Source organism: Centroberyx gerrardi, chromosome 10 (genome assembly GCF_048128805.1).
Source record: "Centroberyx gerrardi isolate f3 chromosome 10, fCenGer3.hap1.cur.20231027, whole genome shotgun sequence".
Taxonomy (NCBI): Eukaryota; Metazoa; Chordata; class Actinopteri; order Beryciformes; family Berycidae; genus Centroberyx; species Centroberyx gerrardi.
In genome coordinates this window covers 19,102,005-19,240,112 of record NC_136006.1, presented here as the reverse complement: position 1 = coordinate 19,240,112, position 138,108 = coordinate 19,102,005, and the positions used below count along the sequence as shown (strand labels likewise).

The 138,108-nt window shown below is 43.8% G+C and overlaps 13 protein-coding genes across 16 annotated transcripts; 9 read left to right on the top strand and 4 right to left on the bottom strand.

Moving 5' to 3' along the window:
* The first annotated feature begins 1,739 nt into the window (after window positions 1–1,739).
* On the top strand, window positions 1,740–16,364 carry aff3 (AF4/FMR2 family, member 3). The gene is made up of 19 exons (XM_071919223.2): window positions 1,740–1,811; window positions 4,138–4,182; window positions 7,280–7,354; window positions 7,479–7,512; window positions 7,685–7,742; window positions 8,326–8,377; window positions 8,879–8,913; window positions 9,171–9,351; window positions 10,919–12,952; window positions 13,106–13,233; window positions 13,360–13,522; window positions 13,613–13,731; window positions 13,888–13,951; window positions 14,078–14,214; window positions 14,358–14,429; window positions 14,547–14,640; window positions 14,824–14,873; window positions 14,997–15,202; window positions 15,351–16,364. The coding sequence occupies exons 1-19, from the start codon at window positions 1,740–1,742 to the stop codon at window positions 15,470–15,472; spliced, it is 3,741 nt and encodes a 1,246-aa protein (XP_071775324.2). The 3' UTR covers window positions 15,473–16,364.
* Window positions 16,365–19,688: 3,324 nt separating this feature from the next.
* Window positions 19,689–33,587, top strand: rev1 (REV1 DNA directed polymerase). The gene is made up of 22 exons (XM_071919715.2): window positions 19,689–19,920; window positions 20,891–20,966; window positions 21,649–21,781; window positions 23,346–23,514; window positions 23,643–24,212; window positions 25,868–26,727; window positions 27,147–27,245; window positions 27,358–27,474; window positions 27,606–27,732; window positions 27,842–27,970; window positions 28,078–28,232; window positions 28,333–28,452; window positions 28,573–28,793; window positions 28,926–29,098; window positions 29,213–29,442; window positions 29,543–29,733; window positions 29,823–30,125; window positions 30,458–30,557; window positions 30,679–30,884; window positions 31,029–31,179; window positions 31,294–31,396; window positions 31,569–33,587. Exons 2-22 carry the CDS (start codon window positions 20,901–20,903, stop codon window positions 31,678–31,680), a joined length of 4,335 nt encoding a protein of 1,444 aa, XP_071775816.1. The 5' UTR covers window positions 19,689–19,920; window positions 20,891–20,900; the 3' UTR covers window positions 31,681–33,587.
* Window positions 33,588–33,836: 249 nt separating this feature from the next.
* On the top strand, window positions 33,837–37,993 carry txndc9 (thioredoxin domain containing 9). The gene is made up of 5 exons (XM_071919765.2): window positions 33,837–33,907; window positions 34,813–35,028; window positions 36,016–36,134; window positions 36,456–36,710; window positions 36,832–37,993. The coding sequence occupies exons 2-5, from the start codon at window positions 34,855–34,857 to the stop codon at window positions 36,950–36,952; spliced, it is 669 nt and encodes a 222-aa protein (XP_071775866.1). The 5' UTR covers window positions 33,837–33,907; window positions 34,813–34,854; the 3' UTR covers window positions 36,953–37,993.
* mrpl30 (mitochondrial ribosomal protein L30) lies at window positions 37,933–40,414 on the bottom strand. Its single transcript, XM_071919758.2, has 5 exons — window positions 40,133–40,414; window positions 39,710–39,793; window positions 39,394–39,540; window positions 38,778–38,851; window positions 37,933–38,475 (listed from the first exon to the last, which is right to left on the bottom strand). Exons 1-5 carry the CDS (start codon window positions 40,172–40,174, stop codon window positions 38,343–38,345), a joined length of 480 nt encoding a protein of 159 aa, XP_071775859.1. The 5' UTR covers window positions 40,175–40,414; the 3' UTR covers window positions 37,933–38,342.
* A 289-nt stretch (window positions 40,415–40,703) lies between these two features.
* Window positions 40,704–43,919, top strand: mitd1 (MIT, microtubule interacting and transport, domain containing 1). Of its 2 annotated transcripts, none has more exons than XM_071919772.2 (7): window positions 40,704–40,985; window positions 41,186–41,287; window positions 41,828–41,964; window positions 42,373–42,459; window positions 42,582–42,694; window positions 43,092–43,152; window positions 43,299–43,919. In XM_071919772.2, the coding sequence occupies exons 1-7, from the start codon at window positions 40,841–40,843 to the stop codon at window positions 43,392–43,394; spliced, it is 741 nt and encodes a 246-aa protein (XP_071775873.1). In that variant the 5' UTR covers window positions 40,704–40,840; the 3' UTR covers window positions 43,395–43,919. The 2 variants fall into 2 exon arrangements, with proteins under 2 accessions (XP_071775873.1, XP_078142289.1); XM_078286163.1 differs by having other exon boundaries at window positions 42,579–42,694.
* Window positions 43,920–47,911: 3,992 nt separating this feature from the next.
* Window positions 47,912–53,163, top strand: cracdla (cracd like a). Its single transcript, XM_078286135.1, has 9 exons — window positions 47,912–47,960; window positions 48,301–48,445; window positions 48,579–48,714; window positions 48,803–48,964; window positions 49,444–49,698; window positions 49,805–51,065; window positions 51,456–52,519; window positions 52,666–52,786; window positions 52,885–53,163. Exons 1-9 carry the CDS (start codon window positions 47,912–47,914, stop codon window positions 53,076–53,078), a joined length of 3,387 nt encoding a protein of 1,128 aa, XP_078142261.1. The 3' UTR covers window positions 53,079–53,163.
* Window positions 53,164–56,244: 3,081 nt separating this feature from the next.
* Window positions 56,245–58,925, top strand: creg2 (cellular repressor of E1A-stimulated genes 2). The gene is made up of 4 exons (XM_071919760.2): window positions 56,245–56,743; window positions 57,362–57,531; window positions 57,666–57,779; window positions 57,892–58,925. Exons 1-4 carry the CDS (start codon window positions 56,318–56,320, stop codon window positions 58,031–58,033), a joined length of 852 nt encoding a protein of 283 aa, XP_071775861.1. The 5' UTR covers window positions 56,245–56,317; the 3' UTR covers window positions 58,034–58,925.
* A 1,033-nt stretch (window positions 58,926–59,958) lies between these two features.
* Window positions 59,959–90,603, top strand: mgat4a (alpha-1,3-mannosyl-glycoprotein 4-beta-N-acetylglucosaminyltransferase A). Of its 2 annotated transcripts, none has more exons than XM_078285912.1 (16): window positions 59,959–60,737; window positions 72,479–72,646; window positions 73,298–73,438; window positions 79,808–79,845; window positions 80,069–80,115; window positions 80,294–80,407; window positions 82,501–82,576; window positions 83,448–83,562; window positions 84,261–84,391; window positions 84,486–84,593; window positions 84,716–84,790; window positions 85,388–85,506; window positions 86,711–86,789; window positions 87,103–87,163; window positions 87,581–87,693; window positions 87,823–90,603. In XM_078285912.1, the coding sequence occupies exons 1-16, from the start codon at window positions 60,644–60,646 to the stop codon at window positions 87,847–87,849; spliced, it is 1,506 nt and encodes a 501-aa protein (XP_078142038.1). In that variant the 5' UTR covers window positions 59,959–60,643; the 3' UTR covers window positions 87,850–90,603. The 2 variants fall into 2 exon arrangements, with proteins under 2 accessions (XP_078142038.1, XP_071775820.1); XM_071919719.2 differs by having other exon boundaries at window positions 79,808–79,941.
* A 410-nt stretch (window positions 90,604–91,013) lies between these two features.
* On the top strand, window positions 91,014–93,479 carry coa5 (cytochrome C oxidase assembly factor 5). Its single transcript, XM_071919720.2, has 3 exons — window positions 91,014–91,239; window positions 91,975–92,058; window positions 93,035–93,479. Exons 1-3 carry the CDS (start codon window positions 91,138–91,140, stop codon window positions 93,074–93,076), a joined length of 228 nt encoding a protein of 75 aa, XP_071775821.1. The 5' UTR covers window positions 91,014–91,137; the 3' UTR covers window positions 93,077–93,479.
* A 43-nt stretch (window positions 93,480–93,522) lies between these two features.
* On the bottom strand, window positions 93,523–99,848 carry LOC139927572 (inosine-uridine preferring nucleoside hydrolase). 2 transcript variants are annotated; one of them, XM_078286110.1, is made up of 7 exons: window positions 99,704–99,848; window positions 98,214–98,311; window positions 97,765–97,952; window positions 95,612–95,791; window positions 95,402–95,513; window positions 95,105–95,241; window positions 93,523–94,944 (listed from the first exon to the last, which is right to left on the bottom strand). In XM_078286110.1, exons 1-7 carry the CDS (start codon window positions 99,769–99,771, stop codon window positions 94,597–94,599), a joined length of 1,131 nt encoding a protein of 376 aa, XP_078142236.1. In that variant the 5' UTR covers window positions 99,772–99,848; the 3' UTR covers window positions 93,523–94,596. The 2 variants fall into 2 exon arrangements, with proteins under 2 accessions (XP_078142236.1, XP_071775865.1); XM_071919764.2 differs by having other exon boundaries at window positions 98,214–98,273; window positions 99,704–99,744.
* A 924-nt stretch (window positions 99,849–100,772) lies between these two features.
* Window positions 100,773–117,306, bottom strand: inpp4aa (inositol polyphosphate-4-phosphatase type I Aa). Its single transcript, XM_078286254.1, has 24 exons — window positions 117,210–117,306; window positions 111,548–111,817; window positions 111,399–111,443; window positions 110,740–110,858; window positions 110,427–110,543; window positions 110,159–110,238; window positions 109,911–110,028; window positions 109,497–109,587; window positions 109,158–109,305; window positions 108,897–109,027; window positions 108,543–108,647; window positions 108,297–108,405; window positions 107,840–108,023; window positions 106,631–106,912; window positions 106,367–106,517; window positions 106,018–106,215; window positions 105,837–105,869; window positions 105,382–105,554; window positions 105,109–105,232; window positions 104,459–104,726; window positions 103,788–103,885; window positions 103,587–103,699; window positions 103,271–103,425; window positions 100,773–102,803 (listed from the first exon to the last, which is right to left on the bottom strand). The coding sequence occupies exons 2-24, from the start codon at window positions 111,645–111,647 to the stop codon at window positions 102,671–102,673; spliced, it is 3,075 nt and encodes a 1,024-aa protein (XP_078142380.1). The 5' UTR covers window positions 111,648–111,817; window positions 117,210–117,306; the 3' UTR covers window positions 100,773–102,670.
* A 960-nt stretch (window positions 117,307–118,266) lies between these two features.
* On the top strand, window positions 118,267–129,398 carry slc9a2 (solute carrier family 9 member 2). The gene is made up of 13 exons (XM_071919770.2): window positions 118,267–118,649; window positions 119,199–119,413; window positions 119,540–119,788; window positions 121,782–122,032; window positions 122,754–122,971; window positions 123,472–123,671; window positions 123,938–124,027; window positions 124,117–124,187; window positions 125,399–125,566; window positions 125,685–125,790; window positions 127,531–127,647; window positions 127,982–128,069; window positions 128,235–129,398. The coding sequence occupies exons 1-13, from the start codon at window positions 118,358–118,360 to the stop codon at window positions 128,660–128,662; spliced, it is 2,493 nt and encodes an 830-aa protein (XP_071775871.2). The 5' UTR covers window positions 118,267–118,357; the 3' UTR covers window positions 128,663–129,398.
* A 116-nt stretch (window positions 129,399–129,514) lies between these two features.
* slc67a2 (solute carrier family 67 member 2) lies at window positions 129,515–136,708 on the bottom strand. Its single transcript, XM_071919771.2, has 6 exons — window positions 136,452–136,708; window positions 135,059–135,146; window positions 134,407–134,450; window positions 133,056–133,185; window positions 131,860–132,069; window positions 129,515–131,769 (listed from the first exon to the last, which is right to left on the bottom strand). The coding sequence occupies exons 1-6, from the start codon at window positions 136,617–136,619 to the stop codon at window positions 130,907–130,909; spliced, it is 1,503 nt and encodes a 500-aa protein (XP_071775872.2). The 5' UTR covers window positions 136,620–136,708; the 3' UTR covers window positions 129,515–130,906.
* Between the last annotated feature and the right edge of the window lie 1,400 nt (window positions 136,709–138,108).

Here is a 138,108-nt window from a genome sequence, read left to right as displayed (position 1 = left end):
GTACACTGTGGTCCCAGGGGGAGTTCAGCCCAAACCAAACCCACATTAATTCAATGAAAATTCCCTCCTCCCCTCTCTCTCTCGCTCTTTCTAAAGGATATGCTCATCTTTTGGCGGAAAATAGTTAGGTGGTTCTAAGGGTTTTGTTGTCACCTATCTTGTTACACGGTCCTTCAAATCAATTGAGTCCCTGCTCCTGTGAATCCATCATCATTTAAGGCCATCCCTCCTCCTTGTGTCCGTCTCTCCCTCCTCTCTCAGCTTGCCGCCAGAGCCATCTGGGCCAGGGAGATGGGTCATATTTCATTATGACAAGGCAAACTCCATGCAACCCAGAGCCACTTCACAGGCCAAAACAGAGTGCATTAAGCAGAATAATGGATGGACCAGACAAGCACACAGTGGCAAGATGAAGAAGGGGGTGAGGATCCAACATTCATTTGGGCCACTGTCTTTTGCTGTATAGCTCTACAGAGTCGGGTGTAGCCTATAGCACGAGTTCCCAAACATGTTTATGCCAAAGACCCCCAATTAGATACGATTTCAACAACAGGATTATGTAACTGTCTATACTGTAGGTGGGAAGGTCACAGTGCGCACAACAAAACCTATGAACAAAATAGTCATCTTTACACATTCTCTCAAAGTGCCTTCTTCTAGTGAGGGAAATAAAAGTAAAATTAGAATGATCTCATTTTGCTGGGGACTCCCTGGAACCGCTTCAAGGACCACTATTGGTCCCTGGACCCCACTTTGGGAACCACTGGCCTGTAGGGAGCATAGCAGGACTTAGTGAAGGTTCTGTATCAGGATGGGCAACAGGTTAGATCCGGCCTGGGTGGATCCCAGTTCAATGACAAAACCCATTCATGTTTTCAGTTAAGGGCATACTAGTAAAACATCCGAATAATATTGGAAAAAATGGCTAGGTTTTTCCTGTGTGGATTAAAACAAAATTGTCCTCCCATGTGATTTTGAACTGGGGACTGGTGAACATATGGTTATGACAGCCATTTAGTGATACCAGGGTAGTGCTAAAAGCCTGTAATCTCAATTAGGGATGCGTGGTGCGATCAGTTAAGGAGTGTGGAGGTGTTGTTGAGACATAGATGTTTGTCATAGATGGAATAATGGTGGTGTGGGGAGGAGAGGAAAGTGTAGGGGGACACGGAGTCACCTCCTGTGCGAGGGGCCCATAATTCCCAGGTACGCAACTGTAATGTCGCTGGAACTGGAACCCATGGTTTACCCACCTTTTATTTACCCTACATCACCGAGTGAGTACTTGCAGGTGTGTTGAGCAGTGTTAGGCTGGTTGCTCAAAAAAGCAATGAATTAGCTACTCATTACTCATTCGAAAAGCAACGGCCCTATCATTGCCTTTTGTAAAACTGAAGTGTAACTGAAAATCCTTACACAGCTCGTTACTAAGTATCGTTACTAAGCAGCTACCACGCCACACCGGGTGTTGCGCACCATTCACCGGTCCACTGAGTCGTGTTCTCGCGCCGTGGGGTGGTGTGTCATGACTCCCCTCTGACGTTACCGGTCCGCCTACATCGTCCTCCGTCTTCCTCGGTGACTCTCCAGCTGCACGGCGGCGGATCCGCGAGTGAGGAGCTGCAGCCGATCACTCCTCTTCCCGCGTCACGGAGAGGCATCGCCGCCGCTGTATTTTTTACTAACGCGAGTCCTCACTGGTATGGACACCAGAGGAGAGCACTGACCAGCCAGGAAACATGCCTACAGTCCTCGGCGGCAAAGGGAAACTTTCCATCGTCTGTTTTCTGCTCCGATGCGCATCTTCTCAGGTAAGAGGGGCATGTAGGCATAAGGCTATATGGGCTGGATACTTACAAACAGATGAATGATCGTTTTCTTGTGAATATTATAGCATGGGTCAATGTAGGTCACTTGGCTTTTTAATTAGTCTCTTAGTAGCCAGCCATCAGTCTAGTTAGTGTCAGCGTCTTGTTTCAGTTTTTTGTGTCAGTTTCTTGTTTCAGTTTCAAGTTTTAAGTCACCAAACTACATAGGCTATACGGGTAAAGGAATGGTCTATTGAAAAATGAATACTCAAGTAACTAATAATAATATTTATCTCTGCAGAGCCATGCATTGTTTTTCTTCATCAGATTTGATGACATGAGTGTTTTCAAATTTGCTTTGAACTTACTACCCAGCATTACTAAATTGAAATACTATTGAAATAGGTATAGCCTGAAAACTAACATAACTCTAACTCCAACTCTAATTGTTGATTCTTGAGAATGTAACAGGTGCTAAGTAGTTGGCTTGCATGCTGCTTGTTGCAGGTGTTATGATGGGTTGTGGTTAGCCCCGGCCACAGGGGATGTTACATTCATCAAGGGTATTGCACCATGGCTGTAGCCTCTGCTGCCAGTGGCCATGGAAGTGTGAAACGCATTGCACATGATAATGTTCATACTAATGGGCCTATAAGTGTTAACTGGGGAAGCAGGCTAGAGTTTTGCTGTGTACCGCCACGGGGATGTGAAACACTGGCTGTCTGTGTTTATGTTTTTCATTGGGTGCCTATGGCCTCATAACTGCCTTGTGGTCATAATAATCAGACAGGCCAATTTTCACACACCCTCACACACACTGTTTTCCATCCGCAGGCTCAGAGTCCAGCCACTCAGACACTGACCGTAGTGACTCATGCATGCAAGCAGAAACACACACACACACACACACACACACACACACACACACACACACACACACATTTGCTACAGTACATACTCATGCTGTACAGATGGCTCAGAAAAGACTGTGAGTGAGGCATAGGAAGAAGATAAGAAGCCACAAAAAGAAAATGGAATATAATGTGTAGACTATAGAGACAGTTAAAGATGGATTACATGTCTTATGTTCTTACTAGTATAGGAAGACAGGATATGTGGTCAGCGTTTGACAGATGAGGTTGACATAGAAATGCAAAAGTTTAAAACAATGAAAAACTGAAACTAAAAACCTAACCAGACAAATGTATTTGCAGAGCTTGATGACTATTCAGGAATAATACCGAGGAACAGTGAGTGACACACACTCCTTGATTATGATCTTAAAATTGGCATCATATGTATTTTGATTACTCATTTTACCTACTTATTTTATCACTGTTTGAACTTGTTGTAGTGTTTCCCACACAAACACTAAACGCTTACACATATAGTAGTCATACTCATGTACGAAACACACACCCACAGGCACAGTAAGCACCTACACACAATGATACAAGGGGGAAAGGGGACGTGGTCCTTTATCCTGATGCTTTAGCAATATTGTCCTCTACATTCATGCCAGTAAAGAACACTGAATGAATTCTAAATGAGAAAATGAGAGATAGAGGATGAAGGTGTAGCAGAGAGACGGGTGGGGGAAGGGAGAGAGACGAGGGCAGCCTAATGTGGATGGAAACAGAAAGTTGCTCGCTACAGAATCAGCATCCTTCTGATCATCTGCAGCTGTGATTGTTAAGATATGAGTCACCAACCAGCATCAACCTCCTTTCAACCGTCACGATTACTCTGTGTGTGTGTGTGTGTGTGTGTGTGTGTGTGCGTGTGTGCGTGTGTGTGTGTGTGTGTGTGTGTGTGCGTGTGTGTGCGGGTGTGTGTGTGTGACTGTAAGAGGGATTACAGTAAAGTGCTACACTTAATTGTGTATGTTACAGCAAAGAGGCGGGAAGCAGAGATCAGTCAGTGTCTGTTTCGTTTGGTGTGTGTGTGTGTGTGTGTGTGTGTGTGTGTGTGTGTGTTTGAGTGCATGTTTGCATGTGGTAGAGATTGAGATGAGACATGCCACATCCATAATAGGGAGTGGTGGATGAAATGAACGTGTCTATGTATGTGTGGGTGCATGTCTGGCGGTATTGTGTGTGAGTGTATGTGTGTGTTAAAACCGCATATTTAAGTAATCTTAAATCGGACACACACAGGATGCATGATTTAAATGTTCTGGCTTGTGCACAGCTGCACACTTGTCTTTCTCCATATGCTTGCCTGGTTGGTAACTGGACTTAAGTCTGTTAAGTACTCTTAAGTATTGTCTGCCTGTGGTCTGCCTGTGTGACTTCCTGTGACGTTCTCTTCTGCCCCTCTGTTCCTGCAGGTAACAAGAAGCCAACACAACAGCTGTGCCAAAGATATTCTAGGGGTAAGAGATCGCTCATTTTTTATTACTCGACTTTTATGATGATGGTTTTATTATTATTAATGGTAGTAGTAGTAGCAGTAGTAGTAGTAGTAGTAGTAATTGACTTTGAACCTGTGCAATTAAATTTACCACTCAGTAAATGAATCAGCTATGTCTATTCAGATTGTGATTGCTGTTTTCTAGTTTGTGCAGTTTATGAGCCTTTTGCGCTTCATTGCATCTTTGTTTGGGTTTTGATTTGGTTGTTCTTTGAGAGGCTCTATTTGTGCTACATAGCTACATTACTAGATACATTAGGATGTGTTATTGCTTAGTGGAAGAAACGCCAGCCGCACCTCCTAGACATCTTAGTCTGTGATCAGTGGCCCAGTGGTCTGCTGTCTCTTCATGTGACGTTGGAGGCTTAAGATATAAAGGATGTGTGTGTAACCACAGCCCACCGCTGGTCCCTGTGGCCTATTACTAGTCCACAGACAAGCGTGGGACAGAGAGGGAGCCGAGCAGAAGAATAGAGACACGGGAGATGGGGATGGGGATTGGGGGGGGCGGAGATAGCAACACATAATGCTCCACCTGGGAGGCCTTGTTGTTGTTAGAGGAGAGGGGCGAGGGATGCTGGTGTGTCCTTGGTGACTGGGGGAGGAGAGGAGAGATAATGAAGTGAAAGGATGAGCGGAGAGAGGAAACACTTGCCCTCCGGGGAGCAGAGGGTTGGAAGAGAGAGAAGAGGAAGAGAGGAGGAAAAGAGATGCTTTAGAGTCATCTGCCAGATTCACTAGACTGAAAAGCGCTATGCGTTGTGTCACAAGTGCCTCTGGCTGAATGAATGAAATGGGGCATGTTCCTCATAGCAGACTCCCATTAAGGATTATTTTAGACCTCGGCAGCACGACTGGAGTTCCGTCTCTGTTATCACACATCCTGATCTGTTACTCTGCGCACCCCACCCACCCTCCACCCCCTCCATCTCCCCTCACACACACACACACACACACACACACACACTATGAGACATCAGAGCTGATAAAACATGACCTTTTCCAGAGCTTGCTCCCTGTTTCAACGGTCAAGCAACCTCACACCCCTCACCCAACCATGGTTACACTCACACACATACACATAGACACACACAGCACCCCCATGCTTCCAGGTTATGTAACAGCTTGGGAACCACTCTAGATCATGTTGAAATGGTACAAAATCAGCCCATTTTCTCAGCATCCGTGGGGCCTGGTTTGTCTGAGGAAGACTGCGGGCAATCTAATCAGCAGAGATTATAATCAAAGCAGGAGCAGAGACAATGTACTGTGGATGCAGAGCTCTCTCCATGTGGCTGGTTTCTTCCTGAGCGCTGTGCAGATATGACAAATAAAAGATACCACACTGGGCACAGTTTCATAATAGCCCAGGCGATTATCTATAATCATCACAGTCTTCTCTTCCCTCAGGGAGAGCAATGACACGCGCGCACATGCATACACACACACACACACACACACACATACACACATACACTCGCACAAACACAGCCACTGTCACGCACACTCAGCAGTGGCCAGTAATTCTACCACATGTATTTATATATGCAAAAATGATCTGTGTGTATTTTGCCATTAATAAGAAGATACTTCTGAGGACAGTGTTTATGTTTTGAAGAAATACTGAAATACTAAAGCCAGACACTTCTCCTCCATGAAAAGCTATGAGAACAGCGCAGTACAATTAAATATAAAGAGGTGAGACTATTCAAAAGCTAAAAAGCATCAAGTGGATTGTGGACACAGCTGAGGCTGACGCACATCGTTCCCTCTGTAGTCATTCAGCTCCTGCTTATACCTTGAGCACCACATACTGGTGTTATTCATCCAGGTTCCTGATTTTCATCATCAATGTTAAAGTGTGCAGAAATGTAACTTGTAAGGCAGATGACATGGAGTGCCCTACCTGTGCAAAGGGCGTGTACTTTCTAGCAATTCAGTCCCATGTTTTTCCCCGGGATAGAAGAAATCATAGATGGTGGCCACACCTTCTGACAATCAAAACCTGTAAAACAAGGTTTTGACCCATGAAACAGTACATCCCATTGAAAAAAGATATGTTGCATGGGCAGTCAGCCACTTGGAACTTGTTTCCTGGTGACATGCCCTGGTGACATGCCCTCATCAATTAGTTTTTAGCTTTGCATTACAAAATAGATAGGTTTTAGTTTGTTCATGAACATTTAACTTACAAGTATTTTCTTTATTTGAAAAGACCAACATAAATGTATTTTCATAACATACATTTCCTGCCACACGTATTCTGCTTTTTTTTTTTTTACCTTTACTTGTCCACAGAAAGTTGACTGAACGTGCATATGCCTTTTCAGCATAGGGTTGCTTCACATTCATATAGTTATACACATGAACACCTGGGTGCTGCACAGTTCAACCACAGTCTTCTGCTGGTGGCCACTGAGCAGCTCTGCTGGAGCAGTTGGGGGTTAAGCGCCTTGCTCAAGGACGCCTCAGCAGTGGTTACTGAGGGAGGGGTGAGAGTTTCTCGTTCACTTTCTCTGCCCAGACACTCAGCCTTCCAGTCACAGCACTGCTTCTCCAACCTCTAGTCTACCACCCCATCCATTAATGTGCATACACATCCATGTACAAATACATTTTCCAAAAGAGAGCCACAGAACACAAAAAGGTAGATCAAGAACCTAAGATGTATCAGATGCTCAAAGTGCATGCAAGAGACACAATAGGCCAAGAATGTGTTTGAAACAAAATGATTGCATAGAAAACTTGAAACCGCTGCCAAGAGTAACACTCCCACACCCACGTGCCAAGCGTGTAATACACGTCTCTCAGCCTACACTAGAGACTCAGAGGCTAACCCACATTTACACCCAGACAAACTCCCCCTAGTGGGGAGCAACAGTGCTGATAATAAGAGTCAGCTGTCAAATGAAGCTCTCTCTGTACTGTATGCGTGGCAATGTGTGAATCGATAAATCATACTTATCTATATGACTTAGAATGTCTGTGTTTTATGTGTGTGAAGCCCATCAATCTCAGTGACCTCTCACAATTGAACTTTGACCCCTTCTGTTATATAGGACATGACTCAGTCCTGGCCGTCCCAGCAAGCCTTAAGGGGTGACCAGGCCCAGCGAATCCTCTACAACCCCAAGGTGTGTGAGTGTGTGTGTGTGTGTGTGTGTGTGTGTGTGTGTGTGAGAGTGAGTGTGCGTTTATCTTTGATGATTAACCCGTTAAATTCATACTCACCATTTAATGTTCTCTGTCTTCCTCAAGGATGCAAAGCAGCACACTACGCAGCAAAGGCAATGTATGTATTCACTGACTGATAAGTATACATGTCTGACGTGTGCAATAATTTACAGGTTACTTGTTTCTCTGTTCATTTATGACTCAGTGTCTCTTTCTGTCTATGTTTCTCTCATTCTCTCCCACCTTTCTCTCTCTCTCTCTCTCTCTCTCTCTCTCTCTCTCTCTGTCAGCTCGGGGGGATGTTCAGCTGCGAATGACCCGTCACCCTCACGTGGCGCCTCACAAATCGTAAGTGGGACACGGGGAAACATGATCCACGGGGAGGGGGATCATCAAACCTGAGTTGGGGCAGTGACACACACACACAGATCATTATACATCAGGCACATACTTGATGCATTCACAGCAGCTTTTTTATAAAATGAGGTACACATCATGAACATCCTACGCTGTAAGGTCACGTCGAAAAGCATTACTGACAGAGGGGCTAGGCAGAGGGAGGTACAGAGAAAGACGGGGTGAGTCCACTCAGCTGACAGCTTGAGTGATTCAGCCGACATCACATACGGCCCGGGTCAGGTCAAAGGTGAGCCGAGCTGCTAGAAAGCTGTCAATGGGGGCCGCTTTGCCCCTGTTCGCTCACTCTTTACATCCTCTTTTTAATAAGATGCACATGTTCAGTGATGTACTGGTACCTGGCACATTTTTACACAGCCTTTGTTATGTGACATCACTTTATTAAATGTAATATTCACCAATACATTCGGAAGAGGAAATTGTATTGAGATTCCAGAAAGACAACCTAATGGTCTATCGGCCCTAGTCATAACAGGTACAGGTTTTTTTCTGACCGTGTGTTTTTATCTCACAGTATGCTTGCTGATGACCTGAAGCTGAGCAGTGATGAGGACGACACTCACAGGGTAGGTGGACTGACATGACACTCCACAGTCTTTCCCTGCAGTCAGGAAACTGACCACTACCTGTTAAAGTACTTTCAATATAATCTTCCCATGGTGTTAAACATTTCTTCTGTAGTAGTTCTGACCTCAGTTGACCATATCTGTCTTCCATCTTTCACTGTCTACCTCTCGTACCCTCATGTATTTGGCCACTGTGCAAGCTTGAGTGGGCAGATAGACAGACAGTGGGAGAGAGAGGGAAAGAGGGAAAGTCAGTGTTTGGCAACGCAGGATCACTGACACACTGACACAGGATCCCTTTTTTTCCTGGTATAGAGTTCAACAGTACGCGCACACACACATTAGCACAAGCGGGCACTCAGTTAACAATTGTTTCCCTATTAGCTAGTACAGAGGATGATAAGACATCAGGGAGCAGAGGAGACACAAAGAGGATAGGAAGCTGCTCTGTGGGCTATCGCTATGGATGATAAGTCTGTCTTTTGTTTTGTGTCACTGAAGGCCGCTCATGAGTCAGCTTCGTGGGACGGACACAGGTACTGAATGACAGTTTATGCATGCATGTTGTGGGTATGGATTTGTGTGTGTGTGTGTGTGCATGTTTATATGTCTGTACACACGTTCATCTGCATGTGTTAGAATAAATGGTATGTTTTTTCAATGTGTGTGTGCATGTGTCATTTGTATTCATATTTGTGTGTGTGTGTCTGTCTGAGTCTGTCTGTGTGCATGCTCCACATGGCTATGTACGTAAGCTGACCCCTCTCTGGTGTTTGTGTGTGTTGACTGACAGCCTGTCAGCACAGTGTGCACACACACATGGCGGGCGGGTGAGACATTCCAGCTCGGACTCTTCAGGCTCAGACTCCTCTGGTGAGTCAGAGAGCAGTAGCCAGCGTTCCCGCAGCCCGAGCCCAGAAACTCACTCCGATCCCGTGTCGCCTGCCAACACACAGCCCCCGTGCACCAAGGAGGTACCGATGTTGAGCCACTGCCTCTTCTTATCTTTCTATCTGCCCTGTCCGTGTCTCGCTGTGTCTATCCTGCTCTGGTTTTGTGCCTTCGGGTTAATTCTCCACAGGGAGCGGCACAGAGGCAGTTGAGGGCAGGTGGGGGGAGGGACAGAGGAATTAGGAATGCATGTGAGTTGGAGAGGAGCATGGGGAGGGGGAAGCTTTAGGAATTAGAGCCTGGGTGTCATGTCAACAAGCCGAGTCTTAAAGAGGAAAAGCCCTCAGGAGGCGGAAGTCATCGAGATTCTGTTTCATGCTAACATTTCATCAGCAATTAGCATAACCTTCTCTTTCAGCACAACAGTCGCACGCAACAGAATGTGGGCTGTGCTGTACTTGCTGTACTTGCTTGATGTCAGATAAATCTTGAATGAGCGAATAGGCACAAGAGTTTGGTGTACAGTTGGGTATAATGGCCTCTTACTTTCGGAGGTGTGGGGTATTGTGGGGAGGGTTTGAGGCGTTTGCTAGGAGGGGAAACCTGCTCCTCTTTTATGAATGGAAGGCCCTGTGTGGCATAGCTGGCTCTATTACTGAACATTCACTATATCGGGCCCCTATAGAGAAGGGGGAGGCACCATGTGTTTTTCATCTATGTGGAGTGTTTGAGTGTCTCCCAAGGAAGAGATGGGGGTTGGAGCTTTGGAAGTAGCAGCTCCAGAGTTCCAGGTAGGGAGGAGGAGGGAGAGAAAGAGGGAGGGATAGAAAGAAGGAGGGAGGGGAGCAGCGAGGGTACAAGAGATGCAGTGTCTTCTCTGGAAAGAGGGCGAGGGATGTGGGGAGGGGGTCACTGTTTGACTTGAGGAGTAGAGGTTTAATTTAGCTCTGGTCAGCCAAGAGAGAAAAAGAGAGAGAGAGAGAGAAAGAGGGAGTAGGAAAGAAGTTTGCTCTCCAGCCGTGAGTATCCTCTTGCTTTTTTATTTGAGTAAAAACCTCTTCTCTCTCTCATGTTCTTTTTATTCTCATGGTTACCCAGCCAGTTGTTAAGCAAACAGTACATGAGTCATTTGCAGTAATTGGAAGGGGGTTGAGCTACTGTAAGCACAGATGTGGATACTTGAGCAGCAGGAGTGAGACTATGTAGTAAGTATTGAGTTGAAATTATACTGTTAGCTGGAATCTTTACTGAAGTGACTGTTTCTAGACGAGTCAAAATCCAGATTTGTCATTTGAATAGAGTTTTCATAGTTAAAACGGTGCAAGCTACTGAGTTAGTGATGTGTTCTGTGTAGTGGATGTTTTTGCATTTGATGCCAGCAGTACATTTTAGTTGATTGTATCGCAATGTGCAAGTGTTGTGGTATGTGTACAATTGTTTGTGGTATGTGTCATTTCTAGAGGCTCTAATGTAACATTAAAGTGTCCTGCATTCTCTTTTTTTAGTATGTGAAGGAAATGTGTATGTGTGTCAGGCTTCCGCTATTACAAATCTATTGGTAAAGATTCATTTAAATCCTTGTATTGATGTAGTAGATCATTAATACCTGTATTCTCTCATTTGTGTTTCTCTTTCTCCGTGCTTTTTTAGACAGATCATCCCTCTACCACCCAGTGGCAGTTGGATAAGTGGCTGAAGAAGGCCCGGAAAAAATCTTCCAGCAGTGAACAGGATCCCACCCAGAGCATTCCAGGACGCTTGCCCTCTCCGCATACCCACAGAGCCCCATCTCCAGCTAGGACTTGGGACAACAATCAGGAATACAGCCCTAGCCAAAGCCCCATTCCCAGCCCACAGTTCAACTACAGCCATAAGAACAGCCCTCTGCCTAGTCCCGGTTACAGCTTCTGCCCCAGCCCCAGCCCATTCCCCAGCACCTGTCCAAGTCCCAGCCCTAGCCCAAGGCACAGTCCTATCCCCAGCCCAGTTCCAAGTGTTTGCCCCAGCCCATGTGGGAGCCCAAGAGCCAGCCGAAGCCCTAGCCCTATACCCAGACACCCCCCAAGAAGCCCCAGTCCCAGCCTTCCTCCTTCCAGCCCTCATCACTACCCTCAGGTGCAGAGTCCTCAACAGCTGAACCAAACACGGCCTAGCCTAACAACCAGTCCCCACAGGACAAAAATTAGGCCATGGATTGCTCCGGCGCCCAACACTGATATCAAGAGCAAGCCCAGAAATAGCCTGTGTCCCCAGCCACCTCCTCAACACAGGCCCAAGACTAAACCCACACAGGATCAAGACCAACGCCAAAGCAGATCCAAGGTCAAAGACAAGGCCTCTCCAGTTGTGAACTCCAACCAGAGTCACAACCACAAATCTAGGCCTAAGCCTAATTTTCATCCGAGCTCTAAACAACTTGCTGCAGCTCCCAAAGTCAAACACACATCAAAATCTGAGCAAATCCAGGGTAACAGACCCAACCACAGCTCCAATCAGAACCCCAGACCTATATTTCAGCCTAGCTCACAAAGTAGCCCCACAAGAGCGAAGCACTTAGCTCCCACAGTCCCTACTCGTGAAACCAGCGGCAAGGCTGGTCACAGTTCTCATTCTCAATCTACCTCTAAAGTTGCTACCAATTCTGGTACTGTGCCTAACTCTAGATCCAGCCCCAGCCTAAAACCTAAAGCTAAGTCGTGGGAGGCCCCAGCCCCAGCTCAGGTCTCTCACACTAAAACATCACAGAGGAAACCCCAATCCAAGGAACAGGAGGTTGACCACAGAGAATTGACCCTGACCCAGGCAGAGGAGAGAAAACGAGAGAGAAAAGAGGACAAATATAGGGAGAAACAGCGGGAGAAACAGGAGAGAAAGGAAGACAGGAGACTGGCGGAGGAGCAGCTACTGAGACGTCCCTGGATCCAGAGTTCAGAGGAAGAGGAGGAGGAGGAGGGAGTGACAGAGAGGCAGAGGAGGAGAGAGGAGACAGCGAGAGAGGAGAAGAGGAGGAGGAGGGAGCAGCAACAGAGAGGCGAATGGCAGGCAGTCCAGCCCAAACAAAGACCTCATACCAACACCGAGCGGCACCGCCTTCAGGGAGACCCACACCACCAGGGGCGGACGAGAAAGGGAGGCAGAAGTGAGGAGGAGAGAGAGTCACAGCCAGTCCCTTCACCTCCAGTTTCACATTCCCCCACTCCGCATATCCCATCCTCCTCCTCCTCTTCGTCTTCAGGTTCAGATTCAGAATCTGAACATCAGGTTAACATCACCAAAGTTCCAGCAGATTCCACATCCCACAAGAGACTCGCCCAGAGAGGGCAACAGGGTCCAGGCAGACCCAAAGACAGCAGGCCAAAGGTGGTGTGCCCCAGAGGACCCGCCTCAGGTAATCCAGGCGAGGGACAGCAGAGTGAGGGGAAGCAGAAACTCTACACCCTGGTCCCATTTGGACGAACCGAACAGAGCACAGCCTCTTCCCAGCGAGGGCTGAGAAATCTGGTGGTGCAGATAGACCTCAGTCTTCTCAAAAGGGTCCCGGACACCACTACCGGTGACACTCACAAACACACCTCTTCTTCCTCGTCCTCCTCATCAACCAACCCCAAGGCCAAGCAAAGAGAGGCCATGAAACACCTGTGTGTCCCAGAGACAGTGAATAGAGATAGCAAAAGGAAACGCAAGGTAGCGAGCGCACATACTTGCTTCTCTCTTCCTGTGAATATGATGTGATAAACTTATCTGTGAAAGCTTTGTATGAGTATGAGACAGAAAAGTATGAGACAGAAAGTGTCAATATAGGCTTGTTCTTCAATGCATACTTGTGTGTGTCACCAGTTGGAGAATGGTGTGTCACACAGAGAAAGCAAGAGGAGCATGTCTTTTGCAAACGACCTCTCAGGCCAAACAGAGTCTTCATCTCAAAAGCCACCGCACAACCTTGCAACTGAGACCGTACACAACGGGTGAGACCACAATGCACACCACTTGCCTCTCGTATACACATGTAAACTCATATGCACAATTACATGTATTCGCATTGTTACATCACTTATGACAAGATCTATTATTTTTTGTGTGTGTGTTTGCAGGTACTTGGAGGAGTACTTGGACAATAAGAGGCCATTGTCCCCCTTGTCACCACTGTCTGACAGCCCCGAGCCCACCAAGCCCCCCATCAAAACACAGCATTCAGAGCAGCATTACTCACACACCCACAAAGACAGAGACAAGAACAGAGATTCTGCTCTAAAGGTAATACAAAAAAGCACAACTTAGACCATTCCAACTCCTTCACCTGCAGCTTGTTGGTTTATTTAATCTCTTTTTGACCTCTCAACCCAGCCCAAGATGGAGGTGGAATTTGTAGGAGTGTCAGGACAGCCCCAGCCAGTGTCTGAGTCCTGGGGCCCCCCTATGAGACAGTCAGGGGGACACAAGGGGACCATACCAAGCCATGAAACGTGAGTGATCACATTCACCCAGTCCACACAATGCATCACACAATGCTGTGGGACAGATACACACTCTTGTCAGCATATGAGTATTACTGATGTCATAAATCACTGTGTCCGTGACTCTGTCGCTGTCTCTTTCTCGGCCTCTCTCTCTCCTCTTAGTCCACACCATGCTGAGTACTACATGCACGAGGCCAAGAGGATGAAACACCGTGCAGACGCCATGGTGAGTCCTCCGCCTTACACACACTGTCGACAATGAAGGAAGATGTGATGTGGTTGTATCATTGATTTTTACTACGCTTCCATCTTTCTCTCCCATCCTTACCTGTCCTGAATGTCTCTTTTCCAGGTGGATAAGCTTGGGAAGGCTGTGAATTACGTTGACGCTGCTCTCTCCTTTATGGAGTGTGGGAAAGCCATGGAGGAGGGGCCATTGGAGGCCAAGTCTCCTTATACCATGTACTCAGAGACAGTAGAGCTTATTAGGTGAATCACATAAAGTCCCCGGCATGTATAAACAGATATTAAGTATGAGTAAAACACAGACACACACGGAGACAGGCAGACACACTCATATGTATGCATATGCACAAACTGCAGCTCCATAGGTAATAGTCCTGTGTCTTCAGGTACGCTATGCGGCTGAAGAGCCACTCTGGCCCTGGGGCGAGACAGGAAGACAAACAGCTGGCGGTTCTGTGGTGCGTATGTCATCTCTTCTGTTTATACCCCATCTGTCATCAAGCTGAAGGACCTTCATTTTGGGGATGATTTGTGGTTCGCCTGAGTTTCTTTGAATTGTTCTTGTGTGTCCGCAGTTTCCGATGCCTTGCCCTCCTTTACTGGCAGATGTTTCGTTTGAAGAAGGACCATGCACTGAAATACTCCAAAGCTCTGCTGGACTATTTTAAGGTATCTTTAAAAAAAGACAAGCCTGATTTGCCTTTCACATAGAGATCAGGTTACCAAGCTTTTTGAGGCATTGTCATTTCAATATCTAGAGGGTTAGGGTTATGTTTGGTAGAATGAAAACATGGATAGGATAGATGGATGGGATTTGGATGACTTCAAGTCTTGTTTATTGTGTCATTCCAGAGTTCTCCCAAAGTGCCTACCACACCCCCCTTTTGGAACGACTCTGGGAAGTAGGTGGATAAAAACTTCATATGACTTCATATGATAAGCTATTTCTAAGTCTCTATTTTTACCATTTGCTTCCAGTTGGATTGATCACCATCTTCCTGTTGTGCATGTGTTTTCATCCCCAGGGGTACAGGGGGACCGCCTTCTTCGCTCTTACCCAACGCCAAGCCCCTCAGCCTGGGGTCACATGGGGGCAGCACCTCCCCCTCTCTCATCAGCATTCCCCAACGTATCCACCAGATGGCAGCAAATCACCTAAACATCACCAACAGCGTCCTGTACAGCTATGAGTACTGGGAGGTGGCAGACAACCTCGCCAAGGAGAATAAAGGTGAGGAAGCCAGTTGCTTCTCAGATCCACATGGACCAAACTGATGCATGTGACTGATTACATAAAAATAAAATACATGCAAAAAAATGACAATTGTCACATTCATGACAACAGGTTTTTAAAGCATTACCTTCCTTGTTCTACACAGAATTCTTCAACTACTTGAATACTCTGTCTGGACCATTGACGCTCCACAGTAGTATTGCTCACGCAGTCCAGTACACCAGGCAGGCTCTTCAGTGGATACGCATCAGTGCCAAACTCAACTAGCAAAGAGATTTAATCTGCCTGTCGGAGCCCCAGGCCTCACTAAGAAGAGACAAAGCCCTCTATGCAGCAGATATGGTTGCACTAATACCTACTGTGCTGTGAAATACAGATGGATGGACTCCCATGGAGCCCGTCATCAGTCTTACACCTGCTGGACTCTAATAGGATGTGGAGGTGATCACCGTCCAGGGCCTTACTGTGTGCAAAGTCTTCTGAACCATGGCCTCGTTATTCTCAGCCCTGCCAGGACACTATAGTGAAATGTGCCGTTATTTCACCAAAGTGAAACAGAGCGATCTCTGAACTCCTCCCGGAATAATCACAAACACCTTCTTCCTCATCAGTGGATTGATCTGAAGAGTTGTGTGCACTGTGGATTTGTTGTCTCTAACCTTTTTGCCAAATGTTCCATAGTGACACGAACACAGGACTCCCATTGCATGTTCAAGTGCATCTGTGAAGACTTTTTCATATTTTGGAGAGAATTGATCATTATCCAGTGGACAGGTTTCTCGGGGCCAAATGGTAACAAATGCTAAACAAAACCAACAGTGGATTTAGGGATTTTTGATATTGTGAAATCGTGAACCACTTTCTCCAAAGTAGCAGACTTGTCAGCATATTTTGCTTATGAGGGTTTTTTAATGGCTTGGACTTCCTAAATCTGTGACATTGTCACTTTTATGTGTCTTTTTACTGTGCAATATTTGATGGATTTTCTGTTTTTAGAAAAAACAAAAGAAAAAATATCAGAGCATAATGTGTTGGTGAGTCCAGTAGCCAACTTTCAAGGTTCCTTCTATGCAACATTCATTTTTGTTCCTGTTTTGAGTGTCGGATTATGTAATTATTTTGTATGTACTGTATGTATAATGGGGTTGAAGTCACTCAAAAGTCCTCTAGTAAATTTCTTCTCCTTTGTCTAATTCAAGAGTGTGCTTTTGAATGTGTAACTTGATTGGTGGTGCAGCTTTCTGTCATGCTGACCAATGCAGAACTTGTGGGTTTGACACTAGGAAGAGACTCGTCCCAAAATGAAGGGATAGTCCTTTACAGCACGAGTGACACAAGTAACATATCTATTCTTTGATACTGATATTTACATTATTTTGAATCCCTTTCTTTATTATTAAGATAAAGCACAGATAATTCCCTTCTTCCCCAACACCAGCCACCAACCTTGCTCTCTGCACCACATTTGAATTGCAATATCCTTCTTCCCGAAGTTGAAAACGACAAAATAGCCTAATATTACAGCAGTACATCTTCAACATCTCTTGTAGATGGTTAGGTTATCATGAAAGATTTACACCACCTTTGCATTGCAATACTCCTTATGGAAACAACAGTATAACATGGACAGCATCAGCACCTGTAAACAGGCCAGCCTATGCCTACAACATTGCAAGACTCCATGAAATCAACTTGAGAAGAAGTAACCTACCTGCTGAAGATTGTAGCTTAGTCAATGTGATGGACGAAATATTAAGGAAATGAAATTAACTACAAAGTTGCCAAAAACAGAATTAGGTGACAAATGGTTAAATGTCATTGTACAACTGAAACAAAGATAGAAACATGTGTAAGCCAGCATATAAGGAACACAATTTTCCAGTGTCACATCATCTTAGGCTCACTTGCTTGCCTTCTCCATCATAATACGGGTGGGCGATTTGAATTTAAAATTTTGTTTCTACTCAGATTCAGAGCATTCCAACACAGCTGCCTTCAACAGCTAATGAGCCAATGACAAAGAGAGTTGGGCCAGGTTTTTCAATGGCTGCCATATTGCTGCGCATGGGGAAGTGTTAGCTGCAAATATTAACAATACCCCTCCTAACAGCACCATAAGGGATGGCCAACATGCTGAAGAACAGCTGGCATAGATTCAGCTTTAGGTTTACAATGGATGAAGGCGCAATGTCCAATTAATCAATAACTCTGAGAGGCCCCTGGGCACCTAATTGAATATCGCACCACTCTACATCTTTGTTATTTTAATAGTTGACTACATCTTTGTTGGCGTGGTGGAATTTTATTTGTTATATTAATTGCTCACCGTCCTCTTGGAAAGGAAGAGGATCCTGTAAGTTATCTCTTTCTTTCTCTCTCTCTCTCTCTCTCTCTCTCTCTCTCTCTCTCTCTCTCTCTCTCTCTCTCTCTCTCTCCCTCTAGCTCTCTCTCTCACACACACACACAGGGCGAGAGAGAGAGTCAGACTCATTAGTCAGGCCAGTTCTACAGAGACCCATCTCTCTCACACATCACGCTTTCTGATTCTCCATCACAGTAGACTACTTCCTGCTGCACCAATAGAGAATCCACGCATGAAGCCTCAGCATCCGCTGTCTGCTACCATAGCAACAGTTAAAGAGAACAGCCAATAAGGAGGCTCTTCGGGACACGACAAGCCTCGGATCAATAATATCCCATTGTAAACTAGTCCAGCGCCAGACTAGACAATAAGTTTTTTTTTTCGTTTGCAGATAATTCTGTTCTGACCTAGATTGTTCTGACAGACAATTTGACTCTGCTGTCCTTATGGCTCGGGTATCGCAATTTTACGCATGGATACGTTTAAATTAGCCATGATCTATTTAAATGGGACAGTCCCGTGCATCAATCGATTTCTTCATGTCCTCGTAGAATATAAAGAATTTGCCCAATTTACCTGCCTTTATTGATCTCTCAGGAAAGGAGACATAAGTCGGGATGACATTGCCCACATTTCAAATCACTTCAAAACAGACACGGTCACAACAAGCCAGTGTCAGGAAAAAAGGTCTACTTGGTGTCAGTGGCTGTACTTTTTTTTGTGCCTTTCTGATGCTGATTTGTTATTCAGCTGACATTCCTTTTTGTGCTAAAGGATTATCCTATAGAAAAAAGGATGTAACGGATCAAAATTGAATCCAAAACAGCTCAGCTAACATGCATTTTGTCACCAAGGTGCAGCCTCAGTGATAAAAGATAAAACCCTGCACCTTTTTTTTTCTTGAGAGTATATATGTTATTATCAACAAAAAAATGAAAAAGGTTTGGTGTGCCACTCATTGTTACAGTGTGCCACCATGTTCACAGCCTCTCTGATTATTCTGCACATGCCCGCGCCTCTGCGTCACGGCCGGCTCTGATCCGTAAATGCATGTGCCAGGTTTTCTGAGGACAACTGTGCCAAGAGCCAGACGGCACACAAACGAGAATAGAAAAAAATCCTAGACTATTTGATTGGCTGTCTACAGCAGGAAAGCAAGCCGTGTGAGCGCATTATTGCAGAGGAAGCCACACACACACACACACACACACACACACACACACACACACACACACATACACACGCACAGTGCCATAAGCTCTCTTGTTTTAATTCAGTCACGGAGACATTTTTCAGTGATGAACGGGTGTCAGAATGTGATAACAAACAATTCAAACAAGACAATAGCAAACAGTTGCCACGAACAGTTCACTCATATCTGCAAAATGACAGGTAGGTTATGATTATGCCATTAAATGGATCAAAATTGAACCCAGCCTTCATGAGCCACACTAAAATAGTTCAGCTGACACGCACTTGGCTCTCCACACGGTGGCAGCATTACAACACAACTTCAAGCCCATAGCTTCAAACCGAGCTAAACAAGAGGAGGAGCCGGGGCTGAGCTGCGTCAAGCAAGACAGGGAAAGCCAGGACAATACCGGAAGTTTAGCAATTTTGTCTTCAAAATTAAAGCAGAAAATGTACATTGTTGGTGCATAGTATGGAGAGGTTATTTAAGGATAGAAGCCAGGTCATATCTGATGGCCTAACCACAAAAACACACGAATACATACTTCTGGCTGACTTGACACTTGATACTGGAGTGCCCGGACTGTAGCCTTTAGGTGTAAATGTGCCACGGTTACAGCTGAAAATGGGCTTTTTCTGTTTTTGTGGCAGCCATCTATATGTTATCTTGCACAGGCCCATATAGCTATGTGCTGTAAAAAACAAAACAAAAAAAAACACAGCAATTTTATTTACCTTTAGAACAAATTCATCACTGATTCTTTATTTTCACCTTGGTTCTTTGTGATAAGTACGTCGCAACGAATATTCGTCAACAATTATTTTATTTTGAAATTTCTGACCGGAATTCTTATTGTGGCTTTCTTGACACTGGCTCGGGGAAGGGAAAAGCAAAGGGATCAGGCGGTTAGAAATGGAGAGCAAAGGGACTGGGAGGGTGAGGAAAAATGTTGAAGAGACGCGGCATGGCAGTATGACAAAATAAGGGGGGGCCTCAGTCCATCAGAAGGTGTTCCTAGGCGAATAAAGTCAAGGTTGAGAAGTCGAGCTAACTGTTCGTTTCGCTTTGGTCTTGCCTCGTCTGATCAGCGTGCACGACGTTTCGGCTTGTAGGCTATCTGCAGAAGTCTGTGGCCACCAGCCCCGTTTGAGAGGATAAAAGGTAAAAGCAAGTGACTTCCGTTGGGGAACCGACACTTTGAATCGTTGTTTGTTTACAGACGTGACTAACGTTAGGCTACACCTCTGTTTATATGCACAACCATGCACCTAACCTAATTCATTGTTTGGGCAATTAACGTTATGCAAGCTATTTTCAGCGAGTGCAGGCAACGTGTAATTGCACTCGGAGAGAGTCGTATTTTTACTTGCTTGAACTGACATAGTGTTACTCGTGTCGTGGCGCTGCGACACGCATGATAAACTACCGTTTAGGTTAGCTACGCTAGACAGCTAACAGTTAGCTGCTTACATGTTAGCTTAAACAAAGTGGCACATGTGGCTTATAACCTACCTGTCAGTACCAGAAGACTTGCCCAGGCTTGCCCTTGGACGGGGTTTGTGAGACCAATTCACGAACGCATGTAAATAATGGTATAATCTTTATGTTGAGCTAACGTTGCACGACAAAAATAAATAATTGCATAAATAAAACAGACATAATAACATGTCAGTCACAAGTAACGTTAGAAGTGACACTGCTCGTCGGTGTCGTTTGGCTTGCACCTAGCGTGCAACACAACAGCACCCACGTTACTGAACTCAGTGGTTTTGTTGACTTCGGTAAAACCTAATGATGTAATCAGATTACTTTCAGTTACTTTTGGATTGCTTTTCTTCATTAATCAGTTGATTAATGAAATAAATGTATACATTGTAATATGAACAGTGCTATTATCACCGAGCTACAACCACCATTATTTTAAGATGTATGGGAAGCTATTTGTGTCCATTATAATTTCACATTCAAAATCCGTTTCCCCTTTAAATATGTTTGTAAGTAATCCATGAAGTAAGTTCAGTGGTCTGGTTTTACTAAACTACCTGCAGTCTGGTTTCAGGGTCTTGAGCCCAGCTTTGAGTTTGTGTGTTTGAGTCACTTAGTTTATGAATGGCTCCTCCTTTGCTTTCAGGTGGCTCAGTATGAGTCGAGATGGGTGGACAAAGAAGAGAGCCAATGCCAATGATGACAATGGTTGGTCAAGTAGGGTGAGTATCTGTCATCTCATAACCAGCTCTCAGAGCACCCTGTTTGTGACAGGAATTATCCCATTTAATGGAAATTGACCCCACTCCCACCCACAACAAGAAATACAGTATATAGGCTATATCACTTTCAGCTGGATAACTTTTAGGTACCTAGATGGGCAGATAAATGGTACGTTATAATACAGTGTTGAGAGTGAAAAAGAGAGATCTATTGGTGGCAAGGTTCCATTGAGTAAAAACAAATCTCTCCTGCATAGTGCCCCTCACAGATCCCTACTGGCCAACTGGAAGTGGACCATCCTATTCTCTTCCCCCTCCTGCTCTCTCCTCATCGTAGCCAGCCAAGAGCTGAAAGCAGTTCACTAGCTGTCTAATTAGTAAGGGTAGATGGCCAGACAAAACTTCAGCACAACTGTGACAAGTATTGCACACAGCCTACTGTGTATGTTGGATTATAAATTGTAATCAAAACAGTAATTTATTAGCTTCTAGCACTGGCTTGCAAAGCTGTGCTTGGATGTGACATTATTTATACAGCTCAAAGCTGAATGTGACTCACTGCTGACTCTGCAAAATCCCCAAATTATCTATCCACTTTGTCCTACTGCAGTGTCATGGTTGTTGCAAATTTTCTGCTAAGTGTCATTCACCATCTTCATTTCTGTCCTTTTTTTGTCCGTAGGGCGGCTACATGGCTGCCAAGGTCTCTAAGCTGGATGAGCAGTTTAAACTTGACGCCCCCAGAGAAAAACAGAAGGAAGGGGCGTGCTCCAACATTTTCAGTGGAGTGGCCATCTATGTGAATGGATACACAGGTAACACTATACTACATCCATCTATCTAATTTAGCCTATAAAGGCAAAACATTCAACAACTTAACTCAATCCTGTACTTTCCTATAACCTCCTGACTTTTCTTAACATTTAAGTGGTCCTTAAGTTTCTTTAATGACAACAGGAATTAAATGTCTGCGAGACTGAGTGGATTTGTGACTGTGAAGCATGAACTGAGATGACTGTTGTGTGAGAGCGAGAGGGAGGGAGGGAGCAGGAGAGCTGCATAATTGGGAGGGTTCATATAAGGTACAGCTGCAGACATGAGCCACAGTTAACGCTGTCATGACTTGAACTGCACATTGGTGCAAGTTCTGTACTTCTTTCTTCTGCTGATTTCAATTCTCACTCTTTCTCAGACTTGTAGCAGTCAATTTTCCAACACATTTGTCACTCTGACATTTTCTACATGTTTTTACACAACTCTAGCTTGGCGCTCTTCTTGTTCCCCTCCCTATTTCCTCAGCTCCTCCCTGTCATCTGTATGAACGATAGATTGGATATGTAAGAATATCCCAGAGGAGCATGAGGGGGAAAAAAATTCTGTATGCTTGTTGAGTTGTATTTGCTTTCTTATTTTAGCCCTCCTTGTCTCCCCTCATCTGACAACCTGAAATAATTATTCCACCTTTGATATATGAAATCAAAAATACTCGCTGTTGGGAACCTGAATATAATGCTTTACATAGCTATGTATGATCTTGTTAATGGTCACTGAAGGAAGTCAAGAGTCTTAAGAAGTCCTTAAAAAGACTCATTTCCAATTTGACTTATTTTTTCAGAGCTGTCAGTCACTTGTATTTTATCATTCATTTTGAATTGCCAGCAGATGTTCAGTGATAGAAAATCATTCAGTATTGTAATTCATGTCCCCCTCATTGACGCCGCCTCAGGCCCTCTTGCATAGTCAGTTTTCCAGTGTGATTGCCGCTGAATAACAATCATATAAGATGAAAATATTTGAGTATTTCTCAATAAATAGAAGCATAGCTGGCCAATTTTTCCATGTTTGTGCAGCACCATTGTGTTTAATGAGAGTGCATTGTTTGAGTATTGCACAGTGGAATGCTTTTATTGGCAAACTGCATCTGGAAAGCAGCTTGTGTCTCCCAGTCATTGTAGCATGTTTTCTAAACATGACTTTCAGGAGTTTGTGCAATGATACTTTCATGAGGCTGTTGATTTGCTGGCTGTATGACATGTTGATGTAGCACTCAACTTGAATGGCACAAGGCACCGCTCTGCATGCATTGTATTAACAACAAAAAAAAGCCATTGATGTCCAAATCAATGCATTATTTTTCAACTACAGAATTTTTGAAGGAATTTGAAAAAAAATATATCATGGTAATGATTTTGTTGAGACACTGTTTTGGGGAAAGATGACAGTACTACCCTATACCCTACCATATGAAAAGTCTTGATGCTCAGCTTCAGTATGAAGTTCCACCTCGTTGGTTAATCTATGAAGGACAGAGATGCGGGGACAACGTTTTCAGGTTCTGCCTGTTTGTGATCCCTTGGCCTGTTGTTTGTTTGTGAGCAGATCCTAATGCAGATGAGCTACGCAGACTGATGATGCTGCATGGAGGCCAATTCCATGTCTACTACTCTCGCTCCAAGACCACCCACATCATTGCCAATAATTTGCCCAACAGCAAAATTCAAGAGCTCAAAGGGGAGAAGGTCGTCCGGCCAGAGTGGATCACTGAAAGGTTAGTTCATTGGCAGTTGAGTTGTGTCTGAGTGTATGTGCGTGTGCACTTGTTGTATTCTTTATATCAGTTTTATTGTACAAAATTAGCTTCAAATGACTTACCTTGATGTCATTTGTTTAAAACAGCATCAAGGCTGGGCGTCTCCTGTCCTACCTGCACTACCAACTGTATGCTAAACAGAAAGGCCTAAGCTTCCCTAGTGTGAATCTGCGCCAGGCCCAGGAGACCGCAGGGCCGAGCCATGGGCTGCTGCAGCCAAGCCTCCATCAAAACCTTCAACCTCCACAAGGCAGTATTCATCGCACTGTCCTCAACCATGAGCCGTCCTTATCCAGCCGCCATAATAACTCCATCTCTAGCACCAGCCACAATCAACTACACCCAGGCAACTTCCACCCTCAGTCCATCCAACACAGCCCCCCAGCTCGCTTCATCAACCCCCAGCCAAGCCACTTAGCATCCATCCACCCAGGCCCTCAACACAGGCACCTCAATACAGAGCCCAGGCACTACAGCCCACACACACATCCTCTCTCCAACCCAAGCACTGACGCGCATCAGCAAAACTCCTCACAGTCTAGTCCCATGCCACCTCATCCCAGTCTCCAGCACCGGACACTTAACCACCCACAACCTCAGACCAGCTTGTCCTGCAGCCCCCTCCAGAGTAGCTACAGGGAACTGGAAGTAAAATTGTAAGTATGTAAAGTTTTGGGGGGATGTTCTGTTGTTTGATTTTTTTGTGTTTTTTTTTTTTTTACCTTTAACTTAATAGTTTTTGCACACATTATTGTAACTTTACACCAGGAACATTTGTTACATTAATACAGGGCTTAAAGACCTCCAGCCAGGTGCCGGATTTCCGGCATATGGACGTTTTAGATTCACAAACTATTTTTGACAAAAAAAAAACAACTCACTCCACATGGGTTTTTGTTTATGATGCGTTTTATCCAATCATATTCAGCGAAGCAAAGCAATATTTTACATTTACCAATGGAATGCGAGCAAGTTTTTTTTTTTTTTATCCAATGAACAGCAAGCTACTTTCTATTACAATGTAGCACCGATTCCGTAGCACAGCTGAAATATGGAAACGAAGTTTATGAAAGTTGGTGAAGATACATGCGTCACTGAAACAGGAGTAAAAAACAAACGGCGATAGGTATGGATTGAATAAACGGGTGGAGACGGGAAACCGTTTGACACTTGGTGCGACAAATTAAGGGAACCGGGTGTTTGTTCTGCACTGTGTGCTCAACCAGCAGAAAGAAAGTGCTCTTTCCACATGAGGTAAATCTCAGACACAACGCCGCTATGCGCGCACTCCGATATCTGACCACATTGCCGGGAGCGACAGTTACAGCTGCCGCTCCAGCAGCAATGACAGACCTGAACGTGATCTGTCTTTCACAATTTACAATCGTCATTCAGCATAAAAATGTGGCATTGCTTTGGCTGTTCTCTACAGAGCTCCCCAGGGGTCACCTGGTAAGAAAAAAATAATTGATGTGGAAATCCATACGGGCACCGATTGGTAAACCGCGCACGGCTCCATGCACACGGAATAGTAAACTGTGCCCTCGAATTAGTAATCAGTGCGCACGGAGTCCTAAACAGTGCCCGCGGATTAGTAGACCGTGCACACGGATTTGTAATATGTTGATAACGTCAAACAGGGACACCACAGCGACCCACAGAGTTGCATATAAAATTTCATTAACATGCTTTTTCTACAAGCATGTTTTATAGGGAGTAAATGGGTTTCATATTGTCACCAAAACACACATCGGATCATAAATTAGACCTACTGATGTGATTAATCAATGGTTATGGTTCACATATGGTCTAGGTGCCTAATGGCTATTACAGCTCACTATATGTATGCCAAGCTGTGTGTAATGGCTCTGGCTCACTGTATATAGGCCTAAAAGTCCCTCTTTGATGTTATCAACGTAGATATTACAAATCTGTGCGCATGGGTTACTAATCCGTGGGCACGGTTTAAGAGTAAATTGTAAGAAAACCGTGCCCACTGATTTCCGCATCATTTTTTTTTTTGTACCAGGTGAGCCCCCCTGGGGGGCTCCACAGTTATCCTTATTGCACTAGGTTTATAGATTAATAATGCTGTGTGTTGAATATTCATTCATTCAGCACAGAAATGTGTCAATTGTTTTCGTTGTTCTTGTTATTGGACTAGTTTTATAGAGAAATGGAGAAATAAGTGTAGTGTGCTGACTGTGCTCCCACCACCAAATCAGTCAGGAACAGTTCAGGCTCAGAATGTTTTTTTGCTTTAAGCCCTGTTAATATCAAGACACTAAGCAGTCGTCTCTCTGTCTTACAGAAATGGATCATTGCAGACCTCATTGGACTTGATGAGCCATTCAAAAATGAATGGAGCGCAAGAGTGGGGCAGTGAAGATCCTTGTCTTGTCAGAGCCCCGCAGGGGGTGAAGGAGGCACCCCTGACCAACGGACACACTCACCCTGTTAATGGTGCCTTAACGCTTGAGGACTTGTCCCCTATTACGGATCAACCCCCCATAGACAAGGACCTGCCCCATTGCAGACTTAAGAGCCCAGAGAATAAAGCTACGAGTCCCCCAGTACAACACCAGACGAAACCTGACCCCTACGATTTTCCCCACAGCCCTCCAAGGCAGCCCAACCAATCCCCTGTCTCTCCATACCGACCCAGCTCACAAGCAGCCAATGAACAAAGACCCAAACCCCCACCACCCACCTACCAGGAGGCCATAGCAGCCACAGAATCCCATCCACTCCCACCACAGCCCCAGCAGCCCTGTCAGTTAGATTCAATTCCTGAAAAGACTCATCCTCCCCCTGCGTTCCACTCCCTTTCACACTCTCCTGTTCGACTGAACGGAAGTCACCACAATGCCTTTTCATCTGACCCCGACTCACCAAAAACAAACCTGTTATCATCCAGCACCTGTCCGCCTGATCCTCCCGCTAACAAGAACTCATCATCTAAGTCTTCAGCACAGCTGCTGGCGCAGACAGGTGGTATAATCTCTGAGTTCTACTCTCACTCGCGTTATCACCAAATCTCCACGTGGAGGACTGGTTTTTCTGAGTATGTCAACGAACTGCATAGCAGACGGCGAACAGTGGGGGGTGCCACCTTTCCTGGGAAAGATCGACTGAGGAAGTGTGTGGCCCAGCGCTCTACAGACAGTCAAGGTAGAAAAGAAATGGTCACTTTGTTTGTTATTTGCTGTTAAAATAAGGTGCATTGTCTTTAAAAGGCAAATCAGCAGTTATAAGGTCTATAAGCAAACTAACAGCTCAAGATTATGATAGGAAGGATGTGTTCCATTTCCAAATTATGATCAGTCAACAAACGGTTGGAGAGTATCTGTTTCTCAACCGAAATCACCAAAGCGGAGATAGATTAGTGTAGTCCCATTGTCTAGCCCCTTCCTGTTAACTGCCAAAAATGTCTTTGTGAGAACATGAGATTTATTGGAGTAGCCAAGTTTTACTTGGATGTCTGGGCATGTAGACATGCATGTGGGATTGTTAGACGCTGTATTCATGTCTTTTGTGTTTTGGATCACTCACAACTGATGTTCTCGTATGTATTTGTATGTGTGGGTCAGGTACGTCGGCACCAGTGAGTGTTAAGTCTTGTATTCTACATGTGGACATGGACTGTTTCTTTGTGTCTGTGGGGATCAGACATCGACCAGAGCTCAAAGGCAAGGCACTTTTTGTCTATGTAAATTGACACACACAGACAGAATAGACTCATATGCATCCAGCCAAAGCTGTTAAAAGCTAAAGGAGTCCCCCTTTCTGGTCTTCTTGCAGGGAAGCCTGTGGCTGTGACCAGTAACCGTGGGCCGGGTCGAGTGGCATTGAGACCTGGGGCCAATCCTCAACTGGAGCAGCAATACTACCAGAGGAAATACACTCGCGGTCAGCCAGGTGAGCCTTTCACACGGAGAGTGCTGACCTCTGACTTTTACTTATACAGGCCTGGGCCAGTGTAATTCCTTTTTAAGTATTACTTAACAGTAATTTGCTTTACTGAATGTACCCCTTGTTCTGCGTGTCAGAGAGGAAAGATGAGGACCTAGAGGGAACTCCTTCACCAGAGAGTCCTGTCTCCCATGCCAATGGAGTAGACCAGGATACTACTGCACTCTCAATGGCAGAGATTGCTTCCTGCAGTTACGAGGCTAGGTAGGACAGACACACACACATGCACACTAACATGCATCTTGTTGATTTTAAACACTTAAATATTTGTATCTACTAGGAGTGTTAATAGCAGGTTGGCTGTGTCTCTCAGGCAGGCGGGGGTGAGGAACGGGATGTTCTTTGGCAAGGCAAAACAGTTGTGTCCCTCGCTGCAGTCTGTCCCGTATGATTTTGAGGCCTACAAAGAGGTGGCTCTCACCATGTATGACATCCTGGCCAGGTAAGAAAAGAAACTCTTATCAATTCAGCGGGTCTTCCTCTCACTTGCATCTCTGTCTGCAAAATAACATAATACAAACCCTCTCTTCCATTACTTTTTCTTTGCAGTTATACCCATGACATCGAGGCGCTCAGCTGTGATGAAGTGTTGATAGATGGCTCTGCTCTGCTGTCAGAGTTGGGCATCAGCCCAGAAGATCTGGCCAACGCCATCAGAGCAGACATCAAAGAGAAAACGGGATGCTCTGCTTCAGTGGGCATGGGTGAGTGCATCTCTTATGTTATACTTTAGCCTCTGTTGGTAAAATAGATCATGGCAGTGTTATTGTGTTCTAAATGCAATCTGACCTTTCACCTGTTCAGGGTCCAACATCCTGTTGGCTCGGCTGGCGACCCGTAAGGCCAAGCCAGATGGGCAGTACCTCCTGAGGTCCGAGGAAGTGGATGATTTTATCAGGGACTTGTCTGTGACTAGCTTACCAGGTAGATACAGCACCACCTGCTGGTCGTGCTCATAAATCTACAGTCATTCAATTTTCTCAAGGTAGATATTTGAGTAAATACAGTAGTTGTATTAATTAACGTAATTTCTCTCTGCTCTAGGTGTAGGGCCCGTTATGGGCCGCAAGCTGGCTGCTATGGGAGTGAGGTCATGTGGGGACCTCCAACAGGTGTCTCTGTCTCAGCTGCAGAAGGGGTTTGGACCCCGCACCGGACAGACACTCTTCCGCTTCTGCAGGGGCCTGGATGACCGGCCGGTCCGCTATGAGAAGGAGAGGAAGTCTGTCTCAGCTGAGATGAATTACAACATCCGCTTCACTGGGGTTAGACCTACTCTCTAAATGACTTTGGGGTTTTTTCATTATTCTCCATTCCTCCCTCTCTCTTCTCTCTCATTCTTCTTGCATTTCCCTTTCCATCTCCCTCTAACCCTCTGGTCTCATCACTCTGACCAGGTTGATGAGGCAGAGTGTTTCCTGACCAACCTGTCCATGGAGGTGCAGAAGCGTCTCCAGGAGGCAGGGCTGCGGGGCCGCAGAGTGACCCTTAAGGTCATGGTTCGTAAGGCAGGAGCGCCAGTGGAGTCAGCTAAATACGGCGGTCATGGCATATGTGACAACATAGCCAGGTGAGAGAGAGACTATGTCATCCCCATACTTGATAAATCATTAACTATTTATGCCATTCTGTCTCCATGCTGTGGTCACTCTGTTGACTCGTCTGTTCCTGCCTCTTCCGTCAGGACTGTGATGTTGGCTCAGTCCACCGACAGTGGTCAGCTGATTGCCTCTGCGGTCATCAAGCTGTTACATGCCATGAAGCTGCAGGTTCAGGACCTGAGGGGAGTGGGCATCCAGGTGCAGCTTCTTGAGGGAAATCACACTGCCCCCCAGGACTCCACAGGCTCCCGGACACGCTCCATCAAAGACATGTTGCTAGGCCAGGGATTCACTGCCCGATCCAAAAACAGAGGTTTGTACATAGTCTTTCTGTGTATTTTTGACTTTGACTTATAGTCATAGATGGAGATTATATGTATAGATTCAAATAGAATCCAACATCAATGTTACAGCTGCCGACACCTCAAATCAGGAAAAGACTTCCTCTACCACAGCCCCATCCTCACGCTCGTCTTCCCATGCCCTGTCCCCTGCCGAGCCGGTCCCGGGGACAAGCAAGGACCAACAACCAGCTTCCAGACAAACGCCAAAACACACTCGAACACGTCTCAACTTCAGTATCGAAATCCCCTCCCCTTCACAGGTAGGGACTTTATGGATATTAATGTTTGATAGACAAGAACCGGGCAACAAAATGTTTTTTGTAACAGATTGTTTTGTATGATTGCCAAGGTGGATCGTTCTGTATTGGAGGCCTTGCCTGCAGAGCTGAGAGAGCAGGTGGAGCAGTCGTGGACTCATCAAGAAGGGAGACCCAGTAACCCCTTGCGCCATTCCCCCAGCCCACAGCCCTCTGCTCCACTTTTGAAGCCCTCCTCACCTCACTCTCGTCCAACCTCCCCTCCTCCTCCCCCTACTGCTTCTGGTCCTCCACTGTACGTTCCGCCTGTTGGCACCTTGGTACTACAGATTCCAAACCAGCCAGGCCAGACAGGTTCAACGGGCATCGTACTGGAACTGCCCGACTTCTCACAGGTACTGTTCTGCACAAACAAAATTCACACCTTATGCATTTCTTAGCATCTAATGCATGTAATGCAAGTATTCAGTCAGTCAGTCAGTCATTACTTGAGAGCCACACTAATCAAACAGGGCTATCAGCTGGGCCCTGAAGCTTACTATCACACTCAACATTCAGACATGCACAGTTCAACACTGACTTCAACAAAATCTTTCTCACCCCATAAATGCAAATCTAGATGGCTTGCCTGCACTGCTGCCAAGCATATAAAGTGATTTTTTTTTTTTTTTTATTGTTGATGACTGGGTGTTGTACTTCACTTAATCTCTCGGCTCTCTGACTGTAGGTTGATCCGGATGTGTTTGCTGCTCTTCCCAAAGAGCTCCAGGAAGAACTGCGGTCTGCCTATAACCGCATGGAGAATGTCCAGCCCCAGGGAAAAATATGTAAGTTCCAAGGCCAGTGAGTTGAAAAGTAGGGTCTATGTAGGTTGGAAAGGAATTAGCAGCATTGTGCTCTTTATGCATTTTCTCTTTATTTCCTCATTTTTTCTCTATTCCTCTGCAGTGGAGCAAAGGAATCCCCTATTGCAGCTGAAACAGTCAGGAGTTGGAGTTGGCATTGGTCGGGTGAAGCGGCGCTACAAGAGGAAGAATGCAGTGAGTCCTGCTAAGAAAGGACCTTCCCCTCTGAAGAGGCGTCACACAGGAAACAGCCCAGCCAAAACCCTTCCACCCTCTATAAAATCGAGAGAAATGATCAACGGATTGAAGGTGAGCCTATCATCAGTTTCTCACCTGGGTTTCAGTGAAGGTTATTGTCGTATGGTGGCATTATGTGTAGATTCGCTGTTTATGGCAGCATGGAACTTGACTAAAGTGTAACCTCTTCGGCTTGCATCTGTTCCTCCTCCCCAGACTGAAAACGGTCCCTCCACATCGTCCTCAAAACAAGACATCCCAGAGCCTCTGTTGAAGTTCATTCCCCGCCCCGCTCCGGCACTGGCTGGAGCCTGCGACCTGACCGACATCAGAACACTCCTCCGGGAATGGGTCACCACCATATCAGGTATAGAGTGAGGAACAGCTCCGTCATAATGTAGGCACATGCAGTTGTCTGAGATTTATCTGTAGTTTGTGAGGTTGCGAAATAGATTTTTAAGCACTTCTCACTTCCTCTCAGAACCCATGGAGGAGGATATCCTACAAGTGGTGAAGTACTGCACTGATCTGATTGAAGATAAAGACCTGGAAAAGCTGGATTTGATCATAAAATATATGAAAAGGTACATACATTACAGTCTACCAAGCTATGTCTGTCCATTCCCCTTCCTCCTTCCGCTGGTGGTTGTGCATGAAGATCTCTTTGGTATAAGATACACTCTGCATACAATTTTGTGATATTTTTGTCCTCCCTTTGTGCCTTATGATGCATATTAATCTCACCTATCTCTGCAGGCTTATGCAGCAGTCGGTGGAGTCTGTGTGGAGCATGGCTTTTGACTTCATCCTAGACAACGTGCAGGTGGTGGTGCAGCAAGCTTACGGTAGCACCCTGAAGATAACATAAAAGAGGAGGGGTCCTGTTCTCGCTGTCTTTATCCATTACATCACCACGTTTTGTTCTGCTGCTATCACCAGGTCACCTGCCAATGAAATTATGACATCTAAATAACATTTTTGGTGCATCAGTGGAAGGAGTTGTGTGTTATACAGGGATCACAGCCGAACTTCCTTCTGAACTGTGACACCACAGAGCATTTGCTAGGAGGTTCACAGTTGCTTCCCAGGAGTGAGACTCTGACGGTGATATAAGAGCAAGGACAGCACTTCATCAGTATTTACATCATTCACTGTACTTTCTCACCAAGGGACAAGTAACGCAAACTGGGAAGGGCTGGAAACTTTCTTCTGTACGTGCCCCACTCATCAAAGCCCAGAACAGTGAGAATCATCATATCAACATTGCAAAAATTGTAATTATTCAAATCCAATTGTTACAAAAATGATGTACTCCTTTTTGAACTTATGTGAAATTTGACATACATGCAACATTTGTGCTGACAGTGCTTAACCATTTCTAATAAGGCTTTGTCAGCTTAAATGTCTCCCTTGGCCTGGTGGGCATTTCCCTTTGAGATGGCAGTTGGTTTCCCCCTTGTGCTCCCCAGGTTGGAATGATCTGTAAGACAGACAAATCATGAGGTTGAATTCTTTTTATTTTTTGTATTTTTTATGTGAACTCACTCTAGTTTGAAAATAATTACAATAATTAACACAGTCATTGATGTTTAAATGCATTTTGGAATCACTGGGCTTTGTACCACCACTCATACAACAGAATTATGAGACCCAGAAATGGGAATTAATTCCTATTCTAATTTTTCATCAATGTTTGTCTCTCTCCATACTACTAGTATTGGCCTGTGAAGTATCTGCCACTGCCATGTCACCGAAAAGCAGACAAAATATAGCCTGCTGCATATGTTTTTTTCCCCTGTATCTTCTGCAAAAAAGTGCCAAACTTTGTTGTTATAGCATGTAAATAATGTTTTCAAAGATCCTTGTTAAAAGTTTTAAAAGAAAAAGTGTATGTAGAGGGTTTATCTCTTGTATTGTTTACAAGTAGTGTATTCTTAGTAACTGTCTTTAATTCTAAATCTTTTCACTCTTTAATCGTTTTTAAGTGTTCAAACATGGAAATTAGAAGCTGGCCAAAGCACTTATTAGGTTAGCTGTTGATTTCTCAGTAGCACTCTGATTTGTGAGGTGGTTGGGAGGGGTTATGGCAATCAATGAGTAGCCTATGCATTTCATTTTTCACTAACAAGTGGGATGCCCCCTCATTTGACATGTAACACTTCATACAACCTTTGTGTCTGGAATGGATCTCAGTATTCTAGTGTCTTTCCAACCTTGTTACCTGTCTCATAAATCCTAATATGGAAATAAGGCTTGATTTACTTAGGAACAGAGGATCTGATTTATAACTCTATGTAACCCATCTTCTGTCCCTGTGTAAATGAAGCTGAGGAGACAGCAGTATGGCTAATGGCTACATCATTGTCTTTCCTATAAAGTTAACATTAATGAGTGGTGATGAGGAGAGAAAGCCAAGTACTCAGAACAGAGGCAACAGACTGATTTTCTTGTGACCTCATCAGTGTCTCATAGAGACACTTATCTATGTGGGTGAAAAGGTTGTTCAAAATGATAACCATGTATGGAAACCTGATCAATCAGTGTATAGCATTTTTTAATCCTGGTGAAATGAATGTAATTCAAACCACATAAGTCTCCATTCACTTTCAAGAACTTGCTTCTCTTCACCTGCCATATCTTTTCTGAAGGGAATGGCCAGGAGTTATAATTGGTCAGTCCGTCTTCTCAAAACTGGCCTGTGCCTGAAGACCTGAAGCTGTGACATTGTTTGTATGTTTTCTAAATCTTGATAATAAACTGTAAACTCTGCTTTAACAGCTAAAAGCCGTCGTCACTTTTCCCACCCGTAGACCGTAAAAAAATAAGGTTCACCTGGTAGTGTGGTCGATTGAGAGGATGCTGATAATGAGTATCACTCTGACTACGTTTTCAAGGAAAAAAGATGGTAACTTACCTATGGTCCAAAAGATATTTTGAGTCTGTCAACGTTATATAATGTTAATGTTATATAAAATCATTAACGGCTTCTACGTGGGACTGGTCTTGTGCGACGTCAAACATACGCGTTCAGTGACGTTGATAGCACGCAGAATCCTCGTTTCGCTATCTTTCCTGCGCGGACCGCAGTGTTGTTGGTGAGCATCTCTAACGCTACCAGGGAATCATTTAATGATTTTGGGATTGAAAACTTGTTAATTTTTTATAACTGCATTCGTCATTGCGTTATTATTGCACTAAATCATATTGCGTTGTTTCCATGTCTGGCTGGGCGCGTTTCTCTCTCTAGACGTCACCGTAACTGGCTAGGCCAACGTTAAGCAGCTAACGTTAAAGCTAGGCGTAACGCTGAGCCAAACGGCTTTTCCATAATATTTGGCTAGGTTGCGGCTTGCTTACTAGCAAATGTTAACGACCAGATGTTCTTGTTAGCTACGTTCATTAGCTACATAGGAAGCGAACAAAGAAAATAGCCACCAAAGCGGCACTGTTAGCAACTAGCTAAAACAAGGTGTGTACTAGCGTTACCATGGGTTCACAATGAATTTTAGCTTACGTCAGACAGTTGTAACCTAGCTAGCTACTCTGCTAAACTCAAACAAAGACTGTCACCTTTAGCTTACTGATAACTAGCGAACTTGACAGTAGGCCCTAAATACTTACTTTCAAGTCGTGTTGAAAGTAAGTGCATAGTCGGTGTTAACTAATGCAACTGACAAGCTATTATTGTTGGTTAAATACGGATCCTGTTAAAAATTCTGATGTAACGTTAACTGTGCGTAACTATTTTAGTAAATAACTTATTACCGGTTTAATAATCGGCCATGGAGGGCCAAGAGCCTGCAGGTTTCCCTTCCAACTAAACACTACACCAGCTTATTCAAGAAGAGAGGGAGGAACTAATTAGTGAAACCAACTGGTGTAGTGTACGGTTGGAATAAAAACCTGCAGACTCTTGGCCCTCCATGGCACATGGTTGGATACCCCTGTCAACTCATAAGGTCATGTCTGAGCTAACAACCTCCATTCTCTGTCCACTCAGGTTAAGAGAAGAGTGCCAGAAGGCTTCAGAGAGGTTGTAATCATGGCGAACCAGCCGATGGACATCCTAGCAAAGGTTTTGGAGCAGTCGGCCAAGATGGTGGAGGATCAGGTGGATGCACAGTTGAGCAAACTGAATGATATGGAAGAAGATGAATTGGAAAGACTGAAGGAACGGCGATTGGAGGCACTTAAAAAAGCCCAGAAACAGAAGCAGGTACATGGGAGGGTGTCTCAAACTGTCTTATACCTAGCACTGATCACAACTTGTAGCCTACACCGCATTACCAGTGTAAAGAATTATAGCGCAGATGGCTCCCTGAGCCAGTGAATAAAGGCACCTGCTACAGTCTCACCTTCATTGCAACATTTATCACACCACCAAACCAGGCACCCACTACAAAGAATGTGCTTAGCTTATCCATGCCACTGCTTTCACGAGTATGTAGATAATGCCTAGAGCCGTTATAGGCAGTGATGATAATCCATTGTATGACATGGAGGTGTTTGGTTACCACACGGGAACCTGATTTTGAATGCTGTTAGTTAAATTATCTAAGAGTTCCCATGATTGGTCATGGAAGTTCTTCCATGAAGACTTTTGAGAAGTGTATTCCAGACAGGGATGGTCAGGGAATGTGATAAATTCTCTGGGGAAATATCAGGGAATTTAACAAATGGGTCACTTTACAGAAATACACCAGAATGTCTTTTCCAACTTGCTTCACACATTCATTGCATTAGATAGTTTTCAGCTGGTTTTCTCCACAGCAACCCAGCTGTAGTGGAAACCAGACTGTTAACCCCTTTAGAACTTGAAAAACACCAAACACAAACCAGTAAGAGAAAAAACATTAGGTAATGGAAGTGCTCTGATTTAGTTATGGAAAGTATTGGGAAAAGTCATGGAATTTTACCTAAGGGTCATGGTGGGAACCTGGTCAAAATTGTGAGTTTGATATAGGCCAACTCATGCTCTGAATACAGTTAGCAGGAGCCACCAAAGTGGATTTTTAATGGGGATGAGTTACTTTAGTGGGGAAAAATAGTTGGCCATTGTTCACATCTTTTAAAAATAGAAAACAGCCAAAAAAAAGAGACTGCATGTCCACATTCTGAAAGATTGTAACCGCCACTTTTTCTACCATTTGTCACCGTTTAAGATCTAGTGCTCTGTCATTCATCACAGTTCTTTATTTTAAAGGAGTGGTTGTCTAAAGGCCATGGAGAGTTCAGAGAAATCCCTAGCGAGAAAGACTTTTTCGGCGAGGTCAAGGAAAGCAAGAATGTGGTCTGTCATTTCTATAAAGACTCCACCTTCAGGTAAGCAAAAGACAATTTGTTATTACCTCCTATAGAGCTCCAAGGTCATAGAGCACTGGTTCTAGGATTTTCATCATTTGGATTTTTAAAAAGGGATTTCTAAGAATGGATAAGTAAGTTACTTCAAAGTGTACAGCATAATTAGTGCTCTACGTTTGGTCCATTAGTTGTGATGTGTTACCCAAGTGTTGTGATCAAAATTACTTTTGATAACATCAATCGCTTTTACAAGTTAATTTCCTTTTTGTGTTTGAATATAAGTAGCTGTGTTGTTGTCACACTACTAATCTTGCCATTCCATCCTCTGTCCCCTTCATACAGATGCAAGATTCTTGACAAGCACTTGGCCATCCTGGCAAAGAAGCATGTTGAGACCAAATTTATCAAACTGAATGTGGAGAAAGCCCCGTTTCTCACAGAGAGGCTGCGGATCAAGGTTATTCCTACTCTGGCTCTGCTGATAGATGGTAAAACCAAGGACTATGTGGTTGGATTCGGTGACCTGGGAAACACAGACGAGTTTCCCACAGAGATGCTTGAGTGGAGACTTGGCTGTGCAGATGTAATTAACTACAGGTAAGGCATGGGCTTCTTTTTCCTCACCTCTTAAGACATCATTGCCATCATGGACATAATGTGCTAGAAAGGGCAACAGTTTGTTCAGTGTAATTCTCACACAACCATTTTCCTTCCCCAGTGGTAACCTGATGGAGCGTCCTACACTGACACAGAGGTCTGGCTCAAAGTTCACAAAAGTGGAGAAGAAAACCATCAGAGGGAGAGGCTATGACTCAGATTCTGGTTCTGAAGATGACTGAAAAACACTGCCAATCTTCTGATTTCTCTCTCTCTCTCTCTCAGGGCTACCTCATCAGCAGACAGTCTTGCAGACAGCCCTTTTTCACTTTTCCTTTCCCCCTTATTTCAGTCACTCACCTATTCATTACGGTCTTCCATATTTCTCTAATTGACCATATCATTAATTGTGATTAATGATATGAATGATTATCTTTTATATATTAAACATGTATTTTGGGTGTGGACTTAGTTAATGCATTATCTGCCTTTTTTTGTGTGTGTGGAATAGATCAATACATAGAACCCCTCCAAAAGTCAGAAAAGTTGAAGCATTAAAATATTACAGATTTTTCACTGAGCCACTGAACTCTTCATCCTGTCTCAACTTGCTCTTGGCTTTGTTGTATTGTGCTTGATTTGTCTTTAGTGTGCAAAACCCAAAACCTTTGTCATGAATTACAGACTTATTTGCAATTGATATAGCTTTGAGTTGAATCTGTTCACTTGTAGCTGTATCAGACTGTTTTTACATCTAAGGCCAAGATGCATCTGTGCACACAGAACGCCAGGAATGGCTTCAGAATTAATTTTTTTCACAAATTTCCTTGGACCAATAATTTGACTTCATTGGTGCAGACTTAATTTACATGTAATAATTCAGCTTTTTAGGTTCTATTTGAGGTTATTTTAACATGCATTTTGGTTCAGGATTGCATGACGCATACTTTGTAAAGTAGTGCAAGACCGACCAGTAACAGAAATGCAAAGTGATCAATGTAAGCAACAACTTTTCATAACAAGATCTTGCTGGCAATACTGGTGTCATGGATTAGTAAAACAGTTTGTAATAACAGCTGTATCCTAGCCTTGGCTCTGAAAGAAGGCTTGATAATTGCAATGAACAATGTTGACTCAATCCTCCAGTGGAGGAATCCACCCACCACCCCCTAGATTAGGAAAAATGAAGTGCCAAGAACACAAGTTGTATTCCATTTCAAACATACTCTTTCATTCATGCTGGGTTTTTATAAATCATGGTTAATAAAGAAATTGAACCATCACTGACTGCTGAATTGCCATGGCAGACGCATTCCTGGTTCCTATGTATGACAGCTGTAGCCAGGATTGAAAAGTAGGTATTCAAGTGAACATTTATTAAGGAATACATAGACAAAACAAAGTGGATAGAAAAACATTCCCTCATCACAGATGTTAAGGGGCCTGGTTTACTTAACATCTATTTGGGGTGAAATGTCACATAACTCAAAACCCACTGCATAAGGCTAACTTCAAGTCTGGCTTATGCCACGGCATGTTCTCAGTGTAGTGGAATCAGAACTGGTAGCTATGGAGCACAGCATTTTCCTCATGATCTGCGTGTACACGTAAGCAAGAAGATACAGAGCAGAACTAAGACTCAATAGCCTTGGGGTCTACAGGTTTGAGGAGGCGACGCACAATCAGCTCTCCATTGCCGTTGATGTAGGTGTCAGCCATGTCTTCTTCAGCAGGGAGTCCATAGGGAGTCTTCAGTGGCTGGATCCTGAATGAAGCAGGAAAGAAACAGATACAAGGGCAAGGAGATCAGCATGATTGTACAAATTGTCGTTTTAAATGGCTGATCAATGACGAGACAACTGACTTTATTATAAGTATTTAATGATAATAACAGCATAACTGCTCATGTCAATCAATTAAGCTGTATTATCAATTTGTACTACTGTAATCTTATCTCTAGGTGCTTGGTAAATTTCAGCTTTTCTTTGAGGGTGTGCTTTGATGAATTACAGGGACTCGTGACATTACTTTAAGATAGCTGTATTACCTTTAGTATTGTAATCTTACCTTACAAGATGCTTGACAAATTTCAGCTGGTTATTGACTGAGGGCGTGTTTTTGTGAATTACAGGAACATGTGCCTAGATACATGACAAAGAGAGAAGCAAGGAAAAAAGTAATGAGTGTCAGTGCAGAATGTGACCATGAATATAGAATGGAGATCTACCTCAAGAGAAGACACAAGGTGTAGTTAGTATAAAGGAAACAACATAGCAGTCAAGGGTTCTGTTGCTTTTGTACTGAGGGAGTGCAATATCCCAGTTAGAGGTCAACATTAATGCCAATCACAACTACTTCTTGTTCTACTCCTCTGAATAATGGCAGTGGAAAACATCATCAAACACTATTTTCCAATCACCATGCTTTTCAAACCCCTGGGAAACCACTGGTGACCTTTTGTTATCCTGGAGGACAGTGCTGCCATCAGAAGACATGCATCCTGAGATGATCGGTGTTGCCTTGTTAGTCATAAAGAGCATTAAGCATGACCCATTAGGCACAGGTAGACCCCTAACTGTGCTACAAAATGCATCTCAGTACAGGACACTTGCCAAATCTCTACACTGTGGGAGGTCTTATGTTATTTAAGTGTGTGGTTATGGAGCTCTGAATGCAGCCTTACTTTTTCAAGCCCCAGGCGCTTCACCATGTCTTTCTCCCAGTATGGTCTTCGCATGGTACTTTTGACCCGTGTCACTATGTGCAGTTTATGAGGCTGGTCTGGGTCACCGCCGTACTTCTCATGTTCTTTAGATCTCTCAGCAAAAAGCTGTGAAGACAAACAGAGAGCCATTGAACACTAAAAGCAGAGTGAACACGTTGTTATTAAAGTTGAAAAATGCTGCCCTGTGAAGTAGATCAGATATCAAACAAGGCAGGAGGAAACAACATTATTTCTACAGGACTTGAAGACAAGGATAGTCTGTCAGATCACATACCTCTTTTGGGATTCGGGCTTTGGTAAATTGGCTACGTTGTGACACAAACCAAGGGCAAGGCGATACTGTGGCTTCTGCCAGGATCTGGAAACACACGCAAACAGTAATGACACAAACCTGAAAGCAGGATGGTTCTGAAAGGCAACAGTTAACGTTAGGCTCAATACAGGTTTGCAGTATTGAAGTACATGCACAGACACAAAGCGCCCTCCCGTATATCCCAATTTACTGACGATATTAAATGGCACAATTATAAAATCTAAGTGAATACTGATTATGTAACTCTTGTGCAAGTCAGATTTTCAGTGGGGTTCGTATTTTCTGCACAACAAGCGGTTTAGCTTGGTAGGTAAGAAAACAGCAGCACGGAGCATTTGTCTGAAAAACGACAAACAACACAAAAACACGGAGATATTCTCTTACCTTCACCGATGAAAGAATGAAACCGCGACACACAACTGACATGTTTTCTTTTTGGTGTGGTAACCTCTGCTAGTCCACTCGAGTTAGTGTAATCACACTGCAGGCATGCACGCCAAGGTTAGTCAGGCCAGCGCCGGCTATTTGCTCACGAATCTATTTAAAGAGTATTAAAAACATAGAGCGAGCTATATTCATATCATATTATCCAAATCTACAACTACAAATGTCATAAATATGCTGTAACAAAAGACAACGAAATCCAGAAGCTCTTCACATTTGTGTTGTGACATTTGTCTTCAGCGGAAGCGTGAGCGAGTAACATTTAAAACCTACCGATCTGAATGATGTTGCTCAACTTGGTTCCTATAGGAAATTCATAAGTAGTTCACTTGGTTTATTTCAGATTAAAAAGACAGAGTAAACAAACTATCTAATTTTCAAAGTGTGATTAAGTGTATTTACTTTATATGCTTTTGTTTAAATTGTACCTGTCTTGCAGCCAGAGAAGTGTCTCTTTCCATGCGTTTCTGTAGGAACTATTTTTGTGGCGCACCTACGTCTCAACCAAGGAAGTATCAGTTTGTGGTCTCACAGTACGCGAATACAACGTCTGTTAGGTTTCTGTGAGTTACTTCGAACAGCTAAGCATGAATACCCAGATAGGTTTCTAATAGTAGTTTAACATCGCGAGGTAAGCCGGACAGGATAATGACACAGAACCATGTGACGGGGATGGAGGCTTCTGCTGTCTCTGTTCTCAAGCGGGCAGTGGAGCTGGACCAGAGCTCCCGCTTCCAAGAGTCCCTAGTCTGTTACCAGGAGGGCATCCAATTGCTTATGGACGTGTTGAAAGGTATAACACACTCTCTCTCTCTCTCTCTCTCTCTCTCTCTCTCTCTCTCTCTCTCTCTCTCTCTCTCTCTCTCTCTCTCTCTCTCTCTCCTCTCTCTCTCTCTCGCCCTCCCTATCTCTCTCTCTCTCTCTCAGATGCAGGCAGATTCTATGAAGACAGCAACTGCTTCATATTCATGTTTCATTTTCTACTGTCAACAGCAGTGAAGGATGACTCAAAGAAAGGTCACTACAGGGCGAAGATAAAGGGCTACATGGACAGAGCCGAGCAGATCAAAGTGCATGTGAACCAACTGAAAGAAGGTAGTGTAAGCTATTTAATTTATGTTCTGTTAAGACTGAGGGATGTGATTTCATTCAGGGTTGGGATCAGTTCATGAATGAACTCATCTCAATTCCAATTCAACTGAGGAATTGGAATTTGAAAAAGAAAACCTACAGGAAACAGAAGTGGAATTGAATTGGAATTTCAGGAAGATTCACACATATCTGAGATCACACGTAGTGTTATATATGATTTGTTTAACTGTGTTTTATGTGATTCATTTATAATGCTTAGCGAGTCAAGTCATCCTCTCTTAAAAGTGGAATTTCATGGAATTTAATGGAATTCACTTCTGTTTCCTGTAATTCCAATTCAATTCCAATTCTGTTTCCTTAGACCTGGGTGCAATTCCAATTCCATCTCCAGGAATTGAATTGGAATTTACCATCCACTCTCAATTCAGTTCATGAATTGCTCCAAACCCGATTTTGTTGCTGCAGGCAGCTGTAATTTTGTCTTGCCTCTTTGTGCTCCACCTCTAATTTTTATTTCTCTGACTGTTTTTCCTGTTCTACCAGATGGGAAGTACCATGAGCAGATTAGAATAGCAGAGGACGCTACAGGTTACAGCTATGAGGCTCTGTTCAAGCCGTACATCAGCAGCACGCTCACAGAGGTCTGGGTGGAAGACCCGTACATACGACACATCCACCAGGTAAGACCTTTTATTTCACTCACCTTGTGTGGTTTTATTGCTCTTTTCTTTCGGTTTTGGCTCTGCTGTTATTTGGCTTTGCTCTAATTGTTTTTAGCTTTCATTTTTATTCTGGCCATTGCCTGATTTTATTACCTTTGTTTTATGTTCTTGTCTCTACAAAGCACTTTGTAACTTTGCTTTGAAAAGTGCCATATAAATAAAGTTATTGACGTTTTATTATGCATGATATCTTTTTCAAATTATTTACCTGCTATGTGAATGAAGGATCACTGCAGTAATACCAACAATTGTGATTCCATATTATAAAAGCCATTGGTAATTATCAGCCTGACACTTAGAGTTTCAACACCAAGTTAAATTGTTGTGAACTTACCCACACACGTCTGATCCCCTCTTCTCCTACAGTTGTACAACTTCCTGCGGTTCTGTGAGATGCTGCTGAAAGCTTCCTGCAAAGTGAAAAGGATCCACCTGCTTACTTCACAGGATGAAGTAAGCTATTTAACTCCTCACTACACGCATTTTCTCTACTCAGGTCAAACTATGTAATGTAGGCTGTGATGTAGGCTGTGAGTTTCTACCATTGTTTCACTAGCGTCTGTTGTGTGCAGCAGGGGGACAGCGGGCAGCAGACCGGCGCTCTGGCCGAGGTGAAGCAGAGTCTCCAGGCTCAGGGAGTCTCTCTGGAGCTGCAGTACTCCTCCACTATCCATGACAGGGAGATCAGGTGCGGCTGCAGCTCTTCAACAGTTAGAGCAGCGTCACTGACAGACGAAGCATTGCACTCCTAAACGCTGCACTGCATTTTTGGAATATTTTACAACCTGAAAGTCATCATTCAGTATTTCAAAAGCACAGATGATTCTATCCCCCAAATATAACTATTAAATCAATACTTAGAACTTTAACAATAACCCATTATGTTCTTTACTTTATGGCAGCAGTCATTTTGTTGATTTTAATTGTTTTCATTTTTTTTTTAACATACAAAATAATGTAAGAATAGCCATCATTTTTTCAGATGGATTGGAATTAAACTCTTCTTGTCATATAGTGTTTTATATTGCTTCATGGTTATGGCTTTATTTCATTGTAGTGAGCCTAATAGTATTATGTTTTTTTAGGTTTGACAATGGCTGGATCATCAAGATAGGAAGAGGACTGGATTACTTCAAGAAACCTAAGGTAGGGCATCATATTTCATCAATTAGTATTCATTCTGTTATTGTCTTCAGTGTCAGAATTACCATATCTTACTGAATGACTATAATTATGAACTGTCAGTTATTAATTGAGTACTGGGTGTAAGCAGTGTTCATTCTGTCCCCCAGGGCCGTTTCTCCATTGGATACTGTGACTATGACCTGAGGCAGTGCCAGGAGACCTCTGTAGACATCTTTCACACAAAACACACCAAGACACTATGAGATGCATGAATCCTTTCTCACCTTGTCTTCCAGTCTTAACATAGTATGTGCCTTAACATAGTATGTGATTGCCTTTGGAACAACTGCTTAACTGAGTAATTCATATGGGGAGCATTTTTTATTTTGGTCTATACAACATGCTTTTTGTCATATGTTTACATATATTTAAACCAACTGTATGATAAAATATTCTATTCATTTTGAGGTGCATTTTACCACACTATTCTTTCAATTTGCTGATGTAAGAAGAATGTGGATCTTTGCTATATGAACAACATTAATATTTTAAAAATTGCCATGATTAGTTTATGTCAATATGCATCTAATTTTTCACTTAAATATGATGCTGGTGTATTTATAAACGAGTGGCTTTTGGCTTAATGGTTTTATGGATTATGAATTTATGGATAGGCTACTGTTCTTTAGAAAGACATAGCAAGCACATAACGCCATCTGGTGGAAGTATGTTTGCCAATTCTTAAATTATCAATTAAACCTTTTGGGGAAAGTGTTTTTATGGTTTAACAGTGTTTGTGTTTTATTTACATATTTTTCACTATTGTTTAAGCTTGACCTTTACCTCATATGTTGCATACAATGTTGGGAAGGTCACGTTAAAAATGTGACCTGTCACAGATTAGGCCAACCACTGTATTTAACCCAATAACATCTGATTTCTATGAATTACCGGTGAGTAGCTTTGCCCCCATCCTCTATCAAATTAGGCAGGCAACAGAATATCAAGGTAAAATATCAATTTATTTCGCCCATGTTTGTTTAATCAGTACCCAAATGACCTTTTTTTTATTTTTCAAAAGATGCCTATGTTTTTTAGATACCATACATTTTCAGTTGTAAATGCATTATTAGATAATACTCACCCATTTTTTTGGTAATGAAATATCCTGTCACACACAGTCCATTACTCCCCTGCTACACAACCTACTTCTGCTGCAGGGCCTATAACCAGATGATAGACAGTTTTAAAAGAATTAAAACTCCCTTTTATCTGGATAATTGACTGTCAGTTGGTGTGAGCAGTTGTTACTTAACCATGTCTGAAGAGCCCAAAGTGACACTCAACCAGATTCAGCGATTAAGAGATAAGGTACAACCTGATAATTACATAATTCAAATATATTATCATCATAAATATCACCATATATAAAGGTTGCAGTGTAGAATCCAGACTGAATATTGTTCTAGTTTTTGTGAAAGCAGAAGGAGGGACATGATGTGGCTCAATATGTCTGTGTTCCGTTGCATGTGATTTTCATGGGGAAAATATCTGAATGAATGGTTGCCCGCATGAGTTCAGACAGCGCAGTGATCGGATTATCTATCTATTCGGCCTTAATCTCGATATGTACAGTCCTCATCTGGGCTCAGAGAGGAAGAAATTATAATCCATCAGAAAACACATAAACCAGAAATGATCATAAAGCGCTGTAACCGACTTCTCTACCACAGTGTTCCTGGACAAAGCCTACAGAGAAGAGACTGTCTAATGCATACATTTCACAGTATGGCCCATACATCACATATGCACAGACTAGACATGAAGCTTAATGCACAGTTGGTTCATACAGGATACAGCATATCAGTTGCAATCACATTAGAAGATAATCTAAGCTTGCATGCCCATATTGTCCTTGATGTGTCGATTACTTCATAGACAACATGAAGGCCATGTGGCACTTAACTGAATGGGAGAATTAAATATTACTAGACACTGTAGTCATGACACTGTGGTCGGTTACATGGTGGGTGTGGAATGCGGCATGTAATCCAGATGTCATGGCTGAGGTTTTATTCTATAAGAGGTGCTGATGAGCCTGGAGCTCCACACAGAAGCTGTTCAGCCAAGCATCCAGACACACGAGTGTGAATACTGAGGTGTGCTTTCCACCTCCCCTCCTCCCTTCCACTGATTGTAGCCCAGTGGCCTAGATAGTGCTGCCATCCCTTCCTTCCCAGATGAATATTTAGAAAGTTCGATTTATTCCTACAACACTGACTGGGTGATTTTTATTAACAGGGGAACTGATCCTCAAACATGTGTACGTGTGTGGGAGGAGTCTTTGTTTCCTTACCCGGGTGTAAATGTGAGCAGTATTTCTTTCAGTGAGGTCTTGACCGAAGTGGTCACCTGATGGATCATGCATGCAAAAGCACTGGATCAGTGACGTGCGGACATGCAAATACAGAACTCCTCTATTTATCGTGCTGAGATGACAGCAGTTCCGTTACATTTCCATGAATCTTGTGCATGCTCAGGCACACTGGCCTTGTAGCTCGGCACCCTAAGGTGCATACCTCCTGCTTCATGACCCCCCCCCCCCCCCCCCCTCTCTCCCTCTCTCGCTCTCTCTCTCTCTCTCTCTCTCTCTCACACACACACACACACACACATATCTCTCTCAGTCACTCTCCACTGCTGCATACTTTGGAATAATGCAGAATGTTATTAAAGATCATTTTAACTTTAATGTAGGCTGCTTTTGGGTTTGTTTTAATGTTTAATTCAAGGTGTGTCGCCAGGTCTTGGGTGATGATTGACTCTTTTTGTCTTTCACCTTTAGACACTCACATGCGCACACAGACATACTCCCTTCTAGCACCTGTGACAGTGTCGGGTTGTCCCAAACTGGTGTAATGTGTAAACAATTCTATCAGCAGTAATGCCTGCCCTCTTTCCAACTGGAGCTTTATTTTTTCCTCTACTCTCATTTCTGGGCCTAAAATCAGGTTAGCGTTTTATAAGGAGCTTAGCGCAGAGGGCCACAGTGTGCCACTAATGTAATAGAGTATCTCTCTCTCTCTCTCTCTCTCTCTCTCGCTCTCTCTCTCTCTCTCTCTCTCTCTCTCTCTCTCTCCCGCTCTCTCTGTCACTGTGTCTCATTCTCTTCTGTCCTCTTTTCTCTTTGTGCATTTGCTCACCCTGTCATGGAGTGACCTTCTCTCTCTCTCCCTGCCTGTTTTTCTCTCTCCTTCCACCTTCCTTGCCCCCCCTCCCTCTCCGTCTCCCTCCATCTGCAGATGTGGACGACAGAAGCCTGAGGTTTAAAGATAGGACAGAGCCTCTGCCGAGACGAGACAACTCGGTGTACTGAGCGCAGGACAAAGACGAGGGAGAGAGGGAGAGGCGCTGGCACACATAGACACTTGGTGAGTAAACAAAAAACACTTTTGCCGTGGATGGGGTGTGAATGCGTGTGTTTATTACAGACTGAGAAAGATACACTACAGTGTGTGGTTTTGTACTGTGAATATCAGTTGAATTCTGTGCTGCTGTGGCATGGGAAGTTTGTGATTAAGCCGTTGTTGTGGATTATGGTGCTGTGAAATCTTACAAGGATCTCCCTGCAATGTCAGTAATCCAGGGGATTATGTCCTGTTTCTGCTGGAGCTATAGTTTGGGTCATTAGATGACAAAACCGCAACTGAAGCAAGCCTGCTTCATTTACACTCCTGTTTGTTTCAGGGCCACGATGGTAGTAGTTCCATAGACCAGCTGAAATTCATTTGTAGTGCAAGACAGCTTCAAATGTCCTGTAAGTCAAATGTTACATCAAATGCTACTTTTCCAGTGCTTGGATGTCATGGAGTTTAGATCGTATGCTTATACTCTTTTTAGCATTGTGTGCTTATACAGTTAGAGTAGTCTAGGTGATACCAGAAGTGTGGCGTGGACTTTGCATGTTTATCCCCTGCCTTGCGCATCTTGTTATCAGCCATGCATGCTGTACAGGATCAGGCTCTGTTGACAACAGTCTGTACTCAGGGAGAGTTTTATGATACACAGAAAACAGTGTCTGCATATCCCAAACAGAGCTTTATCTCAGGGGAAGGCTAAAAACTGAAGTCAGTATAACAAAGGAAAAAGAATAGCCTGCTCTGAATCTGGCGTCCAATAACGCTGCAACCCAATTTGGATGCTTGTCAGGTGTTGCATAAGTAAAGCTTACTGGGAGCAAGACTCAGTGTGCGGTTTTCCTTTTCCTTTGTTCACAAATGTATAATTCGTTATGCAGGCGGCAGTGCTTTGTGATATTGTGCTATTTAGGTATAAATCTATATCCCAATGAGATGGTGAATTACAAACCCTAATACCTCTGTTATTTCATGTCTTTGGTATACCGCCCTATTGTTAGGGCCTTGTTGATCACATTTTGCTGATCACGAGAAGAGAGTGTTCTCACCGCACCCCACCTAGTTAAGATACAGGTGTGTGCCTCTGCTGATAATGCCAATAAACCTTTGAGCTCAAGTGAAGTGTCACATCCTCAGGTCTATCAGATAAGTGCATCAGGTTCACATGCATGCCCGCCAATGATCAGAGAATACGTCACTGGAGCATTCACACCATGTAGAGACGCAACTCAGCATGTGACAAACAGACCCTGCAGCCTCTAACCTTAAGGGTTATACTGTCACAATTGCTTCTCATTACCATTTCCTCTCTTTACACAACTTTCTCTCTTCCTTTCTTTGCTTCTTTTTGTGATCAAAGAGATATGGAGTCTTTCTCAGGAGATACCGAAGAAAGCACTGAGGACCTTCCAGGTGAGATTCTCTGCCATGTAGCTGCAGTGAAACCAAATCTTAGACAAAAATTTGCTATAAAAACATTTCCATACATTATTAGTATTAGCATAACATCGCAAAACCTTTTAAAATTGACAATCAGTGTGCAGACTAATAGATCATAATCTAGACCGTGAGCATACCTCTGTGACAATTGGAGAAGATCATCAGAGAGGATATAGAGCATATAGAGAGGATATTGTGTCAGCTCTCTGTGTGGTGTGTGTGTGTGTGTGTGTGTGTGTGTGTGTGTGTGTGTGTGTGTGTGTGTGTGTGTGTGTGGGCTGCTGTGACCTGGTCCTGTCTCCGTCTCCGTTAGGGAAGAAAAAGTCCAAGCTGAAGTCTCTGAAAACTCGTCTCTTTGGAAGGACAAAGAGAGCAGATGGAGAGGAAAGCGCCAAACTCAGCCAGTCTGCCAGTGACATCACAGCAGGAAAGGGCCTCGGGTCAGAGGAAGATTTGGTGTGAGTGTCTGCATGATTAATTATGTCAACCAATTAATTATTTTGCAGTGTTTGCTTTACACCTCTATTTTCTGTCTGTGTTTCTAATCTATTCTTTCACCCGTGTCCCGATTTTCCTCTCCTCCATCCTCAGGTGCTCCCAAGGGATGCTGGGCTCACGGGCTTTGTCACATGACAGCATCTTCCTGGCTGACCAGGTCCTGTCCAACGCCGAACCGGACAGGGTTTTATCCCAGGAGAATGTTCACAGCAAGATCAAAACTCTGCAGGTAGCGCTTTAATCTAGGCAGGTTGTAGGGAACCGGGCCTTTACAACTCTTCTGTCAAATAACGGTAGTCTGTGTTCTGATGTCATAGATGAAGCTCCAGCAGCAGAAGATGCATTTGGGGCCGCCCCCTCTGGTTCTGCCAATCAAACGTCCAGATGACCTCAGCAGCCGCTCAGAGGCTGATGGTCTTCCTCACAGCCCCCCTGAGATCTTAAGGGGCGACGTCTCAACCCAGGCAGCCCTCAGCAAGGTGATTTATTATTACATTCCTCTACAGGTCCCAGTCCTTCCCCGCAGCCATAGACCTTTTAGTTTAGCAGGGACAGGTGTGTGTATATGTGTTCTTGTATTTCAGTACTTATGAGGACCAAATGTCCTCACAAGGATAGAAAGATGAGGAAAATCCTCCAATGTGAGGACATTTTGCTGCTCCTCACTTCTTTAAGGGGTTAGTTTAGAGTTAGGGCCTGGGTTTAGGGTTGAGATTTGAATAAGGATTAGGTATACCTTAGGGTAAGAATTAAGGTTAGGCATATTGTGGAAAGGTTAACGGTGAGTGAATGGGTGTAGTCAAAGAATGTCCTCACGAGTGTAATAATAAAAACATGTGTGTGTGTGTGTGTGTGTGTGTGTGTGTGTGTGTGTATGTGTTTGCACAGTGACTTGCTTTTGTGTGACTTTATGTTTAACTTTTATATCCAGTGTCATATGATGATTTATTTTCCTCAGGCCATATCCCAGCCATCCTCTCGTCCACTCTCACCCATCCCCAAACCTGCACCAACCAGATCTGTGCCCCTGACTCCATCCCTCTCCTCGCCTCTCTCTGCCCTCTCCACTTCCCCTCCTACTGTTGCTGCCCCTGCTTTGGACTTCAGCTGTCCAGCCCAGTTCACCCCCTGCCTGGATACCTCTGCTGCACGCCACCGTATGGCCGTCAAGCCCAGAAAACAGAGGGCCAGCACCAAGGGGAAGAGACTTGCTGTGAGTGACCATTACCTCATCTTCTCTTTCACTCACACACATATGCAAAGAAAAATACACAAACACACCTCATCCATTTACCTTCCATCTATCTGTTTTTTGTCAGACTGACTCTAGGCCTCTCTCAAACATCCTAAACAACATCGACCACCCAGTGTCTGAGAAGCAGGAAGAGCAAGAGTTTGCTGCTGAAGAGGAGATAACTCACTTGCGCTCCCACTCCACCCAGATCTTGGAAACGGAGCAAGGAGGGGTCAACATCCCCATTACATCTCAGTGTCTTCCTGTAAAATCCCCAGAGCCTGCAGTCTTCACATCAGAGCCCTCCGAGGCACAGGCAGCCCCCAAATCATCCAGCCCAACCCTCTCCCATCGGCCCACCCGACAGGACCTCACCCTTCCTGGGAGAGCTCCCTCTGTGGCCTCCCAGGTGCTTGGAGTTAAGCCTCACAGACCTGTGGATGTAATGATCAGTCAACAGCCACAGACAGACTTGGAAGAAAAAAGAGAGGGCTCTGGAGACTTTGATATACAGGCCATGTCCCATGACAAGAGGGATACTATAAGCAAGGCTGGAATGATTGATAGAAAATCGAACAGAGAACAAGGCTCTCAAGAAATCTCTGTCCCCTCCAACCAGCATTCAGCCAGCTTGGGCTCAGTAGCGGCTTTCAGGTCTTCCTCTCTTCGCCAGCAGGTTCAAGCTCAGACAGAGGACACAGGAGGAATAAAGAGACCAGGATCTGGGTCCTTCCACTTCTCCATCACCACTGCCAAATGCCGAGATGGAGAGAGACCCCGATCAGGCAGTTTCTTGGGAGTGGTGGAACAGGCTGGAGCCAGGCCGAAGACAGGAGGGGGACCAGAGGTGAAGTCAACACCTAGGGAAGAGGGAGCTCTACATAAAGGCCCAGTAGTACCGTGGGACAGGAGGGACAGCCTCAAAAAGGGAGAACCAGTGATACCATCTAAACAAGCAACCGTGGATACAGGTGCTTTAGAGGGGGAGGAAGTAGAGGACAGCCAGGAGGCAGTGGAAGACGCACTGGAAGCAAAGGAGGTCCAGGAGGAGGAGGAGAAAACAACGTTTGGGGTCAAACTCCGCTCCACATCTCTGTCTTTGAAATTTCGGTCTGATGCAGGTGCTGCCCACTCTGATTCCAAGGTTAAGCGTCATAGTGCAGAGATGGGCTCGCTAATCCCTCCACTTGCCCCTTACAGCCGTCCTTCAAAGTCTGTGTTGTCTGAGGAGCAATGTATCAAACGAAAAGCAGAGGAAATAGGTGATAATGCCAGCTCTATGTCTAAAAGACTGCCTACAAACATCCCTTGTAACCCCACCGCCTCTGGACACCTCAGACAGACAGGTGAGTCTAGATTTGCTCTGAAAAGTCTTACTAATCTAGGTATATAATAAGTAGAAAATATATGAACTCAGATTCACTTTTATGTGTTTTATGAAAAACTTGATAAGATAAGATAGCACTTTATTATCTTTGCTCATTCCACATTGTACTGCTATTCCAGGATGGGAATAGAAATAGAGGACCACCTTTTTCATTAGACTTTGTACAGGTCCACATTGTTGTCCTCATGCTATGTCTATGTAAGGAGATAAGTTTCTCATGGTAAATAATCAGTCTAGAATGATAAGATTGTTACTGCTCCCAGCGGACCTTTGTGCTCATTAAAGTACCACCCAGATTGAATATAACAGTGCTGCCACATGTATCTAACTGACTTGTATCACTCCTTAGATGGAACCCCATCTGGTTTCTCAACCCTTCTGGTCAAACATAACCCACCAGCTGCTGATGATCCTCACACCGTTCCTTCCTTGGATATAGAAGCCCAGACAATCTCCTCAAACCCAGAGGAAGTAGAAATTGCCCTCTCAGCCCCTCAGGAGCCCCAGACTGCCCCGCAATCTGCCCCCCAGTCGGCCTCATCTGAGGTGTCCTGGATGAGCCTGGCAATAGAAAAGACCAGAAGCCTCCAACAGCTCTTCAGTAGTAGATTACCCAGAGATTTTACAAGCATGCAGACTGCTGCTCGACCACAGACACAAGTGCAGCCAACAAATCAAGGGCAGACTATTACACAATCACATTCGCAGAAGGTGATGCAATCAGAGACACAGATTGGGACACAAATGCAGACACAGACTGTAAAAATGCCACATAGTTCACCACAAGTACAGGAAGCGATGCAGCCATCAACTGAGGCAGCCAAACCACCAATAACGCAAAGTGCAACTCCAGTACAGACTGCCACACCATCATTAACTCCACCTACAGTGCAACAGAGGACATCAACACCATCCACCAGTCAGTTATACACCTCTAAAGTACCACAGATGTCAAAACAAACCAACAATGTCCCGTTACAACCAAGCACAACTCAACCAGTCACGCAGTCTGGCTCGCACTCTGTTTCTCTTCCAGCCATACAGACCAATTTATGGACGACCCAATCTCCCTTGCGCTCCTCTACACAACTGGAGACCACACCTCAGTCTGCACAAGGGAGTGCTACTCAGTCCCTTGCCCAATCTCACCTCTCCTCAGGCCAACAACCCACCGTCCAGCAACCCCCCTGGAGCAATCGAGGTGTGCACTCTGCCAACCAGCCCAAATCCACAACTTCCGCTCAGGCCTCAGTCTCAATTTCTACCCCTTCACCAACCCTAGCTCCAGTTCCAGCCTTAGGAAGAGGGGAAAGAGCTGCCGTCCTCCAGGGAAAAGAAGGTCCATCCCTGTCAGAAAGACGGGCTGCCTTCTTAGAGAAACGGACAGAGTGGACTGCTCCACCTGGAACCAAGGTACTTCACACCTACTAGCATAGAATGAAATTCACAATACAGCAAAATTGTAAACGTTTTTCATGCCATGTGTTAAATCAACTTACTAGCATCTATTTAAGCCTCGTTATCCTCAGTAATGATGTAATTTCCATTGTCTTACTCAGGTGGAACTGAGGAAAACCCAGTCAGAAACACGGACACCAGCCGAATCCCCTGCCTTACCCAACACCACACCTTCAAGCAGAGACACAAAACCTGAGGGAAGGCAAGGGGTAAAACTTGCAGGTGTGTTGATATACATGGATTACAGTGATAATTATAGAATGAATTGGTATTTGGTATCTCCATGTGCTGCGACATGACATAGACTGGCTTTCTTTCAGAGTCAAGCCCCACCAAAGTTCCAGGCAGGCTTGAGGACAAATGGCTGAGAAAAAACATGCCGCTATCTTCATCACCCTCTTCGTCGCCTACGCCGTCCTCCCCTCTGCAGTCCATGGCTGACAGCGGCCAGCCGTCCTGGATGGAACTGGCCAAGAGGAAGTCAATGGCCTGGAGTGATAAGACCATGGACTAACAACCATGGACAGATCTACAGTAGATGTCATTGGCTTATACTTCTGAGGGTATATGTAGATATATATTTTGAAAAGGCCTAATTTTATTATAATCCTCCACCACCACCCAATCTTATCTACATAAATTATAATACTTTGGGTATTTATGAATTATATGTTACACTATGTGATTCAAAGTCTGTTTTAGCTAAATGTTTATGTTAAATAATAAAAAAATTTAATGTTGAGTCTTTGTATCAGTAGTTTAGTGCCTTAATGTAAATTGGCTAACTCATATGTAAAGATATTAAATGCCTGAGTTGCTGAAAATATACAAGAATTCACTTTCTATTGGCTGAAGAAGATAAGAAATATTCTCTGTTAAGTCTTCTTATGTGGACCTGGCTAAATTTCTTGGGTTGCTCTCTGGCATGCAATTAAGGGGGGTGGGGGGGGGATACCTTGTTTTTCCAACACTGATGTGAACCACTGTTTCTCTTGATCTAATACAAGAGAGTTTGTCTGTACTTGTTGTTACTTGCAAAGCAGCAAACAACAGTTTAACCATAGAGTTGTGGTTGTAGTGAATGTGGAACGTTGCTGAAAATCAAACCAAACATCACAATTGTTTTAACATTTCTCCAAGACCTTCCAACATGGAGAGCATGGGTGAAGACTGAGGTCAATGCAAGTCTGACCCACTTGAGTCCTAGTCTGTTTTTGTCTCCTCAAATGTGGCACACAAACAAATATTATTTTTGCCCTTTGTACTGCACAGCACCACTTTCATGGGAAATTCATCACTCAGTAACTCAGACTACAGCTCCACCTGCAGGCCTGGTCTTGACCTTGTCCTGAGCTGTACAACATCACTGAAGAGGGACTTCTAGTGGTCCTCTTGCCTGAAACTAAAGCTCCCTACATGATAGGTTATACTGTCATACTGTGGCTTTAGATTTAATTTAGAGACAATGAACTCAAAGCTTTATACTGTACTGCAATTAAAAAATAAAAATAAAAAATGGAAAGGAATTAGATGACTCAACATAGTAAAAACAAAAATGTAGATAATTATATGATTTTTTTTTATATTAAGTAAATAATTAGATTATGACTAATAGAATAATTTGACTAGGACTGATTAAATAATTAGGAGAGATTGTATAATTAGACTAGAACTAATTAAATAATTAGACTAGAAGACACTGAATAATTAGATTAAAACTAATTAAATAATTAGTCCTACTAGGTGGATGTCCTCTTGGATTTGCTCTTGATAAGGTTACAGCAGAGGTCCCTGTTGATGGACTGAAACATCCTAATGAGCTCAGAGATTTTGGCAGAGCTGGCAGGTGTCTCCTGCTGCTTAGAATGGGATGGGATGGAGGGGAAGAGTTGAAAAAAGAACATTATAGATATTTATTAGCATGCATAAACTTCAATCTTCAAATAGAGTTATTTAATAGTTAAAATAAATTGAAGGGTACTGAGTGAATAGTTGAGTTGAGCTTTTTTACAATCTGTCACTTTTACAAGTTTACCTCAGATATTTCAGTTTTATCTCAGGTGTAGGCTCTTGACAGTTAAAGCAGTGAGTTACTCTGCAGTAAAATAGACCGTAAAAAATAAAATAAAAATAAAAAAGGGAAACATTAGCAACAGTCATCTTCTGGGGTTAAATTCATCCACGCTCAGCTTCTTGGGGAGAAAAAGTAACAATCAGGAACTCTTCGTCCTTTTCTTCTCACCATGTAGATTGGCACTGTCTTCCCACAGATCCACTCCAGCCAACATGAATACATAAAGATCCTTCCTCAGTGGATGTTGCTCTCATTATAAGTCCATTTATCAGCCCATTCATTTCCATTCCCAGTTCCGTTGTTGGAGGTACAGTTGAAGAAGCTGAGGGTTTCCATCTCTTGGTGAACATTCAGCCTGGTATAGAAGCTGACTGTGCAGACTCTGTAGTTGTACATCTGGGAATAAGGCTTTCTCTGCAAACAGGTAACCCTGCTCAGTGGCACTCAGGCCCTGTCCAGGATGTGCTCTCTTATCATATGTTAGGATAAGATCAAATCAGACGCACTGCTCCTCACAGCGACCATCCAAATGGTGACAATCACTCTTAGCTCATACAGGCTGTTATTGAGCTTACCCAGCACCTGTGGCGCCTGCCTTGGGTGATAAGATCCTCTATTTAGGGCTGACATAGCTGCGTGGCTCCAGGGATATAGCTCTATATGATGCAGGATAACACTCACTATCAGCCAAAGTCTTGACCTGGTTGAACCAATACTTGTACTTTGGATTTTAATCGGTTGAAGAGATTGTAGTCTGTTGCGTGTGTTACTCTAGCCTGCCTGTAGTCTATCACAGCTTCTATTGTGCATCAAACAATTGCTATAAAAATGATAAAATCCCTCAGTGGGATAGTAAATACAGGACACTAGTAGTACTTTCAGCACCATGGACAGTTTACATTACCTAAGACTCTGTTCGTTTGCCAAATGGTGAATTGGCTTGTCAAGGATTTGAGGATATTTTCATATAATTTTCTAGACTTCTCATAGTGTTGTCCTACATGGACAGACAGACAGATTGGTAGAGGGATACAGACAGGCAAACAGGAAGCTTTAGAATAATTTGCTGAAGGCGTAATTGCTCAACTTTGCCTTTAATTCATGTAGAACTCCAGTGTTTTCTCCAGTGTCAATGGGCTTTCAGCAGGGCTAGTCTTGCTTCACAGCACTCCAGCAAGGCTTGCTTATGAGTAATTTATTATTTATTACTAATTTACAAAGATTTTGTTTTTTTTTTGCATTGAACTAAATATGGTAGAAAAGCACCACTAGAGGCACTACTACATGGATAATGTAATATAAAATGTAAATTATCAGTGACCTTGATAATTCTCAGCAGATGTCATTCGTTGGTGCCATCAAGCCCATATGTTGCACCTGGATGTATGACTTTGGCAAGCTGAGCAGCTTTGATATTTAATTCGTAATATAAATAACACGGTGTTTTACTATACTAAAGCCCTAATGTCTAAAGGCCAGAAATTGGCTGGGCTGGAAGTAAAATGAGCCTTTCACATTTTGAAATGCAGTTCCTTGGGGTCCCGAGGGGTGTCGCTGTAGGCTCATTGTCTAGTTTTGTAAGTAATCTCCCCGTGTTGTGAAAGCGAATACACGTGAGTTTGTAAACAAGAGAGCGAGTGGAGGCGGAAGAGTGGAAGGACGGCCATTCTCCGAGCTCGATGAGGTCCCGTTACTTTCCGCTGGCAGTACTTGCCGGTGTGCTGTGTGTGTGCCAGAGCTACACCCTGAGGAACTCGGTCTCCTGGGCTGTCTCCTCCAACGACGTGGTGGTGGAGGGGGAGCTGGACGCGATATCGGAGGAGGTCGCCCCCGCTCTGCTGGGGGACAATGCTGGGTTATGGAAGCAGGCGTACCCGTCGTCCCAGGTGCTGGGAGACGGCGTGGAGAGCCCTAAAGACTTAGTCAAGTCGGAAAACGACAATGTCGCCCCTCTCTCGTCTCGACTGTTTTCATACCGGATGGAGGAGGTGAAAAAGTCTGCCAACACCACTCCTCCCCCGCACCAGGAGACGGCTAGGACGGCCAGATACATCGCTCATTACAGCGACTGGGGACATCTGGCCACCATCTCAACTCAAGACAAGGTAGAAAAGGGGAAAACCACTCAATTTAATATTTAGGTGTTGCTGTGGTTTGGAACAGCATAATGAAGCAACACTCTTATATCTAGAAACCAAAGGACCAAGACTGTAAGATCAACATTTTCCCCAGAATGACACCAAGTCATTCTCTATGTATTGTTTAGGAAGCATTTTATATCATGACACAGTTACAGGTTTTAATTGCAACTCTCACATTTCTGGTTTTGGGATAGAATTGCCAGTGTTTACAGACATTGATTAGACAAGGCTGTAGGAATTACAGATATTGATTAAACAAGACCGTAGGAATAGCATATGAATACTTACATTCTGTGCCCCTGTAATTCAGTGTACAGTAGCCTTCACTGCTGGCTGGGCTCAGCTTTCAAACTAACAGCACCATCAATCATGAAGTCAGGGATATATAACTGTATATTAAGTATATCCCCCATTTTATTTTATCACCAGTGAAATGCGTAGGATACATCACATATTACATCCATGTCCCTTGTGCCCACCTCCTAAACCACCACACCACTGAGCATTATTAATAATGAATCTGCTCTGCATGCTGCTTTGTAACTAGATATGTCTTTGATAACATCTTACTTTCTTGCACAGATCAAGGGTCTCCCCTTTGGGAACATCTTCTCAGTCAGCGATGGACCACTGGACAACAGCACTGGAGTCATCTATTTCTATGTTACTGCAATGGACAACACTGTATCAGACCTGAAAAACAACCCCTATGCTTCTCTCACATTCTCTGAGGCTGAGGGAGACTTCTGCAGGTAAGCTCCAACTTTTTATGCACTCTGCTTACTGTCACATAAATAGCACTGAGTTACTGATCCACTCAAAAAGCCTATAGTCAAACCCCCTAAAATGTGTGTTACCATGGTAACATGGTCTTCTGTATTTCAAGGCAAATGATATATGATCCAGAGGATCCAAGATGTGCTCGACTCACATTAACAGGCAAGATGGTGGAGGTGGTCCCAGAGGAGCTGGAGTTTGCAAAGGAGGCTATGTTCTCAAGGTGACTGGGCTTATATAGGATCAATTACTGCATGAATGCATGGTGGCTTCACCGCTGCAAATGGGGAGTTATTTTGTGCATGCATCACCATGCAATGCTCTTATCTTTCTAGACATCCTGTGATGAAAAAATGGCCGGTGGGACACAAGTGGTTCTTCATGAAGCTGGAGTTGATCCAGGTCTGGCTGCAGGATTGGGTCGGAGGAGTGGCGCTCGTTCCACTGGAGGACTACTTCAAAGCCACGCCCTTCTGAGAATGTCCCTCCCTGTGCATCATTTCAGCCTATAAATACAGATCAGTTCAGCTGTCTACACAACAGATGTCCTCTTGATATGGGGTGAGATTCCCCAAAGCCTCATTGTGCTAGGAATAGTTAAAATCTCTCTCAAATACCATTGCTGTTTTAATTGGGGTTAGTGAAGACCCTTTGCAGCCTACATATTTTTTTTTTTTTGCCCTTCCACTTTGTTTTGCACAATACCAACTGGCTTCCTGTATTTGGTGTGTCCATGTATTTGAAATTAGTTAGCTTATTAAGTTTTCATAGCCACAGGTATTCACACAAATACGTTTTACGGGAGCTTGATTTGCTCAGTCCAGTCAGTGTTTAAACTTGCACAAGGAAATTGTAATTTTTGTTAAGGTTGAACAGAGCAGTGCCTCTGCTCTATTGATTAATTCATGAGTAAACATCTGAAGTGTCAGTGCACCTGGGCTCTGAGTTTTCTTTTGGAGAAAAATGATGAGGCAAAGTTGAGTGAATTTACAGGCCCCAAGCTAAGTCTGATCACATACATCATGCCAATTTGTTGCATCAACAGTCAAATGTGTCCTTGTAGATGAGGAAACGGTATTAAAAACCTGAATGTAAAACTAGAGATTGTTGTCAATAATTTAGCAATTACACATCCTTGCATTGTAGATTTGTTCTGTCTTTGAAGATCTTTATTTTTTAATCTATATAATTTAACTGTGGCACCTATGGCTGAAAACAATGTGGCCATTAATCAGTGCTGATGTGGAATTTCTGGAACTGTGTGGAAATGTGAATGGTAAAAGCATGAAAGCTTATTAGCCACATGCTTTGATATATTTTACTGTGTGCATACAATTGCTCAAATAAAGAAATACATCTTTGTCTTTGATTCAGTTGGCTCTAATTTGAATCTATATTTGGAGAGTAGTTTTGCATATATGAGTAGTGCAAACAAGGTTTTATGAAGAAATTCAGGTCCACCAATGAAAAAGGGATGGAGACAAAGACTGGAACTGTGATCCAAAGTGGCGTCCAGGGACCTCCAGGGGTCCTTGTTGAGGTTCCAGGGGGTCCCCAGTAAAATAAGGAATAATTTCTATTTCGCTATTATTTAATTCACTGGATATTAGCACAATGTCATCACTTGTGTTGCTGGTTGAAGGCATGAACACAAGATGGCGCGCTTTCTACTTTTAAAAAGGAACACGCCTCTCACCGAGGAAAATAAAAGCATTTTTTGTCCTGAGAAGTTGGACGGTGGAGGCTTATAATAATTTCAAGATTCGTCACTCATGATGAAACCCGACTAAATCACTTCACTGGAAGCATTTGACTACTGGTAGAGAGCGCGCATGTTTTTCACCTGTAGTGACCAGAGGGCGGAGTTACAGAAATCTGAAATTCCGCCCGACACGCCAGGCTGCCCGGGTAAATGACCAATTACAGGTTTTTCAGCACTTCCATGGTCTTGACCCAAATAATATAATAGGCTACTTCCACGGCCTTGACTCAGGCAAAGATATGTTTAGAAATATTTGCCACTGCTGGTCAAAATCTTTCCAGGTCTGGTGCTTTGTGATTGGGCCTTTTTGTATTTTTGACAACCATCGATTCCTCCTTAAATAGTATATTTTATTTTCACTTTGATAGTTTGTATTACTAAAAAAAAAATGTTGCAACATATGTACGGGTTTTATTTTGAAAGTTGTGACCGGAAGACCTAAATCACATTCTAGCTTGCTTGACACTGGTGGGGGAGCTAGTTCCAGAGACGCTTCATCAGCTTTACAATAAAGCTAAATTTATTTTGTAAACAATTAGTCGCCAATAACTTGCTAAAAGGCGTGAGACAGCTTAAGTCGACAGGCTGAAAGTGAAACCACTCTGCACCGAGCAGCAGTGGTTGCTTTTTGCTTTAAGCTGCAGGTTGACGGACCGAGTCTGACCAGCGGAGTTTCAGCCCAGGCAACTTAATGTTAGCTCGCTAGCTAACGGGTATTGTGTCGCAGGTCGACTGGCTAGCATGTATTATATGCCAGATAAAACTCACTGGGTACGTTAACGATATAACGTTAGTCCCGGCTAGTTAACAAGACCAACACGCTTTTAAAATCTGTTGCCAGACATAATCAACGTGAGGCGAGGCGTAGCCTTGCGGACGCCGTCAGAGACCACACAGCCTCCCTGGAGGATCAACCGTCAGACCGTCAGTTGAAATGCTGTCTAACCTGTAGCGGCAGCTGTATGAATTGGTATGGATTGTAACGGCAGCTAGCTCGGGTTGTCTTTACTCGACCATGTAAGCTGTTTTATCACGCCAAGGCAGTTTCTCAGTCTTGGAGGGGCTGACTCGTGACTGATCTCTCTAGGACGGCACAGGAGGAGCCAGCTACAGCCCTCTGAACATCGACAAAGACACACAGGACACATCCAACTAATCCCTCCCAACACCGAAGTCCCTGCTCACTGCCCTCTTACCGGAGCCCTTTACCGTTTAGACGCCCCGTATGCCTACGCCCACGCTCGGCTTAACATCCTGAAGGCAGAGAGGGAGGCACGGCAGCCCCGGGGTCCCCGACAGTCGAGGAGAGGAATCGCTGAAATGAGATGAGGCTCAGAAATGGAACTGTGGCCACTGCGATTATTTTCTTCACCTCGTTCCTCAGCCTGTCTTGGTACACAGCGTGGCAGAATGGTAAAGGTAGGCAAAGCATCACCGTTATCAAAAATCACATCTGTGGTGTGAGTGGTTTTGGGAAGTGACAGTTGTCACTTCCCAAAAGGCCTGTTGTGTCAGGTTGTCAGGCTGACACAGAGACACCAGGCTGACATTGGGGGTAAAGTCGTTTCGGCCTAACAAGTAGATTCTGAACATGTCGTGGGACAGCAGCTGCTCCCATGCACCTCCTCATGTCCTCTTTCGGTTAATGTTGGGTGGATTGGCATTAACTGGTAGACTGTATACATTGTCACGGTGCGACATACATTAGATATGGGCTACCTATAATGACTAATAGGTGGCCCTTCAAAATACATTTCTATCTGTTGTTTTGACTAGGACAAGTATTGCCACTGATGTTTCCTTTTTCAGCGTGAAGGCAGCAGAGTAGATCGGTATCCGTTCTCATCTCTTTTGACAGCTCATTGCTCATCGCTCGATAATTTTCTGTTTCGATCCACCCTCAATCAGTTGGAGATAATTTAACATGCCTCCATCAATTTAACGCACCAGACAGTGCAGTTTGAAGCACTTCTGATGTTTAGAAACTCCAGAGCGATTTCTCCCCTCATCGAGAAACTGCAATCTCAACATAATCATTATTCTATATCAAAACACTCACCATGATTTATGCCTGTCTTGTGAAACATCTGTGCTCAGGCCTATTGCACAATGCCCTATACAGTGTTGCTGGGCAATAGTATGTAAGTGCTGAGTGCTTACTTCTCAGGGTGTGGGGAGGGCTGTGGGCCTTAGTGACTTGTTATCAGCAGAGTGTAAATAATTGCAGCCTTTAGATAAATTCCAAGGCAAGGCTTCATGTCGTGATTACCCAGTGCTTATCAGGTCAATGAAATAGTTTTCCTCTAAATGGAGCCCAGTGAGTGCCACCACTACAGCAGGCCAAGACTGTCCCATGGCTTGATTAAAGGGAGTGTGATAAGCAAAGGTCAAGTGAGGGTGCTCTCTGTTCCTGTCTGCACCTGTTGATACGAACCAGGTGGTCTACAGTCCGAGCAGGGCTATGAAGACCAGCTCCTGTGGGTCTATTTAACATTTAAACTGACACAAGCTGTGAACATAATAACTTTGGCTCTTACTTCTCTGGATTGTCTGAAATGCTGTTCATTGGGAACCTCTTTATCTGCACTTCAGATAGAGCTGTGGTTCCACAATTGATAATATTTCAGTTGCGGAAACACAGCTTTAATATTTCATTTAATTTAGAATGCCCACTATCGTTGAAATTAGTTAAGATGTTGGTAGAAGATGCAAAAGTAAAATAGTTTTGTCACTCAGATCATTTGTAGTTTAATAACTGTGATCACAGTATCTAGCAAAATAATCAAGAGAATCGTTTTAGCTATAGGCTCATGCAGCCCCAATTTCAGACTTAAAGAAAACCTGTGTTGACTGATTGTGCCTTAAGGCTGGAATTTGTGTTAAACAAATACATGCAAATGAAAGTGTTTGAACTGTAGCTTAGACTGTACAAAGCATGTCACAACATGCGTGCATCCGCCTTTCATATTTTGAATACATTTTGGTCTGGAATTGTAATACATTTCAGGGTTCAGAAGATGTTTTCCAAACAGCCTTAACAACCTGAATAACCTAAATTCCAAACGACTCTTGCTAAACAAGGTTCTACTATTGCTGCTATTTCACAGTAAGTGGTGCTGCCCGGAGCTGCCTGGGGTCAGTATAATATGTTTATGACATGGCATTGAAAACAATCACCCTGTTTGTTTATTTGAAGCTGTAGTTCAGCTTGGGCTATACAGTAGGCTATATCTTTGAACAAATCTGTTGACAAGATGCAAGAAGAATCAAACAGAGTGCCTGCAATAATGAGAAGCTCTTTCTGGCCTTGTAGTGGAAACCAGGGTATTGATTTATACCATAAACTCTGGGCAGCATTGCTTTATGTGAAGGCTACTGACGCAAGTAGCTTTGCTTCCTTGCTTCAAAGTCTCCTTCCCCAGGGGCATCACTGGGCTGCTATTTTGTTGAATTTCTGACTGTGACGGGATCAAACATAAAATTAGTTATCCTTGGGGGGGAAAAGGACAAAAACGAATTTGAGATGCAACCAGATCTAGACACTTAACACACTCCTCTTTCAAAGGTCCCCAGTAATATATATATATATATATATATATATATATAGTATGTATATACACACACACAGCCTGGATTTCAGTGTATTAATCTCAGGGTAAATAAAACTCTGATCAGTGTGTTGCCTTAAAGGACGGTTTGACTTTCATCAACTTCACAAGCTTTACACCTACACTTTACCTACTTGCACTTACCTACTTTCACAGTGGCTCCCTCTCTCTCCGTTTTCCTGTTGTTTCATGTGTCGTCATATGAAATCTTTTTCTGAAGGTGTTTTTTTTTTTTTATTATCTGAGCCTCTTTCATGTCCCATCCTTTTGCTCCCTCTGATTCTGGATGGGTTCTCCTCTTAATGCTGTTCACTGTGGGTGGCTAGAGTCTACTTGGCCTCAGGTGATGAGTCACTCTGAAGATGAAATGTTCGAATCCTATTTTACTGGCCATGCACAGAAAAGGTGCTTTTGTAAATGTGTACAGTTCAACTATGTAGCCTAAAGATACAGTTGGATTTCTCTTTATTGGCTAATCTTGTGCTCCCGGCAGTCACCCTTGCCTGTCTTGTTTCTGGTCACTTGACTGCTGTGAATGAGAGCCGTGCCAGTCAGCTGTCCAAACACTCCATGCTGAATGACTCTCCAGAATGTGTACTTCTCTGTCAGAGTCTGCCCCGTCCCCTAGTGAGAGCCTGCTCTCCAGTATCTCCATGGCTGTCTCTCAAGTAGACCTCAACAATGTTGACTGGCAGGATAAACACGAATAATGCCGTCAGGGTCTGAGATGGCTGGAAGGTGCTTCATAGCAGTCATGGTTTGCTGAGAGTAAACGGTAACCAGGCACACAATACTCTTCCTTTTTAGAAAATATGACTTCCTCCTAGCCTTTCTTCTCGTGAACTCCTTCGTTCCCCTTCCTCACTGTTTAAAGGCATGGTTTTCTTCCATCATCAGATCATTCTAAACACAATGGGACAAAAATAGCACAAGAAGGGAGTGATTACAGCGAGGGGGCGAGTGTGGAGGCAGATAAGGAGGGTGGTAGGGCAGAACTTTGCTGCATAGGAGATAGAATGGGAGACAATATCCGCTTGTGCATTTTGTCTTTTGTTTGTCTCTGGTTGTGATATGTTTTTTATTTGATGTTGAGACAGAGAGAGAGAGAGAGAGGGCAGCCTGCCAGACATACGCTAAGTGGCCCAGAGGGAGGGGAAGAAAGAGAGGCGAAAGGCCAAGGGCCCAGATTTTAGAAGAGAGAGGATGAGACGGGACTGAGAGAGGCGGAAGGGGACAGGAAGAAAGTGCTGACACAAACCGAGGTTGAGACACTGGGATAAGTTTCTTGGTGGTGTTTTATTTTTTTTTTTTTGGTGTTGTTTACCCTGCCTAGACACACACAGACAGCCCTCACTCTGTTTTTGCCATAAACAGGAACAGGCGCCCCCAGCCGCGGCTGCTCATTAGCGAGTTAACAATCATCGTTCTTTCCCTCCTCGTGCTTCTCCTCACTTCCTGTATGTCACACTGCTCTTCATTCAGTCATGCTCCTTCTCTACTTCTGGTCAAAATTCCCCCGAGGATACACAAATTCTCCTCTGTCAGAGAGGAGAACAAGGCCATTGTTGGGCTCTAACTGTTCCCTGTTGGTTAAGCCCTCATCTAACATGCACAGTAAGCTTGCTGTATGATTGAGGACGTGTGTGTGTGTGTGTGTGTGTGTGCACATTGGGTTGTCTATGTGCATATGTTCATGCACACCCACATGCATCAAGCCTGTTTTGGTTTGTGATTTAATATTATGTCATTTTTATAGCAGGGTCACAATTTATCCTGTAAAACCAGGATGTTTATAGACTCTCATGAGAAACAATGACAAAATTAGTAAAATACCATGGAAAACTTTTGGATGACCCTAGAAAGTCAGAGGGTTACAAGTCCTTCTCTCAAATTACCAAAAATAGGAATTTAGAAGTTATTTTTCTAAAGGCCCAAGGGAGCACTCCCCTGTAATCCCCTAGTGCTGATGATCTCTGTAATTTAACCCATTGCCATAAACTGTATTCAGATATCTTTAGGACCACATTGATATAATGCGCTGCCACATCATCAATTTTTTGAAATGGAACTATAGCAACCAACCTGCAGTGATGTGAGACTGTCAAGATCAAGTATATCATTTTAGAAGATGTATCGATGTCACCCCCGAAAGTGGATTTTCCAAAAAAGAGTGGCAACCCTGGCATAGTGAATGAGCTGAGCTGTACAGGCGCCAAGTGGAGCCAGAGGAGGAGTGGAAGTAAACGGAGCAGGGCCAAGCTGTCAGCTCAGCGCTGTCAGACGGCTCGCTCTGTCACAAAGAGCCTCATGGCTTACAGCACAGTGGAGGAAGAGGAGTGGGTGGAGGTCGGGAGAAACAGTGGGCCCACAGTGAGAGGTGGAGAGGAAGGGAAATTAAGAATCTGGGTTGGAAAGCTGCCAAGGGGGTAAATATTAGTTAGCTTGGCCTTTTTTGAAGCGATGCTGGAAGTGAGCAAGGTTGTAAGACTAGGTTTACTGTTAAGTGAAAGTGTTCGGGGGGCTTGTTGAACAAGAAAAAAGGAGAGAATGGGATAATGTAAAAAAAGTCAGAGTGTATGTTTTCTCTCCCTGCATTCAGGGAGTATCACTAACCTACTCCTGGATCGACTTGCAGTTCCCTTCAGGAAAATACCACCCAAGATCAATACTACTACTGTGTGCGTGTGCAATATTATTTCTATGCGTTGATGTGCTTGTTTTTTTTCCTATGTGAGGATAAGTGTTGCACGTTTTATGCTTAGTGATAATGTTGAGCCATGAATGGGATAAGAAACGTTTTATACAAACTTGTATCACTTTACTGTTCAGCAGTCATGGACTGCACAACCGGGTTTCACAGATGATTCATCTGATGATTGTGGTCAAAAAGAGACAACTTCTGAGTGTGGCTGTCAAACCCATGTCTGTTAATGTCTACATGAATTACGTTGGACTAGCTTTAAAGTTCTATCGTCTCTGAACTTTGCGATCTGCTCCCTAAACAGAAGAAAATCCAACACGTTATTTCCATTCCTGTCTTTGTCCTTCTATCAATCTCAAGTTCATGCTTTGCACCATCTGCCCCACTTAAAGATAACGGCCCGTATAAACGCTTTGTGTTGCTCAAGGCTGCAGTGTACTGTAGAACCACTTGGGTGGCAGGTGCACCACTTGAGGGTCTTCATATGTGCACACACACATGCACACATTTTGCATACATGTGCATCTTATTCACATCAGTCTGGCAGGTGGAATTTAGAAACAAAAGCTATAAGCAAAGGCTAAATGACCTGTGGCAAGGTTTCAGCAAACAAAACAGAGGTTTAATGGCTGTTGCCATTGACTGGTAAAGGCTGAGCCTGTTGTATATGCTCTCATGTGCATAAAAGCTGATGTGTTTTTGAAGAAAATTGTCTGTCCTTCGATAGACACACGCAGTTTGCTGAGATAGCAAAGATGTCAAAATTAGGACAAAAATCATTTCGACTAATGGGACTTCTGGCAAACTGCCTGATTCTCAGTCTAAAAAGGTCACTATGTTTTAGAGAGGAGGAGGAAGGACCGAGAGGATTTATAGTTAACGTGAACTTAAGATGACAATTTCGGTTGAACACTTTAAATTTTGGTACACATGCTTCCAAACTGGTTCATGAGCAATCCCCAAGGAGTCCGTGGAAACGTTTCTTCGGGCTTTTTGCCATTGTTTTTGTTTGTCATCATAAATGCAACCACCAAAATTATTTCTAACCAATTGTGACCACAGACACAAAAAAAGCCATGGAAATGTCAAAATCGGTATAGTTCATACTTATTTTTGAATCAGGATTTTTAGTCTTTTCTAAAAGAAAGAAGTGCTGTATCTATGGATACCTGGGACAGACATCATCAGTGGTTGATTGTTCACGTGGGGGTTTGTGTGCCAGAAAGTGAAAATGTGCTGGAAAAGTGAAACTTTGCCTTAAGGACACCCACATACATACTGCAACTCTCTCACTCATGCAGACATACACTGCACAAGTCCCTCATCAGCACTCATGAACACACAGTCAGCAGCATGCATCAGCGAGGGAGAGTGGGGTCACAAGGACAAGATCACTGTAAGGGCAGATATGCTGCTTTTGATGAGGTGACAAATTGAGTGTTAAAACTCCAAATTGCTTGTGAGCTCAGGGTTGGATTTCATCCTCCATTTATCATCCTTGTCCTGTCGGTTCACAAAGACTAGTTCTAAGATGCCTCTGGAGAAGCCAGCTCTGGTCTTGGTATTCAGCCTGTTTGAGATTTGTGAGCTTGTTTATGTATGATGTACATTCATATAAATGGTTTGTATAGAACGTTGTTTCCTATACACAGTCATTGGCGAACATCCTTTGCGTCTCTCTTTCTCTCTCTGTTTCTCTCTGTCCGTCTCTCTCTCTCTCTTTCGACATTCAGTTCTCAAATACTTGACCACTCTTACTGGGGTCAAAAATAATAAACACAATGTAACAATGAGTACAGCAACAGATGTGAGTAGACTTTAAGACTCTGGCAGGTGGTGTTTAAACCTGGTTTAAAGGAGGAGAGCTTTGAGTATTCAAATGACTGTTACAGCAGCACACACATTAGGATGAACTACCTGGAGGTAGGTGTGTGTGTGTGTGTGTGTGTGTGTGTGTGTGGGGGGGGGGTGCCTCCCTCTCTGCCTGAGGAAATGCATGCAATTCTGTATCTTCTTTCAAGACACAACTGAAAACTCACCTTTCTAGACTTTATTTGGCCTGTAGCATTATTGTAAATTTGTTTGTTGTGAGTCTATAAAGGTTTATGAATTTTCCTGCGCCGGACTTAACAAGTTATGGACTTGATGGAGGATGGAGTCAGCAGTACAAGTCTTCTCTTTTGTATTTTAGATTGTAATAGTTTTGTTTTAGGAATGTCCCGGTGATTTTCTTGTAGTAATGTATTAATGATTACTGATGTTAAAATGCTACACATAGCATCTTTAACAATTTTATATTGCCAAAGCAACTGAATATAGGCTACCACAAGACAGCTGAAGAAAGAGGAACTGAGAGTAGAATTGGGAAGGAGGAATATAGATTTTTGTGGGTGCGTGTCTGTGTGTGTGTGTATCCACCCATAATCTGCTGTGGCTTTGGTAGCATCATGGTCTTTGAGGTTTGCTCTTCCCAATGCAAAGAAATGTTTTAGACTTCTCCAAAGTGTAAATCAGGTAGTCTAGACAAAACGTAATATTGTTTACTTGGTCAACAAGACTAGGTCAAAACCTAGTATATGGCTGGACCGTGCATGGGTGTGCCACGTGCCACGGCCGACCAATGGCCCGCATTGATCCTCCCGATCCAAGCCATGTCGCTCTGCTACCCATCGGTGGCGAAAACGCCGTTCGCCGGACACCCGGTGACGCATCGGCGTCGGGACCCCCGCCGAAATCTCGGCCGGATCACCGGGAACAAATCGGCGCCCAGCTATCGGCACTGGCCGGAACCGTGCCCCGGGAAACTCCGGGAAGCGTCGGCAGTAAGCCCTCGGCGCGCCGAAACCTCCATGCTTGTCTGTGTCTCTCTCTCCGCCGACAGAACAGAGGGCTGTCAGGTGGACTGAGCTCGCGCATATGCATCGAAATAAAGGCGATATGATATAACTGTATAGATTCTACTTTAGCTTCAGTTAGCTTCAGCTTACATGCATGATATTGGTCAGCCTGCTTACTGAGTGGGAGAAACGGGTTCCCGATCTCAGCGGAGAAACAAGATGGCGGAGAAAACGAAACTTAAATTTCTGGCTCTGTGATCCTATGATGTGCCACGTGCCACAGCCGACCAATGGTGTAACTTCATCACTCAGTCAGTCACTCAGTCACTCAGTCAGTGAGTGACAGACATTCGTGTTTATAGGGCTGGCCCCGCTGTTGTGGTCCAGCCAAAAATGGTCTAGCCTACATCCTTTTTTTTTTTTTTTTTTAACTTAAACGCTACTGTTTTAGTTTGTGTTTCCTGTTCTGGTCCACCAATGTAGCTCTGTATTCTAGCTTCTTTTCTTTTTGCAAATGTTAGTAATAATTTTCCTATTTAGCTTGTCGTCTTATTTGGCTTCCCGTCATTCGACCCAATGACACAGCTTGCTCTTTATAATCCATGCACTTGAGAAAGAGAACAAATGAAGTTGGAGCACATGTCGCAGCATGCTCCAATCAAAGCCTCAGTATTGAAGAACCATTGGAAAATGATTTCAAACATTTTTTTTTATACAGCAAGTAGATCAGAGAACCTCACCCACTAAGTGGCTGGTTGAAAGATTTACCTGCTGCAGCCAATTATTACCCATGTTTGGTTGGATGGCCTGTCTTCATTTCAAGCCCAGAACATAATGCGTACGTACATTCATGCATAAATTGTTGTTTTGGTGACTTTTTGCTGGCATCGCCCTGCTCCATTGCCAAATCAGCCTACAACTTTATTCAACTTCGCACCTAATTTCTGCATCCTCTCATCTATAGTCAGTTGATAACCTTTTAAATCAGAAAGCACTAGATTTAATCCATATAACCTAATTGAACATGAAATTGGTTCTTGACTCTGACTCGAGTTTTTGTGGTTTAGGCATTTGGTAGATGAGAAGATATACGTGTCAACTTCAAATGCTGTGTCAGAGGAAGCAAATTTGCTGAGGGATTATGCATCTCTCTTTTGCTGGAAGAGTGAGGCATTTCCACAGAACAAGCAGTAAAGTATGTGTGCGTGTCTGTGTGTGTGTGTGTGTGTGTGTGTGTGTGTATGCATTCATAAATGAGGCCTTGAGTCTGTCTGTGTGAAGGCTAGTCATTGAAGGTCTATAGTGTGCCCGACTCCCCATTTCCCCCCACATATCTCATTAATAAATCAAATGAACTGAGCAAAGGAATCAAGGATGACACCTCAGGGCAAGATGTCACAGGAGATGGAAGGTTGGAGAGCAAAGGACTATGGGAGAATGGGAATCGGGACAGAGGGGGAGGGAGCAGAAAAAATGGTGCATGCCAGGACAGAAGTGTTCTAAATGGTTGGGCACGCAAATAGGAGACTACAGGATGTGGATATATGGAAAGAAAAAACAGATATGAAAAGAGGAGCAAAGGAGGGAGAAGAATGAGAGAACGGCAAAAAATAATGGCTGAATGCAGAAGGGAAGAAGGAGAGGAGAGGCTGTCACAGCTCAGAGGCAGTGCATTAGGCTCACAGTCACTTTGCCCTTCCCCCACCTGCTCTATCTACTCTCAGCCGTAGAGAGCACAAGTGAAGAATAATGAGATTGTAGAGCTGTGCTGCAGACCCCAGGTAGGTCTAATTGGCTAATGGGTTTAGCGTATTCATCCAGTTATCTAATTGCCCTATACCAGTAGAATGTGCTCACCGTTTACCCTTATACTCTTTTAACACACACACATTAGTCTTAGTCTGATAGTGATACCACTTGATCTGTAAAAATGTTTCAGGTTTTTTTTCTGTCAATGAATCCAGCAAAGTTTGTAGATGAACAGCAGGTCAACAATGGTTAAACAGGAATGAAAAGCTATGTCTGGAGTGACATTCAACTGAAATGTCAAGACACTAAAACACTGCCAAACATATCCGGGCATAAACACATTGCTCAGATGTTCCCGAGGTGGAGGCATTTGAGTTTTCATCACTTGTCCTGTGGGTGCTCCCTTGAGAGACAGTGAGAGATGACTGAATACATGTGATAGGCCTACGATTTCACCGCATCTAGGTCTATGAATTGGAAAAACATAGCTAAATAGAAACCCAATACAATTCTTGTTATTGTTTTTGGTTCCTGTGATGTGAATGCCCTGTGTGCCTTGTTTCTTTGCGCAGCGGGATTACAGGTGCAGTTTCATCTCAGCGGGGATGGGGTCCTACAATCAAAGGCTGATGTGAAGATGAAAGTCTGTGGTTGAGTTTGGAGTTGCCCTTTTCATAAGGTTTGGGCCAAATGACAGCATCTGTCTGTGTGTCTTAGAGATCAACAGTCTGGAGGAACAACATGCTGCTATGAGAAAGAGGAGCTAGGGCAGAGTGGATGGACAATAGCTGAGTCAGAGAGAGTGATAGATAGAGAGGGGGAGATAAAGGGATTGTGGGTTTTGTTGTAGAGCGGGGCTCTCCAAAAGGGCACGAAATCTACCAGCAGCGGAAGATCAGACAGAGACTGTCCAAACCCACCGCCCCACCCAACACACACACATCAGATGCTCTTTGTACTCTACCTGCAACTAATCTTGCATATCTCAGACCCTTATAAATTATGCAAGGGAATTGGGTCTTTGGTGCTAATCCTGACACTAAGCCTTGCTTTCAGGTGGGTCGATGAATGCTGTAGAGACACATACGCATACACGCACGCACGCACCTGGTTTCACATCACTAATCTCCAAAAATGGGAGGGAACGTTACAGCATCTCAGCCCACTACAGCTCCTCTCTTCATAAAGCCCTGCATCCTCCGCTGTCAACTTCTGCTGTTCACCAAGAGTTCACCAGGAACAAGCTTTCTCAGAATATATAGCCTAATCCCCACCAAACTGCACAAGCAAAATGAAAATGCAGCTGGTATTGTCAAAACACTGCATGCTGTATCGCCATCTACTATATCTTGGTATGGGGCGGCAGTAGCATAGTTTTTAGATAAGCAGGTCTGTAGCTGGTGTTTTGAATCCCTGGACCAGCTGGGAAATTCTTGGGTGGGAAATTGAACAAGTAACTCCCCTCCTTTAACAAATACTCTTGAAGTGCCCTAGAGACCAAGGCACCTAACTCCATATTGCTCCAGTGGGACTGTTCAGTAGCCAACAGGGGAAAACTGTGTTTGTGCTGGGCAGCTCCCAGGTGTGAAGTTCTGCAACTGTGCAACTGTATGAAAGTGAAACAGGACATAGCTGGAAAAGAACACGCATATTCAGTCAACATCTGTCCAACAAAATTTTAACTCGATAAACATAAGAAATAGATGCATCCTCTGATGTTCCCTCCTAAAGTGCAGCTTGAAGCCAATTTTCAGCTCTGCTTGGTCTTCTCAGCCATTCTACTGTAGTGTGTTGCTGCCACATTGGTGGCAAATTTTGGTATGCGAGTCACAAGCTCGTAGTCGGCTCTGCCAGTTAGAAGTAATGTGTTAACACGAGAGACATTCTGGCTCAGCTAGCTTGGTCCAAGATAGTGGCACACCAGTGAATTTTGGCCTGCTGCTTGATTTTAAACCATTACATTATTTAAAGTGAGACAGTGAAATGAAAGCCCCAAATAGGGTCAAATGTATACATTATTGCCAAACTTTCCAAATTACAACCAAAGTGATTAACTTTGTGTTGCATCTGCCCGCTGCTGCAACATTCTCCAACTCTGTCGAGACTCGAGACTTCAAAGCCATGCCCCCTCCCTGACTGATCCCTGGTTTCTCTAGGACTAAGGGTGTGAGCCTTGCATCAGGCCTTTTGTTTTTTCAATTGTTTCATATAGAGGGCATGTTGTTGCCTGCTAATGCCCCCTCCTTTGCCTGTTTTTTCTTGTAGAGAAGCTGATAGCGTACCAGCGGGAGTTCCATGCCTTGAAAGAGCGCCTTCGTGTGGCGGAGCACCGGACGCTGCAGCGCTCCTCTGAGCTCAACAACATTCTGGAGCAGTTCAGACGCGCCATCGCCGAGACCAACGGCAGCAAAGATGCCCTCACCAACTTCTCAGGTAACTGATGCACCCGGATTCACTGTTGGCCGTTAAGGACACGGGAGACGCATGCAAAGACTCACTGACTCCAACTGAGCTTTTCCACTGTGGTTGAAAGGAATCCATGAAAGCTTTGAGTATTTTATGCTCAATGGATGTGGTAGTGTGTAGTCTGTGGAATCTGGAGCGTTTTAAATTCTTTTCATCTAATGGACTCTGCCCTTTCACTCTTAGTGCTGCCCTCTGGCTATGGCTCTGCATCGACTTTCCTATAGGTTAGAATCAAAACCGAACACCATGCTGTGCTCTTAGATGTGACAAAGCTTAGTTCATTTGATGCCCTGCTCTTTTGTTAGATCCCCAGAATTCAGTGTTCTGAAGAGGTCTACAGCTTATCATCAGGTCAAAATGCCTCTCGCTTTATAAGGTGCTCATTCGTTTGTTGTTTCGTTCATTTCGCTATTTGCAATGCGCAGCACTTAGGGGAATTACGGTATGCACTCTTTAGGCTGCACTTATCAGGAAGTCAGCATAATTTCACTCACTCCAATAATGCATATCCTCCCCCCCCGCACCTAAAAAGCGCAAGCGCACCTGTTGCTTTTAGAATGGTTTGTTGAAATTGAGAAGAGGAATCAATGTAACTGGTCTCTCTGTGTCTGCTTTCAGACGAGACACAGAAACTGCTGAAGGAGCTGGCCAATCGGAAACCTCTCCAGGTGCCAAATATCTACCACCACCTGCCTCATCTACTCAACAATGAGGGCAGCCTGCACCCCGCTGTGCAGGTTGGTCTGGGCCGCACCGGAGGTGAGACACACACACACACACACCCACACACACACACACACACACACACACACACACACACAGAGAGCTCTGCAAGTTCTCTTTCTATCACAATGCCCCTGATTTATGAGGCATTCTCTCTAGAAAACACCTGCCCTACACAAACACACACTCAAAACTGCAGAGATCCCATTTACACCAGGGACAGAATCGTGCCTCTCAACAAGTTCTCAGTTGGTGCCTAGTTCACAACAAATATCCCCCTCTGGATGGAGCATTGCCAACACAACCTATAAGATAGTTAAATATTATACCGGACCTAGCAAACCAGTCTCATCATGACGACAGTAATATACCTAATATAGCAGTGCCATAAACTTGGGAACTACCCACCTGAGAAAACACAATCGCGAGTGTATCTGTATAAACTTGCATTTAACTGATAACTTGATAACTTATTGCCCGCATTATGCCAAAGTAATCTTTTTCATCTGTTTGTGGTAGTCCAGTTATGGTTTCTGAATTTTGCCGAGTTGATATTAAAGAGCTACAGGCAGATCCAGCAGTGTAAATTTCCCCGTTCATTATAGCTGTTTGTTTGTGATTAAATGTTTGGTTTCATTCCATTTATTTTACAGCATGTTGTAACTTTGTTGTAAACAAAAGTGCTATATAAATGTAGTTATTATGAATGCAACTGACCATGGTGGTACCAGTGCTGCAGAATGATGAATTCTTTCTTGAACTGCCTCAATAGGTTAATTCAGAAACGTGATGCCTATTTATCCTTGTGTAGCTTGCTGTAAACCAATACACCTGCCCCTATATCCTGTTTTGGCCAGGCAGTCAACTGTGGGGCTGTTTAACAATTCCAGTCGCAGTATGAAAATGTGTCTAAAAGCACATATAAGATTAACAAAACATTTTCTGGCTCAATTCCCAATAACTTACACTGAAACTGTCACACCAGGTAGTTTCCTGCAGTGTAGACAAAACAAAACCTATTTTTTTGCAAAGTTTACAGAAAATGTATAGTGTTCTGTGAAAGCTGCTGTCTGACATCAGCCCCCCCTCCTGCATGGATTAATTCACTCTATTTTCCCATTCATTCCTATTTTCATCACCCCCATTTTTAGCATTCAATTTTTGCTCCCTCCACCCCTCATGCAGCGGCACACAGCATGGTGACCTCTGCCGTATCGAGTTCTCCCTAAGAGGATTACCTATCTAGCTGTGTGAGTGTGATAGACAGAGCGAATTTGGGGCCAGGGGCTGAGTTGAGGGGCAGGACAACTCAAAGGGCGTTTCCACATTCCTAGTGACAATGGCTGAGGGCAAGAACAGAGGCCCAAGACAAATTAGAAGGGGAAGAAGGAGGGAGAAGACAGGGGGAACAAACAGATTTTCTTATCCCTGGCCTACGGCCTCTTTAGTCTCATCAAAGTCCAGTGATCCATGAGTATAAGGTTTTCCCTCAGGAAGCAAGAGAAAAAGCAAGACGTATCTCTTCCATCTCTCCTCTTCTCTGCCAGTCTGGCTCGTTTTATGGCAAGCAGACAGATATCTGTTACCTGCAGACAGGCTTTAGACAGGGTCTTTTTGGTTTTCTCTTGGAAATCCACCAATTGGCTTTCTATCTAGATATACAAGTCTTACTGCCGCCTTGTTGCAGTCACAGTCAGGTCAGTTGTTTGGTTGTCGCAATGTCTGTCTGAGACGGCGCAGCTCTAGTAGTTGTTGATCTCCAGACTGTTGAACTGACTGTACTGCCCAGAAACTAAACAGACAGATGGTCCTCTAGACACACTTGATAAGCTACTGGCAACTTCAGCCTCACAGCCTCAAGAACCCCCCTTTTTTTGTTGTTTTTTTTGTTTTCTTTCTCTGTCTGTCTGTGCTTGTCTCTCTTTCCCTCCCTTTAATTTTTTTTACTGTTCTTCCTGTTTCTCTGCTGGTCTAAGCATATCTGACATTGGGATATTTATAGCTGCGTAAATTAGGACATCAGCCCACTTTACTTTAGATTGAACAGGGATTATGGGAAAAAAACAGTGCAGAGAACCTCTGAGACTGAAATGTTTGGTGTGAAGCCTGTCTGACATAGCAGTATTATCAATTGACAATCAATATGAACCTCATGTTGGTATGTTTTGTTGTTGGCTGGGTGTTGTATGATGTCATACAAAGCTTTGAATCTGTTGCTTACTAAGTAGGTGTGAACGGTGGAAATTGTGGTCTCAGTCCATTAATCAACACTGGATCGTATATCACATAGTTTCAAGATCTAATCTTACACTAATGAGTGTCTGAGGCCACTCCTTAGCTTTTTAACACACACACGCACACACACATACACACACACACACACACACACACACACACACAGAAACACACAGAATCACACACACACCAGGGTTCCCACAGGCTTTGGAAATCCTTGAAAGTCTGAATTTGAGAAAAATAAAATGAGGCTTGAAAATGAATGGATGACCTTGAAAGTACTTGATTTTTTACTGAAATATATGCCTCAGCTCTCTGGACCTCTGCTTCCTAGGATCAACACTTCACATCCTGAGGAAAACCCTGTGATGGATATTTGCGTTGATATAGTTGCAGTTTTAAAATGAATGATTTCACCATGATTACTTGACAAGAATGTGAGTAAAAACTGAGGCCTCTTTAATGTCTAAGTTTGACCAATGTCATGTCTTACCACAAAACATGACAGTTTTGAGTCCTTGAATCAAGTCATTGAAAAGCCCTTGAATTTAATGTCCAAGTGAGTGTGGGAGCCTTGACACACACACACACACACAAACACACACACATCCAGCCTTGTGTGAATATCCCAAGCTGTGAAAATGATCTATTGATGCATAAATCTTAACCTTAACCCTAAATAATGTTTAGCCCTAACCCCTAATCTGTAAAATAAAGCCTTTTATTGAGTCTGAGCAATCCTTCACATTGTGCTGGACATTTGGACCCCACAAGACGGCACAAACGCTATACACACACACACACACATACACCATCTCCATTTCTTCGTGTGGCATGGCAAATCAGTCCTTTTCACTTGTGTGTCAGAGAGGCTCAAGTTCAGACGGACAGAAATGAAGATTTTTTTTTTCCTGAGCAAGATGAAAGGATTGCCAGAGTGAGCAGGCTGATCAAGGGACACGGGGAGGGGTAGTCTTGGAGCCTGTCCTCCTCACGCCGCACTTGCATGCATTCTCACTCATTCACTGTCTCCCACCCTCCCTTATTCTGTCACTCTCTGTCTCTTTTCCTTCCTCCCACACTCTCCTTTCATCCTCGACCTACTTTCTTGGTAGTGGGTGTCGCTATACGGTGCGGGGCTCGCTGAGAAACACAAAGCAAAACGGGGACAGATTTTCCACGCTGCACAGATCACTCTGGAGGATTGCACCCTTTCTCTCGTCCACTTCGCCGCTCATGCATTCTGCATCGCAAGTTTGTTTTGTGCTTTTGTGGAGGCCCCCTGTCGGCCCACATCAGCCCAATAAATGTGTGCCGCTGCTCCGCATGTTTTCCCCTTTTAAACCCTACGCACACATGCGCACACACACCTTTTGTAGGAGCAGCCCAGGTCCATTTACTTCACAGACATTATTGTCCCTGTGGGGGAAAATTGTTTGAAACTTTCTTTAAGGCATCGCTTTTTTGTTTTCCCTTTCTCCCAGAAAGCATTGACAATTTCATACAAAACATATGCAAAATTGCTTCCTGTATTATGACCCTAGGATTTGAATTCAGTGAAGGGCAAGCACACCATGCATAGGATGAGAAAGAAAGATTAGAGAAGGAAACATGGCAAATCGGAGAGGTCACACAAGTAAACAAGTAGCCTAATTTAATGTCTTCCCTTATTTTCTCCCCGGCAAGAGAAAAACAGAGCGATTCAGTGTCAGATAACCACTCTGGTAACTCACTCATCTTTTTATCATTTGCTTTTAGTCACACCAGTGTGTGCCTGCTATACACACACACTCACTCACTCACTCACTCACTCACTCACTCATTCTCTCTCCCCTCTCTCAGTCCCTCTCTCACACACACTCTCTCTCTCCCCAGTGAAAGTGATCCTTGTGTCCCAGTGGGTAAAATGGAGTGTGAGGTCTGTAGCAGTCTATTAAGGATGCAGTGTACTTTTCAGGGAATCTCCCCAGTCTACAGAACAGTCTGTCTGTACGGCGAGGCCCCCTCTAGGCCTCATACAATAGGAGCGATAGGGAGATAACAATAGCCACTCTCTCTTCCTCCGTCTCCATCTCTTATTGTTGTTTCTCTTATCCTCAGTTGAACTTAACTTCTGCACTAAGTGATCTCTCACAGTTCAGAGACCGTGATCACCATCGTGTCAGTTCTCAGTGGGTGTTGTGGTTAACAGGGGCCCAGACCCTCTGAAAATCCCCGCCAGTCTTGTCTAGCTTTTTTTTCTCACTGCTGCGGCTTGGTTTTGTCATCTCTAGAGTGTTTGTTGAGGCTGGTTAGAAAAGCTCTTGACGGCCACCATCCATTAGTTTAGCAACTTTTCAGATCTCTAATAAGGAGTCAAGACTGATATGGAGTGAATGATATGTAGCATGAATTTATTGTAAGAGAGCATCAAATATGTGTCAGGATACGCCTGTATTACATGGATGGACAAGGCAGAAACCTAACATCAGCTAGCTAAGTTAGTTGATAGAGCTAGATAGCAAACTGGATGGCATTAGCACGAACATTAACTTGACTCTAATTCACTGCTAGGTTGTTGAAACAGTAGTTGTATAATAGTATAAATAATTATTATTTGGCAGGCAAACTGGTTATGAACTTTCTACCTCATGTCAAGCTGAGGGCTGGCAGTCAGTAAAGCAGATGGTGCGCTGATGCTAGCAGCCACAGAGCTAGAGGTCGTTAGCATCAACTTCAAAATATCCCTCTGCTGCTCCTCCCTGGCGACACGTGGCTCTGATGAAGACTTCCTATGTAGGAATTTATCTAACTTGGGCAGTTTTGCAACCTCCCTCTCTTGCATACATTTTTGGGTGCCACTTTTATGATGATCTATGACAGGTTGTCTAATGTTATTTTCGCAAGACTTCCAAGCTAACACACACTAATTGACCTTTTGTGCCAAATTGGCAATCATAAGAGAATACTGTGACTTTCCAATTATTCTCACTGCTACATCAGGACGATTCAATGATTCTCTACTGAAATGGTATATTTAAGTGTTGTACATTGTGGAGGAAATTACACTATTATACTATTCTATATGTCTTTAATCAAGCATGATACCATTTCTCAGTTGAATGCTGTCTCTGTCTTCAGTAATTTTCCATTCTCCACCAGTTTGAGATAAACAAAGGTTCTGACCAGAGAAGGCCTTGAGTGTCCGGTTGGAACTGGATTTTGTCTTGCACAGATGCACCCTGATCGTAGAATGTTTGAAGTATAAGAATGTGCCGGACTTCTCATGACTCAGCTGTTTCTACTACATGATTATAAAAAGAGTGGACAAAGATCATTGTTTCGCTTTTTGTCTCACACACTCGTTGGGTGGGCATTGCGCCTTGCTTGCAAGCAATAAAGATAACCGAAGGACAACTTCTCATCTCCAAGTCTCTTTATTACAGAAAACTTCAACCACATACATTTATTAATTTTATTTTGCAGGAAAGTTGGATGATCAGGATTGTATATTGATGCAATGACAAAAAAACATGACTAATGATACATAGCTTGAGATATATAAAGGCACTTTTCTATAAGGAACATGATAGTGCAGACACAGGATTTTTGCCAGTGAAACTGACCGTCGTTGTCTACTAGCAGCTTAGACTGCACATCAGAAATGGGGGGAATTGGTTAACTTTAGTTTTTGGCTCCATTTTCAAACCCGTGCATCTCTCCAGTTCCACACACAGCAGAAATTCCAAAATCGGAATCTTATTTGGTTGCTTTTTATCATACATACACACTAATACTAAAAATTGGCCCTGTTTCAATTGTTTTTCTGGAGGTCGGTCTAGTCATGTTTATTTATATAGCCCGTTTTCACAAGCATGTCTCAAAGGGCTTTACATACCATCATATACATACATCATATACATACTACGTATACCTCATAAGGTCAATAAGACTGGATATTACCTGCAATAAGATTGGATTATACCTGCTTTTATTAATTTAAGAAATTTCTAGCAGTGGTGGCAAGTCTCCAGCAGTTGAAGGGCATTACCACTGCTGAATGAGTGTTAAGGGACCATTGTATGCTCTGTGGATGTAGCTGGTGACCAGCTGATAAAAGCTCCTGACAGTCAGCCACCGCTGCAGCCACTGGTACTTGTTCTCACCATGCTCTCCCCCTCTCCTCCCCAGTCTCCATGGTGATGGGGATCCCCACAGTGAAGCGGAAGGTAAAGTCTTATTTGTCGGAGACGCTGCGCTCGCTCATAGACAAACTGTCGCCTGAGGAGAAACTTGACTGTGTCATTATCGTCTTCGTAGGGGAGGTGAGCTCAGATGTTCTCATACAGTATGAGTCATGCACTGATGTATTTGCACAATAAATTCCATGATGCTAAAAGGTGTGTGTGTGTGTGTATTTGTCTGTCTGTTTGTCTGGTTTTGTCCCTGCAGACTGACATAGAGTATGTTCACAGCGTGGTGGCCGGCCTGGAGAAAGAGTGAGTAAACTTCATCACTTCCTGACAGACGCACACAAACCTTCCTGACCTTGTGTTTCCTGCTCTAGATGAAAACGTTGAAAAAAAAAAGGAGCCAAATGTCACTGTTACCCAGTGAAATGTGTGTGTGTGTGTGTCTGTTTCCATGTTGACGTCATCGATGCTCTTTCTTCTCCAGGTTTTCTACAGAGTTTAGTTCGGGCCTGTTGGAAGTGATCTCTCCTCCGGCCGCCTACTACCCCGACCTCAGCAACCTCAAAGAGACTTTTGGAGATTCCAGAGAGAGAGTCAGGTGAGAAAAACACACGGGCGTGACATCTGTGTGTTCGACGCTCTGACCTTGAATTAGTCCAAGTGGGGGATAGAAAGTCATTATGGAAATAACGGAGAAGCCGGGCCTCAGAGAAATGAGATGCAGGAGAGCTGTGATGAGGATTGCAGAAAAAAACATGGAAGGATGAGTCAGGAGGAAAGAGGGAGGGAGGAAGAAAGGGAGAGCTGGAGCGAGAGCTTTTAGGTAGGCTGCCTGGGTACTTAGTATTCCACAGGCATTTCTCAAAGTCAGCTCAAGGTCATCTGCAGCAGCACCCTCTATCTCTCTCTGTAGTCTTTCGCTCCTTCTCCCCTGTAGTTATCTGCTGTTTATAGTCAGCTAACAACTGGCCTCATTAGAAATCTGTTTATGGTGCGGTTTGTGTCGGCTACTTATGTACTCAGATAATGGCGTTCGGGCCCAAAGGCCTATGCTTTATGTTTGTGTGGGTGTTTGTTTGCGAGCGCAGATGCTACTGAGGGTAAACTGAAGTCTTACGGTCTTGTTCAACATGGGCCATGGTGTAAAAGTGTTGTTGTATTTTGGACACTTTTTTTTATTTGTATGTGTGTGTGTGTGTGTGTGTGTGTGTGTGTGTGTGTGTGTGTGCGCGCATTCCCGATTGAATGGTAAACAAGGCTCATTGCATTCTGATTAAATTCTCCCCCAGCTGAAACTGCAGTACCCGCACAATAGAGGTCTGCTACCCGACCCGAGCGCGACGGGATCCGTGACTGTATGTCGGGTATTGGCCGGGTAGGGCTTGGTTTTTAAATAAATAAGTCGGGCCCGGGTCGGGTCGGGCTCGGTTGTGTTTTCTCATGCGTGGAAAAGAGCAACATGTTTTTTGCTCCTCGCTTTCTCCTGAAGCTCTGTGTCAAACACAGGCTGGGCGCACACACAGTCCCCCCTCCCTCTGCCGAGTGCTGCGAAAGCTCCTACGAGTGGCTCCTTCTCTCTCTCTCTCTCTCTCTCTCTCTCTCTCTCTCTCTCTCTCTCTCTTCTCTCTCTCTCTCTCTCTCTCTCTCTCTCTCTCTCTCTCTCTCTCTCTCTCTCTCTCTCTCTCTCTCTCTCTCTCTCTCTCTCTCTCTCTCTCTCTCTCTCTCTCTCTCTCTCTCTCTCTCTCTCTCTCTCTCTCTCTCTCCTCCCTCCCTCCCTCTCTCTGCTCTCCTGGTGCTGAAAGACGCACAGCAGCGACTACAGTCCCAAAACGGGACTTTATTTTCTGTTTTACAAAGGATAAAGGAAAATCAAGTCCTTTATAAATGTTGTATCTGCCGTTTCTGACCAGGAAAACTATTTCCATTTTTCATTTGTGGATTTTGAAATGAAAATCAAATCACCATTAGTTTTTAATTTCTGTTTCTGAAAAGAAAATATAATGACCAAAAAAACACACCGACCACTAGGCTATGCCTTTTAAGTAGGAACTTTTTGATCTCGGGTTTAGGGGCCGGTTTGGGCTTCAAATGTTGCATTACAGTCGGGCTTAGTTTCGGGTCGGGGTTGTGGGCTCAGTCTTAATTTCCAGGCCCGTGCAGACCTCTCACACACACAACCACCTGGCTGCGTGTGTGTGCACGCACTTCCATGCCCATATACTTGCATTTGTGGTGTCCATGTGCATGAGTGTCTAAGAGTATATGAGTATGTGTGTAAGAGTATGTGTGTGTGTCTAGAGTATGTGTGTGTGTATTTGAGCGTGTGTACGTGTGAATATCTGTCTGTGCCACTTCCCACTCCTGCTCTCTGGTAGCAGCATGTACACCTGCGGCCCTCGGCTAACAGCATGAGTCAGACTGCAACAAGGAGAGAGATGGTTCAGATCAAACAACCAGGGTGACGGTCCTGGGTATGATCAAAAATAGGTTTTGAAATTCTAAAAAAAAACCAAAGAAAGTCTGCTGGTGGAACATATGCGAGTGTCTGCTTTTGCACAACTTCAAGTTTGAAGCAATTTGTCCTCTATACTTTCTACAGGTACGATGTACCTGAGGATAACTTAAGAATCTATATTGAGCATGTATAGTTACAATGGAGATGTATAATTCTGTGATCTCTGCTTTGTTTAGATGGCGGACCAAGCAGAATCTGGACTATTCCTTCCTGATGATGTATGCGGTCAGCAAAGGGGTTTATTATGTCCAGGTATGTCCCTGTAAAAAATATATTAACACACACACACACACACACACACACACTTATGCCATCACTTTATTATTGTTCCCATAGCAACTTGTTGGAATGCATCTCAGTAGGGCTGGGGACAGAGTCACACACACGTCTGTATTTCAGCTTGTTTCTAGGGAAACACTGGTGCGCTTTCAGTTTGGAGCATGCCGCACCCAATTATAACATGTTGAGCACTTCAAAAAGGGTCATTCCAAACTGTAAGAGAGTTGTGTGTTGTTGCACAGTCTTTCATCAGAACTGGGAAGTTGTGATGTCTTTTCAGAGCAGAGCCAGTTTCACTTACTCTCAGCCTAATCCTCTTAGACTTCTACAGCGCTTATCTGTCTTTTTGGCTAAACTGGGCTTCCAATTTGAGTATGTTTATATGACTTGTTTACTTTTAGCACGGCTGAAATACTAAACTGAAAGGAGCACCAACCATTCATAATCCAGTATAACTGTGTTGTTCCTCTCCCATTTCTGTCTGTCTTTTGTATTGATTCTAATGCATCGGGGTGTATGTCTCCATCTTCATTCTCTGCTCACATTTGGAGGGAAGAGGTATTGCCTATCTGACATCTACTGCTATTATACAGTAGTTCAGCGTGTAATAGCCACTCAGCAACATAGCTTAGCTCAGTTCAGAGTGCTACCTTGAAGGTGTGAGTCCTTGTGTGACCGTAGATGAGTTTTCCCCCTGCTTCTCTCTCTCTCTCTCTGTCTCTCTCTCTGTCTCTCTCTCTCTCTCTCTCTCTCTCTCTCTCTCTCCTTCCGCCACCCAACTCGTACAATACTCCCTCTCATCTCGCTGACACATTTCCTTCTCTTCATCCCTCTGCCCCTTCAGTTGGAGGATGACATCGTGGCCAAGCCCAACTACTTTGCCACCATGAAGAACTTTGCCCTGCAGCTCTCGTCAGAGGACTGGATGATCCTGGAGTTCTCTCAGCTGGGCTTCATCGGTACGGCCGACCAAACTCTGCCTGCTCAAAATCAGCACCCACCTGATTTGTTGGTGGAAGCATTTTGTTGAAGTCCTGCTTGAAACCTTGTATCTCTGATTTTGTCTTTTAATTCTGCAAAAAATCTCCATTCATTCTCATATTCATCTTTTTTTTTTTTTTTCTTCCCAGTTGTTTCCAATAGTTTCACTTGTTTCAGGACTTTTATGTCTTAAGTGTCAACATCTTGAAAGATGACAGAGCACAAAAATCTTGAAACAAGTACAATTATTTAATTCCACTGGCAGATTTTTCCCCCATTTTAAGAAAAATAAGATTTTTAAGACTCAAATACTAGGTTAAATGACCTTCTAAGGTGGATATTTTTCACAGTGTTTATACTGCAATTGACAGTTGACATCTTGTGGTACAAGGCAAACCACTGATAATCTATTGTAAGATCTGAAAAATGCATGGTTGTCAATGGGGAAAATCAACTAGGCTTTCTCAGCTTTTAAGAGAGACAAGGTTTTCGCAGGACACTCGTTTGTCGTATTGATTCCAGTTGATTGTGCCCTATTTTAGTTACAGTGCGGCAGTGAGACCTCTGAGTCCTTTCCATGGTTTAATAATCTCTTTTACAAATAATTGGTTGTTAATGAGCCTCAGTGCAGGATCAATGGACCTCTACAAACCCCCTTATTCCCTCGGTCCTACAGGCAAGATGTTCCAAGCCCCAGACCTAAACCTGATCGTTGAGTTCATCTTCATGTTCTACAAGGAGAAGCCCATCGACTGGCTGCTGGACCACATTCTCTGGGTCAAAGTGTGCAATCCTGAGAAAGATGCGGTATGTGGACTGTGCGGGTACGAGTGTGGGTGTATTGGGAAAGGGTTGTTCTTCTTTGGTGTCTCTCATCATTCCTCTCTTTCCTCTTTTGCAGAAACACTGCGAGCGGCAGAAGTCCAGCCTGCGTGTGCGGTTCAGACCCTCTCTGTTTCAACATGTGGGACTCCATTCCTCGCTTGCTGGAAAGATCCAAAAACTCACAGTGAGTCTCACTTGCTCACCGTTGTTTCTCTGCAAGTGCCCCCCCCCCCCCCCCCTCACATTTTGTGGTGTTATAGCTACTTCCTGTCTACAGTTGTCCACTTCCCCTCTCTGTTTATGTAGGACAAGGACTTCCTGAAGCCACTGCTCCACAAGATGCATGTCAACCCACCAGCTGAAGTGTCCACTTCAATGAAGGTAGCAGTTAAGAAAACCTATTTTCTATGACACACATTTTCCCTGCAGCTTTAATGTACAATTATGTAAAGGGGAATATCTTTTATTTACACAGGGAGTCCCATTGAGAAATGTTTCCTTCATAAGACAGCCTAGTTCATGAGAATATCTATGATAACAAGAAAAAATAGAAAGGAATGAGCCCTAAATTATGACAAAAGTACAAGAGTAAAAACAATTGGGTTACACTATGTTTTTTTGAGGCTGATACTGATATGTATTTTAGGTTGTAGTGTAAATGCAGGTGCAAAACAGGTTAAGCTTTTCAGACATGCCTGTCTTAAAATAATTAAGTGGTTATTGAACAAAAGACCATGTTAGTTTTGTTCTGTTGCTAATTTGACAGTTGTATTAACTGACACACTCCAAGAAAAAAAGGTCACAAAAATGCCAGCCAAATATCGGCAGTAAAAATATCAGACTGGTACTGATATTGCATTTTAAAGCTGATATTGTCCGATACCAATAGTCTGCCGATATACAAGTGCATCCCTAAAAACAATATACAGGAATCAATGATGAAGGGGGGACAAAACAGATGTGTGGTGTGTTGTGCAGGTGTACCAGGGCCACACGCTGGAGAAGACTTACCTAGGAGAGGACTTCTTCTGGGCCATCACTCCCACTGCAGGAGACTACGTCCTCTTCAAATTTGACAGACCTGTTAGCATAGAGAAGTAAGTGGGGAGGAGGGTTGTGTCTAAGTGCCATGTATGTTTGTGTGCATGCTGACACATCATTTACATGCAAATAATATAATAGAGTGGAAGGTATTGCCAAACATGTACGTTGACAGTTTGACATTTAACAGGGGCACACACACAGGCACATGCAGAGTCTTTCTTTTCTCGTTCCTTTCAGTGATTTAGGGTTAGCTCTAGTGTGTGTGTGTGTGTGTGTGTGTGTGTGTGTGTGTGTCTCTCCGGGGATCAGGGTGAGCTAATGAGAGAGTTCTAAAATAAGCATTCACAGGCCAGCCTCCTACTCTCTGCAGAGCCGGAGGAGAGAGGGAGGAAGACAGTGAGTATAAAGCCGATAGTGAGGCTCAGAGGAAGAAGGGCGGGCTTGGACTGGGGCAGAGCTGAAGAGGAGAAGATGTTAATATTTGCTCGTGTGGAGAAGCATTTTAGAGACTGATGATCGTGTCCCCCCGCTCTCATAAAGACACTGTGGGGACGGCGAGAGGGCGGTCGAGACTAGTAATTGTAGTTTGTTCACTCAGTCTGCCTGTCACTCAGCCACTCACCCACTCACTCACACTTATTCACCATCTGGCGCTCCAGTTTCTGACTTTAAGTGCTTTGTCTCTGCTCTTGAGTGACACCAATTACACTGGCTGGGTCTCTCTTACTCTACTGATAAGAGCCAACAGTTGGTCTCATCAGCAGTTGGTCAGTAGAGATAGCTTTCTTTATTTTCTCTCTCACTCTTCCTGTCTGTTCACTTTATCTTCCCGTTTCTTGCTCCCTGTTTTGTTGTTTTTAATGTTTACTAGAAGTAAATACTTGTGCATAATAGATACCCATGGAGAAGTGAAGCTAAGAAGAGCACTCATCTACCAGTTGTAGATTCCCATCCAAATTTCCTATATTTAGATGGCATTGGCATTGTCGTCAGCCTGTCTATGATCTTTTATAATATTCAGCAGTCTTCATCATCAGCAGACTATGAAATGATAAGAATTGCTTACTTTATAATGCTAACAAGCTATAAAGACAGACAGGTAGCAGTGCTAAACAGTTAGCTGTCCTCCGGAAGTACTGTGATGTACTGTGTGTATCTGCGTGTGGCTGTTTGCATGGGGGCAAAGTGTGAGAATGTATATTTATGGCGTTTCCCATGGATGTGAATTTAAATTAACTTGTGCGATTTGATTGGCAGGTTCCTGTTCCGCAGTGGGAACCAGGAGCACCCGGGGGACCGGATAGAGAACACCACGGTGGAAATACTGCCCTTCTCGGTAGGGAAACCCAACTGAAGATAGTCTCCCACCCTTCTCTGCTGTGATGTGCAAAAAGCAGTTTCTGATTGGATTGGATTAGGTCATTGATCGGTCGCTCATATGTGCGTAGCATAATGATTGATTATTGACAGCAATGTGAGCATAAGCTTGTTGTAATCGTTTGCTCTGCCAGAGGCGAGACATTCTAACACGCTTCCAGTGTAGACACGGGAGCTGGTCTCTGTCCAGCTGCTGCTCAAATCAAAATTCTGTGGCATTTGTGTCTGATGTTTTCCTCTAAAGTCCATCTGTTACTGTGTGCACATTTTAGGAAACTGGACTACAGACCAAAGAGAAGTACAAGCGAACTGAAGACCGCTTTTACAGAATCGGTAAGTGGACCAGACATTCCTTCAATACTATACAGCTACACTTTCACACCCAGCCTGAGCTGGGTGTGAAAATGAGCTACTCGTGTGTGCGTGTGCACAAAGACACACTGGAATGTTGTGATCAGATTACACACTCACACTGGTTCTGACTCAGACTGATAGGCAGTGTGCAAACAGCTTGTCAGATGTTCTCAACCGCAGCCTTTCGCTCTGCAATACATCTTTCTCTTTTCTTCTTTATAACTGATGTTTCCTCCTCTTCCTGCCATCGCTCTCTCCCCATTTTCACCCTTTACTCTTTCCAACATCTTTTCTAATGTGCTTTTTGTGTCTTAGCTTTTTTCTAATTTGATGTTCTTTGTAAATATGACGTACAGTACATTGTGTGTGTGTGTGTGTGTTGGTGCATGTGTGCAGGTCAGTTTGAGAAGGGTGTGGCAGAAGGGGCTGTAGATCCTGCCTTCAATCCTATAGTGGCACTGCGGCTCTCCGTTCTCAAAGACTCAGCTGTGTGGGCCATCGTCAGCGAAGTAAGCCAATCACACGCTGCACCTGTAATCTCCTGTCCAATCATATGCCGAATACCACTTGGTCCAGTCACATACTGCCTCCTTGTTCCTATCCAATAATGCATGTGGTGCTCTGCTCTCTCCCTACAGATCCATATAAAGAGGATAGCGGGCTAACTGACTGTGGGGGGGGCCACATCAATCACGGCCCCTGGGGTCCCAAAATCTCCTAGACTGCTAACGCAGGCCCTCTGGCGCCTAGCAACCAGCAGTGACATCATCAGAGCCCACTAGAGTTGCTCTTCTGAGCTTGTCTGAGGAATGCCATCTCTCTCTCTCTCTCTCTCCTCTCTGGCTATGGTGTTTCTGTCCTCTTCCTGCTACACCTTGTTATTTTGCTTATCTTCCATCTATTACTCCCTTTCTTTCTGCATCTCTCCCTCACTCTTGTGCTCTTAATTCGTTTGTGTGAATGTGAATACTACTGTAAAAAGAACAACAGCAGAGTGTCTGAAGAAACCTGTTTCCAGCCCTGGCTTGCGAAGTGACTGTTTGTGTTGGTCAGCAGCTTTGAACACAATCAAAAGACACGTGGATGAATGGGGACAAATCGTCACATCTGGGGAGAACCAGTCACCTGGCCACTGGTGTTGTACATGCTGCCTAAACTCCTCTTTGTTGCTCTATGCTGCCACCTTTGGGCAAGCTGGGGCATTGCACTGTCACTAGCGCCACAGCAAAGCCCCTCGATGATGAAGAATGTTGTCATCACTAATGGCCAGTTGCTCTCTGTTCTCTACAGAGATGTAGGAGCTTTAGCTCAACACCAGGCCGATACTGACAAACAGAAATGTTGTTCCTCACTCCCGGGGCATTGTCCGGCTCGCCCATGAAGAATACTCCACTTGTCCTGAAAAACAGGCTCAGGATGAGCTTACTGTTCCCAAATCCTGACTGTAGCCAGTTGCTGACACAATTGACCCCAGGCCAGATTCCTTGGTAACTATCCCAATCCATCAAGAAAATAACAAATAGAATGAAACCATATCTATTTCACCCCCTGTCTGGCAGGGTGTGTGTATGACCTCAGTGTCCATTTATAGTAAACCAATCAGACATTGCCTTGGTGTCATTTTCCTGAAGGGATATATTGTTATATTGATATATTATTACAACTATGACGATCTATGAAGGTGATTTAATTTATTTGAAATAAATCTTTAATTTGTACAAGAGGTAGAAAATATATTTTTTATTCTATTAAGAGATGTTTATGCTAGTTAAGAGTCTGTTTTGTTTGTGTGGGGTTTTGTTTTTTGTTTTTTTTTCCAAAACTGCTATTGTACTTTTTATTTTTATTTTTATTTTTACAGCTACTCGGCATTTGTTTTGGTGCAGGTAGCTCGGTTCTAGCTGCTGTACCGGTTTCCTATCTCTTCAAGCCAAACGTTGTAACTAAAATGATTTATTTCCAACGCTAAAACAAAATGGTAAGAGAGTTGTGAATGAATTCTATTGAAGTAGCTGTGGATCACTCTGTTCCAAAATTGGAAAAATGTGCCTTACATCCAGGTCCTTTGAAATCGCCATTATTCCAATCTGTTCCCTCCCACTTCTGCCTTCACCTCGTTGGCTCGGATTAGTAATAATCAGTGACAATATTATCCACATGACATTAAACACCTTTTCTGTCCAGTTGGTGATGTGATAAGTCAGGAATAACAGCTGTGTCATTCTGAGGTATGGAGGAAGTGTTACAGTTTGAATATGTGTCAGTAAGCAGGAGGGTTAATTGTATCAGATCACCATGTGAAACAGCATGGTTTGCACTGTTTTTCCCCCACATCTTTTTTGTTAACATCACACCCTTTTGTTAACATCACATCCATTATTGTACTTTTAATTTACCATCTCCCCATAGTAGATACTCTCACTTTCAATGACTCAATGACCCTAATTCATGTAAAGATTTATTTTGTCCAACCAGATATCTGGTTATGATTGGACAGGATATTATGACTACTGTACCTTTTTTTTAAAATTATTTTTATTTAAATGTGCCATTTCACTTCACAGAGTGCTACTTGGTAGGCAGATTTGACCATGGGGTTATATAGTACGATTGTAAATATATAGAAAAGCAATGAGCGTCATCCATCTCTTGCGCTCTCTCTCTCTTTCTCTCATTGCTTCACTTCATAGTTTAATGAAACTGTTTTACATGAAAACATGTTTGTTGTGCAGCCATGTTTGGAGGGGAATCTATTTTTAAGTTGAAGTTCATTCTCATCTTGCATGTTAATGGTTAATTCAGGGGGCTAGTGGAAGTGCCTTTTGTTGGAGCATTTGCTATTGGGTTGATTTGGAAATGGAAAAGTCTTTTTTTTTTTTTTGCTAATCTCGTGTGTGTAGATGCACAAGTATTATTTGTACTTTATTAATAAACAGTAATGTCTCATTTGGTCAGAGCAGGCCCCTCCACCCCCTGATCAAACCATCCATGCTAGAGCTGTATTTAACAGTCTGAGGTGGCTCCCTCTCTGCCTCTTCATCAAATTGTTTCGTTTCTGGAATTGGGAGAAGATGAGAGCAAGCCACTTGAGGGTGGAACAGGTTGTTTGGAAGGGGAAAGACACTTTCAGTACGTTTCATTAGATCGGCTTCTGGTCCTTGTCCCGCATTCATGCACAACTTGAGGCTGAATGCAGAAAAAAGCAACATCAGCGGTTGTGTGATCCCTGAGATCCCCTGCTGTACGTGTGGATAATAGATAGGAGACGGAAAAGAAAGGAACTCTGCCCTTGCCTGACAACCCCACACACCCATCAGTTCATGTGCCTTCATCACGTACATATGTGTATGTCTGCCTCTGATGATTTTGACATGGGTTTTCATGGACATCTTTGAAATAAATGAAAAAAGTTGATACAAGTCATGCCCATTTCTGTGTTATGCTTTGGTTCTATTCACATTACCGCTCCATCTGCTTCATTAGACCGTTTCATTTCAAAACGGCTATGAAATACCAGAGTGCTGCAAAGTAATTCTAATTTCTAACTCCTTGGTGTTGTTTTGGTGCCACCTGGCTGCAAACATTGCAAATACTATAACAAGAAAATCTAGTTTACACATTTTTTAACCTTTTTTATTTATTTATTTATTTATTTTACAGAATAATGGCTCTTCCATATTATTTTCAAACTACTAAGCAAAGCATTAAGCATCTGAAAGCAGTCCTGAAATATCACATAATGTCTGACATGAAAAATACTACAGACCTTCCCAGAATGCATTGTTTGCGTCAGGTACTTCCGTTTTCCCATCATGCCGTACCCGAAACATGGTGGCCGCCTGGCCGATTGCTTTCACAACAACCTCTTCGGTGTCACTACTGCTAGTTAGCCAACTCTTGCATTTGTGATTGTACAAGAAACGCAACATTTGTGTAAAAGTGGATTCTGCACAATGCCGAAATACTACGAGGACAAAGAAGAAGATACCAGTGCTTGCGCTGGTATTAGAGAGGACTTCAAGGCATGTCTCCTTCAGCACGACTGCGTTGTAAAGGTGAGTTAACGTCTCATGTCAGACAGTCTCAGTCCTCTATCTGTCAGGCTACAAGTTTCCATCACGGTAACTATCACATCAAACCTGTTTTCAGTTTACAGCCTCTCCCAATAACGTTGACATCCATGATAACAATAACTGACCCCCGTGGGGAATATGCCTTTCCCCCTCCAGGTACCTAGAGAGAACGATACGCCAAATTCCATTCATAAACCTGGCAGTTTAATGTTGCCTTGCCTATCAGCCAAGGTACATACCATTTAAATATGACTCAACAACTTTTCTGAATCATTGGGAGACGCTATTGAATTCGGCTCTCATAAAATTATCCAAGCACCACTTGAGTGGAAGGCGGTAGCAAGCAGCTGTGTACCAATACTAAAAGTTGATATTTTCGAAAATCACTTTCATAAAAATATAAATTTCATCAAGTCTCCCTTGGCAGAGGATGCACAGGTGTATCCTCCCCAGGAAGTCTTTTCAGTTTTTTTCAGGAGAGTAGTGGTAGTAAAGGAGGGGAGGAAAAGAGGAGTAGTGAAAAAACTTTGGGATCCAGCCAGTGTAATTTCACAGATTAGTTCCTCCTCTAGCTCTGCGATGGACTGGCGACTTGTCCAAGGCCCCCACAACACCCCCATCTACTTACCTGCAGCTACCCGCTTCTCATCCCCTTCTCTCAATGCATGCTGGGATAGACTCCAGTCCATTTCTAATTTGCCTTTCAATTTTTTTCAGGAGGGAAAAATGCCCAGTGAGTGTTTAAAGGAAGGCCACTGCAAAGCCCTGCAGACAGCGTTCTTTGAGTGCAAGAGGTCAATGGTAAGTCAATGGTAATTGCATGGCACTCTGATGGATTCAGTACAACTAGAAACTGGCCTATCAGACAGCAAAGGGAGAGGGGGAAATGAGGACAGCGTCACCATGATGATCGACTGATCTGCATGGGTACAAAACAGGGTGTATTCCATTTAAACTGGCACAGGACACTGAGTGGGGCATGAATTGTCTTTTCTTTTTCTTTTCTCAAATTTAGTGAGGTTTCAATCAGCACAGTGAAATTTTGATCCCTGCTAATGTACCTGCAAGCTGGGTTTCCCCAAAATGACCAGAGCCATATAACTTCACAGGAAGAGCTTTCTGAGAATGTTTCTTCTTGTTGGCTATTGAAGACAGACTAGTCAGTGTTCATTTTTGTCAAAGTGAAATGAATGTGAAACAGTGAATCAGCTTTGAATTTTGTGATGTTTTATTGTAAATACTGTAAGTCAGCACTCACATTAGTATGACAGAATGCAATTAACAGTCTGAGACAAACAGAATATAACACCTCTAACAATAGTTTTGTTGGTGCGTTTTATACAAACTGATCAACAGCTATTAACAATGTATTGTGATTAATGAGGCTGTGTTTGCGAGAAGCTGATTTCAGTTTAGAGTAGGTTGTGTAAACTGCAGTTTTCCCTGTTCTGAGTGAATGTCTCTTACCAGATACCAAAATAGCCATATCATTTATGTGCTTCCCCTCTATTATCTTTGAATTTCCAGTTCCAAGGTTTCATAAACACATTATGAAAACCTTGATAAAAACCACCTTACATCACCCATTTATAAATAAGTGTAATATTGACTTGTGCAGCAGTTTCAGACTAAGAATCATCAAAATGTTACAAACAGCGTTTATTCCATCCAAATTAAAACTGTAATTCCAATCTGATTTTGCATTCTAGAAAGATCATTGAACTCAGTTTTTAAGAAGTCCCACATAAACTGACCTATGTTTAACTTCTATTTACAGCTGGACACGCGGTCACGGTTCAGAGGAAGGAAAGGATATTGAAGAACCAGTGTGGCACAGTTGAATGCTGATGCTGCCATGTGGCTGAGTGAATACTGGATGAGCACTTGTAAATAGTAGTTTAATTTAATCCAGAGGGCAATGTTCACAGGCCAGAGTGTGTGCAGCTGGACATGCTCGTTTGAAGGACGTGTTTCTCACCTAGTAGTAAATGACTTGGGACTACCAAATCTTTAAAAATGACACACTAAAATACTGTGTGAAGGGATTACTGGCTTCTTAATTTGCCAACATGCCCAGTAATGAGCAAACACTGGAGCTCTGACATGCAGGAGCGTCGTGCTTCTTGAATTCTTGCAAACATTTTAATGTATTGTGTTATTATGGATGATTGGGTGTGTGTGCCATATTATGGAAAATAAACACTTGTATACAATAAAAAAGATATGAACATACAATTTATATAAAACTTTTAATAAGATGCTGTAATCAAATGTACATCTGAGTGACTGACACTTATATCACATTTCCAGTAAAACAATGAAAATGGAATGTATTTTGACATTGGTGTTACACAGTTGAGGTAGTAGATGTAGTCATTCATTTTCATTAGGCACCAACTAACCCTTCCTGCTATAGATACAGTACTTTACAAAGTGTGTAGTCAGTTGTTTTCAGAGTAGTCTACCTGTTATGTACAGAATGTAGGCTTAGATACTAAAACACCAGTGGTTTGGATTAGGGCTGAACAATTAATCGAAATTTTATCGAAATCGCAATATGGCCTACTGCAATTTTCAAATCGCAGGAGGCAAAATATTTGTTAAAGGCGAAATGTGTGTCAAAATACCATTTTAAATGAAATATTGTCGTGCTGCAGAGATGTCCTGGCCTACACATCATATTCTACAGACTTAAGAAAACATCTTTGTTTGGTACAGGTCCCAGCAAAAATCACACCATAATCATTTTAATACGTTTTTTTGAGAATAATGATGTAAAAATTATCATTCCCTCTAATATCGCAAATCATATCGCAATTGCAATATCAGTCAAAATAATCGCAATTAGATCTTTTTTGAAAATCGTTCAGCCCTAGTTTGGATGACTCAGTAGATCATCCTCATACTGAACCAAAGGATGTGGACAGGAACAAGGAAGAAACAAGGCGGCCACTTGTTCCCCCACAGCATGCTCACAGCCATTCAGCCATTTCAAAAGTAGGGCTGGGCAATAATTCAGTATTATCGTTTATCGTCTTTCAGTGGAATCGTGATGATATGAAGATATTTTGATATCGTGACACACATTTCTGCTGTCTGAATTGACGACAAGCAAATTTTACTTAAAAACTCATAAAATGAGGTATGGTAGGAATATTATTTGAATATTTCTGTTTTGTTTGACATCACACCTAACATTACCATTCGGTTCAATGAGATGAACATTAATTTGATTATTTAACGTGATTTTGCATACATGAACCATATCGTGATATATATTGATATCGAGAAAAATCCTTATGATTATCATGATATTGATTTCAGCCATATCGCCCAGCCCTATTTCAAAGCATCCATCATCATCTGCTTGAACTTCTCCAAATCCACCTTCTTCATGATGATGGCCTTGTGAGTCTTCTTCAGCATGTCCAAGGTATCTACTACCATCATGCCTCTGGTGTGCGTTCCCGTCAGCTCAACGGTAACCGGGTAGCGGTCGCTTTCCGTGATGAACGAGTCGTCGACGGCGGCTGCCATGGCGTACGAATCGCACGAAATGAAGCCCGTGCTGGCGACAAACTCTTTCCGGAAGCGCTCGCTGAGCGACGCGTCCATGCTGTGGCGGAAGATCCGAGCCATGAAGCGAGCCTTCTCCGTGTCCTGGGCCAACCAGGCGTCACAGAACTCCTGTCATACAACACCAGGACCAACATCAACACAGTGGTCATAACAGTTCAACATATTTTTCCATGATGCATGAACCTAGTAATAGTAGCAAGGTTGCATGCTGTAATTTGTCTTATGAATCTATGTGTTGGAATGTATCATTGCTAGAAGAAAGCCTTACCCAGGGCAGCTTGTTGTAGCAGGTAAACTCCCAGCAGGCCAAGTAGGTGGGACACTGGTAGTCGTTCAGCACAATGTACGCAGCTTCTGGATCAGCTGCAAAATTGAACTCGGCACAGACAGTGGTGTTTCCTCGAGCTGAGGAAGTACAGAGAGCATACAACATAAAACTACAGTTCACAAATTTAACTCCAGCATTATATTGTGTCACTGTTACCACTCTTGGATTTTGCTCAAATGCGGCATGAAAGAAACTGTAGAAGCTGATGGTGTTGGATATAGAGACAGTTTTCCTCACATTCTGTGTTGCCTCCCATGATGTAGAGGCCTTTGAGTTTGCTAGGTAGAGATGGATCCAGCCTCACAGCCAGAGCCAGGTTGGTTAGTGGTGCTGTGGCAACCAGAGATATCTGGGAAAGACATACAGTATAAGACTTAATGTGCACACACACATACACACACACACACACACACACACACACACACACAGGGCTTTCACATCTCTCACCTCTCCAGGGTTTTCATTGACAATCCTGATCATAGCTGACACAGCACCCTCCTCCTGAACCATGTCCAGACCAGGAGCATTGGGGTCTGGAACGTCTCCCAGCCCGTCCTGCCCATGGAATTCTCCTGCATCAATGCAGATCCCCAGGATAGGCTTAGCAGCACCTTTGAACACTGGAATCTGGACATTAAAAGAACACTGGGTGAGTGCAATCACACCACAAGAAACAATCCTGTATTGCTGTTGTTGTTATTATAGGGCTTCCCAATAGATTTTTGGCAAGTTTTGCTCTCCATTATAATGTTAAAAACTATACGATCAAGTGTGGACTCACTTAAGATATGGCAAGTCCTTCAGGAAAATTAGAGTGAACCGCACACTGATATAAAACTGTAAGGAGAATGTCCAAAACTGAGGCTTATTGATGCAGCTAAAATATTTACACGTCAAGTGATGTCATGTTTGTATTGCATGTAGACTTTATTGTATACATCTGATACAGGACCTGTGGTCTTTCTTATGTTTGTCATGCTTTGTACATCAGCTGGACTGTCTTCCCATTATGTGCTTGGAGCCAAATACTGATGACCTAGTATCCTATTGGTCGATTGTCTATATAGGTTATACAGGCTATATAGGTTATATAAGTTTGTTTCATGTGTGCCTCTCTGGGTTTGAGGATGGTGTAATACCAACATCTTTTCTTTCACCTCACCCAAATATTTTTGGCACATTTTTGTCACTTGAACACATGTTGTAAATAAATATTTTTCCTGCATCGGTAAGCCTCAGATTTGGACATTCTCCTTATTGTTTTATTTTAGTGTGTGGGTTACTCTAATATTCCCTACTATTACCTTTGAGACCAACACACCTATATCATAACCCCTCAGGACTATCGGAAGATTGTAAACTGCTTTCACAATCTTATTAAGTGCTGTACCTTGCCATACCGTATGTATGTATGTATGTATGTATACTGAACAAAAATATAAATGCAACACTTTTGTTTTTGCTCCCATTTTTCATGAGTTGAAATAAAAGATCTAAGACTTTTTCTATGCACACAAAAGGCTTATTTCTCTCAAATTTTGTTCACAAATTTGTTTAAATCTGTGTTAGTGAGCACTTCTCCTTTGCCAAGATAATCCATCCACCTGACAGGTGTGGCATATCAAGATGCTGATTAAACAGCATGATTATTATAATTATTATTATTATTATAAATATTATTATTATTGCACAGGTGTGCCTTGGGCTGGTCCTTTATTTATTCAGGGAGGGCCATTGAGAGCAAGCTCTCTTTTTCAAGGACGCTGTGATTACATGATGATTAATGATGATGATGATTAATGATGATGATGATTAATGATGCCCATGTTGGCAAATCGGATTCAAAGGTCATTCTATGAGGTGAGACAAGATACTTTATGCAATGAAACGCCCTACAAAGATAAACAGCAGTACATGTTTCAAAAGGTTCATCGGGCAACATCTTGACTAGTTTAGATTTCATTTTAACAAAAATTAGACCCATAGGTGCTACAAAACAATACGTACTATCCACTTCTGTACCAAGAATACTTTTGTCAGGACATGAGATAATGAAGTCATTTTTTCTCAGTTTCACTCTGTCTTGGTCTTATGTAGTTACTGCCCTTTAGCTTTGTAGGGCAGAATAGTGTTGGTTCACACAACATCAGTGAGTTGACCATCAATATAACAAGGATGTAATACTGGAGGTTTGGCAATTTCAACTTCTGTCATTTCAGAGCAACTTGCCAAAACCAGAGGAAATTTTCCATTTGTTTTTGGTATTAAAAAGCAGCAGCCTATCAATGATTTGTATTCCTGCAACAGCTGTCAGAGCCAAAACTGCCTTACTAAAGCTAACCGAGGTCATGCTGGTTGTCCTCATTCTGCCTCTAGTCATGTGGCTGAGGGAACAATAAATTGTTAGCCAGCTGTATAAACAGCGGCCTTACTTGTCACATGATGTTGCATATTCCAATCAGTAAATGTCACGTAACATTCTTTATTTTGGAGCAAACATATTAGTGATAGTCTGAAATAAGACTCGTGATACCAATTACCCATCTCAATGTGATAAAACAACTGCGTTAGTCAGAAAAGGACAACAACGCAGCACCCACCTCTAGTTTCTTGCAGGCTTGCAGAACGCGCAGACTGTTTTTGCACACGTTCTCCACTGTGGTGTTTCCATGGACACAGGTGATGCCCAGGATCTCCACGTTGGGGGCAGCCAGCGCCAACATGATGGCCTGAGCGTCGTCCACCCCGCAGTCTACATCCACCAGCAGCTTCTTACTCATCCTGCACCCTGAGGAGCACACACATCAAACCAGGGAGAACACCGAGGCTCTGCGTTAGTGTCTGTCTGGCTGTCCATAAACCAGTCTGGTTAGCTTTTCAGTCTGTTAGTTATTGAGTAAGCTCAACATGTTTGTTCCCCTATTACAAACACAGAAATCTAACAAAAGTTGTGTTGAGCTACGTTAGAGAGTCATCTAATTCAGTAAACTGTGCATCACCTATCTGAAATAGAAACACAAGAAGTCACGTTTCACAAGACTATTCCTACCTGTAGTTGAGTGTGAAAAAGGTGAACTGTACTGTGTAGCGGCTGGTGCTCTTCGTCTCACTGACTGGAACAAATGACAGTCACTTGCAAGCCTGAACGTTTATGCAGCAGGAGGGGAAAGAGATGTTGAGAGGGAGGAGTCAAGTAATGGTAAGGAAGTTAGAGTGAATTTAACTATCTAATATCTATAATATAATATCTGCTTCCAGTTGGAAGTCTTCCACATGGGGAGAGATAAAAAAAATAACCAGTGAAAGAAAGACATTTAGCATGACAAATTGTTGAGGCTCTGTTTCTCAGCCTTCTCTTTCTGCGTCTGTTTTTGATTGTATGTATTGCGAGTTACCAAACTCCATTCGATCCTCAGAGTCGCTCTCAAACCCTCCTATTATCTTTGGGGTCAATTTGACCCCATGCAATGTTTAACGTCTCTAAATAAATGATTAACATCATTTTTTTTGCTTCATATTTAATGACTTTTCCTAATTTAATGGGGACAACTGGGTAAACATAAAATTAACATGATGATATGTTTTCAATGTCCTGTACACATTTTTTACGCATCGGTGTTCTTTGGGGTCAATTTGACCCCAGGCTGTTTTAGCTGTATAAAACATATAAGAAATATCAACATTTTACACACATTTGTTTTGGATGATATTGAGGTCACTATAACATGCAATTTTATAATCTTCAAAAAACTTCCCCTGCTTTAGGGCCCTAACCTAACATAACCATACCTGTAGTGCGAAAACCACTGATAGTTCACACGACATGGGGGAGGGGAAATATGGTTCCCGCGAGGACATTGATAGTTCACACAACATAAGGGAGGAGCAAACATAAAAGCTTGCACAGCAGCCTTCTAAACCATTTCTCTTGGTGCTCTGTGTGCTCTCTCTTTATGCTCTCTCTCAACTGAAAATGACCACTAAGCAAAGGTTTTCTGTCAATGAGGTTTTGTCACAGCTCTTTGACAGTGAAAGTGACATAGAGGAGAATGTGTCTGAGACAGAGGATAATGTTGAGGAGGACCCTGATTATGAGGCATCCTCCTCTGATGAGAATGAGACCCTTAGTGTTGACCCTCCTGTTGTCTCTCAACCACCAGCAGACACGTTACCATACAAAAATGGAAAGTTATTATGGTCCCCCTCCCCACTTGAACGACAGGGTAGACTCTCTGATAGGTATTTGTTTACATATGTTTTCAAAGTAAACTCCTGTAAATTTGTGTTTGACCATTGACCTCCATAATAATACAAACTACAAGATTAAATCTGGACTCACTTGGCTACTATGGTACTACTACTACAACTACGACTATGATGCTATACAACTATGGTAAGAGCACCTATTGTACTCAGCAGACTGCACAGGGACACAACAAGCTAGCAGGATGCACTCAACCAAACACAACCAGCAGAATGTAAATATGTTGTGTGAGCCTGAACATTAATTGACACCCGTCTTCTCGTCCCTCGCCTCACCTCAACACAGAGCTGCTGAAGATGTGAGGTGTCACTGTAGCTCCAAGACGTCGGACTGCTGCCGCCATGCACTAAATAAAGTCACAAGCAGACGGAAGGAGACCTGAGAGGAGGAAGATGTGGAGAGCTCTCACTCTGCCGCAATTTCTTTGTACCACAAACGTCATCGCGTAGCGCGGCGGGCCAGAATCGGCTCTCTGTGTATCTCAGGTTTATTTGGACCAAATTGCCAGTTTAGAGCATAGATATATATCTATGGTTTAGAGAATAACAACTTTGTTTCACGTCTGTGCTGGACCAGATCGGTTGCTATGGCAACGGCTGGCCTGGCCCATATTTCCGGGCAGTGGACCAGGTTTTTGACGATAAGTCACTCATCTTTAGAAGTAGACGATCTTCGGTGAAGACGTCGCTAATCTTCCGCCAAATTACCTCTTAAAGGGACAGCTCATTGAATTTATACTCAAGTTTGTAACAAATGTTACAGCATGATAGAATGAAAAAGTGACAGTGTTGGAGATCTAAACCCAGAAATAGATTTACTTTTTTTAACGTAACTGTAGGAATTGTTGGGGAGGACCTACAGCAGTCATGGTGAAAGAGTCAGTAATAGGCAGTAATCTGATTTAAACTTTTTCAAGCATACTGATGACAGGTAGTTTCATACAGATACATAGACAGCTAGAGTAGGATTTGGTGGTAGAATTATGTACAACTGAAAGTGGGTCCCATTTTCTCTCCAAAGTTTATAAACATTAGGCCCACATTTTGCAGCTTAAGCACATATTTTAATTGATTTAAAACTCATGCAGCTGTCACAATCTTAAGTCCATGTATCAAATCAGAGCTGAATTTGAAATAATGAAATAGTAATGTGCCATCTGAGAATCAAAAATGTCCCTGTAGTTTGATTTCAGGTTGTGTAACTGCTTCTCTTTCAACCACTTTATTCATGTCCCCTGTTATGTGCTGTGCACTTGTAGCTGAGACAAACTTATCATGGGAAGGTATTTTTTTCCTGATCGGTTGAGTCGGTTCAAACATCATGGCGTCTCAGATTATGAACACGTTCATTTTGCATTGAAAAGCCTTTATTTATGCAGTTCAGTTTGCAGTTCATACCTCAGTAGGGGTGCAGGTGTCTCCCCGGGTCACCCAACTCCCCTGTTCAACCTCTGTCTGTGTACAACTGATCAGAATAATTAATCATACATAACTTACTCAATAACAATGGATAAAACTATGACAGCATTTGGCAACATCCCCAGTATATCAGCATAAATAATTATAAGCAAAATAATATTTGTAAAATAAAATCCACTGTCTGTAAGTATTGTACAATAAGATACATCGGCCTGGAGTTGGTAAACTGACAACAGAAGCCAGTGAAGTGTTGCTGATGGTACAATAATGCAATATGCATTATTTCACTTAAATCTAGAAACATTTGTGCAATGCTCGGGTACCTTCAAGTGCAATAATATGAGCGTCTTTTTTATCTTCATGCAGGTTAAAGTAATTAACTCCTTGTCCAATTTTCACCACAAAATTCTGCATAATTCAACTGCAAGTGCTGATGATACACTGAGAACATATCACACTTTAAATAAGGCCCGAGTCTGAAGGACTATGAAACCAGTACAGTGCTGCATATAATCCTGCAGAAATGCATCTGAAGACATGTTAGATTTATAGAATAATGTGACACACCATATCTGAAACCCCTGAAAAAAACCCACCATTTTGAATCCCTTTGTGAACCACAGTTCCCTGTTCAGCTGTAGATGTAGTGAAGCCATCCATGCTTACAGCGCAGCATCAGACTGACCTCAGAAATCACATTAGATGAAAAATCATATCCATACAAATAGAATAGTGTCAGATTTGTATTTCTGAAAGATCTTTTCTGTCTGTGCTTGTTGAAGAGTGAGATATGATGTTTTATGTGATTGAACGAAGATGAAAAGAAGGAGAGACAGTGGGGAAATAGATCAGGCTAACAAACTGAAATAACAACTGTCACCCCACAATGGAGTTTAGGTCCAGAGAAATGCTTTGGCAAGCAAAGGCATTTCTTTTGATAAAGCTGATCATCCGCTGCATTGCCTACTGTAGATGTAAAGCTACACTAGGCAACTTCACATGTTGGCTGCTCCAAATGGCAGCAAGAGGTAATTGTCTGGAAAATGTGAACTTCAGTACCTAGAAATCATCTGACGTGATGTTAGTAAATTATATGAGCGCTCGCCCGCTGCTTTAGGAGACAGTGTTGTATTTCGTGACCACACCCAACACCAGAACTTCATTTGGGCAAATAGCATGAATCTACAGGATCTTAATCAGTGGGGATGAGACGCTCTTCTCTGTTGCAGCCCCACTTGGTGATTTAGGCTGATAACATGGGTGTATTTTCCATAAAAATCTTGCCTAGTGTAGCTTTAACAGAAAAAAATGGAAATCAATTAAGAGCAGCTGCTCTTGTTATATTTTTAAAAAATCAAAAGACAAGTACTACAGCTATGATATTGTGTGTCGTGCCATTATCCTTCTAAAGGACGAGACATTTGCACATCTTATCCTAGGGAGGAAAGTCAAAAAGACTCAAATCCAGAGTGGCTGTGAGCTTCCTGCTGCTACTACTGGTGCAGCAACCGACAGCGTTGCTGCACTCTGATTACAATGTAAGACAGAAAGCCTTATCTGTTTTGATTCTGCCCGTGTGTTGGCTAACATCATGACATACTATGATAACACGGTGACTCTAGTAAGATTGAGAGGAGAGGGGAAACTGCTATAAAACAACCTACAGTAGCACTGGCACTTGGACATTAACCTTATTAACAGTGACTAAGCACAAAACAAAGGGCCGTTCCGTGTTGTGTTGTTATTTTGTTTGTGTGGTGCTATCATCGTTATCCTCTTCACTCCGTTGGCTTCCTCCTGACACGCAGGGACAGGGGAGTCCGCTTAGGTCTCTACTTTTCCGTACGTCCCCTCCGGAGGGCGGTACTGTTTAGGGAAGGCCTTCAGCTGGAGGGAGTTGAAGGCGTATTTACGACATCCCACGTTCTTCATGGTGTTCTCTCTCCTGCAGCCCTCACTGCGGACGGGCGGAGGTGCAAAGAGGGGAGAAACAGGAGAGATGTGTTATTTACTTTGACAAAAACATACCACTTCATAAGAATTTCTAATGAGTAGGGATGGGACAATATATCGAAATTCAATACGTATTGTAATGAATCGTGATATTAGCTCCATTTTATTCTGCTGTAGTAATCACAAATGAGGCAGCTTGCCCATCACAATGTCTCAAGCTCTCCATCCAAATGATATTATTTGCACTTAATGATGTTTTTAAATTGTTCTTTACATTCTAGCAAGACAATGCCATCACTAGAAAGATTTGTGTCTCAGAAATAAATAATTCTGCACAGTCATACTTTGTTGTCAGTGAACTTTTATTTATTACATCGTATCGTCGTCGTATCGAATCATGAACCCCATATCGCATATCGTGAGATAAGCAGATCGTCTCATCCCTACTAATGAGCTTTTGTAGCAGCTGACCTGCGCATGCAGTCCAGGGCCTGGGAGAAGACCTGCGGGGCCAGAGCGTGCTCCTGCTGCAGGATCTGACATTGCTCCAGGGTCAGAGACATGGCCGTGCGGTCCTTCGCACTCTTACAGCTGGTGAAACGCACTCCGTTCAGACGACGACACGCCTATAGGGTGTGGAGCGAGAGTCAGAGGAGAAAGACAGGAGGGGGTAAGAGTGCGCTAATAGGGGGAAGAGTGGTGCAGAGGGGAAAAAAGCTGGCAGAGAAAGGTAGAAAAACTTTTAAATATGCATAAAGCCGATGCGAGACGCGTGAAGAGAGTTTACCTCGGCCGCCTGCCAAAGAATCTCCACATTCTTGCTTTTCCTGGCGTTAACGTTCTGGCTCAGCAGCTTCAGCAGCTCAGGCAGACTGGTGGTGCTGCGGGAGCGAGGGAGACCTGAGGAGATGCAGAGGAAGGAAGGATTTTTATTTCTGGAAGGAGCGTTTTGATCATCCTCAGGCGACAGTATGCAGAAGTGACTCACAGTCCTCCGGCAGGACCTCTTTAAACTGGTCGTAGTAGGAGCTGAGGCGGGCCATGCTCTCTGCGTTGATCACCTCTTGGAGTGACGTGTCTCCAAACCTGGACACACATGTACTGACATTAGAGTAAATGACTAAGAAGGTCCACATGCTGGGTAAGAAAATGGACATAAAATAAGGCTTCTCTGGTGCGTCCATTTCAAATTCAAAGAACTAAAAAAAAGAGAAAATCTGCACTCTCAAAAATGTATTTATTTTACATGTTTCAAATAAAAAATATACAGCTTGCCGAACTCAAGATAGCATGACACATGATAACTGAATGTGATTATGTGAATATATTATTACTCAAATATTGTAAAAAAAAAACCTGTAAAATATCACGATGCTTGAGTTGCTATAGTAATATCCCCTCAAACCAGCTTCTTTTTCAGCAACACCCAGTAGTTGGTGAGGGAGGGGAGAGTGTTCATTTCCCCCACCCACATCCTATCACTCCAACCATTCAATCCTCATTCAAAGCTCTTTTCCACTTTCTTCTTTTCCCACTTCTCTAATGCTCTCCCTTTCTGATCCATTGCCTCTTAATTCTACTCTGCCCTTCCTCTCCCCTTGTTATTCTGCTCTCAAGTGCCCTCTCAACCTCTCTTCTCCTCTCATCTTGGTGACTCACTTCTCGGCCAGCGTCTGCTGTTCGTTGATCCCCACGTTAAACAGGACGGGCTGCACGCGCAGCAGCATCCCGTTCTGGATCTCCCGTGGCAGCGTGTCGAACATCGCCCCCGGCATGGGCACCCGGACGTTGAAGCCGTTCCTGTTTCCGGTGATGACCGGCAGCATGTCCGGGCCGAAACCCGAAGTCGCCTGGGTGACTTTAAAGGTGACGTTCCTCAGGTCCATCACTCCGACACTCATGTCCTCCAGCATGGCCAGCTCCTCCCCTTTAAGAGGCAAGAACCAGGGATCACAGAGGTTGAAGTCAATATGAATTCAGCCCAACATCTGTGATGATAACCTCAGTGACATACCCATAACCCCAATGATATCCTCTAACATCAAAGCTTGGTTTATATACAGCTACCCCAGCTGGAGAGAGAGGGGATAATCTTCTGAGATTAAAGTTAGAAATTTCAGAGAAAAAAAAAATCAGAAATTTGCAGTTTGCAGTTTTGTTTTCCGTAAATTTCTAACTTTGAATGTTTTTGAGTTTTTTCTCAGGATACCATGGCCCTAATACACCGTCGTACAGGTACTCTCACAAAATAGCACCAGGAATAGTTTCATCAGATCACACACACATCCTCACACACAGAGAAATATTACCATAGGTGCTGAGCAGGCCCTCATACTGCACCAGCAGGCCAATAGTGTGTAGCTGTCTGAGGAAGCCGTTGTCACAGATACAGTTCCTCAGCTTGATGATGAAGCCACAGATCAGAGCCGTCAGCTGTAATCACCACAATATGTATCTCATCAATACAACCATCATACAGTATGTCAATCTGTCTTCTTCCTAGGTTTCCAATGCCTTTGCACACAAGTTGCTATATCCAAAAGTCTGTATATATGAATGTAACTGGAGTGTTTGTGGCTGACCGTCTGGCAGAAGACGACGTCCCGGCGGTACTGCAGGGTGAGGCTCATGGCGATGGTGGGGGCGCTGTCCTGCATCAGCAGGAACACCATGGCCTTCTTGGCTTTGTCGCTCATCAGAGACGCACAGTCTGTCAGCGTGGTGAGGAGCGGGTACAGAGCCTCGCTCCACTCGCCTGCAGACACGGCACAGAGGTTACACGTGCGCATGTACACACACACACACACACACACAAAGACACACACACAGAAACTTTGTTTCTTTATTTTGGTTATTATTATTTATTATTATATCTTAAATTAAATTCCAGGTAGCAAAAAGGTCTTAAAAAGATCTTGGCTTTCTGAAACCTGCAGATACCCTGACTGAATATGTTGATTTTAAGCAAAACCAACATCAACAATGATGAGGTTTAATTCATTATGGAGGTGCAGGGATCCTGTAATATTGCTCTTACCAGGGGACGTCTTTTCTACCTCTGGGCTGTGATCTAGAGATGAGAGAAGGAAAAGATGTTTAGATAAAGACGAAACAGAAAACCATTTCTACTTTTACATGAGCCACTTCACATGATTGTCTTGATTTCAAACAACCAACGACACTAAAGCAGTTTGAAGTGATTGTGGGAATAAACCTACAGTTCTGTGCGACACGATGTGAAAAGCATGCAGGAATCTGATGAGAGAGTGATGATGATGATGATGATGATGATGATGATGATGATGGAGGATGATGTGATGGATGCCATGATGATGATGATAATGATGATGATGACGGTAAGTCCTTCTCTTTATGTCCAGGATGTATCCAGAAAGCTTCCTGGTTACTATGGATACCTCATGAGATTGACACATTCAAATTAACCCTCTGACCTTTGTCCTCAGCAGTCTGATCAATCAATACATGGGTGCATGTATTGTGAGTCATTTACAAACCACAGAGCAAAAATCCTTGTGTGTGTGTGTGTGTGTGTGTGTGTGTGTGTACCTTTCTTGTTAGTGTGCCCCGGCTCCTCGTCAGCGAGCAGGAAGACATCTTCAGAGCTGCTGTCGCTCTGCAGTTTGTCTCTCTGCAGCAGCCTGTCCACTCTCTGGATCACACACTCCAGGCTCTTGTCGACGTTCAGCCAAACCTTCCCCTACACACAAACAGGACAAACACACACACACACACACACATTGCACGTAGAATCCATATGAAAAACACACACGAATCCAGATTTTAAGAGGACGGAATCAGCCATGCCCTTACCCACTCCTCCTCGTGCCAGTCCGCTTGCAAGGAGGTGCGCTTGCTTTTACTCCCTTCGCTGCCGTCCGGAGGTGCCATGTGGCGCGAGGGCGAGATGGCGGGACGAGACGGGGAGGTCGGGTGGCGGGAGGGGGAGCGAGACGGGGAGCGAGAGGAGGGGGAGAGGGAGGACGAGGAGGGGGACGGGGTGCCTTGCTGAGCGAACTCCGGGCGGGCGGCGGCCAGGGCCAAGATGGCTGAGGACAGCAGCTTGGAGTCACACACCGTCACCAGCTGACGAGTCTGCAGAGGCAGTGAGGGGTGTGTGTGTGTGTGACAGAAGAGGATATCATTAAGAGTGGTAAGCAATGGTAGTGGTAATAATGTGATCTGTGTGTTTGGCAAATTAACACGGGTTTGGGGTAAAAATGTCCCTGAAAGTTCATAAAATGCTGTGAAGTTAAAAACTTGGAGTACCATTTTTTTGCATTTCACTCTGTTCACACTTTTTTCATTGGGTTGTCTTATATTCATGCGTGAATGTGACTATTGTCCCACGTGGGCCACCGTAGGTGATTTGTGGGAGTTTTTGACCCATTCTTCTCTTATCAGTGCGAGTGTTTTTTGACCAGAAAACAACCAAGCAAACTAGTGTGTAAATAGTAGAAAATTTATTTTTTATACAATGGTGTATTATGATTTAAATGAAACCAAATCTTTGTGGTACAAATTGAGTACTTATTTGCCGATATGCAGTGCAACTGTATTATTTTATAGTTCAATAAATTTGCCAACAAAAATAACCGAAATGCCTCTAAAAATCAGATCAATGGGGGTAAAAATGCCACCGGATTTCTTACCCTGTAGTGTGGCTGTTTGTGTGTGTTGGGGTCGGTCAGTAAGGCGGTTAATCAAATTTTGAGTGCAAGAGTGAGCACAGATCGCTGTATTGTTTTATCTCTTTATTCTGTTGGATTATCTGTGTGTCTCTTTTTACTGCACTTGACCAACAGAAATCCCCTGAAGGGATAATAAAGTCATTTTTAGCTTGTAAGAATTGATCAATCATTTGCAGAGAGTGAGAGTAGAGAACAAAGTTGAGAGCAGGATGAATTAGTAACAGAAAGAGCCAGAAGGATAGGAAGAGTGAAGCGAAGGGGACAGAGCATTGAGAGATTAAGAACAACGACATAACCCATTAATATTCCATTAAAAATCCCTCTACCCTACCTTCTCTGTTAGGATGGCCAGCGTTCTCTCCAGAGCGTTGGCTGAGCGTTCCTTGGCGGCGCGGGACAGACGCTCGGTGTAGTAACACACCTGGGTCTTCAGAGTGTTAATTTGACCAATCAGCTCCTTTGCTTTCACCACATCCTGAGGCAGGAACGCTGCCGCTTTTGAGCCAGAGCCAGCACTGCAGTGTGAATTGGTGTGTGTGTGAAAGAGAGAGAAATAAAAGAAGAAGTTGAAATTGTGAGACGGGCATGGCATACATAGCAATGACACAAAACGCACAAACACACATATTATAAGGCATTACACATAATCTCACCTCTCCTCCCCATAAGAACTGATTGAGGCAAAAAGAACAAATCAAGAAGAAAGATTTGAACTATTTGTATGAAATCAAACACCCCTGTCAAACTCATGACAAAAAACCCAGCAAGACATTTTGTGCTCCACTCACTGTTTCCTGGCTTCCTCCAGCTTGTGCAGCAGTTTTCGGAGGCCGCAGCCCTTAAAGCCTTGATGGTGTGCTGCAGGAGCTCCGATAGTCACTACATCGTATGTCCGGTCTGACAGGGGGAAGGAAAAATAGTGGGTCAAATATAATATTGAGTGAGCGTGTACTCATAGACAGGAACAATAAAAGTTCAGACACACATACACATGCAGCATATATGCAAACATGCACCATGGACACATCACCTACCATAGCCCGACTCTCCCTGCACTCTCATTCTCTGGATGTGCAGGTTAGTGGGGATAAACTCCAGCTTCCTCTCTGCTTTCAAGGTGCTAGACTTAAATGAGGGACCTGAGAGGGAGCAGAGAGAGAGAAAATGATTATCTCTTAGGTTAATATAGTGGCAAAAGAGATATAAGACATAATGTATCCTATATGAAAATGTGAACATCATTGATACAAGATGTTTCACTGCTGTTCTTTAATGTTACGATATTCATGTTTTTTTTACTTAGAAACATGAATTATACAGGTATTATACGTTATAAACTGTGGGTGTGTTTGTGTGTGTGTGTGTGTGTGTGTGCGTGTGCTTCTAACCCTTGTATTCATGCAGGTCACTGATGGTCTCCTGGTAGGTGAGGATGATGGTCTGGTACTGGGTGATGATGTCCCTCCTCAGGTTCTCCCAACATGGAGACAGCTCACCCAGCTCCTCCAGCTCACACACCCTGCACACCGCACAAACACATTCACATTTAAAGAGACAACTCTCTGTCTCCCATGATATATATACAGTATCTACACACACACACACACACACACACACACATACTTCTATTCTCGAGAGCATGACGTTACCTGACGGCGTCTTCCTCCAGCAGCAGCTTGACAAACTGGCGAGGAATGTGCAGGGAGAGAATACTCTCAGCCATCTGCTCCAGGATCCGAAGGTGGTTGCCATCCGTAGTGGGGAAACGGTACATCCTCGACATGACGCCTCCGAACACTGAAGCAACAACCAACACACAACCACTGCCATGAATCATCACACCTCTTAATTATACATGTAGTAATCAGGTTAGTAGTTAGTTAGACAGCTATACAGATGCACCTGTACATTACTGGGCCAGTGCAAGACCCTTACATGATGAATCTTTAGATTGCATCTTTGTTTAGTTAGTATGAACACACACTCACCAGCCTTCAGCAGTGTGTCTTTACACAGAGATGCGGATTTGGATTTGATGCCCATGGATTCAGTCAGGCTTTCATCAACTGGGAGCACCATCTGACACACACACACACACACACGCACACGCACACGCACACACGCACACACGCACACACACACACACATTAACGAATTCATCCTACCTTCATATGCCAAGCAGTGAACTGGAAGAACTAGTTAGGTGAAACTAACTTCCTCATTCATTGATCTGTAAGGACATAACAGTAGAGCCACTAACTAGCCTTGGGCGGAGATGTGATGAAACAGACATGAAAAAGAGGTTTACTATGCTCCCCTGGGAAACAGCACTGTTAGTTACAGAGAACATCCAGTGTTTCTACCATGATTTGTCGGACGGGGAACTTTTCCTTCACCCTCACCCTTCCATTGACAGTGTCTCCTCTCTGTAACCTAGCAACAGGAGCTCTCTGGTCCCGCTTCTCCTCTATCTGCCAGGCGATGATGGTGATGTTGCCCACACGCTCGCTCTCCGCTGACCTGACACACAGCAACAGCAAGTTAAGTTCTGAAATCAATCGCTATCATTTCCTCTTATCACTGGTAGAGGATATTAGCTATAGGATATTCGATATTAGCGACGGTTCTGTGTTTTGTATCTGTCTGTTACCTGAGAGTTAGGTGGAGTCGGTGGTGTTTGTCCTGCAGCAGCTCCTTCACAGAAAACATGGCTGAACCTAGCATGTACATCTGTCACACACACACACACACACACACACACACACACACACAAACAAAGGATTTGAAGGATTTAACCCAGACAAGAGTGTGGAGGATTTAACCTAGACAAGTAAATAAGGATGTATTCATTTCCTAACAGCAGATTTGATAATACGGTGGAGTAGTGTTGTAAGAGATGATTGTTGGGTTGTGCTCACTGTGCCCTGTGAACGGTCCTTCACATCGTAGACAGAAAGCTTGACCTGAGTCTGCTGAGTGATCAGAGAGTCCTGGAAGAACGCTATGCTGCTCAGGAAGATAGGGTTACTGGTTCCCTGCAGAGAGAGAGAGAGAGAGAGAGAGAGAGAGAGAGAGAGAGATGAGATGAGATACTGATATATGTGCAGTGTTTATTGTTGGGTATTTTTAATCTCTCCCTGTGTAGAACAGCCCCCATCTCCTGGAAGCTAAGAAAGAAAGAGAACAAAAAGGAGACAGAGAAAGAAAGAAAGAGCGATGATGTTGTTGTACCTCGATGATCTCAGTCTGAGCGTGCTTGGTCCAGAAGGCCTGAGGCGGAGTGGTGCAGCTGACTGCCACAAAGCTGGTGGGCTTCCGGTCCAGAGCCGGAGTAACCAGCTCACTGCAGGCTGGAGCAGAGTGTAAACACAGCAGGAGATTACAAACTGTGGTGTTTCATAGTAGGCTAGTCACTAATCCGTGGCCTTGGGAGGGATGTAATACAGTGTTTTCTAGTTGGGTACTTGATGATCAGCAATTGTGGATCTGTGAAGCAGTTAATGCTTTCAGGTTGAACAAAGGATAACAAGTAAACACATTGTCCCCCTGGGGCCAATCAGTAACAAGATGCATCATCCCTCCAATTTCATCAAAATCAGACCAATGGTGTCGCAGTTTAAATCTTTAATTATAGCGCCTCCATTAGGCCCACCAGCGTAATGTTTTAAACACCATAGCATAGTGTCAAATTGTGTCATCCCTCCAAGTTTCGTCAAAATCGGACCAGTGGTGTCTGAGATATCACCTGAGATATCCTGTTTCACAGATGGATGGATGGACACAGGCCGATCCATAGACACCCCCCCCCCCCCCACCCCCTTACTCTGATGTCATCCTGTGGGGGACAAATAATCCATCTATCCCAGAGAGGCTGTTGACCCTTAACTCACCCAGACTAAACTCCAGCACGGGCTCGTCTGGATCCTGACTGTTGCCTACAGGACAGTAGAAAGACAGAGAAAAGCCCCTTTTTTAAAGCCCCGCCATTTCAACATCAAATGGAGCAAACAGGTTACCGTGGCAGCGGTTACTTAGTTACCTGCGAGAGTCAGCCCCATCATCTCAGCTGAGAGATCAAACGTGTTGGCCCGGTACACCGACCACGGCCGATGGCGGGGGCTGCGCTCCTTCCCCGACATGGTGGCTGCGCGTCAGGGCCGAGGAGGGGGGTTAGAATCAGCAGAAAGACTTGGACCAGACGGCAAAACCGCTCTCTCACGTCAGCTCTTTCCTGTGTGTGTGTGTCTATGTGTGTGTTGGCTTTCCTTGTGCGTTGATCTCTGTAGTCACAGGCTGGTCACTGGTAAAGCTGTAGGAAAGAGAGAGGACAACAACAACAACAAAGAGATGAGCCGCTATCCCCATGGAAACACTGGATGTGCAGTGAAAACTGTATGTACGTTGGCCCATTAAATCACACAATATATGTTGTTATCGATGCTGTTATGTTCTATATCTCGCAAGGTTAAAGAGATGAAAAACTAGTTGTCCAGCCAAGATACAGAATTTGCCATGAAGACAATATCTCACCCTGATGATAAAAATAGATGAGAGTTGATATGAGCAGATCTGTTCAAAACCGTCTGTGAAATCTGTGAGGAACAGTGTAAGAGAAAGCAGTGCTGAAAGTTCCCTGTCAGCATTCTACTTCTTCCTTTCCCCCTGTCAATGTGCTAATATAGGCGGTGGGAAAAAGGCTTAGTTTGGAGAAAAAGTGTGACTTTTCACACAGCTGCAGGGTGTGAGGAGACAGACAGAGCAGCTAGACGAAATCTACACTTTTCTCTCTCCTGATGCTAATTGCGCTTGCCTCATGCTCTTTGAAAACAGGGTTCTGCCTAGAGACAGACCAGGCAAGGCATAACGGGTAAATGTTGAACACACATGCACAGACACATGTATACACACAAACACACACACACACACACACACACACACACACACTATTGTCTCAGGATAATCTGTATTGAACATTGCTGTTTGCACACAGGTCACGCAGCCAAAGACAATCTACTCCAGACATAACAGGAAATCTCATTAGAGGAAGGCGCCATGTATAACTGAAACAGATTAGGTCAAATGAGTTATTTCACAAGTCTATTCTGGGACACTACTACCTAGATTAAAAACTCAATACTTTATTGCTTTGCTGCTGTATAAGAACACTTTGTGCATGCGGTATATCGCTGTGTACACACTACGCAGACCTTTACATTGATGTTTCCATCTCTCCACCTAAAGGCAGATTCCACCTGAAAATGAAATAAAAAATAAAACCTTGGTGTTCCTTTTGCCATATATTGGAGACAGTGAATCATGTCTTGTTGGCCACAATGTAACAATGCACTTCCACTATCACTTCAACCACAAACGCACACATAGACCTTGCATGTAAAGAGTAAGATTATCCTCAAAACTAGTTCCACCGCCTCAGTACTTGTGCTACAACTCATGGTGCAACTGATTAAGACATAGACACACATAGTTGCCATGTCCATTATCCATTTTGTCAAAGCAGGGCTGGTGATGTGAAGGGCTGAGCATATAGGCCTCCACATATGCTATAACACTGCAACTGCCAAGTTTACGTGCAACTGTGTGAAAACAGGAAACGACGGCTGCACCGGCTGACTAGGAGTTTCCCCCCCTACTAAAACAGTTGCTGTCTCTCTCTATTCATCTCCTTGCTCTGTTGCTCGCCTCCCCACCGCCTCCTTTGCCTCCATCTCATCTCTCTTTATTACGCTAATAGGAAGAGGCAAGGGACTAAACCACTGTCTATTTGCTTTGCTCTGCTGAGCCGTCACCTCTCCGTTGTCCCATTTCGCTTTTTGAAAGGTTTGTTCTTTAGATGAATAACAGCCATCTTTAAATATCTTTCACTGTCTCCAACAGCAAACCTTGCTGTATCTTACTCAATAAAAAGCACTGTTTTTCTCTTTCTGTCCTGGTCAGGTGCCACACTCTGCTCATCTTCAGTTTTCACTCAGCAGCGGTCAGTGTCACTGGAGACCGCAGCAGCTGATCAGTGCTTTCCAAATGAACCGTTCACACCGCATGCGTGCTGATTTCAGCACAGGGAAAAGCCGAGATGTTGTAAAAGAGGAAGTAACATGGCTTCAAATAAGACTAGTTTCTCTCTATAAGGGAATTGTGACAATATCAGGCGACATGCGCCACTAATATCACCACCGTCCTACATGTCATTCTCTGAACGCAGCGTGTGAGGAACTCTTTAAGCTTAGACAAGTTAAATGTCACACCGGGGCTGCTAAATGGAAAACAAGCATCAAGACAAGCACGCCAAGCACCAGTAAGCACAAATTTAAACCACAAAGGAGTGAGTGGAGGACAGACCAGAGGAGGGAACAGAGTACAGAACAAGGATGTGTGGAGAAAATGTGAAAGGTTAAGAGGAAGAGAAAAGGAAGCAGCGAGTGGCCTCCTGGTAACTAACCTGAGCCGAGAGCAGCTTGAGATCGCTTGCAAATGCTTACATTTCCTGTGGCATGTCAGACCCACTCAATGTTTCCTCTTACATACGCGTGCAAGGGAGTGCATGTGTAACACACAAATGTCCGCTTGCCCTCGCACAGAGAGGGGTCAGCTGGAATTGTTATCCCTCACTTCCCAGAACTGATATATTATTGACCAAAGATCTGGTGGAGAGAGTATCAAGGGTATGTGTGTATTTCTGTATGTTGTGTGTGTGGCTGTTTATTTGCTATTGTGTGAGGCACACTGACAAAGAGCCAACGGTGTGTGTGTGTGTGTGTGTGTGTGTGTGTGTGCCTGTGCATTCATGTGTAAGGACTTCTGCAATGGAGGTCTATTTTTACATGTGAATCTGTTCTGACGTCACACACCACGCACAAATGAAAACACTGTCTCCCAGTGACACACTCAACACTCAAAGTCATCTGCACATGCACACACACAATCCCGAAGACACATCATTCACACACTACCAGGAGGAGGTTTGTGTGTAATGCTCTTTGCCAGTTTGATCTCTATTTTGGCAGCTTCGCACGAAATCGAACAGTTGACAATTACAGCGTGGATGCTCTGCCTCATTAGGTTGTGTAGGAGTCATTGTCAGTGGGAACTGGCTTTAACATGCTGTAATCCCCACTGCCTGGGGCAGTGCGGGAATCTCTCTAGGAAACCTACAGTGGAGCTAATGCAAAGCCACAGGGAGCCACTCAGCATCGTCATTACATCTCTCTGACAATCATCAGCTACCCACGGTCTGCTGGAGGGGAGCGCAGACGCAAGAGGCCTGATGAGGGTCTTGGGAGGAGACCGGGGAAGCAGCCTGATGCTTCTCAAACTGGCTGCAGGACGGCCTAGTGGTTGAAGAGAGTGTCCTTCACCCAGATGACCTGGGTTCAAGCTCCGCAACAACAAGCATCCATACAGCTGCTGTTCTGTATCTGACCTCTGACCTCCTTGGAGGCAGGCAAGCAAAAAGAGAATTTCCCTACAGTGAGGAATCAGGTATTATCATCATCATCAGGCCTTATCATTATTGGAATAGGTCACGGAGAGAGTTTTCAAAGTTTCCAAAATATCTAGCGGCGGCCCGCACTCGCAAGACACAGTGGCCGAGGCGGGAGATGAAACCATTCTTTTCATAATGACTTTATTGGTGGACTTCTTGGCATTGAGGACGGCAGAAGCTGAAACATATCCACCAATAAAGTCATTAGAATGGTTTCATCTCCCGCCTCAGTCAGTGTGTCTTGAGAGTGCCGGCCTCCGCTAGATATTTTGGAAAGTGTTGGCCTGATTGCGAGAGCCGAGCCGACGCACCGCTAGAGAGTAACAAAGAACATAAAGCGCTGGGTAAATGCTCTCGGTTTATAGAAAGTTTTTAAAGACCAGTATGTGTTTTGGGTCACCGCCTTTTAGAGGAACGGGTGTGTAAGAGCGTGAAGGTGAGGGTATCTGGATGAAGACAACACAGAGGACTCTCCGGTGGCCCTCAGACATCTGTGTGAGAACGGCAGAAAGCCCTGTGGGGCGGTCTGGAGAGGCAAGTGACCCAGTTAGGAGGGCCGGCGCCACACACCAGGCCCCCTGCAGATGCTGTCAGCGCCGGCTGCACTGCAGTGTCTCTCTCTCTCCTCCCTCCTCTCTTCCTCCCATCCGCTGTCGAGCTGTCTCCCCTGCTGCTCCTGCTCCTCTCACTCTCCTCCTCATCTCTTTCAACGTACAATTCTGTCACAAATACAGTCTCCTATTATCCCTCTCCACTGGTCTTTCTCTCCACCTTTATGCTCTGTCATCCACCCTGTCCTTTTCTTTTTTTCTTTCCCCATTTATCTTCCTTCCCACTGTCCCCCTGTAACCCCGCTGCTCTTCTCCGTTTCCATCTATTGATCCTGGTTCGGTGCAGAGCTGAGCTAAGCCGGTCTGCCGTCCCTCGGGTCTGATCTACAATCGTTTTCTCGATGCCGGAATGTTGTGCTGTAACCATGGATACGGACACGGATGCGTCGTTAGCAGGATGACCGGCTGGCTGCAGCACAGCTGATCAGTGAATCACTAATCGATCAGAGCGGAGGAGAATATGCAGAGCAGTTCATGCTCAAGACAAGAGCGCACACACACACACACACACACCGACACACAGACTCAGAAGTGTGGGGGTCACACACAACAAGGAGGAAGTCACGATGCCAACAAAGAAGCTCTTGTTACCCAGACAGCGGGGAAACTGAACTGTCAGCATGAGAAAGTAACCTTTGATGATGATAATAATTAACTCCTGCTAATGAGGCTACAGGGTCACTCACTCTCACACACACACACACACACACACACACACACACAGAGAGAGAGAAAGGGTTAGGAAGATCCTCAGGTATCGTAAGAAATGTTTAAAGGTCTGCTTAACATAAGACTATGTTCATGGCTGTTAAGAAGTCTCTAACATGACATGCTCAATGGTTTTCTTAGAAGTCCTTATCAAACACACACGGGGGGGGGGGGGGGGGGGGGAGAGAGAGAGGGATGAATCATATTAGGGGCTGAGTTTAATTTAGTTCTGTCACCAAAGGACTGAAAACAGTGATTCAACAGATCAAACCTAATCCTCTACTCTCTATTGGGAGCATCTGGTAGGCCTGGGCGATGGCGTGGCCCATTGCCTCATAAGCAACACAGCAAACCTCTGCTATATGCCGTTATATATTAAACCAAATATAGAACAGAGCATACATAATCCTAAATCCACACCATCACGGTCTCAGGCCTGGGTGGTCCAGGACTAGGTTTCTGTATCCTGTCTGTTTACCAGGCTCGGTGCATGAAAATATATAGGCGGAGGCTAGCTCTGTTTAATATAGAATGGAAGTCTATGTTTGGACGCATGGCCAATAATATTATCATTATACCTCAGTGTGGATGCACGTTTATGCCTTGACACTCAGACAATAACAAAGATTGCGTCATATCTGCTGATGCCCATTCAATGAGGCTGCCGCTGCTGTCAAAGAGCTGCACTATCACAAACCCCCTCTCCACAAAGGCAGGCCAGGCGTTTTTAAACCAAATGTCGAAAGCGATATTTGAAATCTTGTTATGACAACACGTCTTAATCGAAACCTGCTGCGAGCCATGATCCTCTCGATTTGCAATAACATCCATCATCGACGAGCCATGAGATCAAATGAATATGTGAAAGGAGAAGCACTCACAGTGAGAACCTTGAAATATTCCATACCGGTAGCAGAAGTGTGAAGGTCTGGGTTTCTTTTCATATTGATGCGCATCTCGGTTGCATACTCGACGATGTCTGCAGTAGAGACTCGCCCTGCCCGCTCCCTCTGACACACCGAGGCGGAACACTGAGCAGCGCCGCCTCTCTCCACCGGGCGGCGCTCTCCGTCCGGTCTGCAGAGAGCAACTTGTACCATTACAGTACAGTGCAGGCTAATAATAACCTCACTCACCCACCGGTGTAGTTGGATGGATAGATGGATACTTTGAGTGGGCCATGTCACAGAATAAAATAACAGCATTTCTCTCAGATGAAAACAAGCCACAGGCCTGTATCCAGTGACGATGCTGAGGCCCTTAGAAATAAGTACTTAAGTAATCCCACCTGTTTATTTGCAGAATAGTTTTCCCGCCCTTTTAGGCTAAGATACATCTTAAATTTATAGACTTAAATTCATGGTACAGGCCTACATCATAGTAAGTAGTCGGCCTAGGTAGCCTATCAAACTGGTTCAAGTTATGTGGGGGTAGCATTTTAAAAAATAAAGTTGTTTGACCGACTGGAGGTTATATTCACCTTTTATTTACACCTTAGTAGCCTGTGAGAAATATGTGGCCTTAGTTCCTCAACAATAGCACAGGGATTCTGGATTATAGGTGAGAAACTGCTTCTAATACAAGGGGAAGTTGAAACCAGAATCGCCCCGGGAGCTCTGTCGCCGAAACTAGAGAATGTCCCCTGAATAGCCTGCAGAAACACCCGGTCCCACCCTTTCGTTTGCTTTACTTGACACCCAATCAGAGCCGCGCTCGGGGCCGCGCCCAGACCCTATCGGAACGCGCGGACGCGCTGCAGGTAGACCACAGGTGTGTTGTCACGCAGTTTGAAGGAGACTCACACAGACCACACCACTGTTTGATAAAGAGCTTTCTAGAAATCTTTATCTGGGCATCACTGGTAGACATTTCAGTGAAAATGGTTGAATGAGAACGAGAAATGAGAAATTAAATTTGTCAATTTTCAGAGGAATTTTCAGCTCAAGTGACTTTTTTTTCTCTAACTTTGTTGGATGGAGTGATTGAATCTCAACGACCTGGATATTCACATTATTTTGGATTACAGTTTATGGACTGTGGCATTTTGTCCACCATGGAATATTTTAGCAATATCAAACGAATGGCGCTTTTATTTACTATTTGCACAGTTCTAAGTCTTCCATATGGGTCCAATGGAGAAATCCCACCGAAACCGACCGGCAGCGTCACGGTTCTGCCCCCGGTCAAACCCGCTGATGGCCCTCAAGCCTTTCCAGATGCGGAGAAGGCGAATATGCCGGTGTTTACAATGGATTACCCAAGAATACAAATACCCTTTGAGATCACCCTTTGGGTGCTGCTCGCCTCATTCGCTAAGATTGGTAAGCAACACTAATATGTGCTCAAATAGGTGAAAGTATTGAGAAACACTGAGATAAGGGCAGATTCAAATTCAGGTGATACTGTAAGTGCACATGTAGCCTAATAGGTGTGACCGTTTCATAGAGGAACCTAGCCAGGTAAGTTCTTGGCAGGCAGTGAGTAGGCCTAGATAGCATTATTAGAGCAGAAAGTATTCCTCCACACCTGCCCTGATCCAGTACACACAGAAAAATAAAGGTGCAGATTGTGCAGGTGCAGATCTGGTTCCACAAAGAGACATTTCTGCACTCCTTTGCTTAGACGCCTGCATTGTGTTTTTGTTTATCTGCCCTTGTGTAGCCTCATTTGCAATTGCACAATATATATTATGGAGGGGTTTGGTCATTTTCCACATTTATGCCATCACCCACCATCCAAATCCATCCACCAAATGGTTCTTCTATGGCATCACTCTGAAGAATCATTTGCGGTTCCAGTTCACACCTTTATTTTTCTGTGTGTATGTGAAGTCTGCTTTAACAAAATCCCCAATGTTCCTCTCCTCTCAGGTTTCCATGTGTACCACAAGATCACAGTATGGGTGCCAGAGTCCTGCCTCCTGATCAGCATCGGTCTGATCGTGGGTGCCATCATGCACTCTGTCCACGAGGAACCCCCTGCTGTGCTCAGCTCCAATGTCTTCTTCCTGTACATGCTGCCCCCCATCGTCCTGGACTCGGGCTACTTCATGCCCACCAGACCCTTCTTTGAGAACATCGGCACGGTGCGTTACAAACCAGTCACGCTTTTCTACTGCGTCTACAGAGAATGCTGCCAGAACATAAACATTTTAGACGGTGGAGAGACATTCAACCTGTTCATATGTTCTCATTTTATGACCCTCATGCAGGTGCTGTGGTTTGCAGTGGTGGGGACTCTGTGGAACAGCATCGGCATAGGGATGTCTCTGTACGCCATCTGCCAGATCGAGGCTTTCGGCGTGCAGGACATCAACCTCCAGGAGAACCTGCTGTTCGCCACCATCATCTCGGCCGTGGACCCGGTGGCCGTGCTGAGCGTGTTCGAGGACGTGTCCGTCAACGAGCAGCTCTACATCGTGGTGTTTGGGGAATGCCTCTTCAATGATGCCGTCACTGTGGTGAGTGGGTGGAGGGAGAGCGTTTGAAAGCATGTCTGACTTTCTGCAAATCAGTGTGTTTGCGACCTGTTTAGAGGAAAACATCCAGGCATTCGCAGTGCCTCCTACACTAAACAGCCCAGAGCTTAAAAGGAGAGGGAGACTTGCTGCTACATGCCGGTCTGTCTAACTTGAATTCCTCTTGGCCGCCGGTTGCTTGTTATCATAACATGCTGAGCAATGAGCAAGTTGCCGTTACGTACTGTTGATGGTATTTTATAGTGTTGTTCACAACAGTGGGGTAAATAGTCTTGGTTCCTCTCATGACTCAGTAAGAGAACTTAACATGCTTCAATATAGTATACTTACTAAGACTATTCTAACTAAGAAGAACCATCAACCCAACTGACGTCTAAGATCCTACTTGGGCTATTTGCAAAACACAATTAAGTGAAATGGCAGTTCCAGTAGGATTTGTTGTCTGGTGACGACCTGTTTTTGTCCCCATTCTTTCACACTCAAAGGGCCAGGCTCAGGTTTCACCAGATACTGTACCATGTGTTCACTCTCTGTTCCGGGTTGGTATGCATGTATGACTAGTGTGCGAGTAATACTCGTGGGTGGGATTTTCTGCATAGTGCATATTTCTGCATACTGGCGAGATTGTATAAAAGATAAATCATCTCAAAACGAAAGTCAGGGAATGTGGTTAGAGAGCACACTGAATGGATGTGTGTCCACAGTCCAGTGACATCTGCTGTTGTGAGTGCATTTGTTCAGATGCCGCCGAACCGGTTCCTGAGGTCACTGTTGCTTTTGGCTGTATGGGAGGAGTTAACACACATCATAGTCTGAAACTTGACAGAAACAGGCTCATGCTAGAGTTTCCCCCTCTGTCTGGCTATTATGCTCAAACACACCCACCCACCCATCCACCCATCCACCCGCTCATACTTAGCTCTGTGGTGGGAGTGGTGGGACCCTTTGTTTAGTACACAGTAGCCGAGCTGATGCTGAGAGTGAGGACAAACATTGACCCAGGAGACTGGGACAGCCCAGGCGTGGTCTCTACTCTCTACTGAGAGCTTTGTGTTGCAGAACTACACTGATCAGTGAAGATCTAATATTTGTTGAATGCACAAACACCTCCAATCTACTAAGAGTGCCACATTATTCACTATATCACAGCAGTCTATATGCAAATTCAAAACAAGGAACCTGTGTGGCCTTGCACACAGAACTGCTTTAAATACATGGCAGGAAAAAGGGCGCATCAGTTTCCTACCTGTATTGTGTCTGAACTGTGTAGTAAGATCAGAAGCTTCCCAGCTATATGGTTTCTTCATTCCTCCCAAGGCTGACCTCTTATGTAGTAGCATCCCGTTATTTGATCCTTTATAAGTTGAATAGTTATGGGTATTACGGTTTGTCAAGGCTTTGTGTCGCTGTGAATATGAACTTTATTCCAGCATATTAACAGTTTGTTGCTAAACTAGGAGATCTTTCCATGAACTAGACTGGATTCCAAAATGTCCCCTGCCTATTAAACTGTGACTTCCAATTTCATTCACATAATTTCCTGCTCATTGCCTCAATGTATTCCAATAACTTTATGTTGGTGGATTTGGAGGCACTTCAACCCCCTATCTGCATGCAAAACCCATTCGACCAGTAACATTACCATGAAAGCAGCACTAAGATTCGGGGAAATGGCTGCCTTCAAACATTATCAGCAGTATAGGTAGAAAACGAACAGAAGAAACAAAGGCGGTTGCTCCGGCAAATGATCCTTTTCAGTGAGTCATTCAATGTGCTCGGGGAAATGAGATTATCGCATTGCAAACAGTGCAGTGCAAATAATTCAATAAATCATTTTTTATCAGGAACACTGTGATTAGAGGCCGAGGCCCCTGACACCACCCATGACCTCTGACAAGGCTGTGTGGGCTGTTTGTGCTCATGTGTGGATGTATGTGTGTGTGTGTGTGTGTGTGTGTGTGTGTTGTGTTTTTAGGTGCTGTACAACATGTTCAACTTCGTGGCGGAGATGCCGGTGGTGGAGCCAGTGGACGTGTTCCTGGGCGTGGCGCGGTTCTTCGTGGTCGGGCTCGGAGGCATGGGCTTCGGCATGCTGTTCGGCTTCGTGGCGTCCTTCACCACGCGATTCACCGCCAACGTCCGAGAAATAGAGCCGCTCTTCATATTCATGTACAGCTACCTGGCCTATCTGGTGGCTGAGCTGTTCGCCATCTCGTCCATCATGGCGTGAGTAGATGACCAGAGAGTAGGGATGGAGAGTCGACTCCAAAAGAGTCAATTCTCGATTCCATCACGTAGATTCTGAGAATCGATTCTACTAATAAACGGAATTGAAGTCGACTCCAAACTCTGGAATTGTAGAAACTGTTTCATTTAAATGAATTTGTAATTAATCGATTTAGAATCGATTCCATCAATTCCATTACAAGGAGTCGGAATCGGAATCAACTCCAAAATATGTGGAATCGTCCATTTTTACTGAGAGTAACGCATTCGTCCAGATCGAAATATGTGAATGCCAAAGCTTTACGACAGCTGGGGGGTAATATTCTGAGAAAAAACTGAAATTAAAAACAGAAATTTGCAAGAACTAAAAACTCAGAAATTTGCAAGAAAAATGCCAGAAATTTGCAAGAACAAAAAACTAAGAAATTTGTGAGAAAAAATTCTGAGATTAAAGTCACAAATTTGCGAGAAAAAAAAGGAAATTTGCGAGAGAAAACAAACTTATGAGTTGTTTTCCCGCAAATTTCTGATGTTTTTTCTCACAAATTTCTGATTTTAATCACAGAATTTCTGAATTTTTCTTCAGAATATTACCCCCCTCCCCCCCAGCTGCTGTAAAAAAAAAAACATCTACTATGGCCCTAATACTCTTCAGTAGTTCCGCCACTACAGGAGCATGCCAAAAAACAACAACCAACATCTGTGTTTTGTGTGTGTGCAGCATTGTGACCTGCGCCCTGACCATGAAGTACTATGTGGAAGAGAACGTGTCGCAGCGTTCCTGCACCACCATCCGCCATGTGGTCAAGATGCTTGGCTCCATCTCCGAGACGCTCATCTTCTTCTTCCTGGGCGTGGTCACCATAACGACAGAGCACGAGTGGAACTGGGGCTACATCCTGTTCACCCTGCTGTTTGCCTTTGTATGGAGAGGGCTGGGTAAGGGCGGAGAGGGCGGAGGCGTCTGTGTTGTGTTGGTTTGATTTGGTGTTTGTCTGTCTCTGGCTCTGTTGTAATCTGTGTATGCCTTTTGTAAATGTGTGCTGAAAGTCTGCGCAAACATCCAATTACTTAAAAGACCTCATGAAATGGCAACTTTGCTTCCTTGATTTGATGCATTTCCTGTTGAAACAGGATGTTGGGGCGGGACATGATGCAGTGAGGGATCATTCAAAAGTCTAAACCAGTGGGTCAGGGAGAGAAAGGCAATTTTATGTGATGAAAGGGGTGCGGAGGGGCGGGATTGTTAAAAAAATCTGATGGTTTTATTGGTTAGAAATGTATATTTACGCCTACTAGTGCATGAGGTCACAATGAAAGATACTCTGTTCTCCAGGAAGTAAAAGTAATGGAAGTTAATTTCATGAGGACTTTGAACTTCACATTTGTCGATATGAAAAATTCAGAAACAAACGCATTTTTGTTCTCTTCCCCCCCAGGCGTCTTGGTGCTGACTCAGATCATTAACCCTTTCCGCACCATCCCATTTAACTTGAAAGACCAGTTTGGTCTGGCCTACGGTGGCCTTCGAGGTGCAATTTCTTTCGCCCTGGCCTTCACTCTCCCGGATAACATCGGCCGCAGGCAGCTCTTCATCACTGCCACCATCGCCATTATCATCTTCACCGTCTTTATTCAGGTAAGGGAGGGTCTGAGTCATTATATTCTAAAATTCTTATACAGTTGCTTGCTGGGGTTGTCTTTGTAACTTGTCATAGCTGTGTCTTGGGGTCCAGATATTTCTGTAATCTATAACTAACAACCTACGCAGTAGAATAAAATAGAAAACTTAAGCTTTTATTGTATGCAAGTTATACAGTGTCAGTCTGAGAGAAAGAGCTGTCTTCTCATGCCTCTGTGTTACAGTTTGTCCAGATGAATCTTTGACATGTCTCTCTCTCACAGGGCATCAGTATCCGACCCCTGATTGAGTTCATCAATGTCCGCAGAACCAACCGCAATCTTGACACCATCAATGTAGAGATTCACTGCAGGGTAGGCCACAGATTGTGACTGTTGTACATTAGTGGACATTAGTAGCATGTTTCTGCGTGCAGCGATAACAGCTTTTACTTTACCTGCAGCTCATGGAGCATACCATTGCTGGAATAGAGGACCTCTGCGGACAGTGGAGCCACTTCTACTGGAAGGACAAGTAAGAACTCCTCTCTTCATCTCCTCCTGCTTACCAGCAGGCTCCTACTAGCCATCATACTATAATACGTTGTCACACAATTGACATATTGCTTTTTTCCAGTCATTAGTATCCTACTACTCGTGTGGCTGTGAACTCCTAACTGCTTCAGATTATTAAAGTTAAAGGGAAAGAAACAGGATTTTGAAAGAACCTCCTCCCAGGTGAAACTGGAAGTGAAAAGGCAGCTTTAGTTTGCTTGTTGTGCTCTAGATTTTCCTCTTTGTGGTCTGTGTTTGACAATGCTATTGTTCATGCTGGGAATGTGTGGGAATGTTGACGGTTAGCTAGACTTTGGTGTCGTGTTCAGTTTCCTCCACCAACAGCAAGGCTGATATTTTTCTTCCTAGAGCTCTGAAACTTGTTACTAAGTTCCCCATAGCTGCTTTTGTCTCTTTACTTTCCCTCCAGCTTCAGTCGCCACTGTTGGTGTACACTACATGAAATGAAAGTCATAGTTTAACTAAAGTAGTTCAACTAAATTCAAATGTAGATAGTATTTTTAGTCTTTTATTACTTTATTTTGGTCATTTTGAGGTGCAGTTAACTACTGCAACTACCACCTACTTTTGGCTAGTAAAAAATTAGAGAATGACATGTGTTCTATTTATTTATTTACTCCTTTTACCCTTGCACTTTGTGACAACTTATTTGGTTTGTGTTTTACATCCAGACTCTGTGGACAAACACAGTGTGGACATTATAAACATAGTCAAGACAAGATTCTTTGCACTTAACATCCTAATCAGTGGGATGTTTTGCAGTCCTGTAATTTTGTATTATATGACATTGCAGATGTAAGTTTTTAACAATTTTTTCTAAATAACTTGTTACAACTATAATTTCACTTCTTTACTTCTCCTTTTATCCCTCTCCTTCCCGGTGTTCCCGCTCTTCCTCTTGGCATTGTTGCTGACACACTTAAATATTTATCTTGTGAAACGGGTTTCTCTACTCTCAGAATTGACGTTAAGTCGGTTATACTCGTCATAACATGTTGTGAAAAGAGTCCCTGTCTTAACCTTTTACCTTCCCTTTACCTGCTTGAAGCATTTTGACAAAGTGTGAATATTGGAGTATAACAGCCTCTGTTTTGCAGGGTCTACACAGATATCTTTGTATCATACAGACAGTGGAGCTAATCAGTGTGATCTCCTCCCTCCCAATGTCAGGTTTATGAAGTTTAACAACCGAATCCTGCGTAAGATCCTGATCCGAGACAACCGGGCCGAGTCCAGTATTGTGGCGCTGTATAAGAAGCTGGAGCTGCAGAATGCCATGGAGATCCTGGACTCCGTGTCCGGAGACATCAGCGCCGCTCCGTCCATCGTCTCTCTGTAGTACGCCACCTTCGTTATCTGTCTCACTCAACAACATACCTTCTCTGCCTCATTGCTTGTTCAGGTCACAAAGGAAGAGCAACTAAAAACTTTGTTATCTCTGTTATCTGTCTTCTAGTGAGGAGAAGAAAAGCTCAGCTAAACCTAAGAAGAAGTTCCTGGCTGCTGACCTGCGGAACATGCATGACATCCTGTCCAAGAACATGTACAAGATCAGACAACGGGTGAGATGCTGAGTATTCTGGGTAGAGGATTAAGGCTGTGTTCACATTATTCTGCTATCCTCAACTGCATTTTGTGTTGTTAATGAAAAGTGGGTTGTGTGAAGCGCATTATGTTTCCATAATAACTAGCTACCTCCTGCTGCCGCTACCAGCAAACACTACTCGGGTACAGTTCTGACACTCTTAGCAGAAACAACAACACAGCCAATGTGCTCCCATACTGACTCTCTATGGTTACAGTGACTATGGCTACCAACTTTTCCACTGGTCCTTTCTGCATTTGCAATTTAGTTGCTGTAGTCAACTTTCAGCTGCCTAGATGGAAACTCCTCCTCTTCTTCCTTGTGATTGGACGGTTCAGAAAAAGCAGCCCATGTCATGTGTAATTCTCTAAAAAGCAAAGATTTCCCCAACTTCTACAAAGGAGCCAGGCGCAGCACTTGTGACTGCCTTCCTTGTGGCCGCTCCCCATTGCTTTTCACATGAAAAAGGCGGTGGCAGTTTAAAAAATGTAGAATAAGCCTTATTTTCCTCCTTAAAATCCCAGTCTCTATTTATCATATATTTTTGTCCTTAACTGGCAAAGTTGGGCAGAAGTCATTTTCACCTTAGTGAAGCATTACAGATTTTCTTTGAAGCCTTATTTACAAATGTGAGTGTGTTTACTCCAGCTACTGAAACTCGCATGCTGTTTTGCATAGCCACAGACTGTGGCCGGCAGTGTATTTCCATTAGTGATCTCATCCTCAGAAAGGCTCTCACAAAAGCTTTGATGTAGTCAAACAGGGAGCATGTGTTTCTATATAGGGAGTGAGATTGTCTGATTATCTTAATGGCCCATCTTTTCGAATCTCTCATCTCTCTGCTATTCACAAACTCCCCCTTCACACAAACCCTTGTGTCCCGCTCTCTCTCTCTATCTGGTGTTATTTGTTTCAACATTCTGCGAGTTTCAAGCGGCATCCGGAGCAGACCAGTCAACAAACTTTAATACTGTTCAAGTGTGCCGCTCGCAACCTCTTAACAGGTCTAACAGCCCATCGGGGGGAGAGATGTTGCATTTAACAACAGTCTGTCTGATGCTTTTGTTTTGATGACACTGTGATGAGAACACAGCATTTTGAAGTTAAAGGAAGATTATATCAAATTGGTTTGTATTCTCTATCTGTCCATGTCAACCTCTTGCAAAGTAGGTGGATACATTTTATTGTCATGAGACAGACAGATCAATAGTAGCGTCTCCGTGAAGAACAACGGCAACCTTTTAAAGTAAGAGTTTCTGAAAGGTGGCTATGTTTGTTTTAGGTCTAACTACTAGCTGCAGGATAGAGCTCCTGACAGAATTGCTGTTGACAGAGATGAGTGATGAATGCTGCATGAGGGAAGGCAGTATGGTGGCTTGCGAAGTCCAAACAGAGCCATGGAGTCTCTCTGTTCTCATGGCTCAGACAGGTGTGGCCAGTTGTGGCTGCGCAATCTAAGTATCTGCTGTGTCGTAAAAGAGTTTAAAGAAAGACAGTAAAAAGCGGTTGAGTGCTGTTTCATTGTTAAAGCATCTATTAACTCTCCACTTGTCTCTAGTCATGATGTGTAGGGTCTGTTTGAAGATGAAATCTTAGATTACGAGAACTGTGGCTGCGGATTTATGGGTGCACATGTCCGAAATGGAGTCATCCTTGCTGTTATGTGTGCGTTATGTATGTGTTACATCATGTGCCTCTATTTTTTTTCTTTGATCAGACGGTGGCGTACACCAGAAAGTCCGCCCTGCCCAACGAGAGCCAGACCAAAGAGATACTGATCAGACGTCACGCCAGCATCCGCCGCAGCATCCGGCCTGGCAGCTTCCAGTCATCGGTACGCAGGAAACTCTAACATATGGCTGGTGGTGGGGGTCTATTCTCAAACAGGCAGACTCAGTGGTGTCGACTGGAGCTATCAGATCAATCTGGCTACATTAATTCTCACTTAGCCTCTCAGTTAAAAATAGGTGATTAAACGCAGATTTTAAGCTCATGAATTGCAGGTTAATTTTCTCTAGACTACAAAAAAGATGGAAGCATCCCAAGTCATACATGAGGTTACATTTTCTTAATCTCATCCCTCATTCATCATTCTCCTTGTTGACAATCTTCCTCTCCATCACTTTACATCCTGTCCCCCCGTTGTTTTATCCCCATCTTGTTCTCAGGTGGTGCCCAAATCCCATAAATACTTCTCTCTGCCTGCTGGGAAGAGTCTGGACTCCAAGTTCCCTCCTAGGAGACTGAGCCACACTGGTAAGCTTTCCAAACCTTCCTTAAAAGGCTGCACTCTGTACACACACCAGTTCCCTCATATTTATCAATGGCCTTCTCAGTGTTATTATCATTTATCTGCAATTGCATGAAAACATATTGTGGGTGTATGGTATGTTTGAGTTCATGATCCTCTGCCTGTCTCAGATGAAGAGGAAACCATGTCGGAGGTGGCCTACCCCTCCAGACGCTCCAGGTTTGGCCAGCCAAGCCGCTCCTCCTCCAGAGCCATGATGCCCCTACACAGGCTGGACACCCTAACAGAGGTGCCCTCTGTCAACGTGGTGGATGAGAGCAGGCGGGGGGGAGGCAGAACTGGACAGGGCATGTCCAGAATAAACTCCTCCTCCAGTGATTCCCGTGTCCCCGCCCCTCGCCGCCACTTAGACTCTTCCGTCGACCATGGCAACGGCTCCTCGGACGAGCTTAGAAACGGGCGTGATGAAGCAGAGCAGGAGGAGCAGCAGCCTTCCTCTCCGCCCTCAGCCTGGGCCGCTGAACCCAGAGAGCGTGACGACAGCAGAGCGCGAAACCCTCTGCTCAGGCGGCCTCAGTGGAACCCGAAGAAGCCATAAAAAGTCCTGAGAGCCCTGGGCTTTCAGCAGCAGCCGGACTGCTACGGACTGTCTCAGGTTCTGCAGCAGCACCAGGATCTCTAAAATCTAAATCTAACTGTGTTCAGACCCCCAGTAACTCGCCACCGGAGGTCCATTCATTTCCTAAGAGAAGTGAATCAAACTGAGCCTACTGTTACAGCGCCACTGGCCCTGCAGCTAGGGATCGGTGAGCACACAGCGGACTGTGGTGCTGAAGTGAGCTGCCAGCAGTGTGAATGCATTGAAATACCTTGAAACTGAGTGGTGTCAAACACATCAAAAGCACAATGCACTATAGTGAGGGAATTGTATACTAACTCTAGACAGTGAATCATTCTCCAAAGACAAGAGATTGTTCTATTCAAGTTAATATTCAAGTACAATGTGATTTTAATACTTTTTACCCACCTGTAGGCTTTTTAAGGCGTTTTAAACAACATAATTTAAACCATTTTAATATAACTGATTGCTTCCTTATTCAGACATGTAATGTAAATATTGTAGTTTTTGTATTTTTATTGCCTATTGTGTGCGACAGTTGTAAGATTGAGGATACAGGTTCTGTAAATAGTCCATTTTAGTTTAACATCAGGAAATGTTACTGTGTGGTACGAAGTCCTGGAGGCTTTCTGTATGTCTGTTACACTGATGGACCTCGCAAAACCTCACTTCGTTATTTTTATCCTTGTGTAATAAAATTTCTCCATCGTCCAAAGCTGTATCAAGATCACATCTATCTGAAATTAGTATTTAATAATATGAATGATTGCTGTAAACTTTCTATTTAGTAACTCAATTTGCTGCACTTTCAGAGAAAGTGATTTTCTTTTAACCAAAAGTCTGTGGTTAAACAATAGAAATGGGAAAAGACAATTTGCATGATCTGTGTGTGTAATTTTGGATAACGTGAGTTAACATGGAATGATCTATTCTATAATGTGCTATTCACCACCATCATTTTCACCACTATTTGGCATTAATGCACAGTATACTGGATAAAACCATGAGTAGAACTGTATACATCTGAAACTAATGGCACTGTCTATAGAACAGAAGATGGGGGACTACTTTTAATTTTAAACTGAGTTCTCATACTATGAGTTTAATGTACACACTGTAGCGTCAATGTCAACTTTTCATATACAACTCAAAGACCAAGGACTCAAAAATAGAAAAAGATTTTTATTCACTGTGACTTTTTCTGCATGAATCTGGCATTTAATTCTTGAATTCCAGGACTTCCTTACATGGATCTGTACAGTTCTCTTCTTAATCAGGTGGTATTTGGGTCTTTGAACAGTAGTAACTCAGAATACAGCTGGATCTTAATTACAAAATAACAATGAAGGAATCATTTCTTTAAACGTCCACTTAAACCTTCCATAAGATAAATCGGCAGATTTGAATATCTGCATAATTGTTAAAATCTAAAAGTAAAGTAATAAACTAGTAATAGTAAACATTTGCTTATATACCACCATGGGAACCATTTCTGAAGCAGTGCATTGGGAGAAATGAGTAGCACTGTGATGGAGTTACATGACCAACTTGGCAACCCCAAAACTACCAAAATCTGATCTATTTGGGGGTGACTGGGGCTCCCAATTTCCACACGGGGAACAGTTTCATCTTATCTGTGAATGTGTAAAGTATTACTCTCTGGAATGTAAAAGGAAGGGCCCCCTTTGTCTTCCTGCGTTAGGAGAATAGTGTATTTTGGGATATGTAGTGCATCACCAGTGCAATAAACTCAGGGACTCTGGACTGTGTAGTGGTTATAGAATTACATTAAAGACAAGGTCTGTATTGTTTCTAATCTTGTTGTCTCAAGAAGCATGTTGTGCCAAGAACACATGACCCAGGCATTTACGTCTGACCAAACCCCTTTGCAGAGGGAAGCGGGCCGGACTGTCCAGCGTCGTCTTCAACACTGCACTTTAGGTTTTTGAATCCACTCTCCCTGAAAGGAGTACTGTAATGCCGGTGGTGACCAGCACTTTTGACCCTGTGATGTTATCGCGTAACATCTACAGATAACGTCGTCAGAGGCATCCTGTCAATAAAACAACACGCTTGAGCAGGAAACATTGTTCCAACTATGAGTCTGTTCATCTCCACAGCTGGCCTCCTACAACAAGAGCTCTTCTCTTTCTGTGAGCGGTGGCTTTGCATCGGCATTCTCTTATCATTTATTCACCCTCTGGTTCAGTCACTCACTGTGTTTCAGAGTCTGGCCATTTTCGCCATCCCCCTCCCATCCCATTTGGGGATCCTGATGAGCAGTAAACCTACAGCAGCTAGAGCCAGGACCACTCCCAGACTGGCGGGGCCGCAGGGGCTGATCTCTTGAGCCAGACCAGACAGGAGAGGGGCCAGGATGCGACCCACGGCTGTGACCGACTGCCCGGCTCCAATCAGAGTCCCGCTTGCCTGGACCCCTCCCCTCTGCAGCTCCAGGTCCGTGATGCAGGTCCGTCCGATGGTGGTGGAGATGGCAAAGAAGGTGGAGCTGAGCAGCACCTGCCAGACACTGGGTGCAGCGGCGTATAGGAAGATGAGGAAACAGGTGAGCACAGTGGAGTGAAGCAGCAGAGCAGGCATGTTGTTCCCGTACAGCTGGGTGACCGGCCCCACCAGAAACCCAGCCAGGGCCCCTAGGGTGCTGCTATAGCTGATCAGATAGCCTGTCACCTTGGGCTTGAGCGAGAAACGCTCCTCCATGGCCAGAGAGAAGTTACTGTAGTACAGCATGATGGCTATGGCCATGAGAAGGCGCACCAGGAAGAGGTCCCACATGTCAGAGGAGGCCACCATGTGGATCTTGGAGCCCACCGAGGACAGCTGTCTCCAGGCCGGCTGCAGGGGAGACACCTCCCTCCACCTGAGACCTCCTTGGTGCTTCGCTGGAGCTTTCGATCCTGGCTCTGCCTCTGCTGCCGGCGCTGGGTGGTGGTTGTTTGCATGGGAACAGTTGTATGCAGAGTTATTGATGTTGTTGTCAAGGCAGACTTTACTAGTGCTGCTGTTGGCGTTAGTGTCAGTGCGGTGAACTAGTGTCTCGCTCCATGGCAGCATCCACACCAGCCCTGGAGGGAAATATACACACCTGGTGAGATATATGCTACAATTACAGGCAATTTTATCCCATAAATTCTCTCCATCCCATTCCTACCCACCTGCATTAAGGAGGAAGATGGCTGCGCAGGTGAAGGAGGAGGTATAGAAGCCGCCCTCGTGCTCGGTGAGGTAGCCGCCCACCACAGGGCCCAGGATGAAGCCCACACTGGAGGCTGCATTGAAGTGTCCCATCACCAGAGGGCGCTCTGACTCAGACACCAGGTCAGACATCAGGGCTCTGCAGATGGACAGGGAGTGCTTGAACAGGCCTGAGAGAGAAAACAGGCAGCACACATGATGAGGATGATTAGCTGACTGAGTTCTGGTCTGTACACTTTGTGCTGTCTTTATGTTATGGGTGGCAGTGCAATGCAGTTAATGTCAATAAATTAAACAATACTTGGTCAAATTTATGATTCACTCTTGTCTTGTGTTAGATAGTCAACATGCTTCAAAAATGAAAATAAGCATTTTGTTGTTGACAAAACTGCACTTTATTTATCAAAGAGCAGAAACAATGTACAGAAGCCTAGAAGGCTAGACAGATATTGATCTGACACCTCCTTGTACTGTGGGCCAAAATACAGCATGCCACCATGTAAACTACAATCCTGATAACCAAACACACAGCGAGTTCGCCCCCACAGTTCCATCTCAGCTCTCTCCCAAACTATTGAAGTTAACAGAACCATCTTTTCACAGCTCCTGACCTCATTTTCCCTATATTTTCCACATTGATAACACTACTGGTCACATGCACACTCTGCAACACTCTGGCTGACTCTCTGGCTTCCTTCTGTACCAGAGCATTGTCAATGAGGAAAGTATAGGAGATAATGGAGTAAATATTGGACTTTTGGACCCAGAGTGCAATCGTTTGCCTACAAAACACTTGGATTATGCTACACAAGCTGCTTGGAGAAATCTGATGGACATTTTATGCTTTTTTGGGGAGATGGCCCCATTACCTTCAATAGCTGTGGTCCTGCGAACTTCAATGGAGTTTTGACTGACATGGGGGCAAGTAGATAATGACTGAATTTTCAATTTGAGGTGAACTATTCCCTTAAGAAAATAAAATAAAATCAGCCACCCTTGGAGAACAATTGGCAAAGCTTTAATATTAAAACCCAACACATGTTGGCTGAAATAGCCTTTGTCAAGGTTCGTCAATTCTTCCATGTCTTTGGTTTGTTTCATTCCTGCACCTTGGAGGAGCTGTTGCGACAGATGTTTTCGCAGTAGTGTAACTTACCCACAGGTATCCTTGCGAGGACAAACAGGGCAATGCTGGTGGACATCCCTAGCAGGCCGTAGCCTAGTGCACTCAGCAGCAGACAGGTCAGCAGAGAGTACCGCCGTCCCACCACATCACTCCAGCTGCCCTGCCAATCACACACAGGAGGTGACACTCAACCACAAAACACAAAGGGAACAAAACATTTCCATTCTCCAGTAGCTATTCAGAGAAGAGATTATGGCTCATTTCTACTTTTCTTTCTACAGTCGACTTAAACACCTGAACAGGTGAAATTGAGGCCTAAAATGCAAAATATACCTGTAATCACTCATATGTCATAATAATTTCTTCAGTGTTCTTCAAATTAAATGCAATAGTAATAAACACAAAGATAAAGACTGATACTGGTTGCATCTGTCCTTTCAGATCCCAACAAATGGAGGAAGACAAAGAAAAGTGACTCTATGTGCCACTGAAGTTCAGCCTCTGACAATGAATGTCTCTGTTCTCCGTCTCTGTCTTTGTGGTTAAACCATGTGGACATGAGTGTTAAAGATCAGGTGACACAAAAACTCCTGAGGAATCCCAAACTCTCGCACTCGCTCTCAACCAAGCTGCCCAAATGCTTCTACTAGCCCCTTATTACTCTCTCTCACACACACACACACACAACCTGCTGATGAAATAATCAAATTAGGACCAATTGAGTTTGCTGTGCTCTGGATGTGGCCTGTGGGGATAACCATAGAGACTCGGCTGTTCACGCCACCCCTACGTTTCTCTGGACTCAGCCAGTCTGCACACAGGAAACACAAATGGCTCCTTCTCTCTTTAATTTGTCGCATGACCCCTGAGATTTAAACCAATTTCGGGAGCCGTGGGCAGCGGGGAAGTGACGAGGAGCGCTGAGAATCTCTCTCTCTCTCTTCAGATACCGCGCTTAGTGTAGTGGAGTAGTAGAGTAACTTGGGTTTTGAGGACTGTTAATTGTTTAGACATGGTTTCAAATCATCAAGGCTTTGATATTTCACCGGACCAGCCAAAGGTTTAAATTCCACTGAGACAAAGTGTCTACAACATACAGTCTGGGAAGGTCAAAAAGAGTAAAACTGTGTGTCAGAATGGTGATATCTGAATGTGTCTGTGGTAGGTTGTGTGTGTTAGTAGGTGAATGTGTGGAGACTGAGAGTATTGTGTGACCATAATCAACCTTAAAGACCCAGTGTTACTGACACTGTGGATTGTTTTCATGAAATACCACAGATGACATGGAATGCAACAATTCTGGTCACCGACTGTGAGCCTGGCAGAACAAAAGCAGTTTGGCCTCCAGGTTATTTCAGGGAGAAACAAAGTCAATACTTACAACTATCGTGCTGGAGAACAGCTGTAAGATCCCATACGTAGAGCCTGAAACAAACAGTTGCACATTACTTTGAATTCATGTGTGCACTGTGTGTGTGTACAGACGACACAGCAGACACTAATGTAGTCAGCTTCACTAGCCTACTGCAGTCCATGCTAAACATAATATTGACAAAGGAGTAGTTCTACCACTTTATCTCAAACTTTGTGGCCTCAACAACATTTAACTGAAGTGCAAGGGAGAAAAGGAAATGCAATTACAGCAGAGAGTATTTTCTAAATGTAACTAAAACTCGACTAGCTTTGGAGCACTTGCTCTTTCAACATGGCCTTAGTGGCTCATGAATGAACTACTTAGAAAATGAAGACAATGTGGTGTCTCCGAGCTCTAATGTATTTCATGAGCGGTTATCTCTCCCTTCTGTCTTCATTCGCTATTGTACCACCCAATAAAACTGAAATACCAAAAAAAAAAAATCATTTTCATTCAAAAATCCTGTGCAAAGTGAGTATCTAATTTCTGTATTAACTCTTGCAGTCATTGGCAGCTTGCTACCCAGTAATGCATTAGTTACTACATCATTCTAAGGACTGACCCTATATCTGCTAGGTAAATTACAGCAACTTCTCTACACAATAGACACACCACCTACCTACAATACCAGCCACAGTGGGACTGGCTCCAAGAGCCTTCACATGATGGCTCAACAGAGGGATGATCATGCTCACCCCAAACAAGTCCTGCAGGAAACATAGAAAGAATAGGGAAAAGAATGAGGAAATGTTAACTTTTCTTTTCTTATCACATTACTGGAAAGGGCCTGTTTTCAACACAGAGAGTTTGGGGACAGTCCAGAGAGTCCAGAGCCTTACAGAAGGACATCACTCATCCTATTTACCTGCATATCTGAGCAACTCTTGCCAAGAGCTTTATTGAAGTCACACTGTGATCCATACAGTGTCATGACACTACTCATTAAACTAACAGTTTAATTGTCAGTAAAACTCCCCAGCATCCACACTGGTAACAAACATGCAGCCTCTGTCCGCTCTCTGTGCCTCAAAATCTGAGCTGCCTGGATCCTTTTACTAACCTTTTGTTGATGATCATTTAGCTGACCATAATAGGTAGGCTATCATGTGTTAGATAGTCCTCTGTGGCATTACTGTATTTCAATTGTGAATAGAATATGGATATTTGAACTTTCATAATTTCAAAAAGGTTTAGAATTGCCTGTGCAACAACTATCATATCCGATCAGTTCCCTATGGCAGAAGGCCTTGTTTATTTCTAAGCATGGATTTCCACCATGTCAATAATTTCAAAAGAGTGCCAGTCCACCTTGCAACACATTTCATCGACAGTGATGCTGTACATGGAGGAGGAGACCTTCAATTCACTCCGAGGTGCCAAGAAAACCTGACTTGCCCTAAAACACGTATCCACTTTCAAAACATCTCTTGTATATAAACAGAAATTGCCAGAAATCTTTTCAGAATATGTGGAGGGATATATTTCCAAACACACAAAAACCGTATTTGTAACTATAGATGACAATCATTTGTATTTGTACTTACAGATGACACCAATTTGATGTTCATTTTGAGTGGCCAGAATATAAGCTATTGTGGATGTAGTTGCAGATCCAAGTTGTAAACTGCCCATAGGAAGATGTATTTCCAGTGTTCAAAATACCCTAACAAAAGTTTATAGTGTTTATAGTGACCTTATACTTTATGGTGTATTTTGTATCTCCTATGATATCCCTGTGCTAATCCAAAAGGAACTTACAGTTTGGAAAGTATATCTTTTTTTAAATGTTATATGGTTGCAGTTATTTTTCCTCATGACATTTTGAATAAACATTAGCTAACAGATGCACAAATGCCAAACATTATGGCCATTTTTGTATCTTTTGAAGCATATCTCTAAAAGTATTTCTAAAAGTATTTTCTGCACCTGTGTCTACTGAGCTATGAAAACCTGACTTCAAGCATTGCACAACTTACTCAGACCTGACATGCCCGCCACACCGTGTTACTTACCATGAAGCCCACCACGTAGATACATTGTATAATCCGCGTCCGTCTCCTCGGTTTCTGAAACAATGTGCTACATTTCGCGTTATTCATCCTCCCACAGTGACAGCTCGGCTGCAGCCAATGCGGAATCGACTCTACTGTAAATCCGGACAGTATCCAACCGTCAACCATCACGACATGTCCAGGTCCGGGCAACGGTCGCACTCATTAGGGGTGGCGATAAACTGCTCAGGTTTAACCCTCTGAGACCATGTAGACGACGCAGCGGCCGTGATTGTAAAAACGGGAGAATACAAGCTTCACGTGATAGAGCTGATTCACCGAGTCGTCGTTCATTTCTCCGGTGTTGAATTCCCGTGTTGTCCCGTCCGTTTCCCCTCCAGCTGGTCTGCTAGTTGGTATCGTCCGCTGACGTCACATAACAGGTTCACGCGCTCGATGAACTCTTGCAAGGAATTATATGATTACATTTTATTTGCATGATTCATGAACTTTGATTCATGCTATCTAATAACTATTAATAATAATATTTTCTCCATGATGATTTTGGTGTTGAGCTGTTACAGGGTGACTGGGACTCAGGTTGCAGCGATCAGGGGATTGTGGTCACTTGTACCCCACCTTCTGGACAAAGATGGGGCATCAAAAACATTCATGATAAACAGTATCTTTGTGTGCCTGCAGAAAGCCAAAAGGATTAAATGATCACTATGGAGCCCATCAACTAGAGGCCTGCATCATTCAGGTTCTACAGGGTTTGGGACTCCATCTGTATCTTTAAGACTTCTAACAATCCCATTGGTTTGTGTAGGGGAGTAACAGATTATATGTAATGGAATTACAGTAATTTGGTTACAAAAACTGAGAGAAACTAAGTGGAACATGTTAAGGCATGTTCCACTGCAAACAAATTATTAGAATTTCATCAAAATGGCAGTTGGTAGATTGGAAAACATGGTTTACTCTATTAATTTAGGAGAGGGAATAATATAAAGTAACCAAAACTCATTACATTTGTAACCATGTGATTAGTAATCTATAACAGATTGTATATTTTGAAAGTAACCTGCCTAATCCTGACAATACCATTTACTAATAAGATCCAAAAATAAATTAATTAAAAAAAAGTACCTGCATCCTTTTGTGTTTTGGAAGAAATTTTTCACACACACACACACACACACACACACACACACACACACACACACAAACAAACACATTATAGTTTGTCAGTCCCACATGTTGGAAAGGCCTCCTTTTATGGACTCTGTTATAACTTCTGTAGGAATTTTATTTACCCAATTTCTCCCAGTGGGACTTCAGGAGTGTAGGTTTACAGCTTTGATCACTGCAGACACACACACACACACACACACACAGCATGCATATTACAGGGGTTGAAATGAAAGTGAGCAGGGGAAGTGGGACAAGAGTTTTTGGCTGACTGTGGCCTGAGTCACATCAGAGTGTAAATTAGCCAGTGTTTCCATATAGGCTCAGTGCTAAATATCCCCCTTAGACGCTAATAAACCAGTGGCTCACCTCAACTCACACTGACTAAAGTAATAACCACAATTATTTTATATTTGACCCCAGAGGATGGCAGAAGAAAGTGTTATATAAAACATTTATTTCCATTGCGGTCCTCCATGGAAGACTA

Bases quoted from the DNA above. Each gene is read 5' to 3' on its own strand.
- aff3 (XM_071919223.2), top strand. From the start codon at position 1,740: ATGCCTACAGTCCTCGGCGGCAAAGGGAAACTTTCCATCGTCTGTTTT. The intron at 1,812-4,137 runs GTAAGAGGGGCA...CTGTTCCTGCAG, and splicing joins TCCGATGCGCATCTTCTCAG to GTAACAAGAAGCCAACACAA. The intron at 14,874-14,996 runs GTAGGTGGATAA...TTTCATCCCCAG, and splicing joins TTTTGGAACGACTCTGGGAA to GGGTACAGGGGGACCGCCTT.
- rev1 (XM_071919715.2), top strand. From the start codon at position 20,901: ATGAGTCGAGATGGGTGGACAAAGAAGAGAGCCAATGCCAATGATGAC. The intron at 24,213-25,867 runs GTAAGTATGTAA...TCTGTCTTACAG, and splicing joins AGGGAACTGGAAGTAAAATT to AAATGGATCATTGCAGACCT. The intron at 30,126-30,457 runs GTACTGTTCTGC...CTCTGACTGTAG, and splicing joins AACTGCCCGACTTCTCACAG to GTTGATCCGGATGTGTTTGC.
- txndc9 (XM_071919765.2), top strand. From the start codon at position 34,855: ATGGCGAACCAGCCGATGGACATCCTAGCAAAGGTTTTGGAGCAGTCG. The intron at 36,135-36,455 runs GTAAGCAAAAGA...CCCTTCATACAG, and splicing joins TATAAAGACTCCACCTTCAG to ATGCAAGATTCTTGACAAGC. The intron at 36,711-36,831 runs GTAAGGCATGGG...TTCCTTCCCCAG, and splicing joins GCAGATGTAATTAACTACAG to TGGTAACCTGATGGAGCGTC.
- mrpl30 (XM_071919758.2), bottom strand. From the start codon at position 40,174: ATGTCAGTTGTGTGTCGCGGTTTCATTCTTTCATCGGTGAAG. The intron at 39,794-40,132 runs GTAAGAGAATAT...GTGTGTTTCCAG, and splicing joins TCATTCTTTCATCGGTGAAG to ATCCTGGCAGAAGCCACAGT. The intron at 38,852-39,393 runs GTAAGGCTGCAT...TCATGTATCTAG, and splicing joins AGCGCCTGGGGCTTGAAAAA to GCACATGTTCCTGTAATTCA.
- mitd1 (XM_078286163.1), top strand. From the start codon at position 40,841: ATGACACAGAACCATGTGACGGGGATGGAGGCTTCTGCTGTCTCTGTT. The intron at 41,965-42,372 runs GTAAGACCTTTT...CTTCTCCTACAG, and splicing joins ACATACGACACATCCACCAG to TTGTACAACTTCCTGCGGTT. The intron at 42,695-43,091 runs GTGCGGCTGCAG...ATGTTTTTTTAG, and splicing joins ATCCATGACAGGGAGATCAG to GTTTGACAATGGCTGGATCA.
- cracdla (XM_078286135.1), top strand. From the start codon at position 47,912: ATGGAGTCTTTCTCAGGAGATACCGAAGAAAGCACTGAGGACCTTCCA. The intron at 48,715-48,802 runs GTAGCGCTTTAA...CTGATGTCATAG, and splicing joins GCAAGATCAAAACTCTGCAG to ATGAAGCTCCAGCAGCAGAA. The intron at 51,066-51,455 runs GTGAGTCTAGAT...ATCACTCCTTAG, and splicing joins TGGACACCTCAGACAGACAG to ATGGAACCCCATCTGGTTTC.
- creg2 (XM_071919760.2), top strand. From the start codon at position 56,318: ATGAGGTCCCGTTACTTTCCGCTGGCAGTACTTGCCGGTGTGCTGTGT. The intron at 56,744-57,361 runs GTAGAAAAGGGG...TTTCTTGCACAG, and splicing joins CCATCTCAACTCAAGACAAG to ATCAAGGGTCTCCCCTTTGG. The intron at 57,780-57,891 runs GTGACTGGGCTT...TTATCTTTCTAG, and splicing joins AAGGAGGCTATGTTCTCAAG to ACATCCTGTGATGAAAAAAT.
- mgat4a (XM_071919719.2), top strand. From the start codon at position 60,644: ATGAGGCTCAGAAATGGAACTGTGGCCACTGCGATTATTTTCTTCACC. The intron at 79,942-80,068 runs GTGAGCTCAGAT...TTGTCCCTGCAG, and splicing joins TTATCGTCTTCGTAGGGGAG to ACTGACATAGAGTATGTTCA. The intron at 80,116-80,293 runs GTGAGTAAACTT...TTTCTTCTCCAG, and splicing joins GTGGCCGGCCTGGAGAAAGA to GTTTTCTACAGAGTTTAGTT.
- coa5 (XM_071919720.2), top strand. From the start codon at position 91,138: ATGCCGAAATACTACGAGGACAAAGAAGAAGATACCAGTGCTTGCGCT. The intron at 91,240-91,974 runs GTGAGTTAACGT...AATTTTTTTCAG, and splicing joins AGCACGACTGCGTTGTAAAG to GAGGGAAAAATGCCCAGTGA. The intron at 92,059-93,034 runs GTAAGTCAATGG...TTCTATTTACAG, and splicing joins TTGAGTGCAAGAGGTCAATG to CTGGACACGCGGTCACGGTT.
- LOC139927572 (XM_078286110.1), bottom strand. From the start codon at position 99,771: ATGGCGGCAGCAGTCCGACGTCTTGGAGCTACAGTGACACCTCACATC. The intron at 97,953-98,213 runs GTAGGAATAGTC...TGTGCTCCTCAG, and splicing joins TTTTTCACACTCAACTACAG to GGTGCAGGATGAGTAAGAAG. The intron at 94,945-95,104 runs GTAAGGCTTTCT...GTTGTATGACAG, and splicing joins GCTACAACAAGCTGCCCTGG to GAGTTCTGTGACGCCTGGTT.
- inpp4aa (XM_078286254.1), bottom strand. From the start codon at position 111,647: ATGTCGGGGAAGGAGCGCAGCCCCCGCCATCGGCCGTGGTCGGTGTAC. The intron at 108,406-108,542 runs GTAGGTGATGTG...TCCCCCTGTCAG, and splicing joins GCAGGGAGAGTCGGGCTATG to ACCGGACATACGATGTAGTG. The intron at 106,216-106,366 runs GTACACACACAC...CAATCTCATGAG, and splicing joins GGGGCACACTAACAAGAAAG to GTATCCATAGTAACCAGGAA.
- slc9a2 (XM_071919770.2), top strand. From the start codon at position 118,358: ATGGACTGTGGCATTTTGTCCACCATGGAATATTTTAGCAATATCAAA. The intron at 119,414-119,539 runs GTGCGTTACAAA...ACCCTCATGCAG, and splicing joins TCTTTGAGAACATCGGCACG to GTGCTGTGGTTTGCAGTGGT. The intron at 125,567-125,684 runs GTACGCCACCTT...TCTGTCTTCTAG, and splicing joins CCGTCCATCGTCTCTCTGTA to TGAGGAGAAGAAAAGCTCAG.
- slc67a2 (XM_071919771.2), bottom strand. From the start codon at position 136,619: ATGGTTGACGGTTGGATACTGTCCGGATTTACAGTAGAGTCGATTCCG. The intron at 134,451-135,058 runs GTAGGTGGTGTG...TGTTTGTTTCAG, and splicing joins CACTGTGGCTGGTATTGTAG to GCTCTACGTATGGGATCTTA. The intron at 132,070-133,055 runs GTAAGTTACACT...TTTCTCTCTCAG, and splicing joins CCTCGCAAGGATACCTGTGG to GCCTGTTCAAGCACTCCCTG.